We start from the raw sequence: 144,179 nt of genomic DNA on the forward strand, positions 1-144,179 counted from the left end.
TCTATTTTCTAGGACTAAGGAAGGTATTGAATTTCCTAGCAGAGTGTCATTTAGCAAGAGTGTTCCTTCATCACTCACAAAATGCTTGGTACATGCAGCAACATTGTTTCTTCCACCAATAGATGCAACCACCTTCTTTTCTTCATTCTCACTACAGGCTTTGAGTCTAGATTCATCATCTTCCAATGCAGGTTCATAATCATCAAATTTATTATGTTCAAAACTACTCAGTTCATTTTGAAGATAGGCTTCCAGATCTTCAACAGTCTCCTGGCACCTTCTCATGGTTTTGGCATTGATGCTATTTTTCTCACACCAGGCATTTTTCTTTTCTTGAGAAACAACATCCAATTCCTTGTAAACAAATAGTAAGGTGAAGAGATCACCATCATGATGGAAAAACTGAACCTTAAGGCAATCAGATTTTAGTTTATCTACTTCAGTACCAACTCTGCAGAAAATGTTGTTTGAATTTGCCATAACAGGAGCAAGAACAAGACCGTCTGCTGTTAATTCATAACCATCCTCAATGCATGCAATAGCTCCAAAGTGAATCAGCTTTTTGATAGCCATCTCAATTCCTTTAGGACTAGGTGCATCAACAAAATCAAAACTCTGCACGTCCTTGATGCCCAGGGCAAGAATCATTAGCACAGCAATACCAAGATGAACCTTACAAATTTCAGGTTCAAATCTGCTTTCTTTCACCCTCCCATTCTTTAGTAGAACTAAGGACTTGCGTACATCTTCACATGCTAGCTCTCTATGTGCCTTATAACCAACCACATCCAATAAAGTTCTATCTGTAAATGGAAGGTCAAATACTCCGGTAATGAATTTGAGTATTGGTGTTGTGACCTCTGAAACATCGGCCCATACAGTGGTAGCTTCCAGTATAAGTGGCATGCGTGCTGGATATAGCCAATCAAAAGGGAACCCATATGTCCTCCGACTACTGGTAGCCATTGCAATTCCTCTAAGATCTCTCATCAATCCAACTAAAACATGTTTCACATCCTCCGAGCGAAATAATGAGCCTGGTATTGATTCCAAACTCACCAACATCAAAGCTGCAGTCTCCATTTTCACCCTCTTCGATTCTTTCACTTTCATAACTTCTTCAACTTCCTTTTGCAACTCTTCTTTCTCAAAATTTGGTTCATCACTATGCCGCAGAGATGAACCTAATTCGTCCATAACATACCATACAGAGGTTGCATCCATTTTTTCTTCATCTGCAAGTCTATAAGTCACCAAATATAACCACATTGCAATTGTTAAGATTCCATGTAACTCCTTCTTAAAAGGCTTGAGATTATCTCCATTAACTTTTGAGAATTTTGGGAAGTGAGCTCTACTATATTATTGTATAAACATCTGTTGCACCATTACCAGTACCTCCCCTTTAATGGATCCTTGTCCCCAAGGATCAAGCAAGGAAGTACCAAGAGCCCAGCAAATTGTAAGAACTACCAGCAAGTTTTCTAGGATGGCAACCAAAGCCACATCAATTTCAAAATAATAAGTGCACTTCTCAAATTTCATTTGACCTCCATTAGCTAACTCCCCAGAGAGGAAATACCTTCCAATATTCAGCCAAATAAGAACACATATTATCCCAATAGTTGCAGTCAAACACTCCCCAAATTCATTGAGTTTTATCTTTAATGGTGTATTTTCCTCATTCTTTGATGCCTCATGGATCTGAGAATGCACCCTTCCTATCATTGTGCTCACCCCAGTCTGAGTAGCTAAGCAGGGCCAGTGTTCATTACTAAATTCAGTACAGTCCCACTCTTCAACATCACTCTGCACACTATGGTTAGTTGGACTATTCAAGGAAAATTCTAATTTAATCCCCCCTGGATCAAAAATATCATTCCTATCGACTCCTTTAATTTCATCATTCTTCCTTAGAGGATTGAAAGTCCTAAACCCAAGTGAAGAACACTCAAGCACTGTCAGCCATTCCTCTTGTTTCAAAATCCATTCATCAGGAACCACTACTGACTTCTCCATTTGTACATCAAAACTATCTAAACCATCATCATTGCTCCTATCATTTTCATTATCTATCACTATCTGATTAACAAGGTTGATACTTCCTCATTTTTAGCAATAACTTCAACACCGCTTACTTCAATAGATGATAGAACAAAATGAGGCACAATACAATCAATTACCTCAAATGAGACAGGCTCAACCCACACTGGAGTATTACATTCTGCTGCAAGCCGATATGATAATTGTAGAGCCAAGGAACTCAAGTTTGCATCTGGCCTCATGTAGTCGATGAACTTGAAACAGCCGTAGAAAGTCCAGTGAAGATCACTCTTGATTTTCTCGAAATCAAAGTGATGAGAAGGAACACAATGATGAAACGGAGTTGGGTCGGAGCTTCGCTGAGAGTCGCCGAGCAAGCAAGCCAATTCTGGATTCACTGTGTTGTCTTCTTCATCGGCCACATCTGTACCATTTCCCATCTCCATATCTGAGCTCTCCGAAGCATTCTCGTGGTCAACTGTTGCCGTTTGGAGTTGGGAAACAGAGTAGGCTACCCGACCGCCGTCCTTGGCTTCTTTCATCATATCCGGCAACACCCCAATACGTGAGTTCAGCTTCTCCCCTTCCGATTCACCGGCGGGATCCCCAACTTCTTCAGCCGCTGGAATCGACGGAGCTGAACTGACGCTTCTGCCATGAGCTGAAGAAGGAGCAGAGGCAGGAAGAATATAACCGTGTAACCTTAACTCCTCGAACATCTCAGCTTTCCATACGTCCATCTCCCCCTTGAGATCCTGAACGAAATCCTTCAACCTTGGTTGACTATCTATCAACATCCAGCCGTTCTCCATCATCTGAGCCTCCAACCGGTTCATTCTATCCTCCATTTATGATGTAGATTGGGACCCCATTACGGGCTCTGATACCAAATGTCACAACCCTGAGATTTAAACAAGAAAAACAGAAGCAGAGATAGAGAAAAAGAAGAAGAAATAGGTAGAGAAGAGAAGAAGAAGTAGGTAGAGAAGAGAAGAAGAAATAGGTCTAGGGAAAGAGGAAAGGAAACTAGGGGCCCGTTTACTAACAGAAAACTGTTCTCTGTTTTCATTTTCTAATTTTTCAGTTTTCATTCTCTGTTTTCAATTCTCCGTTTTCTGTTTAGAAAACTTGTTTACTAACATAAAATTGTTCTCTGTTTTCTGTTTTCTAATTTTTTAGTTTTCACCTAAAATTTAGTTTATTGAGTTCAATCAAAATATAAAACATTATATAGAGTTTAATTCTTAATTTTGATAATGTAAATAATGTCTAACTTTAAAGTGAGCAAATAAATTATGTTTAAATAAGTAAGGTAAGTAGAAAAGATAGAAGATAGTGATAAGTAAAATAAGATGATAATGAATGTAACCATAGTAATGTGGTTATAGTGACATATAACTAAATAGATGATAGATGATTCTGTTTTCTATTTTGAAAACAGTTTTTAAGTGTGTTTCAGTTTTCCGGAAATTTTCAGAAATTATTTTCAGTTTTGAAAATGGAAACTGTGTTAGTAAACATGTTTTCTGTTTTCTATTTCCCAGTTTTCGGAAATTCCCAGAAATTTCCAGTTAGTAAACGGCCCCTAGGTTTTCTGATTTCAATTTCACAAAAAGCATAGGAAAATATCTTACAAAACTTCAATATATAAAGACAACTATCCTAATGCTTCCAATAATCCTTCTAACAAACTTCCGTTTTCAACGCATCTGACCCTTCGTGCTGTCTCAACCGCCAAGGTCCAACGACGTCGTTCCGTGATCATTTCAAAAATCAAAACGGCTTCCACGGCTAGCTTCATGCGGCTTCGTGTGATGTAAGTTATTAACGGCTAATAGATTCATCTACGAACGACGACGTATTGGTCATCCGACTTTCATCACTTAGCTTCTTATAAGAATTTTTCCTCTTCTGGTCAGTAATTTCCATTCCCATCTTCATGTTTCCCTCTCTCCGGTCAAGGGTCATGACACAGATCGACACGCTATTCCAACTCCGATAAACAATCTGAGCAGCGGGGGTTGATCTATACGCATCCTTGACCGTACCCCATCTATGGCCTCCGATCGTCCATGCAAGGACTCAAACGCTGGAAAAACCTCTCGCGACGAAGATTAGACCGCGACTTCTGGAGGCCTCCTCGCCTCAAAGAGGCGAGGCAGATTATCGGATTAGATTGCCTTGATGTGTAACTCCCCTTTGCCCTCTCTTCCTCTCTCTACCATGGTCGACAACGAAGATGGGGTAAAAGAGCAGTTGGATAGGAGGTCGAGGTTGAACCAGCGGAGGAGAAATTGACTTTGGTAGGGCGATTTGCGAAATTGAGACCGCCTCATACTGTCATTGAAGTTGACCCTTCGTGTGGAAGGAGAAATTCAGATTGGTTCGCTGGATAATCGTAGCATATTGTTGCGATTCAAGAATGAGGGGGACTGTCGACGTGTTTGGCTGAGGAATCAGGCCAGGCAATGGTGGAGGGGTGTCGCCACTGGTTCTCAGGGTGGACGTAGGGCGGTTATTAGAGGAATCCACGGGGGGATGGCGGCATGGTGGTTATACACTACCCAACTGCTCATACGACACCATTGACGAACACCCTTCACCCTTCCCACTAAACACCGAAGAAGAATTGTGGTCTCCGCTGGAATCTAGGTTATAAGCAGAGTTGTGGGTCACAAGAAGAAATCGTGGTCTCAGGACAAGAAATCTTCAAACTGGATCTGCCCTCACAGTAGACGTAAGTGGGTCACAAAGACGAAAGTTGATAAAAGGACTATTTTGCCTCACAGTACACGTAAGTTGATGAAAGGACTATTTTGCCCTCAAAATAGACGACGAGTTAACCCCCAAACAGACGGAGGACCATATGGGTTGATAACTGAATTGGTCAAAAAAATAAGTCGAGGACCAAGTCGGTACTTTCACTATAGTCGATGGACCATTTTGGTAATTAACTCTAGTTTGTACAACTATATATAAGTACTAGGCTAATAATCAAAATTATTATTCTACTTTTTTAAAAAAAATAATTTTCTAACTAACAATTAAAGTAAAAAAAAAAAAATTGTTTATTTAGAAAATAAAAATAAGTACAAGATCAACCCCTTTTAATCAAAATGAGTACACAATCATGTTTGAACTATAAAGAGAAAATTTCCAAAATGGTCCCCCGGCTATGGTATTTTTCTCAAATTGATCATTTGACTTTTAATTGCACCAAAAGTAGTCCCCTGACTATAGTGAAAATCGCGAATTATCAATTTTACCACTCATTTTAATACCACTTAACACCAATACTAACGAAGGACCATTTTAGCTTAAAATTTAATAGTTAGAGGACCACTTTGGGTGCAATTAAAAGTCAATGAACCAATTTGAGAAAAAACCATAGTCGGAGGACAATTTTAGAAATTAATAATAATAATAATAATGCCACTACGTTATTTTAATTTTTTTCATTCAAGACTATTGATTTAGACTATATCAATGACTGAGATTTAACCATATTTTTTTATGCTAAACCCTCCTTTACATTTGATCTTTTAATTTATACATACATACATACATATCATATTTTAAATTTAATTAATAATAATATTTAATCATTGAACGCATAACACTTTGCCCACCTTATATGTCGGTAAATATTATATGAAATAGAGTGACACATCCATTGAATTAATCTCAATGCAATGACTATATATCATTTGTTAACTAAAATTTTATGTTTATTATGCTATTTTTCTTATCATATATACTCCGCAACCATTTTCTCATCAAGTATCTACATACACAAGATCATTTTTCGCATTGCACAACACTGTAAACTAGGAAAATTCAAAAGGATAAGATAGATCAACCCACATAAAATTTCAACATTCTATTAAACACAAAACAGTACTATAATGTAAAATTACTCAGTGTCCCAGGGAGCACCAAATTTCCAGTGAGTTTTATCATAACTAATATAAAACCCACCCTTGTTTGCCTTCCAATAGATCTTGATTGGATGTGAATCTCTGTCTGGATCATATGGAACCACGTCAGCATAGATGTTCTCACAAGTGCAAAAACAATGTATCGGTTCTCCGTCTATCAGTTTAGCTTCAAATGAGAATTTCTGCCCCGGTGATACATCAACGGCGCTCATTTCTTTACAGAGTACTCTTATGGTTTTGCTGTATTGATTGGCGATTTCTACCTTTGGGAGCTTGGCCGCAGAGGATGATGGGGAGAGAGTGAGAACCAGCGCAAGAATGAGAATCATCATGTTATGTTTATTGGCAACCATTTCTTTTAAGTATAATTTTTATGAGATGTTTCTGAGGATGTTTTGTTAATGTTCATATCATCATCCTTTTTATAGTGACAGATCGTAACCCTATGTTGTAGATGTAGCGGAAGAGAGAAGAAGGAGCGCAGTTGGCCTCGAGTGTCGACCCAATGGAGAATGTGAAACGTTTTGTGGTTTTTAATTTTTATAGATAGGGTTATGGTTTTGTTGTGGACTAGGCTTTTATTTATCTATATTATTAGCAAAAGTAAAATCCTGCTCTTCAACTTTTTCGCATTAATTAATTAATTTATTTATTTATTAGTAAAAGAATTAGTAAAATTTAGTTGGTAACAAATTGTTATATAGAAATTAACTAATATCTATTAATTGTTAATATTTTTTGGTGCGTAATAACGTAATTATATAAGGAAATAATAATGACAAGTCTACATAGTTGTAAACGTATAGCTATAATAATAATACTATTTAAATACTAAAAGAATTAATAAAACTTAATTGGTAACAAATTATTATATGAAAATTAACTAATACCTATTAATTGATAATATTTTTAGGTGCCTAATAACATAATAATTATATAAAGAAATAATAATTACAAGTCTACACAGTTGTAAACGTATAGCTGTAATAATAATACTATTTAAACAGTTCTATGATATTATTACTGTGTGAATCATATTTTGTATGTTATAAAATAATGTACATTTAGTACAAAAATAATATACTTTTAGTATATTAATAATGTACATTATATTCAGGGAAAGTACATTATTTGAGTAATGAAAATTACATTATTATATGTAATGTAATTCAATACATAAATAATGTATATTTAATATATTAAAAATGTACTTTTTAATATGGTACACACAGTATTGTGTGATCCATTATCCACACAATAATTTGCCTACTAAACCTAGGGTTAGGGTTTTGTTGGGGGATGGGCTTTTATTTATCTATACTATTAATAAAATAAGTAAAATCTTCCTATTCTATTTTTCCACTCGAACTTTTCTTAATATTAATTAATTAATGTATTGGTAAAAGAATTAGTAAAGCTTAATTGGTAACAAATTGTTATATAGAAATTAACTAATATCTATTAATTAGTAATATTATTTAGTGCATAATAACGTAATTATATAAGAAGTTTTCCGGGTGTTCCCCTTCCTTTCAGATCAAAAAAAAAAAAACGTAATTATATAAGAAAATAATTACAAGCTAAGCCTACACAGCTGTAAACGTATAGTTGTAATAATAATACTATTTAAACACTTCATTATACTAAACATATATGTTTACCAGTAGCATCAACCTTTTGTACATAAGTTTCGTGCTTTGGCACAGCTAATGCACTTTTGGCTTCATCTTTTTCCTCATCAATCTATACCAGTCTACAAAGTTGTGACATGCTCAATCCATTATAAGGTATTTGTCTCTGACCTGATCTTAACCATGTACACGTACAAATGTCATTAGTTTTCTACTCTCATAGTAACCTACTTTAATACAATTATACAAAGTTATTAACAAAAATAATTTATTTTTGGTCCCAAAAAATCTGTTTAATTAGTACGCAAATAAATTTGGCAAATTATATCGTGCACTGCGGTGCATAATTGATCGAGTTTCAAAACGACGTTGTTTTGTTTAATGAAAGAAACGACATCCGTTTCGCGCCGTTCTGCAAAAAAGTAACTCTATTATTCAGTTTCATTTTGTATACACTGTAGTTTCAGTTCAACACAACTACAGTTTCATTTCGATATAACTACAGTTTCATTCCATATTTATACACTCAAATATGTGAAAATGTTATTTAATTTTATTTTATATACACTATAGTTTCATTAAAACACAACTACATGATCATTTCGATATAACTACAGCTTCATTGCACAATATACACTTAAATGTGTGAAATGTTATCCAGTTTCATTTTATATACACTGCAGTTTCATTTCAACACAACTACAATATCATTTTTATATAACTACAGTTTCGCTGGTTAATATACACTCTAGTATGTGAAATTGTTATTCAGTTTCATTTTGTATACACTGCAGTTTCATTTCAACACAACTACAGTTTCATTTCATTTCAATTGTCATTTCACTTGATAATATAAAAATAATACGTGATGCAGTGTCAGTTTAGATACACTGTAGTTTCAGTTGGTAATTAATACACCAAAAATGCATGCTCCGTTAATTGTAACGGCGCGTCGTTTCTTTACTTAAAGAAATGACGCTGTTTTTTACCGTGCACCGCGGTCCACGATATAACGACCGAATAAATTTGGGGTCGTTATATCGTGCACCGCGGTGCATAATCGATTATGCACCGCGCGTCAGACACTACAGTGTGTCTAAAGTCTAAACCGACACTGGCACACGTATTATTTTTATATTATCAAATGAAACTACACTTATATCAAAATGATACTGTAGTTGTGGTGAAATTAAACTACAGTATATTTAAAAATGAAACTGAATAACATTTCACATATTTGAGTGTATATTGTACAATGAAACTGTAATTATATTCAAATGATCATGTGATTGTATTTTAATGAAATTATAGTGTTTATAAAATAAAATTAAATAACATTTTCACATATTTGAGTGTATAAATATTGAATGAAACTGTAGTTATATCGAAATGAAACTGTAGTTTTGTTGAACTGAAACTCCAGTGTATACAAAATGAAACTGATGAACAGAGTTATTTTTTGTGAAGATTCTGTTTCTTTTCATTAAATAAAATGACATCGTTTTGATAGTATCAATTTAGACACACTGTAGTGTCTGATGCGCGGTTCATAATCGATTATGCACCGCGGTGCACGATATAATTTGCCAGAAATTTGGGGTTGTGCTAGATTATATATTGTAAACAGACCTATATTGTTATGGGCCAAGCATATTTAATTAACAATTCACATATTGAAAATTGTATACATAGCATAAGTTATATTGTATGGGAGGGTCACGAGAATCATCAAACCGCTGCATACACGTACGTTAAAAAAAAAAAAAAAAAAAAAAAAAAAAAAAAACGCATCGCAACCGGTCCAAGAATTGGAATTTGATAGGAAAGGAAGTCTTTTGCGATAAAACTTGAGTGGATATCTATCATATCTCTAACTGTGCGTGCGTACATTCATCCGAAAAATCAGCCATTATATTTTTTCCTTGGCTTTGTATATATGTTTCTAACAAAACCTCCTTCGATAAGCTCTTAATTATTACCCTAGCTCGCTCCGAACCATGACTAACCAAGACGAAAAGTCGACCACCAACCAGGACATGGACAAAAAGAGGAAGAATGTAGACACCAACAACAATGACGACAATGGCAAAGCCATTCGGATCAATCCCAAACATGATTATATGCTTGATCTTTCCTTGTGGTCTCCGAACCACTCTTCAACTTCAACTCCACCCTCTTCCTCAACTCCACCCTCATCCTCGACCCCTCCGGAGCCTCCAACCCCATCTCAATGGCAGCTAAGTTTGTCCACTCCACTATCCTCCTCGTCCTCGGAGCTTCCACCGCCGCTGCCAAGTGCCCACCTTCCAACTTCCTCCCCGTTGGAGGGGGCGGGGGCAGGCCCATCTGAATGGCAGCTAAGTTTGTCTTCACAACCACCACTGCCACCACCACCGCCACCGCAGCCAAGTGCCCACCCTCCAACTTCCTCCCCGTTGGAAGGTGCGGGGGCAGGCCCATCTGAATGGCAGCTAAGTTTGTCTTCACAACCACCACTGCCACCACCGCCACCACCGCAGCCAAGTGCCCACCCTCCAACTTCCTCCCAGTTGGAGGGGGCGGGGGCGGGGGCGGGCCCATCTGAATGGCAGCTAAGTTTGTCTTCACAACCAAGTGCCCACCCACCACTGCCACCACCACCACCGCAGCCAAGTGCCCACCCTCCAAACCCCTCACCACCCTCCTCCCCGCGGGAGGAGGGTAGTGAAGGTGAGGGTGAGGAAGAGAACGAGGTCGAGGGCGAGGGCGAGACGTTCCTGCCACCTTACGAATGGGCCACCGATAGGCCTGCCATAGTACATACCCTAGACCATCTCTTATCCCACCAGATTGAGAAGATCAAGGGAGGAGTGAAGTGCAAGAGGTGCGAGTGCGAGTACGAAATGGAGCTCGATTTGAGAGACATGTTCTCACAATTGGAGGTTTTCATATGGGAAAACAAAGACGAAATGTACGAGCGTGCGCCCGAGGTTTGGAAGACCCCGACGCTCCCCAGGTGCCGCTACTGCCACCAAGACAACAGCGCAAAACCGGTGATAGGTCGCAGTAAGAGAGCCATAAATTGGCTCTTCTTGTTACTGGGGCAGCTGCTTGGGTGTTGCACCCTGGATCAACTCAAGTATTTCTGTGAACACACAAAGAATCACAGGACTGGTGCCAAGGATAGGCTGCTTTATCTGGTTTACCTCACTTTGTGCAAGCAGCTTCGCCCAAACGATCCTAATTTTGATCGCTAAGCTGCTAGCTAATTATATTACTTAATTAGCTTCAAACTTGCATGCAGATCTGATCTCTTCTATCTATCTGGTTATTGGTTTCCTGTTTGTTATTAGCTAGTTAGTTTCGTTTTACTTCGTTCCTGCATGTGAAACTTGACTATATTCAGGGCCGGATTTTAGGCTGTGCAAGCTGGGCTACCGCACAGGGCCCCCAACTTTAGAGGGAGAACCGCTGATTGATTTTCTTTGCTAACCTACGGAATCACAACTTAGAGGGCCATTTGATGCAGCCACGAACTTGGCGTTGATGAGATGATGTCCAGGATAGGATGCAAAACCCGAAGGAATTGAAGCCGTATCATGAGGGATCAGAGTCGGTTGCTTCGTCCACCGTACAAATAAAATTCCAGTTTGTCATACCCGTATAGAATTATTATATTGTATTTGGTGCATAGTGAGATTTAATTTCTATGTGCGAATTGAAGAGAAAACCGTGCACGTGAGCTGCTAATCTGCCACGAATAAGTTGAGAATATATATTGGTTAACTTCTTTAGGGATTATTACTATATTTAGGGGTGGAATAGGCCAGGCCCTAGAGGCCTATTTGATGCAGAACAAGGAGAACAGGAAGAACACAAACAATAATATAACTTTTTTTTTTTAAAGGAACAATAATATAACTTAAACTCAAAGACTTTCAATATTCAAATTTCAACTATAATTCAAACTCAAAGACTTTCAATATTCAAATTTCAACTATAACTCAAACTCAAAGACTTTCAATATTCAAACTTCAATTATAACTCAAACTCAAAGACTTTCAATATTCAAACTTCAACTTCTCAATATAAAAGTCTCTTTAAATAGACAAGAAAAATGGAAGAGTTGTAAATACTTAAAACATGCATAGAAACTATAATATAAACATAATGAGAATTAATAACATTTAAAGCTAATTCAATTTTTTTATAAAAAGTAGCCACCAAACTAACTCTATGTCTCTTAGACTTTTCTCTATTATTTCCTCAATTCTTGTTCTGCATCATTCTCCCTTGGTTGCGAAAGATTTGCCCTGAGTCATCAAAATACATATTACCTCATTGGAGTATTAAATGAAAATATAGCCATGTTGAGTACCTTCAAAAAAAAAAAAAATTTATTTTTTTTTTCACTTATGGAAAACATAATTTTTTTTTTCACTTATGGAAAACATAAATAATTATTTTTTTCGTACCTTAAAATAATCATCTCTTAAGATTCAATCTGTGATATATTCTTGTAGGCGCACACTTCTTTCTTAAAAAGAGCATAACCTCCATGCTTGTTGTAAAAACGTGTTTGCCATAAAATGCCCGGGTCCTATGTTCACAGCCAGTAGATGTTATCTTGTCTTTGATTTCCCTTTGTATCATGACATTTTCTGCAAAAGCTTCAATCTTCAAATTTGTAGAATTCTCTCGATGCCAGTAACCATTAGCAGACAGGGTGGTTTTGGGTACATAGAAGGACCAATGACCATGCACCGACCTTAGAAAGTCTTCATAACTTTTATCAACCTCCATTGTGTACATTTTTGGCCTAGACTAAAGATACCTAACTGATTACATACACTGAAATATATGGAGCATCTAAAGTCCTAATACAGTCATAGCATCATCAAAATCTAAGTACAGTCGTTATTAACATGTTTATTACATAAACTATGTAAAGTTATAAACTATACATTTTATAAACTTTATAACTTAATAATATTATAATTATGAAGTAACAATATTACATATAAATTATAGAGTTAATTTAGGAATGATCGATTAACTATTGACATTTACCAATTTTTACCTTCGACTTTTAGTTGGACCATAAATGGTCCATTGACTATTGATTTTGTACCAAATTTGGTTATCTAGTGAAAAAAAATCATTTAATAAACATTAAATTAAGTGTAATAGTGTACATATTGGCTTGTTGTTGACATAAGCAAATTGGGTTCATAAACTTAATGCAGTGAATTCATCACTAGTAGGAACGTGAAGAACCAAAATTTTTGCATTATTACCTTTAAGTTTAATGTTAACTAAATTGATATTTAACTACATGACTAAATTTGGAACAACATCAATAATCAATGGACAATTTATGTTCAAGTTGAAAGTCAAAAGCGAATTGAAAATTGGTAAATGTCAATAGTCAATAAACCATATATGGTCTAATTGTGTGTCAGTGATAAAAATTGATTAATATTAATAGTTAAGGGATCATTCATGGAATTAACTCTAAATTATATTAGTGCTAAATAAATTATAATTATATTCTAAATTTACACTAATAAATATAAACTTATACATCATTTGATCAATCTAAACCCCCCTTTCTAAATTCAAACTAAAAATAATTACTCCGTAATATACTTATATACTTGCACTATAATATACGGAGTAATATTTATTGTAATTTTTAAAATTTTCATTATTTATTTTCATAAAAATATTTATTACAATCTTATTTTAAAATTTAATAAAAAAAAATACTAAATATGAGGTTATCTATAAATTCTATATGTAACACTCTCGATTTTTACCAACATTTTAAAACTTAAATTCAAAGATAAGCAAACTAAACATAAATCAACATAAAACGAAAGCTATTATAAACCGGGAAAGGTGTTATGTCACACCCATAAAACCATGGGTGCACAAGCTAAGTCTACAAAAATCCATCAAAGCAACATATTGTCTAAGGCACACATGCCACATCTATCTAAGGCTCACAGGCCCAAAACTAAACAGAGGGAAAAACGAAGCTACGCTAACTAGAGTCCACAACTAGCGCGCTCTCCTACTAAGCAAAACCTGTAAAACATAAGGATAACACCCGGTCAGCGAATAATGTTGGTAACCCATCAATACGCGTTAAATAGCATAATATATAGATAGATATAATCAAAAGCGTTTGAGACTGAGGAATACAGTATATATCATTTGAAAGCCAGAAGAAGATCAACATCAAAGACTCATCACACTCTCAACAAGAACGAGGATCATCAACCTCAACAAGACCACAAAACCACAACAACAAGGGACAACACAACTCTAGATGCAACCTACCATTCACAAGGTAGAGTTCATCAAAGACATGCATATAAGCAGGGAAATACAATAAATCACATAATGACATATTCACGTTCCAAGTTCCAACCTTATGCCCATGTTCCAACCTTATGGCTACCCCGGCCTTATCTCAGTTCCAACCATTACCTCCTAGTGCCACCCTGTACTTCTGAGTCCAACCTTATTCCGCCTAGGACCGTGAGACCGTCGTCCCCCCACCAACACCGCCAATCATTCACCGTCGAACTCTCAGTACACAAGGGTACCATTAAATATCATAGTCACAAACCACCGATCATGTGAGCAAAACTCAAGTAACAAACCACCAATCTCATTCATATTCACACATAGTCATCATCATTAAGAAAACTAAGGCTCATTAATAGCCCCAATCAAGTATCAACAAAGAGTACAACGATTTGTACAAGATCACATCATAAGAATCAATCTAGAGATATCAACAAAAACTTGAGCAATACTCAACAATCAAGGATTACAACCCAACATCAAAATGATTGACAACGCAAGTTGCCAACCCCAATAAGAAGGAACAACCACACATACTAGCATAACAACATCAAACTAGCATGCTCATCAAGCGGGTAAACCAAAATGGTTCCAACGAACCTTCAAGACTCATATTAGCCCAACGAATCACATAGTTGGACCCTTAGCACGATTCAAGACACCAAATCCTAACATGGATTCCTAACACATCGTTCTAGATATACGAACATCAAGAAGACTCACAAATAGCTCAATAATTCAACAACGGGAGGTCAAAACATCAATACCAAGAAGAAAAGAATCACGTGGAACAAATCCCCGCACCATCAACAATTGTTCCCCACGGGTGGGGCCACGGGCATTGCCCCACTGTAAAGAACCTCATTCTTGTCCCTTTAGGACACATTCCATGTCTTTGTCTTACCTCAATTTTGTAATAGCATTACCTAGCCATTGTAATAGCTTGACAATCACTATTCAATATAATGTTTGGTCGCCGCGACCCTAGAACACTTGTTTGATCTATTTTACCTATCCATTTACATTATCCGTTGTTTATCGGGTTTATTGATTCGCGCTGCCCCAGATTAATTAAATAAATGATATCCTTTACCCTTTCCAATTAAAACTCTTTTGAACTTTAATTTCTCTTCTCCTATATTTTATTCATTCTCTTTCGCAACTCTTCACTGCCCAGCAACTCCTTAAAGTAGGGCTGGGCACTTCGGGTTTCGGTTTTCGATTTTAAAAAAATTAAACCATTCGGTTTAAAATAGAGTTCGGTTTCGGTTTGAAAAGTTCGGTTTCGGTTTGGTTTGGTTTCGGTTCGGTATTCGATTCGGTTTTGGTGAAAGTATACTATTTGAACGTTTCTTTTTTTGCCTGACCGATTGTTTAGTTGGCTCACTTGGAGTGCCACTTGAAGTGTTTTGTTGATGATAAGATGAAGAATCATTCATCTATAGTTAATATTTGAAAAATAAAAATTATTAAAACACCAAATGTTGGGACTTACAACTTGGAGTTGAGATTTGAGGATTTGAGGAGTTAAAATTATTAATTATTATAATATTTATATATAATACTAACATTTTGTACACGTGATGCACGAAAATTTATGTCCAACATTAAAAAATTGATAAATGCAAATAATTACAAATTATTGTTCAAATTATATTTCGCAATTCCTTAAAATAGTAAATTTTAATCATCGTATTTGAAAATTATAGAGATGAACAAAATTTATATATTTTTTTATTAATAATATAAACAATTTTGATATAATTTATATTTTGTTTTTACAATAAATAAATAATATATCTATAATGCTAATCTAGTACCCGGTAACATATATTGGTATGTGTGTGTATCTTTATATATACACACACACATATGTGATTTACTATTCATAGAAATTTAATTAAAATATAATCAACAATTAAAGTAATTATATAATGATTTTAATAAAATGATAATTAAAGAATAGGAAAAGATATCATAGTTAATTATGTGTGTGTGTGTGCTTGATAATAATGATAGAATTATGAAACTTTTAGAATTAAATAGCAACGGTGTAATAACGGTATAATGGTATTTTAGTTTAACAAGAATGTAGTACGGACAATTTTATTCATTATATCTGAAGTGTGCAACATTTAATGAAAAATGTCGTATACCTTTATTAGCATACAAATGTGAATATAAACATGAATGTGGCTATAGCTTAGTGAGTAAAGCTCTTAGTTTATGACCAAATGAGTAAGGGTTCAAATCTCACCTTAAACATTTAATATAATATATATTTATTATTATTAATAAATAAATAAATAAATAAAAAAAGCAGAAAACTGATCGGTTCGGATTACCCTTCCCAATTTTTTTCTTTTGTTTTAATTTAATATATATCTCATATATATTATAAAAACAAAAACATTTTTTTTATAAATTAAATATATCTCATATATTTAATAATATAAAAATAATATAATAATCACATCATTTAAATTTTATGAAAATATCTTTGTTTAGTCTCTTTACATTTATCAGCTTATCAAAAAAAACTAATTTTACCAAACACTTTTAAGTATAATCAGCTAGTTAACAACTCTTCAATTTTCTTCTCTTAGCTTATAGTTTTTCAACTTTTAGCTACCTTTTCAGCTAGGTTTTCATAACATAGCCGATGTGCATGTTGTAGTGAAGTGGGACTAGATGTAGTGAAGTGGTACTTAATAATGGTCTTTTTTTTTTTTTTTTTTTTTATGGATTTGGTCTATTGTTTAAATCTCCTCGATATATAAAAAATAATTAATTTTAAATATTTATAAAATAATATATGAGTTATAATATAAATATCACGATGTGATTGTGATAATATTAGCGTCAATTAACGGTAATATTAACACCGTTAACTATTGTCCTTAATTGTACCATTTTTAAAGTACACAAAATAAATGTATAAGGATTAAATTAAACAAAACATTATAGTACATGGATCTCATAAAGTCATAGAAACTTTAACCAAAAATTACATAAGCTGAATCAAATATGAAAATTTTATATTTTCAAGCGAATATTCATAGAATGCACTATTTTTGCACAAATAAACGAACAAAAAAAATCTCATTTCTAATTCAAGCGCATCTAAACACATTTATCGCCTTTTTGAGTCCCTAGCTCTTCTTTAACAGGCAGAAGTCCAGAACCAGTGACGCCGCCAAGTGTTCGATCATTTGCCTCTCTGACCGGAGGAAGTGACGCCTACCAAGTATTCAATCATTGAGACTAGATTCTGAAAAGATTTGGAGACTTATTAGAAAGGCTTGAAGCATGATCCTCAGAACCCATAATTTATAGATTGTCTCAGATGGTTTGCCTCAATGACTAGCCTGCAAAGTGTTCGATCATTTGCCTCAACGACTACAATCTGTGACGCCTACCAAATGTTTGATTATTTGCCTTAACCGGCTTGGCTGATGAAACAGTAAACAATGCTCACGCTACCAGTAAGACTTCAATTCCCAAGCAACTCCCATTTTACTCCTCTCCACTCCAGTTTCCTGCCGGGCCGAAGCAGCAAAGAGTGGTGTGTTGTGGATGCTATGGTGCTCAGACCCAAAACAACAACAGTGTGTGTTAGGGTTTCAACTGTTCGTGCTTCTTCTGGTCCTTTCAAGCTAGTGCGTGATCGGTCATTGGACAGGCATGTTGTAAAGAGCAACAAAATCCGCTTCATTCAGAAGCTAAAGACGCTGCTCCTTTCGAAACCCAAGCATTTCTTGCCCCTCAAAGTTATTTACAAGTGTCGTGCCTATCTGGCTCTCTCCAAAACCCACTCTATTCTTTCCATGATCCATCGTTATCCCACCATCTTCGAATTCTTCACTATCCCCACACCTCCAACTCCATTGAATGCCACCAAACCACTCTCCCAGCTATGTGTTAGGCTCACTCCAGCTGCAGCTGCTCTTGCTGTTAGAGAGTATGAGCTGAAGTCCAAAATGTCAGTTTTGTTAGCTGCCAAACTCCAGAAGCTTTTAATGCTCTCATCGCATCGGAGGATTTTGTTATCCAAGCTCGTCCACATTGGTCCTGATCTTGGCTTGCCTGTTAATTTCCGCTCTCGCCTCTGCAATGAATTCCCGGATAGGTTCAAAGTTGTGGACACTTCCTATGGAAGGGCTCTTGAGCTTGTTTCTTGGGATTCGAGTTTGGCTCGTCCTTTACCCTCGCTTGAAGTTGACTCTGCTTCACTTGGGCTGATTGTCGATAGACCACTGAGATTTAAACATTTGGGGCTCAGAAAGGGGATCAATTTGAAGAGACGGCATCAGGATTATCTCGTGAAGTTCAATGAACTCCCGGATGTGTGTCCGTATAGATCAAAAGTGAAGGATTTCCCCAAGGAGTCCATTGAGGCGGAGAAAAGGGCCTGTGCGGTTGTGAGGGAGGTGTTAGGCATGATGGTCGAGAAGAGGACTCTGGTAGACCACTTGACGCATTTCAGGAAGGACTTCGGGTTGTCAAACCAGTTGAGGGCAATGCTGGTGAGGCACCCCGAGTTGTTCTATGTGAGTTTGAAGGGGCTGAGACACTCTGTGTTTCTGGTTGAAGGCTATGACGATGGTAGGCTTAAGGAGAAGGATGAGCTACTGGTTATCAAAGATAAGTTTATGCAGCTGGTTAGGGAAGGAAAGCAATTGAGAAGGGAGAAGAGGAAGGCATATGGTAAAGGCAAAGCCATTGAGCTTATCACAAGCGCTGATTCGAATGAGGAAGTTGATGATGACTTCGATGTCTCTTATGATGGCTTAGATGATTTATTCGAGCTCGATGATCTTGGCTCTGAAGATGATACAGACAAAGAAGAGTTTGGTTCTGAAGATGATTCAGGAATGGAGGAGGAAAGCCAGTTTTGGACAACTGAGGGTGTTGTTCTTCCTGGGAGTGGGGATGGTGGAGGTACTGCTTCTATGCCTTGGTAGAATCATTTCCATCCAGTAAAGTACATTTCATTCTGGTTGTTCAATAGGAGATTTATTGCATATGTAAATGTAAATATTGTTTGTTCTAGGAATTAAAAACAAAAATGGAGATATTTATAAGAGATTATATATGTAGTCAGTCAAATTCCAAGTTTAATTTGAGCCTCAATGTCTTATCTACTTGTGATTCTGTCCTTAATGTTTTGTTCAGTATCAGTTTTTCACTTCAATGTTGTTTTAAATAAAGTTCTAAGGGGTTTTCAAAAAAAAAATAATAAAAATAAAGTTCGCAAATTACGGTCCACGCAGCTGTGTGGACCACGGTCTAAAATATCGTCGTGAATATTATGAGTAAAAATAATGTATATTATGTGTTAGAATAATGTGCATTATGTTTTAGAATAATGTACATTACGTGTTAGAATAATGTATATTATGTATTAAAATAATATACATTACGTGTTAGAATAATGAAACATCTGGAAAAATATAATGTACATTATGTTTTAGAATAATCTACATTATGCTTTAGAATAATGTACATGATGAGTTATAAAAATGTATGTTGCAGCTAGGCACACAAAAAAATAAAATTAAGCAAAACTACGTCGTTTTTAGACCGTGGTCCACACAGCTATGTGGACCACCGTCCACAGAATAACTATTGTCGCCGTGGGTGGGATTAGTTTCTGGAAAAATGGAAAATGTGTATTTTTTAAGCACTTTTTTCCATTTTTTATATGAAAAACCACACAATTTTATCTATAGTCACTATTATTGGGAGTAGTATTAGGTTTCTTGTATTTGAGTCACAGTATGACTCCATATTTAGTCTCTCTATGATTTCTCTTGTATATATATTCCCCTCTCTATTTTAGTCTCCTTATGATTCATCTTGTATATATATTCCCCTTGTCCGTAAAGTTGTAACAGTTTCCTTCAGTTCTCATTTTGTATCAGTTAAGCTAGAGTTTTTTCCTCTATTCCAATGGCTGACGAATCTGCTAACTCCTCCGAACGAACCGTTTCCAATGCAGTTATCACGTCTTCCGCTAGCTCAGCTGTTACTTCTCTTTCTACTGCTCATCACTTTATCAGTATTAAGCTTACCCATAAAAATTATCTGTTTTGGAGAACTCAAGTCGTACCGTTTCTTGACGGACACGGTCTCATGCAATTCGTTGATGGGACTCATCCCTGTCCGGCGCCGTTTCTTCCTGCTGTCGAAGGCGCCTCGCCCGTCCTTAATCCTGAACACACATCGTGGTTTCGGCATGATCGGGCTCTTATGTCTATGTTGATTTCTTCTCTCAGTGAAGAAGTCATGCACCTCGCCGTTGGACGCCGTACGTCACGGGAGGTATGGGAGTCAATTGAACAGTCTTTGGCTTCCACTTCTTGCGCCCGCTCGTTAAATCTCCTTGGCTAACTCCAGTCTCTAAGCCATGGAGATTCCACGGTTGCTGATTATATTGGTCGTGCCCGTGTTATTTAGAGGATCTTGCCTTGGCCAGTAGGCCGGTTGGGTTATAAGAGATGAATCTTTATGTGTTTCGTGGTTTACGTCCAGAGTTTCAAAACCTAACCGCCTCTCTCTCGGTTCGCGGTCAACCCATAACCCTAGGTGAGCTCGTTGATTTCCTTGGCGCTCAAGAGTTCATCAGGGGTACCAATCTTTGCGGACACTTGGGCCACAGAGTGGTGTTTTCAATGGTCTTGATCACTTGGGCAAACCAAGGTAAAAGTGGAGCAAAAGAGTAATAAGTGAAAATTCTCGCACAGATTGGTGAAAGTTTGGTTTTTGAACCATATCTCAGCCTAGGAATATCCAAATGAAATTTGAGGATTAAGACTCGACGCATCGAAAATGGCGGCCCAGGTGCGATTTCGGCCCAATTTTGAGCAAAAAATTCCTATTTCCTCCGGGATTGATTCCTACTATAAAATCCCATGTTCCTCAACCCTAATATTCATTGGGAGATCTTTGGAGACAAGAAGAAAAGAAATCAAGAGTCACAAGTTGTCTTGGGAATCAAGAAGAAGACTAGGGAGATTTGGAGAAATTGTGTGGTTCAATCTTTTACTCTCTTTGATGATTTGTAGTTCTTTTATTATATTTGCTATGTATAATTTAACCATGTGTGGCTAAATTCCATTAGGGATTATTGGGTAAAAGTGTTTATGAACCTATGTGCATGTGCTCTCAGATTCTTTAATATATTATTATTTGGGTTTTAAATTTGTGTTGCAATTGTGTTTATTATTGTCATTGCGAGTAGTTCAGGGCACGAATTACTTGTTTCATTGTTTTGTTTATGTCATAACGGGAGTTAGGCATAATTGAGAGTTCACACAATTGCACTTAACTTTTATACCATAGGAAATGACATATTTGTTAGGGAGTTTTAATTATTGATTATTGCACATCCGGGGATGGTAGTGATTAGGAATTATTTATGAATGCTTGTTCTTGTTCTTATTGGGTGTTTATACTACGGGAGTAGATATTCATTAGTGTTAGTGCCTACATGAGTAACTCTATACCACCTTGCATCCTCACACTCGTTTAAATCCAGATTTAATATTACTTTAGGTTAGGCACTTGGGGATTAAACACTTAAATCCCATGAATCTCAATCTCTCTATATTGATTTCAAAACTCTGAATCATTGCTTTACTTTATTTATTTGCAACATTCAATCATAATCATTAGGATAAGTCTTACGAATAAATTAGTAATTGGTGCTTAATACCCCACTTTCCTGTGGATCGATAACTCGTTACTCAAAGTTTATTTGTTTGAAAATATACTACAACCAGTCTGCACAAAATGACAAAATGGTTGGTTGCTTTTTGAAGCCAACGGCTATACAGTACAGCCGCATTTAAGTTTCCTTACCCAGAGGTCATTACTTGCTGGTTAATAGGTTTGAAATCTCCATCACCATCCAACAGAGGGATTTATCACCCAATAAATACCCCTCTTCGTCACCTGAAGAAGATGTATGTTGGTTTTTATCACTCTATTGCTATCTAAAAAGATTTCAAAAATTCTCAAGTTACTAGCTTTCACAATCAGCGTGTGTTTGTGAAGACTCTTCTAAAAGATTATCAAGCTCTTCAAGTCTTCACAACATCAAGAAATCTTGCAGTTTATACGAAGATCAAGTCATCATCTAGTCAAGATTTCAAGTTGGAGATAACATCAATTCTTTCCAACACTCAACTCGGTTGATGTTGATAGAGGCGGAGTAAACTCGGAGGAGTTGAAAAACCTAACAAGTTGTTGTCCGGCTTAGTGATCAAGGAAGCAAGCTTAACTTAGTTTGTACTAAGGAGTGACAGTGCAAACCATTTCACGAGTTGTGAAAGAAGAGTGGAGTAGGTTTAGTTAACATGCGAACCACTATAAAAATCTTTCTCTCTCTCTCTCTCCCTCCCTCCCTCTCTCTCTCTCTCTCTCTCTCTGTCTCTCGTTACTTAATTGCCTTGCATTGCATTCATAATCCTCTCGTTAAGACGATTTCTAACGAAAGTGTGCAAAGAAAACTAAAAAGGAACATATATTTTCCGTTGTGCATAACTCTTTCGAAGCAAAGTTTTAAAATTGCATAGAGTCTATTCACCCCCTCATGACCAACAATATATACCTTCTCCTAGTTGTCCTTTGTTCTTGAATGGTGTTCTCCATGTTCCTCCTCACCTAACCACTTTTCCTTTGTTTGTTCATCGTTTTGCTACAGACAATAATGTATTCTTTGAGTTTCACAATTCTACTCAACGGTATCAGCTCGAGAGGTCTATACAGGTTCATGTCCTCTTAGTCTTGTTGAATTGTTTTGTGCTTATTTAAAACTAAATTCTCTACTCTTTTTCAATTTTACTTGTTTGTGCTAAGTCTATATTGGTTGTATTGATTAGATCGTTTTGCTTTAACGTCTAATAAAAACTTGTTTTGAAATATGAAAATTTTTGAGAGTTTTAAATTCCTAACTTATTATATATGTATCATTAAAATCATCAATTCATACCATTATTCCTAGCAAATGCATTTAGTGAAGACTTCTCTTCTCATTAAATTTGTGTAAAATAAAAATTATTTTCCTTAGTGTTTTAGCTCAATCGTTATACCTTGCACCACGGCGCACACTGCACTGTGCGCCCCGCGGCTCCCAAAACGTCGTCGTTTTGGGAGGCGCGGTAGGAAGTTGACATGATTATGTATATTTGTTTATACAATTATGTATATTTTTTATTATGTACATTTTTTATACAATTATGTACATTTTTTTTATACAATTATGTACATCCGAATCAGGAAATTTTTGTGTATTATGTTAAGAGTTGATGTGTATTATGTTAAAAGTTTATGTTTATTATGTATTATGTTAGATTATGTGTATTATCTTTTAAAAAAGAGTATGTGTATTTTGTTATATAATTATGTACATTCATGTATACAATTATGTGTATTCTAGTATAACATTATGTACATTTTTTAACATGAATTTTTTTTTTAAAGAAACTTAACTGCCAAACACTGGGTAGCGAAATTTCAAAAAAAAAAAAAAAAAAAATTGAAACGACGTCGTTTTGTATATGGGCGCACAATACAACGCGCGCCATGATGCAGGATATAAATTGCCACTACCTGGTGTAATTCACATTTTATGAGGTTTTTTTTTTTTTTTTTTTTTTTTTTTTTTTTTTTTTTGGGGGCAAAAGCATAAACTATATATATGTCAGGTATAAAGAGAAAAGAATCTAAAACTAATAAAATACAAAAAGAGGGCATGCTTTTAGAAGAAGTTTCACATTTAAAACTTTTATATTTAAAAAAAAAAACATTCTTTTTTAAATAAATACAATTGGGATATACAACATGCACTAAATAAACTCTTCTAGTAGGTTGCATATATAAGCTGAGAAGGAAAGCCTATTGAAATGTAACACAAATAATATTTTAGAATGCGGAAATCATGCAGTATCTCTACATCTCTACATCTCTACATCTACAATTCTAATCAGAGCCAATAATGTTAGGCCCTTAACTGGAACAAAAAAATGTCGGTCCTATTGTTTCTTAAAATGAATGGTTCATATTATACTATTGTTTCTTAAAATGAATGATTCATATTATTTTTATTTTAGTATTTTTTATTGATTTTCCTTATTTACCCTCTATTATATTATTTTCTTCCCTTAAAATAACCTAAATTTCGTTACATAAACTTTAGTAACGGAATATTCCGTTAACTATTTACTATTTTAACTTACACATTAATTTCTATAAGAAAAGTCTTAGTTTCGAACCACATCCCAATTAGAGTTGACATAATTGTTAAACATATACTACGAATATGTTAAAATATATTTAAAATATATATAATATAAAATTTAACATAAACTTTGTTCAAATAATTAGTCCGACTAAATATATAACATTCAAAGTTAAGCATCAAAGATTATAAATCAAGAACTTTAAAAATCATTTGATTTTTATGCATTTAAAAAAAAAAAAAACATATTTAGGTTAAGTTTTTTTTTTTATTTTTTTTTTGGTTTAATTAATCTTCTTTTGATTATTTAGATCAGAAAAAAAAAAAACTTAATATTTCAATTATACTTTTGCATTATTGGTATGATTTAGGTCGTTATGGTATTAATATTTTTTGTATGTATTTTTATAATGGTACAATTATTGTACATTACTTTACAAATATTATACTATTATTTTTTTATCGGACAAAATTGTTCTTACATCATTGTCAGGCCTGTGCGACCTAACTACAAAATTGTTGATCATAAATACAATTACACCTGGACTCTAAAACGGTAGGATCATTTTCTAACGAATGACAATGCTGACATCCCGCTGGCTCTAATTGAACAAATTTAGACATCAGAATTTTATCAATGCATGAAAACTTCTAAAGAAATTTGTAAGTTAATTTTTACTATATATTATTATAACAATATCTATTGTAACTATATATTTTGAATTATTTATTATATCCTATATTGACAGGAATTGTAACAATTGTCATTGACACACTCTCAAAACAATTTGTCTCAACAACGAATTATTTTTAAATAAGTATTTCAAAGTATATCAACGCAATATTATATCGGAGATGTTCATGCATATGTAAATAAATATTGAATTTGTTTATTTAAATCGGTAATTCAAAATATATAAATGCAAGATAATATTTATTGAATTTTCTAATCGATATTTGGTAGTGGTAGTTTTTCCCTACATGTTTCATGCATTGTGAGATGTGTGTCGTAGGTTACCATGTGAAAGTATTGAACAAAATATTAATATTTATTATATTTGTATAAAATACTTGGTAAATAAATATATATAATGTATTTTGTATTATAACTTTGATGTTTAATTACAAGATAATGTAAAAAAGAAGATAATGGACAATGTAGTGAATATAATAAATTGATAAATTTGAAGGTAATGAATCTTTGAATTGTAGAAAATAAAGATAATATAACTAATGAAATTATATTTATTTTTAAATTTTTTATAATGAATAATTTTTTTAAAAAATAAAGGCATTATAGACATCTAATTCTAAATTAATTAAATGCATATGTATTGTTTTTTGTTGTAGCTACTACTTTATTTAGTTTAATAAGAGTAATAAAGTGGCGTATATACTTTTCATCAACAATAATGCAATCATTGATTTTTAAAAAAAAAAAAATACATACAAAAAATATTAATGCAAAAGTATAATTGAAATATTAAGTTTTTTTCTGATCTAAATAATTAAAAGAATATTAAGTTTTTTTGTGATCAAATGATTTTTAAAGTTCTTGATTTATAATCTTTGATGCTTAGCTTTGAATGTTATGTATTTAGTCAGACTAATTATTTGAACAAAGTTTATGTTAAATTTGATATTATATATATTTTAAATATATTTTAACATATTCGTAGTATATGTTTAACAATTATGCCAACTCTAATTGGGATGTGGTTCGAAACTAAGACTTTTCTTATAGAAATTAATGTGTAAGTTAAAATAATAAATACTTAACGGAATATTCCGTTATTAAAGTTTATGCTAACGAAATTTAGGTTATTTAAGGGAAGAAAATAATATAATAGATGGTAAATAAGGAAAATCAATAAAAAAAATACTAAAATAAAAATAATATGAACCATTCATTTAAGAAACAATAGTATAATATTAACCATTCATTTTAAGAAACAATAGGACCAACATTTTTTTTTTGTTCCAGTTAAGGGCCTAACATTATTGCCTCTTATTAGAATTGTAGATTGTAGATAGATGTAGATGTAGATGTAGATAGAAATAAAGTATTAGCTACAACAAAAAATAATACTTATGCATTTAATTAATTTAGAATTAGATTTCTATAATGCCTTTATTTTTTAAAAAAAATTATTCTTTATAAAAAATTTAAAAATAGATATAATTTCATTAGTTATATTATCTTTATTTTTTACAATTCAAAGATTCATTACCTTCAAATTTATTAATTTATTATATTCACTGCATTGTCCATTGTCTTCTTTTTACATTATCTTGTAATTAAATATCAAAGTTATAATACAAAATATTATATATATATATATATATATATATATATATATATATATATATATATATATATATATATATATATATATATATATATATTTACCAAGTATTTTATACAAATATAATAAATATTAATATTTTGTTCAATACATTCACATGATAACCCACGACCTCACAATGCATGAAACATGTAGGGAGGGGAAAACTACCACTACCAAATATCGATTAGAAAATTCAATAAATATTATCTTGCATTTATATATTTTGAATTACCGATTTAAATAAACAAATTCAGTATTTATTTACATATGCATGAACATCTCCGATATAATATTGTGTTTATATACTTTGAAATACTTATTTAAAAATAATCATTGGGCATTATTCCATTCGCGCAAAGCACGTAAAAAAACTAGTAGATATAATAAAGCTCATCCAAACCAAACCCAAGTCTTCAGATCAGTTTCACTCATCACATATATGTGTGTGTGTATATATATATATATATGTTATATGTCCTCCTATTATTCTCAATCAAGCTGTGACTCTCTTTATTATTTTCACAAGCTAATATAAGGCAAGACCTTTTAGATAAAGGGATATCAATCAGATCAACACTGCACTTACAATCATATATGCTCCCTTAATTTCATCAAAATTGAAGTCATTTAATTAATGTCTGTTATAAATAAAACTTATGGTGGACATTAATATAGTAGCTTTGTAACGTCTGTAACGGATGTAATTATCCTTCATTATTGTATGCCTTTAGTGTATCTTGTATATATATCATTGTACTATGATGGATGATGATGAATGGATCTATCCTCCTTTTCTCCCTCATCTTTCTACTCTTATTCTCGTTCTTACTGTTCTTCACGAGCTAAAGGCCTGCAAACTAACTTGCAATCCAACACGTTATCAGTACTTTGCTCTACATCCTAAATAAACTGAGAAGCAGGTGTTTAACATGTTCAATTGTGTTAGAAAAGAGGACATTGATGAAGGCGAATGGAGGTTGAAGCTTTGGCTTTTCTGTTTCTTTGGCTGCCTCGAGGTAAAAGGATACAACAGCGCAGCATTCTTGAGGTCAGATTCTATTTTGCTTAGCTTGTGCAATATTGTTGATAATCTAGTAAATGCAAAGTTGAGTATATGATGTGAATAATGGATCTGTTTTGAATGCTGCCACAAATTTTGAGTAAAAATGTAAAATATTGTGGATGCAAATTATGTGAGGTGCCGTGCTGTGCATGCTATAATCTTAGATATCATGTGAATGCTGTAGGTAATATAATTGTGAATTATATTCTTGTTGAAAGGATCTTGCACACAGCTTCTATTTACACTTTGATATCAGAAGTAAAAATGCAGCTTCATTATACAGAACATGTTCTTTGTAGAACTGATATTGCTTCTTGATGAGCATGCATATTATTGAGCTTATATTTTGCATTTTTGAAATTAGAATCCAATGTGGCTGCAAAGTTGAATTTGTCTTGATATGTTCTCTCTCGACATTATATATATATAGTTAACTATACTTTGCATCAGACCTTGCTACCAAGGCTACATATATTTGCCAAGAAACTATAGGGTTTTATTGGTAGCAAACTTATTTCAGTGGCTTTTTCACACCGATTCAATTGCATTATGGCATATTTGTTTTTCTTTTGTCCTGCTATATTTTCATAAGTATAGATGTGGATTTGGGAGTATGTAATTTCCATAATGCCAAATCATCTGTAATTTCTATAAGATGTGCTAATTGATATGAATGGATTTATTTAGTGTTTTAGGCATAACAATATTTAATGCCTTACGCTGCATGTCCACAAAGTTTTTTTGAGTATTTGGTTAAAATGCACATCTGCGAAATAGCTAACTCATTCCAAGCAATATGAGGCCCTCATATCATAAAGGATCTGGGGAAGGAAATATGCAGGTATTACAACCTTACCTTTAAGTGAGGTAAATGTTAAATACTTGGTTTGTTTTTTTTTCTAATGCTATGCTACTCTCTAAAAGTCAAAATTGACTCACATCATGTTGGTTTGCCTGAAGCAAACAACTTGTGAATATTTTTTTTACACATGGTAATCACTGCCTGAAAATTCTTATCGGCTCAGTTTGAAAATTAAATTCGTGAAAAATACTTCTTGAACTCCTTTTGGCATGAAATTTTTTCTGGAGAACCTAGACTCGTGTTATTTGATGTCTGTAAAAAGATTTTGTTAAAAATATGCTTTGGTGATTCCAGAAAAATTAAAGTTTTGGCAGTGTGCTGTCAATTATTTTTCTGCCTGGATCAATGTTGGGAAAACTTTTTGAAAAAATACTTCTAGACCTTGGATTGACATGAAAATTTTTATGTACGTTCTAGACTTGCTAAACTACATATCTGAAAAATCTTGTGTCAAAATGTGTTACCATTTTTTCACAGAAAATCCAGCAATCCAGGTCAAATTTCTGAAAATTTCTGCCGTTTTCAGCTTGTATATCTTGTTGTTTTGTGATATATTTTCATACTTGTATGAAACTATGAAATAAAGTGAGAGCTTGCTTGGAAAAGTATTGTCATTGACTCCCTGAAATAAGAATGAATGGGCCCAGCAGCAAATATGTGCTCATTATTCTTCGGCGAACGGTACTTCTCTCATTTTATTTTCTAATTTATGAATTAATAGAATTTTTTTTTCATGTCATGCATTATGTGTACCACACATGATACTTTTTATTAAAATGAATGTGCATGACTCAATTGAGTTTTTGGTGTCCAAGACATAAGGGACAATTATATCACATATTGAATATGCTTATCTTTAATTGATAATATTTAGCCTATAATCTTTTGATTAGGCTTATATAAGAGAATTTGTTATTTCTCTTGTTGGCAATTAATTATTTGCTATAGGCCATAGCTATTGTGATTTATCACGTAACATATAAGTGAGACAATAGCATGAATTCTCAATATGGTTTTCACTGTTAGGTTGCACCTGTCGTTGCTAAACCTTAATTTGATCTTGTGATATCGATTAGATGATATGAGTCTAAACATTGTGATATATAGCATAAATATTGGATATAGCTTTGCCCAGAAGGCGAATTTGCTGCACTAATTATATGATAACAGCACCAGGACAAATTCCCCAAATGTAAAATTGACTTGTTACTGATTTAAAAGTCAATTGTTATTTGTCCAAATTCAAGTTTATTGGTTGCGCTAATTTATTATAGCATTAATGTTTCACATGAGTCTTTGACATTAAAATAAATACCAAATTTGAGTATTTATACAAAAAGATAGTACCTAATTTTTTAATATAGTTTTGCCCAGAAGGCAAACTAAGAACATTAATTTATCTGTCACTCGTTATCTTGCATGACATTTATGATAGTTACATTGTACTCCAGTAGTAGTACATGACAAATTACACTAAGTGTTTTGAATATCATTGATTTTTTTTGTTGAAAGATATCAAAAACTTAGTTTCCTTTTGCAAGAACATACTCTCTGAGTTTTGAATCTTCCCTACTTGACAATGTGTTTGGTCATTGGGTTTTTAAAAAAAAAAAAAAAAAAAAAGGTCTGAAAGATTCTGAATATGAATTGATCTTTGAGTGACTAATGACTCACGACTCGTGAATGAAGTCTGCGACTTCTATTTTTAATGCAATGCTACTATGCAAAAATGTTATGTGCTTAACAGCTAAAAGTGAGTCACACTATGTTGGTTTGCCTGAAGCAAATAAATTGCTAATATTTGGCGTTTAATCTCCCTAAGATTGTCGAATGTTTCAATCATTTTGTTCAATGTGTATGCTTGCCCTATCTGATTTTATATGCCACTTGTGGTAAATTTCATATACATTTGACAACTTATTATGTTGTGATAATCTTTACATTTTTAGAGACTCATTTTTTTAATTATGGCATGACCAATTGGGTCTCTTAGGGCAAACATAATGAGTTAGATATTACAATTTCTTATCCACATGAGTACTTTATAGAGCATGTGTGAAGGAAAAATTACTGAATTATATGTTTTGGGGATATATTTTTTTTTACCCAAATCTAACTCGATGCATATCACAAATCAATCCCTCAAGGATTGCTATACCCCCTTTTTTTTTCACCAAGTACGTGGTTTCAGAAGTAACATTTCCCTATCTGCGTTATTTTATTTGCGCAGTCTATTTTATATCACCACCACAACGTACCTCTAAAAGGGCTATCAAAGAAATCTCAGTCTATTGATTCAATACCGAAAGCCCATGATAGGGGATCAATACATATAATTGGGTACGTTGACTGCATTCCTAATGAAGATTGTTTCTCGGCATTAGGGGGAGATAATATACTACTCCGTAGCTTTTTGGAATGCCAAGAAATTTCATAAGAATAAAAACATCTTCATTATTTAAATCCATGTACTAGTTAGATTGAACTGGAAGTTCAAAAGATAATCTATTTGCGATTTAGCAAATAATCTGTCAAATATATCTATTGATCATAAAAGAAGTGACTAGGTCCTATATCATTGGACCAAACATATCTATCGATACTCCTTGACACTAGAAGTGTAGGAGATCTATCGGTGAAAGAGATATGAATCATAATACTAGATCTAGTAAAGAAATATTGTCACTCTTGAAATAGTTTGAATAATTATGTCCTGCAGACGTTCGTCCAGATGACGAAAAACCCTGGTAAGACTTATAGGTGCACCAAACAAACGTAATACTAGGGATGCGGAACGACCAGATCAAAATATCTTTGGGAAATGTTTAGAATCTGGTTGTTTTAGAAATTGCCATTACTTTTACAAATATGGGAGTTTTACAAAAAAGGTTATAGTTGTCGACAACACAATTGCCATTACAAATTGCTCGTTATATAATCTGGATCCAGAGTTAAGCACCAGAAGTGCCATGACTATTTAATATATAAAGGAGCAATTAAGGCATAGCTCGACTCGCTAAAATGAATAAATTCTCTTTATAACAATACACCATTTGAGTGTTAACCCTGAAGGTTACAAATGGGTGTGTGCATGAAAGAGAAATAAGAATAATGAGGTGATAAAGCGAGTTTGTAGCCTATGGGTTCACGCAGAGACCCTTAATTGATTTTAATCAAATATAATCTCCCACGGTAAATGGCATTAAGTTCCGCTACATAATACAATTGGCAGAATAATAAATTTAGATATGCAGTTAAATTTATCTTGAGAAATCCCTGATGGATTCATAATTCTCATTTTTAAGTATTATTATGTGTCATTATCTACTCTTTAAAGGGTTGCGAATGGAGTTAATATCCTCATTGAAGGAATAATATGTACCATTGTGTGCTCGATAAAGGGTTGATAATGAACTTATTTATTATTTATTATCTCAGTCAAGATTGATGGTGTAAACATCAATGAAAGATATAAAGAGCTTGATGATGTCAGTTCATGTTTAAAGACTGAGACTTTTGAAACAAAAGCTTGTGAAAGCTATAAGTATTATCTCGACTTGAAGATCGAGTTTTTCTTTACAGTTTTTTTTATATACACCAGTCAGCCTACATCTAAAAATGCTTTTTCATATGTCTATATGCATATAAGTGTCATGTTTTTATCAAACTAAAGGTTGCCTAATAATCTCTTGAAGTAGATAAGGAACCTTTTTGGACTCGAAGTCCCTTACTTCATTATCATTGGAGCACCATTATAGAACCAGAAGTTCCATAACCGCAACATATTTGCGATAAAATTGCTAGCAAAATCTAGTGCTCCCCCTACAAATGAAGTACTTGAATAATGATTAACATATCCTCCGGTATCTTCGAGATACAAAGACATGACATTTATGTAAGAAACCATGATACGGTTTTAATAGGCTACTTGGGTACTGGCTGTTTTGTTTGATCACCGCAATGCCAAGTCCAAACTGGTTATACAATGAATTTCCCTAAATGTTCAAAATGAGGACAATAACACTTGTGTTGCACAAATGTTATATTAGCTCTAGAAGAGCCATAAGATTATTGTACACTACTCTAAGTGACAATCCAGAAGATTTGTCCAATCCATCTCTTCAAAATTTGAAATATATGTAGAACTTGAAGATTGTTATCTTCAGGGGGAGACTGGAAGTACATTTACTCGAATCAATCCGGAAGATTGAACATTGAACGTAAAATCCTTAAGATTAAGTCATAAAAGACTAACAATTGCGCACTATTTGCAACACATAAATACATAAATATCATGTACTTTTTTCCTCACTAGTTTTCTCCCATTGGGTTTTCTAGTGTGGTTTTTTAACAAGGCATGAGTATGATATAGTAATGACAATGAGGAAAAGTTGCAAAATAATTGCTTAAATGGACAAACCCCAAAATCCTGAAGATTATGCGGTTTGCGCCCTGAAGGCTTATGGTTGTACTCTTTTTCCCTTAACTAAGTTTTTCCCACAGGGTTTTCTTAAGTTAAGGTTTTTAATGAGGCGACCAAATACAATATATGTTTTTATATATATCATGTACTCTTTTCTTCAACTAGGTTTTTCCCACGTGGTTTTCCTAGTGAAGTTTTTAATGAGGCATGAATATATTTTCTATTGTACTCTTTTCTTGTCTAGGTTTTTCCCACAGGGTTTTCCTAGAAAGTTTTTAATGAGGCAAGATCATGATCAAATAATGTCCAAGGGGGAGTGTTATAAATAAAACTTATGGTGGACATTAATATAGTAGCTTTGTAACGTCTGTAACGGATGTAATTATCCTTCATTATTGTATGCCTTTAGTGTATCTTGTATATATATCATTGTACTATGATGGATGATGATGAATGGATCTATCCTCCTTTTCTCCCTCATCTTTCTACTCTTATTCTCGTTCTTACTGTTCTTCACGAGCTAAAGGCCTGCAAACTAACTTGCAATCCAACCATGTCTTCAATTTTTCTGGCTGGCTTAGCTTGCTTTAATTTGCTCCTTCAATTCCATATGATCCCTCTCCATCGTAATTCTTAGCTTATGAATTGAGTGAAGCGTGAATCTCTTCAAGAGTTCTGCCTTTTGTTTCTGGAACCATTTTGTATATGAACACAATTCCCAGTGCACAAACAGCCGCAAAGATTAAAAATGTACCTTAAAAACAATAGCATAGTATAGGATGGATGTTATTCCAGCACATCGATTGCAATAAAGTTAAAAGTAGTTTTTAAAGTAAATGTCTTATTTGTGAAAATAAAATGAAATTTTGTATAATAAGCTAGTATTTTCCCAAATATTATTAGATATACACCATAAGGCATGCATGCATATACTTAGTCTCTTTTTGTTATAATGTTTAATGCATATATGCTGTATGGTTTACCCAAATCCTATCTTAACATATAACATACTACTTAAAACTCTTAGGGTGTGTTTGGTTCATGAGTTTAGCTATCAGGAATGAGAATCAAAGTCATTGTTATTGTTTGGTTGACAGGTTTCTAGAGTACTATGAGATTTGATTACCCCCTTACACTACTGGAAATTATGGAATTTCCGACCACCTGAAAGTGATCTTAAATCAAGTCGAAAGCCTTGTTTCGATCACTTTTGGTATCCGGAAAAACCTTTGTTGCTATTTCCGACCACTTTTTAGTATCAACTTGATTTAAGATCACTTTCAGGTGGTCGGAAATTTCATAATTTCTAGTAGTGTTAATTATAAAACATATTCTCTAATAAAATAAGCGCTTCATTCCATTATTTGTCCTCTTAATTGTTAATTTGCTTTTTAAGTTTGGATTAGTGCTTTTACATTTTTATTTTTATTTTTTGTTTGTTACGTTTTTGTTCATATTGGTACTTTGGATGTCTGATCTCTATATTATAATAAATTGCATGTCTTATTTTTTGTTCTTGTGTTTTTCAAACTTTTATTCCCATTATAGGATCATACATAACCAAACAGCAATACTGATAATCATTCAAATTCCACCCTACTACCAAACATGCAAAATACTTTCTCCAAAACTCATTACCATTACCAAGTATTTAATTCCATTCTTATTCTAATTTCCATGTGCGAACCAAACACACCCTTAGATAAAATAAGTGTATTGGCATACCATATGTACTCCACAGCATGAGAAAGGTAAAGGAGAAAGAAACGGCCCAAGTTGTGATCCAGTTCATCAGAGTCACCATAGCTCCACCTATTCCCTTTACATGTAAAGGGAACACCTGCAACAACAAACCAATTTTCACACATTATATTCATCATCAATATAACTTATATCACTAAATTACAATCAAAATCCTATACTAGCATATATATGTCCAAATATTCATCAGTTTTATGGATGAATTTTAATTTTACATTTAAGTATATATTTGGGAAAGTTATGGTACTGATCGGCATTGTCCTTCTATATATACTCAAAGTTTAAAACGGTAGGGAATGTTAACTTCATACCGGTACAAACTCAAAACCTTTACCATTTAGTTTGGGTTTAGGGTTTAGCATAAGATCGAGTCAGGAGTATCGATCGACACTTTAAAATTTTCCTAACCTTTATTTATATATAAGGGCATACTCACATGAGAACCAGTTCCTATGAAAAAATTAAGAACTAATCACAGCCGTTCATTCGGAAAAAATCTAATGTGTCTTATACAATTTGAGGAAATAATATTTGGCGTCATTCTAGTAATTTTCTTTAAATTTAAAAGTTCAATGTTCAACGCAATAGAGTGTAATTTTTAATCGTATAGAGTGCATTTTTTACTATGTCTTAAAACCTAAATCAAAAAATTAAATCTTAAACCTAAATTGTAAAAACCCTAAGCCTTAAAAAAGTGAACATCTAACGAACCCAACCTATAAAATGCTAAACACTAAACCAAACAAAAAAATATAAACTATAAACTCGATCTAAAAGGTGAATTCTAAAGTGCACTGCAATTACAAAATGACCAAAATATACAGTATAGTGTTGCAAAGTGCACCGTATAGTGAAAATATACTTTTAAATTAAAGTTAGATAAAATTACCAAGATGTCAACACAATTTTTTTTTCCTCTCCTTGCTCTAAATTTTTAGATTTGCTTTTATATATATATATATATATATATATATATATATATATATATATATATATATAGAGTTGAGTTCAAATGATGACAACAATATATAGAGGATTGTTTGGACAAATAATAGGCACGCAATGAATTAATACCAGGCACATAAGAATAAATGTAAACATCAGGTTTCGAACCTAGACTCTAAAAATTAACAAATCTAGCACGCGACATACAAACTGTGGCACACGACTACACTCGGCCATGCACACAACATACCGACTAATGGCACACACTACATCTGTCATCACAGTCCTCTATAATATACTTGTCCTCATTTGAACACACACACACACACACACATACATACACACACACACACACACACACACACACTCAAATGAGACTATGCTTCCCATGAGAACGTGCGAAGAAATCACATCCATCTATCTTAGATGATGAATGACTAGAAAATAAAAAAAAAAAGAAATAGTAGGTCAGTTTCATAAATATTACAAACTTTTAAAATTTGACTCCACACTTTTTTCCCCTTTTGTTTTTCAACTATTAGATCGATAGTAGCAACTATTGTCCATATTTCTCATGGATATCTTTGTTCTCATGACAACTAGACCACACCATATATATGTACACACTTCATATTTTATTTAAACTCTATAAATTCAATAGATGCATTCTTTAATTACCTCACTCATAATGATCCAAGGAACTGCTCCCATCCCCATTGAGAAAGCAGCTATGTAAACCTGGTCAACATGCAGATAGAAATTTAGGGGAAAAAAGAAGAGATTTTGTTAAAAAGAAAAAATAGGAGGGAAGAGAAAATAAGATTTTAAAATAAATAACCAAAAGCCCAATTTTTGGGCTTAGAGCATCAATTGTTGTAGTTTTTGAGAAGTTTTTGCAAATATTACTAAGAAAGAAAAGATAGAAGGGAAGAGGAAAAAAAAAAATGGATAAATCAGATTGTCAAAATAAAAAAATGTACTATTAAATTTGGGATTTACACGTCCAGAGGACACGTGCATTACGCGCACCCAGAGGGCGTGCCTACGCTCAGCACACATGGGAAACATTTTTCCTTTTCTCTCTCTTCCGGGTCCCACAAAAGATATACATCTTGCAAATATAATTTCTTATCTCTCTTCTCTACTCTTTTCTCCAAATTATCATCTCTTACCTCCAACTCAACAAAAAAATTAAGAAAAAATTTCTAATGTAGATGCTCTTACAAGAACACCTCCAATGGCCATGTCGGGGACCAAGTCTAGAGCATATCCTTTGTCCTGGTTTTTGAAAACCAACAAGAAAAAATTTTCACTAATTAAAAAAAATATAGATCATATCATCGGAAAATAAAATTAAAAAATTATTATAAAGGTAGAGGTTTATGGTCATAACATATTAAATTGGACAGAGAAAATCAATTAATTATTTCAATTAAAAAATTAATATGTCAATTTATTATAAATTGAGGTATATGTTCAAAAATCTTATCTTTTGTGAGTCGAAACTAATTCATGCAAACCTGAAGAAGGAATGAGAATGCAATAAGTAGATTTCCCAATAGCAAGCCAGATGAAGACAACTGAAAACACAAAATAAATAAACTAACCAAAAGAAATAGAATAAATTAATAAACAAAATATAATGTTTGGAAATATTTTGTTTTTATATGTAATTTTTTTTTCAAATTTTGAAAATAATAATAATAATAATAATAATAATAATAATAATAATAATAATAATAATAATAATAATAATAATATTAATAATAATAATAATAATAATAATAATAAAAAACAGTGATTAGTAATGTTTTTTGCTTTCTGCATTTATTTACCAAGAGAAGGCTTCTTCTACCAGCTCTGTCCATTAGGAATGCGCCCAATGCGGTCAGCACAACCTATATATAAAAAAAATAAGCTTAGTTTCATTTTTTTATTTCTTTTTGATGAAAAATAATATATTTTGTTAAATATTCTTTAATTGTTATTGTTATTATAAGTCCAACAATGACCTTGTGGTCATGCATTCGAGCCTTAGTAGGGGGTGATATTAACTCTTTGTGCTTTAACAGGTTGAGGAAAAAGAGAAAAGTATGTGATGTCGATCGACACTAGTATTGCTTGAATCAGATATAAGCCTATAGTGGGTCCATCTTGTATTATGTATCTACAATTGATATATTATATACATTAACTATTTTTGTGCATGTAAATAAATTGAATATACATAAATTGCTAACTACATACATATAAAATGTTAACTACAGACGCATAAACTATTAACTATATGTACATAATATGTTAACTCAAACACATAATATATTAACAATATATTATGTGTATGCAGTTAACATATTTTGTACCTGCAGTTAATCATTTATGTGTTTAAAGTTACCTTTTTATGTGTCTGTAGTTAATATGTTATGTGACTTCAATTTATTTATAGACGCATAAATTGTTAATTGCAAGTACATAATCTGTCAACTGCAAACACATAATTTGAATGTTATTTTAGACCAGGATCCAAAGTATTCGGTACAAACTCCAAATTTTTCTCATTCACTTTGGGATGGTACAATGTGGACTGTTATGCCATGGACCCGTGTCCACCTTGCAAGGTGAACACGGGTCCAATACGACGTCGTTCTGCAATTCGGGAGTAATAGTGTCTTAGTGGCACCGTTTTTTCTCCACCAATCATATTTTTTTTATTAAAAAAAAATTGTCAAAAGAATTCAACGACAAAAAATTGTGAATATACTGTTATGTAATTATGAATATAGAGTTCTGCAGTTGTGAATATAGAGTTCAAGAATTATGAATATAGAGTTCAAAAATTATAAACATAGAGTTCTATAATTATGAATATAGAATTCTGTAATTGTGAATATAGAGTTCAATAATTGTGAATATGGAGTTCAAAAATTATGAACATAGAGTTCTATAATTATGAATATAGAGTTCTATAATTATGAACAAAGAGTTCTGTAATTGTGAATATAGAATTCAAAAATTATGAACATATAGAGTTCAGTAATTATAAACATAGACTTCTAGAGTTAAAAAAATTATGAACATAGAGTTCTATAATTATGAACATAGAGTTCTGTAATTGTGAATATAGAGTTTAATAATTGTGAATATGGAGTTCAAAAATTATGAACATAGACTTCCTGAAGACAAACGTTGTTAACGGCGAAAGTATATTTTAAAAAAAAAATGAACCGAACCAAAAAAGAATATTTTCTAAATTTCAACCAAATATCAGAAAATGAAAATATTTTTTAAAGAAAACTAATCATTTTTCTAAAAATTACTTAAAATGTATATCTAAACGGACCTTAGTAGACTAGACAACTAGAAATTAAAATTACCTGCAAAAGAGAGAAGAGAATGCTTCCAAGACTAGGATTGAAACCTGATGAAACAAATTGGCAAGCCCCATATATACTCCAATTAGTTTACATATTTGAAGTTGTATGTCCTAAAGGTTATCCCCAACCCAAGGGCCCACACTCCGGCCTGATAGAATATTTGGAAGGATATAAATCATGGTGACTCAATGATTCAGCAGACAGGGTGCGCACAAGGGATCTACCCACTTTGCGCATAATCTCCATACTACCGTCGTGGATGTTAAGCCTATGTGTGGCTAATATTTGATTCAGTTATTATTTGTTATATTTATATTCCTGTAGAATAGTTCTGTTGAGTAGTTGTGGTAACTTCCTTCTATTTATTCTTCTCTATGTACTATATATAACTCATACTTTACATCAATAAAGACACAGTTTCTTTCCTCACAGTCGAAGTTCAAACCCTAATCTCTTCTTCAAAATACTGTCTACTGAACTAGTGAGTTAAGTCCGTGCAGGTATACTTACAAAATTAATAACCTACCTGCAGCCGTAAAGATATGTTCTGAGTAAAATATGATTCCATTAATTCCCCCAAGTTGCTGGATTGCCATCAACCCTACTGAAATCTAATATAGTACAAATAAATTAAATATACAAAATTAATAATTAGATTAATAACTGAAAAAAAAAATAAAAGAATGAGGTGAGGGAAGGAAATGTGCTTACAATAACAGCACGAATATTGTTCTCATCAAACATGGTTAATATCGTAGCTTTGGGAAGTCCATTAAGCACGTCCAGGGACGTCTATCAAAACATATGATAATATCGAAAATTTCAATCAAAGTCTAATTAATTATGTTGTAAAGTTAGGAGAAATAAATAGATGCAGAAGATGAGAAATTTCTCCCTCCTAATTTAATAGGCAAATTATACAATGACCAACGACCAGCTAGGTCCACCTTACATTATGAACGATATTCAGATTATGTGTCTGCCGTTAATATATTATGTGCTTTCACATACTATATTAACTGCATATTATGCGGTTAACATATTATGTACAATTGTAGTTAACATATTATGTGTCTGTAGTTAACATATTATGTACTTTTAATTTATTTACAGACACATAATTTAATAACTGAAAGCACATAACATGTTAACTACTAGTAGCGAAGGCACAACTAACTTATTTCCTTACTCATAAACCGCCATCACAGTTTTCCTTACTTATAGACCGTCATCATATCGTTCGAGACAAGCTGTGTGCTGTCCTTACACCAAAAGCTATAACTAGTAGCGAAGACGTAACTTTTGTTAGTTCGAGACATGCTGGGTGAGGACTTGACCCTTAGAGACTTTACCGGCCTCTGCCCAACAATTCCTCAGTCATCGAGTACTAGACACGACTCTTTTACCGACCCGCCCAACATAACACAACAAAACTTACATCTTCAATTCATTACTTCTTTGATGATTCCCTTTTCCATATAGCTTATATTTAATTATTGAATCCTAACACCAACAACCCATACAAACACAGGTCAGATGAAATATGTGAAGAAAACATCATTAATTAATTACTTGTATGGCGGTCTCTTCTTCAGATATATCAGCGTGTGGTCCTCGAAGCTTTCTCAGAGCAGCATCAAATTCTTGAGCACGTCCTTTCATAGCCTGTGGAAAAAGTGTACATAAATAATAATAATAATAATAATAATAATAATAATAATAATAATAATAATAATAATAATAATAATAATAATAATAATGTTATTTGCTTATAAATAAATATAAATATATAAACTTAATTAGGTGCATCATATTAATAATATTTGAATGGTAATATAAAAATATGTTTGTCATGCCGGGCCATTATAATGTTACCTTTTCAAAAAAAATAAAAAATAAAAAATTGTGCTTTAATAAGTTGAGAAAGTAACTATGAATAGATACTACATTATAACAAAGTTAGTAGTACCCACAAAAAAAAAAATTAATTTATAATTTTTTCTTTTCTTTGAAAAAATAAAATGAATGAAAGTCGTAATAAATAGTACGTGCTATATATATATATATATATATATATATATATATATATATATATATATATATGTTATAGATAGATTTTACCAGCCATCTTGGAGACTCCGGAATAAAAAAGAGACCAATACACAATATTCCACATGGTATAAGTCCTGCAAATTAAATGTTAGCAAGTTAGATCATTCTATGAGTTAATTTCACCAGAGGTTCATTGTCTTTGTTGATAATTTCAAATTTAATCACAGACGATCATTTTTGTCATTTAACATCATAGACTATTATTTGTTGGACAATTTTAGTCCTTTTTATGACTTTTCCTATTTTTTAGTAAAGTCATTTTTTTTTCATATTTTTTTTTGTTATTTTTACGATTTCAACCGGTTTAAATGGTTTAGAACTTTACTAAAAACCAATTGAAAAATATGGTTACTAAAAATCAGAGGTGACCTGTTAAAGCTAGTAACCTCCATGACAGAAAGGCACCGATGACGTATGTCGCAGACAGCCCAATAACGATCAACAGCTACAAAACATTTCGAGAAAATTCTGTATTTATGTGTGTTAAAATTAGTCGATATCTTTTACTCCAATATCTCCTAAAAATGAAAGTAAAAAAAAAAAAAAAAAGTATTTTGATAATATCCTCAATAGAATAAAAAGAAAAATAATAGTTTTGATTCTCCAATTGTAGACAAATAGTTAATTTAGTCTCTCAATTATATGGTTAACACATTTTGTTCTTGAATTGTCAAGGTTGTGGCATAATCAATCATCACTCCTCAATGTGATTAAATGCTAATTGAGTTAATACCCAAAATCGTCCTCGACTATAGTGGTTTTTTTCAATTTCGTCCTAAATGACTTTGGTGACCTAATATCGTCCCAAACTTTTATGTTTCGCTCAATTTCGTCCCATACTTTTGCGTTTTTGCTCAATTTAGTCCCTCATTTGTTATTCTATCCATTTGGTATTAAATAAATAGACAATTAAGTAATTTTAATATTGGCATCTCTTTACTCATAGACATGTGAACTGCGAAATCCCTTTTTTTTTTTTTTTTACGAATTAGTCCCAAAATTACTCCTAAAAAAGAGGAATTTCGCACTTCACAAGTTGAAAGTAAAGAGAGATCAATATTGACATTACTGAATTGTCCCTAAATTTAACACAAATTTGACGGAATAACAAATGGAGGACTAAATTGAGCGAAACACAAAAGTCTGGGACGATATTAGGTCACCAAAGTCGTTTAGGACGAAATTGAAAAAAATCACTATAGTCGAGGACAATTTTGAGTATTAACTCAATGCTAATTATTGAATGTATTACACTAGAATCTGGATGTATCTCGTGGAATGTGACTAATTCAACAATGTTTAGTCAAGTCTTATTTGAGGTCAGCTCTCCCCTGGACCAATGGTATTACTACACCGCTCGCATAGACAGCTCAACTGGTCATAGGGATGAAGTTTGGGAAGAATGATCAAGAATCGAGTCTTATCAGCAGCAGTGTAGGAGCAATCTCTCAAAGTGAGGAGACTTTTTATGCGCAGTAAGCAAAGGTCTAGCCTCTGTGGTTCAGTTGATTTACATCCTCCCAGATGCTCTGTCAGACTGGTGTTGGGGATTCAACCTTTTAGAAAGACTGGTATTACTACATTGACTATTAAATGCTAGTCAAAATCTTAACTTTTCAATGTAATTTTTAAAATTTTGAAATTAACACTAAAAAGTACGGAGTAATTTTTTTAGTATCTAACATTTAAAACTGTTAAGATCAAACATTTATTACTACGCTAAAAGTTATAGCTAATAGTGAAGACGTAAATTTATTTCTTTATAGACCATCATCACATTTTCGAGAGACAGGGTGTTGAACTTAACCGTTCACCGTACCGGTCTCCGGTCAACAATCCTCTTAACCACCAATTTATCGACTTGAAACTTAGAAACAAAATAGGAATAAGGGTCAAATAGGCCATCGAACTGCACACAATACAACAATTAGGCCACTGAACCTAAAAAACCAACAATTAGGTCCCTAAACTAATCAATTTCAAACAATTCTTTCCATTTGAAGGTTTCCAACAGGTCAACAGGTCATCTCCCAAATTAATTATTTTTTTAAAAAAAATTAAAAATTAATTATTTTTAAATTTAAAAAAAAAAAAAAAAAACTGGAATCCTCCGTCTCCGGCAGGAACTAGTTTTTTTTTTTTTTTTTTTTTTTTAAATAATTAATTTTTAAAATTTAAAATTTAAAAAATAATTAATTTGAAAGGATGACATGTTGACCTGTTGGAAACCTTCAAATTGAAAGAATTGTTTGAATTTGATTAGTTCAGGGACCTAATTGTTGGTTTTTAAAGTTCAGTGGCCTAATTGTTTTATTGTATGCAGTTCGATGGCCTATTTGACCCTTATTCCAACAAAATATGATCACATATAATTGAGAAAATGGATTGACCATTTACCAACTATTGAATTAAAAGACGAAATTACCATTTTGTTAAGAGAGTAAATATTTGCATGTGATGAGCATTTTGTGAAAACAAAGCATTTCTTACCTGATTTATAGATGACAGTAATCCTCGCAGTTTACTCGGTGTAATCTCTCCAATATATACGGGAATCTGGAGATCAGAGGGGTAATGCAGTCATTACCTGTACACGAAACAGAGTACTTTTTGCAAAATTCTTGTACTCATATACCCACTAACGAAATTTGTGATAAATTAAAATTAAAAAATCTTCAAAGATTAATTAAGTATGAATCTTAACTTTTCATTATTGAATGAGCTTAAATCAACGGTTGTAAATCAATAAAAATTAATAAAAAAAAAATAAAAATAAAAAAAAAATAAAAAGCAAATACAGTGACTCTTTTGTAATTTCTTGCACCAAATATATTTTTGTGCTGTACTAAGTGTTGGTTTGTGGTGCACTAAGTGTTGGCCTATGGTGCACTTAGTAGTGGTATGTGGTATACGAAGTGTTGGTTTATGGTGTACCACAAAGTGCTTGTCTATGGTGCACATGAAAATGCTTGACAAAAAGAACATTATGTCAATTTTATAATTATTGAAAACTTGAAAATTTAGTAATAATAAGATCATAACGTTTGATTTCTCAAGATGGATGGTGTTGTGTGTGTGTGTGTGTGTGTTCAGGTGCGAATATAGCTTCCTGTGCGGTTAACACAAAAAGATGCACCTTATGCATTAAAATGGCGCGCCTTACGCACACAAATAATGCATCTTAAGCACACAAATAATGCACCTTAGAACACAAACCACGCACCTAAAAGTTTTAAAATGACGCACCTTAAGTACACAAACCACGTACCTTAAGCACACAAACAAAACACCTTAAGAACACAAACCACGCACCTAAAGTTTTAAAATGGCGGACCTTAAGTTTCAACAACTGACGCACCATAAGCATACAAAACACACACCTTAAGAAGGAAAACTACGCACCTAAAACTTTAGGCCGACGCACCTTAAGAACACAAACCACGCACCTTAAGAACACAAACCACGCACCTAAAGCTTTAGATTGACGCACTTAAATTTTCAACACTTGACGCGCCTTAAACCACACAGTACAAAAATCACTCACCTTAAGAAAAAAAAATCACGCACCTTAGGAAGGAAAACCGCGCATCTTAAAAAAAGAAAACCACGCACCTTAAATTTGACCTAGATACAGAAAGACCAAATTGCCACCGCACGTTTTTTAATCAGTGTTAATCCTCGACGTTGATTTATGCAATATCAATGGCTTAGATTTAACTGCACAACCGCACATGGGAAGGCCTACCGCACGCAAACACAATTATATATATATATATATATATATATATATATATATATATATATATATATATATAATATAACATTAGAAGATATTATAAGATATTGTGGTGTTCAAATGTTCAATGTTTGAAAAGAATTAGAATTTTTTCGTATTATATTAATAACATTTTTAAAAATTTTAAATAATTGTTTATATCTATTTTCAATGAACTATACTTACAAAATATTTTTGAAATATATTACATACAACAGATACTATTACTGTTATTATTATTATTATTATTATTATAACTAAATTTATATGTATTTAATTAATATTAATGTAATTAATAATATGTATGCATATTAATTAGTTCTTTAATAATAATAATAATAATAATAATAATAATAATAATAATAATAATAATAATTCTTTTTTGAAAAATAATACATATATATGTGAGTGTTTTGTTAAGTGAAAAAAAAAAAAAAAAAAAAAAAAAAAAACAATTGAAGCCTTGAAGGGTGATAGTTGTGTGGGGAAAAGAGGCCGGAAAGAAACCAGAGAGGTTTAGAATTTAATGATGATGATGATAGGAGAGGAATAAAAAAAATAATTCTAAATTAGAATCTTATTTTGAAATATTACTAGCTAATTTTTAAAAATCATAAAAATAACATTTCCAAATAATCTATTATTTTAAATTATCATTTCTTTACTAAATAAAATTTGTAATTTAAATAAGTTATAAACTCTTAAATAAATTTTGCTAAACAAATCAATTGACTTTATTTATGATACACCTAATTTAAATGCAATGACCTATATAACTTTTTTTTTGAATGCTACTGATTCTATTACTTTCTTAGCCTACTGAAGCACTGAGGTTCGAACCCACAACCTCCTATAGAAGTCCAACCTTGGTGCCATTAAACGTTTTGAATTTTGGACATATGCGTGCACACGCATTTTATACTTAAAAAGTATTTCTTAAGGAGCATTCAAGAGAGCAATTAGAGTGATCAGAGCATCCACCACTCCAATTGTTTCATTTAAAAGTCAAATGAAGGGGTAAAAGACGTCTAAAATTTTGTGTTCAAGTAACGTCTGTCTTTAACTTTAAATTATAATGTTAAATGTTATATCGATCAAATTGTTCCAATCACATTAATTAGCAGCATTATTCTAAAATCTAGAATTAAGTGCATTTATTCTCACCAAAAAAAAAAAAGAATTAAGAGCATTTATAAAATAAAAAAAAATACATACATAAATTAAAATTGGAGAAAAGAATACCGCATATGAAAAAATCCCAATGGCGTATCCTGTTAAGCATCTGCCCACGTATAAGGATATAGTTCCCTTCAATGAAACAACATTCATAACGTTATTACACCAACTAATTTTATATCTAACCATATCAAGTACCAAAAAGTTCTACCATTTTGCCTCAACAAAAATAAAATGCAGGGTTTGAAAAAATCGCTAGGCACCTGGGGACCGTCTAGAACGCCTAGAGCGATTAATTGGTGCCTAGGTCCGATTTTTGCAACACCGATAAAATGTAATTAAAAATCTATAATTATTTTCATCTAAAATAAAAGATGAGGAAAATGGCGGTTTTTTTAATGATATTGACTGTATTACAGTGTTGCTGAAGCACATAGAATCAACACCGCCTCTACGAAAGCTCGATCTCATGACCTTCTACATGAAAGAGTCAGTACATACCATCTGAATACAAGATGCTTGGCTTTTTAAAATTGTCTTTAATATATGTTGTCATAGGTAAATTTTACAGAGTATCACCAATTAGGCTTGCCAATAACCTTGTGGTCATGTGGCATAAAGTGACTATTTCAAATGAGAAGTTTATGCTTCAATAGGTTGAGAAAGTATATATGAACTGATACTACATTGTAACAAAGTTAGTAGTACTAAAAAAAACATTAGGTTTATATTATTTGTTAATTAATTCCTTTCAATTATTGACTTGTATCATAAATTAATTATACAAAATTATGTCAAATAATAAAAAAAAAATTAGTAAACCATTTCTTATTATGAAATATTATCTTCAAGAAAAAATGGGGCTGTGAGAGGAGATCAGACATACCCAAGCCCAGTAGATTGCCACCCATCCAATTATGCAAACTATAGCTGACAACCACATGGCCTGCTCAAGAAGAAAGTATTAATAAAAACAAAGTAAAAGTAATTAATTTTACTTTTTTTTTAATATACAAATTACAAAGAGATTGGAAAGATATAAATAAAACTAAACAAGTTTAGGTTGTATAGAACCAACAACGAACATTCGCAAAGAGTATCAGCTTCACGCTTTCTATAGATGCTCACTCGAAGATTATGAGAAGAGAAATCATGATAAATTATCATCTAATTTAACACAAGATTTATCCCTATAAATTTGCCATTTATAATGTGGTTTTCAAAACGTTGTCATCTATAGTCTATACTCTGTTATTTTTGGTACTTTGCCATCTTTTTTTTTTTTTTTTTTTTTTTTTTTTTTTTTTTTTGAAAAAGAATAGACTCATATTACGAAAGGAAATAGTGGTGAATACAAATAGGTATGAAACTATGTCTAATAGGAGGACCAAACTCATATAATATGCTTTTTGTTTTTTGTTTTTTTTTTTTTTTTGCCATCTAAACTTTATTTTTTTCTTCACTAAAAGTCTACACCAATATTCAACTTAAATAAATAAAAAAAAAATTGTTTCTTCTTGAGCCTCATAACATAAAATTATTTGATAATAACCACCAAAATAGCACATGTTGATAGCATGGTTGCAGACTTGCAGTATGCGCTAGGCGGACGGTAGAGTAGTGCCTAACTATAAAAAGAAAATAGTGCACTTGTGTGGATGTCTATATATATATATATATATATATATATATATATATATATATATATATATATATATATATATATAGTCGCGTTCGGGTGCGAATGACACGTCCAGGAGCGAATATGCGAACCAATCAGCACGCACCACGTGTCCAGAACTAGGTGCACAAATAGTAATAACTAAGTGGACCTATGTGAAAGTAGGTGCACTTGTAGGTGAAAGTAGGTGCACTTGTATGTGAAAGTAGGTGCACATGATCAATGAATGTTAACAAGACAAAATTACATTCACTTGTAGGTGAAAGTAGGTGCACTCGATCAATGAATGTTGACACGTGGCGCGCGCTGATTGATTCGCATATTCGCACCTGGGCGGCCATTCGCACGAGATTGCTCCCCTATATATATAATTTTAAAAAAATTAGTAAAGCCTACTCGCCGAGTTACTCGGCGAACTCAACCGAATTGGACAAGTTAATTCAGCCAAGGTCGCCGCCAACTTGGCCGAGTTGTACGTCTAAGCGGTTGGCCGCCTAGAGGGTAATTTGCCCTGGCTTAGGGGCGTCTAGCGCCTAGGCGACCGCATATGCCGATTTTTACAACAGTGGTTGATAGTAATATTAATGCCAAAACCTAGTAAATTTTCTAGTAATTGTTCCATGACCATATCAAACTTTAGAACTAGAATATATAAGTGTTAGAGGTAATAAGATTCTTTAGTAACAAAAAAAAAAAAAAAAAAAAAAATACAAAACCATACGTTTTAGTTTCCAACATTACATTACTTTAACAATTTTCACATCTTCAAAAATTAAACAAGAGAATCTAACTTATTTTTAAAAAAAAAAATCAAACAAATAATCTGAATTAAATAAATGCAGCATTGTAATAAATTGTTACCCCTTTCCTTCCTAAAAGATCCGCAATCCTCCCAGAAGTAATTGCACCAAGCATCGCACCAATGGTTAGAATGGATCCAAAAACTGCATACTGCAATTTTATTTAATTTAACCAATGGATACAGTTTTAATATACTAAAAATGCATTATTTATGTATTGAATATACATTATACAAAACAATACACTTTTAATACTCAAATAATGTACTTTTTCTTGAATACAATGTACATTTTTAATATATTAAAAATACATTATTTGATAATATATATGGTCCACACAATAATAATTGTACAATTTGACTTAAATTAGTATGCTGCTTCTACATGTTTGTACAAAAATTAAATCACTCAATTATTCAAAATACTTTATAAGTGATTAATTATTAAAAGACAAAAGAAAAATTGTGATACGCTGTCACCAAATCTCTCCTAAAGTTTTTTTGAATAATATTGACTCTATTACAATGTAATATCAGGTTCGAACTTACAACCTCTTAAATGGGAGTCCAACCCAGGTGCCATCTGAGCACAAGGTGCTTGGCAATCTCTCCTAAAGTTAATAACAAATTAAAAAAAAAAATTAGGTAAGATAAGTCCTGTTTGGTACATAGTTAGTTTATTTCAATCAATTTTAATTTGTTTGATCACTATATTTGGTTAAACAATCAATATGATTGTTTGGTTAATCAGCTTTTTATAACAGTTCTCCAAAACATTAAAATTCAAAAAAAAAAAATTATACACTTAAACATCATTTTGCATGTAATAAACTATTAACTGTTACTTAAATGCCATTTTGCATGTAATCAACTATCAGCTAACAGTTAATTTTTCAAAAATCTTTCTAACCAGCTAATAACTCAATCCGCTAACAGCTATTATCTAGTGAGATCCCTAATCTAAACTAAATAACACTAAGTACCAACAAATGCTCTATAGATATTTATTAAAATGCATTAAATGCTTGAGAAAAAGAATGATAAAATAGATGAATTTATATTGTCCAACAAATATTAGGGGATCATATAAATGTATAATCATATACTCCAGCAAGATTATATTTTGTTCGAATTACAAATGCTACTGTCATTTGAGTTATTGAGTATATATCACTCTACCAAATTCCAAAAGAGACAAAAATGGTGGGAAGGAAACCTGGGAATATGAAAGGTTGAGATCCAACATTAATTCATATTGGGCAGGTGATGAATATGCTACCTGCATCAAATACAACACTCATAACGTAACCCCAATTTATAGGGGATAATATAATAAATTCTTTATTTAAATCCACATAATTAATAAGAAATTATTTAAATATTAGTCGATTATATTAACTAATTTGAAAATGTATAAAGTCTAAGACTTTTGATAACTAATGGGTATGACCACTTCACTTTATCTTGCCCCAAAAGATTAAATCCCCAACATCAAGGCGAATCATAAAGGGAAATTCTATTTACATCACCCATTTAATAGGTGTGATAGCTATATAGGTGGTGTAAATACCAAATAGAAAAGTGCTATTTGCACCACCTTCATCAAACATTATATTTTTTAAAAAAATATTTATTATTTATTAAAAAAAAAAAAAAAACCTCACCTTCTCACCCGATGAGGGGCTGCCTTCTCGGGCGAGAAGGCGACCCCTACTGGGCTGCCTTCTCACCGGAGAAGGCGAGGGGTTTTCTATTTTTTAAGGTGGTGCAAATTGTAATATGAACACTCCTATGACTATTTACACCACTTACAAAATTGTTGAATTTTTTTTTTTTAACATTTTTACAATTTCAATATAATTTACACCTACTTTTGACTAGAAGGTGGTACAAATAGTAACACCCATTATAAATCTTTTCCAATGAGAGAGAAAGATTAAAAATTCATACTTTGAGATTTGATCTCCTGACATTTAATTTAAGATATAAAGAATATACATTACTATCTAAGTTAGCTCAATCTTAGCTTAAATTTAAGTATATTTAGTAGATATAAACGTTTATTATGGATATATATAAGGGACATATACATACAGTGTGTATATATATATATATATATATATATATATATATATATATATATATAGCTACTATATATATATATATATATATATATATATATATATATATAGCTACTCCCACTGTGGATTCGTGACCCCCCATATGCGGAGGGGTGTACTGGCAGCGCCAAATGTCGGTGTGCATAAGGAATCGGCGTATTTTGACCTCATATTATGAGAGCCGAGTTTTAAATCTTAAACTCTTATTTCAAATACTGTTGATTAGATCAGTGAGTAAAACATGTGCGATACTTCACTTTATCATGTTATATATATATATATATATATATATATATATATATATATATATATATATATATATATATATATATACTCTCACTAAGAATTAATTTGATTATAAAGTATTTGATTTGGATTCCAAATTTCAAAATTTAACCCCATGCCATGCATGCCACCTAAGAAGTAAGAACTAATAAAGTGTGGGGTGGAAAAAACAAAAACTCACGCATGTTCCGAATGAGTAGGAACCGCAGACGGCGACAATAGTGCTGAAAACAACCATTCCCACACTCTCTTCATCGCCGATGAGAGGCTCCGACACTTCACGCCCTCTCTCTGCGTCCGACATCCTTGACCCCATAATGTCCCACAAATTCAAATTTATTATTCTAGACTATAATGTTTCCTCTGATCTTTTTCTTCCAATAAAACTATGGGTTTTCCAAATAAAAAGAAGAACTGAAGGATTATATTCAATTCTCTGCAAAATTTCACATAGGTATAAAGAAACATCCAAGGATGCAAGAAGCTAAGTAGTTTGGTATTTAAATGGAATTTTTATTTCATCAGATCAGATCTGAGTGTGATCGATGACTTTATCTTCTGACAACTAACCCAAATCATCGGCAATGTTTGGGGTCGCATTCCTTATGTTGCTGCTACCAAATAGTATTCAGTTACCAAGCCATGATTCTCACCTCTCTCACTATTTGTTTAACTATATAATTTTAATTCGGTTGGAATTTTTAGCTAAAATAACATTTTTCAGTGGCTATTTTGTGGTGCAAATATTTGTGGGGTTCATTTCTGATTTGGGTCGTCAAAGTAGATTTGCACTATTCGTAGTGAGACAGAGAATTTGATGTACTGTACGTTTAAAATGGATAATAGGTGAATGAGAAATTGATTCTCAAAATGAACCTATTCGAGAGAATTAAAAAAATAATTAAATTGTGTAAGTTGCTAATTAAGCTAGAATGCTTAATTATGAATTGTTAAGCTAACCTAACAAAGTGGCTTAAGTGGCAAATGAACTTTCTTTGTGGGAGAAAATTTTGAAATAACCTGGGTTCACTTCTCATAAGTGACGATTTCCTTTGACCACAAAAAAAGACTCGAATCACATCGTGTTTTAAATTGTGCTATTTGCTTCACTATCGTGAAGCCGAGTTAATGCATGCTTTGTATAGCTCGCACTTCACGAGGCGATTAAGCTTTAAAAAGTTAATTGGGAATTGGGGTTAATGCATCAACTCGGTGCATGTGAATTTTTGCTACATCGTTTTGGTGTGATTTTTCGGTCTCAATTTTGAAAATCTTTTGGTTTGTATGAATTTTTCGGTTACTCAGGTGTTTTAACACAAGTCATTATAGTTGGTACGAATTAATTGTATATCAATTTCGTGGCCGTTGATATTATTACGATAATAAGTATGACAGTTTCAAACGTTATTATCCAATTATTAAATTGAATTTATGTTGGTTTATGTATCATGATTATGCTTTTAATTCCCTTCTCGGGTAAAAAGCTTGGATGTTGGCAGATTGTATCACATGCCATTTTGAACCTCTCAAAATTCTTGATTTTCCTCTCAACTCTTGTTTTGCTTGAAGGAAAAACCTTGCCAACATATTCCATAAAATCGTACGGGGTGCTCAGCTTGTGTTTTAGTTCGCCGAGCTTTGGGTTTGAGTGCTCGAATGCGAAAGTCGTAGTCCGTTTTATTCTGGGAGACTGACGCCACAACGCTTCTAGCACCATCGGAAGGTGACGAATCAATTTTAAGAAGAGTGTGTGTACACGTGACTCGAATTTTCTTTTCTTCTCATTGGATTAAAACTTTAGATTAGAAACCATTTCTCGTTTTATATATATATATATATATATATATATATATATATATATATATATATATATATATATATATATATATATATATATATATATATATATATATATATATATATATAGGTTTCGGATCCCATGAGGTCACTTAGATGGGCGAGATAATGGGGCATCATCTCATCCATTAAATCATAACATATCAAAGGGTGAAATTGAAAGAGATTTATTTTCCATCTATGGTAGTAGTCTATGCATAAGGGTGCATAAGTAATTGTAATATTAGAGCTATATATGGTTAGGAATAGATTGGAATATATTCCATACTAAGGATCAACTAATTATGGTGTTGAATAATATATTTACGGTTATAAATTATTGTTGATAGAGTGTGAGTTGTATTTAAACATTTGTACTCAGCAATAGTGTTTTGCGGTGGGATATCTCCTCAACAATGAAGGTGCAACCGGAAAGAGGTATGTGAAACCTTAATAGAAGTGTGTTATGGGTTATGTTCTGTCTGTGCAGCCATTTAGTTAAGTCGGTGCGTTGAGTTAAGAACCCAACGCACAAGCCCAAAAACTAAACCGAACAAACGTCAGACCTACTAGAATCCAGTGTAAATTTTAAACCCAAAAAAAAAAACACACCCCTTGTAAACCCCAATCGCACAGACCATAACAACAAAAAGCACCAAATAAATATATAAAATAACAACACACCAACAGTTAATAGATCATAACATGTTACAATTAAAATACACATACCAAAATTGCTTTACGTAAAAAAAAAAACAAAAACCAAGCTATAAAAAAAGGTTTTTTTTTTTTTAAAGAGTTTTTTTAGCGGTTTAGTGTGCGTGGGGCGGGGTAAGTGTATGCGTTGGCTTGTGGTTGGGATGTTTTTCCTGGATTGCGCTCGGCGATTGTGTGGTTTGGTGGTGGCCAATGGTGTGACCGTTTAGGGGCGGTATGGTAGGATTTTTTTTTTTTGTTTTGTTTTTTTTTTAAGAGTTGTTTTTTAGCGTATGTGTGTGCGTGGGAGGGGGGAGTGGTGGGTGTGTGGGTTGCCTTGTGGTTGGTGTGTTTTTCCCGGGTTACAGGTGTTGGGTGCTCAGTGGCTTTTTTGTGCTCGGATGGACTTGGAATTTGTATTTTTGGTTTTAGTTGTTTTTTTTGTATATATTTTAAATTGGGTATTGTTTGTATGTTGTTTTTTGTTTGTTAGTGGGTTGTCTTTTAACGGTTTTGGCAGATGCAGTGTTTTTTTTTTTTTTTTTTTTTTTTTTTTTTTTTGTCCATGCCTGATGTTTGTTAGCATTTTTGAGTTTTGGGGTATGGGTGTAGCTAGCTGCTTTGTCTTGTAGCACGTGAGTTTTTCTTTTTTTTTTGTGAATTTCTGTTTGCTTTGTCCATTGGGCATGTGTGTTGTCTAACTCTACGTGTATGCGGCATGGGTTTAGAGTATGTGCGTAATTATTTCCCCACATTTTTATGTTTTCATGAAATTGAATTATTAGTGTGGTTTTTTTTTTTTTTTTTTTTTTTTTTTTTTTTTTTTATATTTGTTCTATTATTGTTGGTTTTAAAAAGAACTGCTTTTTTTTTTCTTTTGTTTTGGATATTGGATAGTAAACTATATCTGTTTGGAATTGGTGCTAGATTTATTTGTGGCCCTAATTTGGGTTTGTGTTGTCTGCTAGTATAGTATGTGTTTTTTGGATTCCATCCAAGTGTTGTTAGTTTCTGGTTTTGTATTGTTATTTGTCATGGTGTTTTAGTTTTTCTTTTAGTTAGTGGGTGTTGTTTCTAGTTACCATTGCTGGTGAGTCCGTAGGTGTTGAAGGTGTGGGAGCGCCCGTGCCACCTCCCACGGTTGTGTATAGGTTATTTCTATTTGGTTCATGGTGTCTTGAGATTGAGTTGAATGTGTTACGGTGTGGGCGTAATGGGTTTATGGTCTGTGCGTAGGTTATTTCTATTTGATTCATGGTGTCCTGAGATTGAGTTGAATGTGTTACGGTGTGGGTGTAATGGGTTTATGGTCTGTGCGTAGGTTATTTCTATTTGATTCATGGTGTCATGAGATTGAGTTGAATGTATTACGGTGTGGGCGTAATGGGTTTATGGTCTGTGCGTGGGTTATTTCTATTTGATTCATGATCTTCTAAGATTGAGTTGAATGTGTTACGGTGTGGGCGTAATGGGTTTATGGTCTGTGCATAGGTTATTTATATTTGATTCATGGTGTCCTGAGATTGAGTTCAATGTGTTACGGTGCGATTCTTATTCGTTATATTATTTTTGGCCGGATATTGTATGTGGGTGTTTGTTTCCATTTTTGTTGTGTCGGGGAAGGGGTAGTAATGTTATTGTGATTGGATTTATTCACCACAACCGACAAATTCAACATTAAAACATTCAACACAGGTGTTTGAGTTTTTCTTTCTTTTCTTTTTATTGAGACAAAATTAGCAATTTTTAATAATAATACTAAAATAACATAGGATAAAACATAAATGAATCTTATCCATGTGGGTAGGAAACGATGAGTTCGAAAACGCTCGCTGGGCAACGGTCCTATGAAGATCTCGATCTGCTTGAACAAAGCATGAAAAAATCCAAAAGGGGAGAAGCGGATGCCATGATCTCGTCGATGGAGGTGATCGAGGCATCTACGGGGCATGAGGGCTCCCCTTGGGAGGCGGAGGCGGTGGAAGTCGTCCAGGAGACTCCCATAGAGGATATGGCGATGGCTATGGAAGGACAGTTTGAGACGTCGCCTTCTGCGTCAGAGCAAACCATGCCCATGCAACCAGCGGTGACGGTTGCTGTGTGGCCCAATCAAACCTTCAGCAGGGTGGTGGCGGGATATGATTTTGTTGGCCGGGAGGCACAGGAGGACGAATCCATCATGGTGGATGGATCAACGGAGGAAGACACTAGTGATGGTGAGGATGATCCGATGTGTCCAACGATTCGCTTAATGAAGGAAGAGATGGAGATGATCAGAGCGCCATGGCGGTCGACGCTGATCATCAAGGTGCTGGGTCGGAAAGTGGGGTATGCATACCTGCTGCGTCGCCTCATCTCAATGTGGAAACCAAAAGGCAACCTGGAGTTGATCACCCTGAATAACAACTATTTCCTCATGAAATTTGGATCGGTCGATGATCTAGAATTCGCCAAATATGAAAGCCCGTGGATGATCCTTGATCATTATTTGATCGTTAAGGAATGGGAACCGGATTTTGACCCCTGCGTGGATACGACTGAAAAGGTGCTGGTCTAGGTGAGGATTTTATGCCTTCCAATGGAGTATTATAGTATGATCTTTCTAAGGAAAGTCGGAAACAAAGTTGGCCGGATCGTCAGCACCGACCATACAACAAGCCAGGTTGCCCAGGGCAAATTCGCCAAAATCTGTGTGGAGGGGACATTACCAAGCCCTTGGTGTTGAGATTCAACATGAGAAACCGGGTTCGTCATGTCGCGTATGAAGGTATTCATCTTGTCTGTTTTACCTGCGGGATTTATGGTCACAGGCATGACCCATGCCCGAAGAGGCAGAAAGCAGTGGGTGAGGGGGAAATTGCCCAGGAGAAAGAACAACAGTGTGTGGTCGAAGAAGGGCATGTCAACAAAGAGACGCAACCTGGACCAAACACCTTTGATCCAAAGAGTGCTGAGCCCTATGGCGCATGAATGCTTGTGACGAGGTGGGAGAGGCGAGGGGTGACCAGACCTCCGGCGAGGAACACCAAAGCGCTTGCTACTGGTATGCCGCGGGGGAAGGAGACGAACAAGAAGCCGGGAAAAGAGGTGCAAACGTCCAGGTTCGCGCCTCTAGCTCAGGAGGAGAACGACGAGGCCGCGACGAATGAGGGAGAGGTTCAAGTGGGAGAGATGGTGGCAGAGGCTGGGGGTTTGGCTGCACAGGAGGGTGATACGCAGTCGAGGCAGCAGGGATCACAAGTGGCGTTGGGAGGTCGCACCAGGTGGGCAAATGTGATTGCAGTCGAGAAACAAATCATGAATGACAAAGTGACTCATACCCCTTTCTCAAACGAATGGTGGAGAGATGCCAGTTCGATCAAGAAGGGGAACGGGCAGACTCTCAAGACGTGCAACAGAGGAGGGTTAACATGTGATTGTGAGGGGTGACAAGGGGGGCAATGTGATAAGCACATCCAAAGTCCACCATGTGGAGGCGTCAACAGTACCACCACCGCCGGTGCCGCCCATGACGAAACACCATGGTGACACCCCTCCCCCCCCCCCCCCCCTAGGCAATTCGATGAAGAAGGAGACGTTGTTATGGACCATGATGTCTCGTTTGGAAACTGTGAAGTTGAAGGAGGCAGCGCTGCTACCTTGCCTTGAACTTGTTCTGTGGTTTTTTGTTTGGTTCTCCGTTCTGTTTGCTTTGGTTTTTTTTTTCCCTTTGGCCGCTTATCTGTTTTTGTGTTTCTATGATTACCTATATTTGGAATTGTCAGGGCGCTGGTGGTAGAGCTTTCCACCGCGTCTTCAGAAACCTCATCCGGGCTCATAAACCAGGCATTCTTGGCCTTGTCGAGCCGAAGGTCCCAGCAGTACAGGCGAATACCATATGTTCCAAGATTGGCTTCTCTGACTAGATCCGAGTTGAGGCGGTGGGCTTTAGTGGGGGCATCTGGGTGTTTTGGAACGACCAGATGCATGTCTCGATTGTTCCCACTCACCCCTAGTTTGTTCCTTTGCAGGTGCATGAAAAGGGAAAGGATCCGTGGTTCAATGCGATGGTCTACGGTAGCCCGACCCACCATCTTCGCCGTCGCCTATGGACAGAGTTGTCTCTATACAAAATAGGCATCTCCGGCCCTTTATTGGTGGTTGGGGATTTTAATGCCGTAACTTGCAGGGAGGAAACTATTAACTATGTTTCTTTTTCCTCACAGGGAAACTCAGAGTTTGTTAAATAGATTCACGATGAAGGCCTGATAGACTTGGGCTTCTCCAGGCCCAAGCTCACCTGGGTCAAGACTACAATGAATGGTGATCTCAAGGGTGCGAGGCTGGACAAGGCTATGTGCAACGCGGAATGGTGGCAATGGTTCCCTGAGGCAACCGTCACCCATTTACCAAGAGTTGCCTCCGACCACGCTCCATTGCTGATACGTATGCATGGGGAGGCAAGGAACAACTCAACACCACTTTTCAGGTTCCAAGCGTCGTGGTTCACATTTGATATCCTGTCGGGATTGATTGAACGGTCATGGCAACAAAACCAGGGTATCCTTTCGAATACCCACCGGCTAGCTGAAGCTCTGAAAGTCTGGAATAACCAGGTGTTTGGTAACATTTTTCACCGTAAGCGCGTCCTTTTGGGCAGATTGGGGGGAATACAACGCCAACTGGCCAACTCTTTCCATGGAGGCCTGGCAAAGATTGAAAAACGGCTTCGTGATGAGTTTGAGGAGACTCTATACTTGGAAAAGTTGTTGTGGTTTCAGCGGTCTAGGGAGGATTGGATCATGTCGGGGGATAGAAATACTACCTTTTACTATACTGTCATGATTATAAGAAGGGCTCGAAAACTCCATCAAAGGCCTTAAAGACGCTGAAGGCAACTGGCTGATGGAGGATATAGCCCTACGGGCCCACGTGCAAGATTTTTATACATAGCTCTTTTCTAACTCCGATGAGGAACTTAATGCGCCTAACCTTGACAATTTTTTTCCGACCATTTCGCAGGTGATTGGAGAATTTTCAATAGGGAGATCACTAAAGATGAAGTCTGTGCTGGCTCTCTCTGATATGAGCCCTTTCAAGGCCTTGGGCCCGGATGGTTTCCAGGCAGCTTTCTACCAGCAGATGTGGGAGGTGACCGGGGATACCATCTACGAACTTGTCAAGGACGTAGTCAGCACAGGTGTAAAACCCGAAGGAGTTAACGACACGCTTTTGGTGCTTATTCCAAAGGTGAAGGATCTGGAGACCATTAAACAATTCAGACCCATTAGCTTATGCAACACCAGTTACAAAGTGATCACTAAAACGATAACAAACAGACTAAAGCACATCTTACCTAAGATCGTGGGCCCCTACCAGAGCTCCTTTATCCCAAGAAGGCAAATAACGGACAATGTGCTAATCTACCAGGAGGTGATGCATACTATGCGGGTGAAAAGAGGAGGCACATGCTACATGGTGGTCAAGATCGATCTAGAAAAAGCATACGACCGTCTTTCTTGGAACTTTATACATGACACTTTGAAGGAAATTGGTTTCAACGATGCATGGACTAATATCATGATGAATTGTATCCGATCTACTAGGATGTCTATTATTTGGAACGGGGATAGGTTGGCACCATTTTACCCCAAACGAAGCATCAAGCAAGGGGATGCAATGTCCCCGGCCATCTTTGTTCTATGCATGGAGAGATTGAGCCATTTGATATCAAATGAAGTTGTTGCGGGGAACTGGAAGGTATACACATGGCTATTTCGGGCCCGACCCTCTCGCATCTCTGTTTCGCGGATGACATGGTCCTTTTCACAGAGGCGTCCATGGATCATGTGGGAATCATTCAAGGGTGCTTGGATCGATTTTGTCAAGCATCTGGACAGAGGATTAGCCTTAGTAAGTCCCAAGTTTTTTTCTCGAAGAACATGGATTCAGACCTTGCGAATGCAATAGCGGGGCAGCTTAATATTGACCGTACTTCTAACTTGGGGAAGTATCTGGGTGTGCCCTCTATCCATGGATGCGTGACTTGCAGCACATATTCGGAAGTTCTTTAGCAGGTGTAACACCCCGTGTTACGATCCCTAAAACCAATTAATCATTTAACCAATTATCCAAAAGTAAGAATTAAAGCACAATAATTAATTAGGAGAGGCCCACCATAGTCCATGGGCCCTTATTCCTAAACCCAATCCTTAGTCCTAAAAGGAATAGAGTTAGCAAACCTATAGTAATTAGGCCCTAAGTAAGACTCTTAGATATATAAATAGGGAACATAAGGAAGCACCTAGAACTCCCACCACAATAATCTCTCACCACACCAAGAATTCCAAGAATTCCCCTAGGAGAAATCAAGAAAGAAGAAAGCTTAAAGAAAGACCCTTCATAGCCAAGGAATCAATTAAGGCTAAGAGGTAACCCATGTCTCAACAAAACCTATTTTCATAGCTATGATTCCCCTCTTAGGATTTCCCCATATTATTGTGCATTGATGATTTGTGATATCATTATTGATGATTGGTGAGATGATTCCATGGGTGATATTGATGATGAGAGGTTCTTGATAATTATGGTGTTCTTAATGATTATATGACATTCTTGATGATTATATGATGTTCTTGATGATTGTAGGATGTTCTTGATGTTTATGTGATATTCTTACCGAATCTTGATATTAGAAGATGAATTGTGTCCTTGTTGATTTAAAAGTAATTAGAACCCTAGGTTGTATCGTATGATATTATTCTTGGTGTATTGGGTGGGAAATTGCATGTTTGGGTGTTAATTATGTTTAGAAAAGCATGATAGGTTATGTGCCGTATGTTCCTCGCTTTGATCCGGTAATTGTCTACGTGTTGTTGTCAATTGTGTTTAAAAGTGTCTAAGCATGGTTCCGGGTTCCACAAAGGTTCCCGGGGCGTTTTTGGTGATGAAAGAGTCAGTGGGGGGTAGGTGGGGGTAGGGGACCCGCCACCTACCCGCGGCTAAAGATGGCGTCGCCGGCAGCGGGCAGCCGGCGGGCGGGCAGCTGCCCGCCGGGCACCCTCTGCCCGAGAAGGCTGCCGCCGGCGGGCAGCCGGCGGGTGAACTCTCACCCACCGGCTACCCGCTGGTTTGTACCCCAATTTGGGATTTTGGCTTCCCCGTTGATATTCCCCCGATCCCCGTGGTGTCCCAACGGACTCCGTCTATCGTGCCTATATCTAGTTTGATATTTCGGGTACCATTCGTAGGTTGTATGAGTCTTATATATTGCATGCTAGTTGAATTGGTATCCCGTTGACCTAGGTGAAAGAAGTATGTACCCCTTAGGACTATTCTTAGTATGTGAAGGATCACGCATAGGTTTTGTTATACGTTTTCTCCCCCTTCCCAGTGTGTTAATGTGGGTTGCATGTGCTTGCTATGTGTTATGTGTGCATGATACCCCAATCCGGTTGCGATCGGATTGGTTATTCCTGAGCTGCGGTTCAGAAGCTGGCTGCGGTCAGATTTACACTCTCGGGCTGCGGTCCACCGTTTGGTTGCGATCAAACGTTTCTACATGAGCTGCGGTTCATATTTCCTGGCTGCGGTCAGATGACATACTCTTGGGCTGCGGTCCACTGTTTGGTTGCGATCAAACTATGATGAGCTGCGGTTCATCGGTCGGTTGCGATCGACCCCTCCGTGTTGCGATACGGGGCAGGGTGCTGCGGGGCCGTGTCAGAGCTATATGCGCTGACCCTCATGTATGGGCATGCGATTGGTCCTGTGGCGCCAACAAAGTGTGCTATGTGATGAGATATGGATGAGTTGTCGTTATGAGTGTCTCGGGAGGTGACTTTGGGATTTATGCTGGGAATCGTATATGTTGGGTTATGGATATTAACTGTGCTTATCTTTATCTGCCTTGCCTGTTTCCCTATGCTTGTGAATTGTTTATGCTTGATTAGGTCCGTTGTCTGTGCTAAGCCCTATCTGTTGAGTCTATTCCCTGTTTTGAAAGCTAGAGTCTCTTAGGATATATCTTCATGCTTCGAAATAGTTTTTCGTATATCTATATATATATATATATATATATATATATATATATATATATATATATATATATATATATATATGTATGTATTGTATTTCAACGCGTTGGAGTGGGTTACCAGCATCTCTCGCTGAACAGATATATTTGGCTTTCAGGCACATAGGAGTAGACACTGGAGCGCGCTAGAGACTTGGAGCGTAGTAGTAGATAGTTTCCTTTCGGCCTGCGTGCCATGCTTATGCATTTACATTATTGAGGATATTAGTTAGTTAGCCTGTGCACCTGAGTTCTCTAGCTCAGGTGTGGCATAGCACCCTGTACTCTTTATATTATGTTTTGGGATTTTAATGAGAATTTACCTTTATTATATAAGTTTTAAAAGTCTTGAAAATCTGGGGTGTTACAGTAGGGTTCCTCTCGTTTGGAGGGATGGAGGGCCAAAACTCTTTCCATGGCAGGCCGAGTCACTCTAGCAAAATTGGTGTTGAACGCCATACCCGTTTACACCATGCAGACTGCGTTTCTCCCCAAAGGTGTATGTCTGGAAATTGAGAAGAAAACCAGAAGATTTATATGGGGCAATGATGGCACTGTAAATAATAACAATATGATCCTGGCTAACTGGGATCCTCTAACCACCGCCAAAAGAGCTGGGGGGCTAGGCATTAGACGGCTGCATGAGGTCAACCTGGCGTACATGGCGAAACTTGGATGGTGCTTTAGGGCGGAGAAAGATAGTCTTTGGGCTCAAACGCTGTCTCACAAATACAGTCAGAGCAACGACATATGGAGGAAAGCCTCAAACGCCAGGAAAGGCATAACGGTGGCAACGGATATTCTGGAGAGAGGAGAGACGAAGCTGGTGCATAATGGTAAACAAACCAGATTTTGGATGGACAAGTGGCTTCTCCCCAAGCGTCTTTTTGACGATCTCGTAGCACCGTTGAGTCTGCCGGAGCTCTATGCATATGTTGATGAATACTGGGACAAGGAGTCTGGATGGAAATGGGATAAATTGGATGGATGTCTCTCCGCTAGCACTAAGGCTAGGCTTGCAAGTGTTGTGCTGGCAGAGGGTGAGGACGGGTATGGTTCGGGGCTGGAACCGAGTGGAAAGTTTACAATTAAGTCTGCTTATGACATGATCACTGCGAATCCTGAGCATACAACAGACAAAATCTAGGAACAAATTTGGAAGCTCAGGATCTCGGCTAAATTTAGCATGTTCCGGTGGTTAATTAAGCATGAAAAGCTCTTAACTAATGCGGAACGATTTCGTCGCAAGCTGACGGCTAATGCATCGTCTGTCCTTTGTGCAGGTCGGAACGAAGATCTTGACCACCTTTTCCGGAGATGCCTAAGGACGCGTGGCATATCAGAAGCCGGACTACCCCGAAGAACTCTAGCAGAGATCCAATCTATGAGATGGGAAGATTAGTTCGCGGCCAACCTCCATGGTGATGTTAGTAGGGGTTTCGAGGAAAACTGGCCAGAGAGATTTGGCGTCAGAATATTGGTAGATATGGTGGTGGCATAACGATATCACCTTCAACGAACGAAGCATTCCAATGTAGCAGAAAATCGTGTGGGTTTGCAAGTATGAGGGTGAGGTTCTGGCGGCTTTTGCGACCAAGTGAGCGCCTGCTCGTTCCAACATGCAAACCGTGGATGCGCTCATCGCATGCCAAAACCGGGCACAGACTGGATGAAATCAATGTCGATGGAAGCTGCAAAGGCGAAGCTAATGTGGTAGGATGTGGAGGGGTCATCCGCAACTCCAACGGCGATTGGTGCAAAGGTTTCCTCCACCACATTGGGCAGTGTTCCATCGAGGAGGCGGAATCCTAGGCAGTGCTGCAAGGGTTACGGCTGGCAAGAAATTGCGGCGTGCGGAAGGTGGAGATTGTGAGTGATTCTAAAACCTTAATGCATACTCTCTGCAACAATCCAAGGGTTCACGAGCTAAGAAATTATGTTATGAGATGCTGCCTCATCGAATTAAACGGATTTGAGGCTGTGAAATTCAACCACATTTACTGGGTGCAAAATAAGGTGGCGGACCTTCTCGCTAAACGGGCGTTATCAGCTCCGACCGGTCTTCAAATCTTAGAAGATATACCCCCGGACCTCTGGGAGGTGGTTCGTGACGACCAGCTTGCCGCAAAGTTCCCCAGACGCATTCCCAATCCAAGAGGATTGAGATGCACCCGTCATTAGTCTTTCTTTGGCGTCTCCCTCTCTATTGATAAAAAATAAATAAATAAATAAATCTCATCCCAAACAAAATTTTCAACATTTTTAATATACTAATGTGTATATTTATGTACTGAAAATATATTATTTTGTATATTATTAAATAATGTACATTCAGTACATAAATAATTTATCTTTAATATATTAAAATGTATATTTTATTCCTGATTTACATAGTTATATGGACCATGATCTATGAAATAATATATGATTGATCAACCCAAGCATCCTGTTTTGATAAACCTAAAAACTAAAGTGACTTGGGTTCAACAAGAGTTATTTTTATGTTAACAATATTCTTTTGAACCCAGTTACCTTAGTTTTTAGGTTGATCACTTTTTTTTTTTCTCGAAGATAACGAGGGTACTTTATTAATACTGGGGAAATAATTAAATTCTAAATACAAATAGGAGGAGCTGTAAACCAGACCTCCGGACCAGACTACAAAGCCGAAGCTCAAACAAGCAAGTGAGTTGCCTGATTCATTGATCTACAAACATAGCAAATTGAAATGTACTCAAAAGAGCTAATAAGAAGTTTACAATCATCAATAATGAGACCTCTATAATTCAAAATACTATTTGAACTAATCAAGTTATGATGTAAAAGAAGACAATCTAACTCAAAGATGATATTATCATAGTGTAAACCTTTGAGCAAAAAAAAAAAAAAAAAAAAAAAAAAAAAAAAAAAACCTCCTTACAAGCAATTTCCTCCGCCGTGCCCGCCAGGTCAACAATGGTAGAAAAATATCACTTTTTTCCGTGACAAATTAACCTTCAGCACCCTACACAACAACCCCATAGCCAAACTTCCCAACTACCAAAAATAACATCGCGTCCACATTGCATTTCACCAAACCCAATGGGGGAAGACTCCAACCATGTGAAACGATATGCTGAGGAATAAAATTAAAGATAAAACAGATGAACGAGATAAAAATTGGGATCATTGCATAGAATTATGGGACGCCGCAGTTAAAACTCCAATCATTCGACCAAGTACCCCATGCTAAACAATGTCGGTTTTTTATTTTTTTTTATTTTTTTTTTCAAATCTCCCAAGCCACATAAATCATAAAGATGGAAATATTGCGTGTATCCTGAAGTAATTATATTGTGCACTAGGGTGCACAATGCATTGTGCGCCCTAGTAGTTTATTGTTTATTATGTTAAGAGTTCATGTATATTATGCTAAACGTTTATGTATTATGTTAAGATTATGTGTATTATGTTAGGAATTTATGTGTATTCTACTCTATAATTATGTACATATGAAATAGGGGATTTTTAAGACGTACAATGCATTGTGTGCCTAGGTGCACAATATAACAATTGTAGCAATGCAAGCCCTTCCAAAATAGAAGAAATCACCAGGCATTAAATAAAAGGCCCACCGCCACCCAAACTTGTTTCACCATGCATGCAACCCAATATACAGGAACCCCAGCCAGAATTTAAGAAAAGCCTTAAATCTCTTAAAAATTTTGTGCTGGAACACGTTGAGGATCAAGTTCATCTTACGATAATAAAAGGATATGATTTTGTTAAAGCTATTCAATATTTTCTTGACAGTATCAATGATGATAATGTTGTTCCCAAAATAAAGTCTTCATGGGAGGTTAGTGTTGTGACACCCTGAAATCTAAATTCGGTTAAGAGATTAATTAAGTAACTAATCCTATTTCAATTTGTAATTTAATTCCTTAAATTCCTGAAATTCAATAGTCGGGGACTAGTAATTGACTAGTCAACCCCAAAGTCAAAGTTGTACCTTGAGCTTTGTAAGGAGTTCCCTTGTTCCTTACACTTTTCCATGTTAGTAAGGGTATTCTTGACCTTTCACCTTGTGTTAGTATTGTAACCTAACCTAGTAAGAACATCCTCATTTCTATCCTTACACTTTCCAAAATCCTAGCTCCACCTTCTCTCTAAAAAGGTGGATAGCTTTTCTTCCGAGCCAAGTTGAAGCTTTGCCAAGACTTCAAGAGTTGTCTCCAAGATTCTACCTTTCATACATTTGGGTATCTAGGAGGGTAAGATCCATGTTCGTCTTGTGTTTTTAGTGTTTTCTTAGGTGTCTTTTCTTAAAGATAAAATATTTATGATCTTTTGGTATGTTCTTGAAGTGGGTTTGGAAAGTGAGCTTTGATAGGAGCTTGGTGTGGTGTTAAGTGATGGTTTTTGGTCTACAAGAGGTAACCCATGCTCTACAAAAGCTATTTTGCTTACCTATGTGAATATTTCTTGGATTCTACATGTGTTTTGCTATGAAATGTGAGTGTTGATGCATTATCTTGTGAAAATGCATATCTAGAGCTTGTGTTTATGGTTCTTGTAAGCCATTGCTTGGTTATTCCTTTGATTCAAGTCATTTTGTTGTATTTGGTGAGATTTGGCATGTTTTGGACTTGAATTTGAGTTTGGAGATGAAAATCCCCGAAGGGATTTATTTTGGTACAGGTGTGTACCCGCAGGCGGAACGGCGGGTGGGAGGCCCACTCGTCGCTCACCCGCGGGGTAAAGGCTGTTTGTGGGTATGTACCCGCGGGCAGAACCACGGGTAGGGACCTACCCGTGGGTCCACCTGCGAGGTACAGTATATGGTTGTTGGGGGATTTGTTCCCCGTGATTCTTATGACTCGGTATTTGGTCTTTTGACTTCCCGATGTTCTTTTGTGGAACTATTTGAGTGTCTTCTTGATGTTTCGTATGTCTAGAACTCTATGGTAGGAATCCATGTAGGTTTTGGTGTCTTGAATCGTGCTAAGTGTTCAACATTGTGTTTCGTTGAACCGTGATAAGTCTTGTGTGTTCTTCGGAACTACGTTTGGTTTACCCGTTTGATAAGCATGCTAGTTCGGTGTTTAAATGCTAGCGTGTGTGTCGTTTGTACCTTCTTATGGGTTGATGATAACTTGTGTTATTCATCGTTGTTGTTGTTGGACTGTGTTCCATTCCTGGATTGCTCGATTAGTGGTATGAGACACTAGTCACCAAGGTATTGCAGTGGTCCTCGTGGTGGCCATGACGTGATTATGGAGTTGTGACCTGTGTGTCAGGTTCACGTATTTCTTGGGAGGCATGTGTTGCCGTGTGTGTGATCGGTACCCTCGTATACTATGAAATCGGTGGTTTTGTTGGCAGTTTGTCGGCGGATGGGGACGACGGTTCTCGGAGGGAAAAGGTTGGAGTTGGTTGTACAGGGGTCCTGGAGGTAATGTTTGGAAGAAGATATAAGGTTGGGGGTAGCCATAAGATTGGAACCGGACATAAGGAAGGCATATCAACTCGTGATGGGTGATGTCACGAGGGCTTGTGTAGCCGTTGTTGTGAATTCTCTTCTTGTGACGTGTGTAGTCACAAAGGCATGTGCTGCCATGGCATGTATTGCCGTTTGTGGTGTCTTATTCCTTTGAGTTATGCATGTCGGATATTAATCTATTGTGTGATGATAGATTATACCTTGAGATTTCTTGTGAGTCGTTGTTGTTGGTAGTCTTGGGATGTGTTCCCGTATTCTTGTTGAGAGTGTTGAGTCTTGTGTTGACTATTACTCTTGGTTTTGGACTTATATATATGTATTCCGTTTCGAAAATGGCTTTACAACTTATACTTTATCTATGTATGATATTTCACATGTATTGGTGGGTTACCAGTATTATTCGTTGACCGGGCGTCGTCCAATGTTTTATATGCATCTTTCAGATGATGCTTAGACGAGTGCGCGGTCTAGTGCCAGCTAGTATAGCTCCCCTTTTATGTTTTGTGGCATGTGAGCCAATCTAGACTTAGTACTCTGTTGGATGGTTGTAGATTTTAAACAATGCAGATTTAGCCTGTGCGTTCACCCTTGGGTGAGCGTGGCATAGCACCCCGTTTCCTTGTTTTATATATATATTCTCTTTCAGTCTTCCGCTGTGTTTGGTGTTTTGGTTTAAGTTATCTGCATGTTTTAAGGCTTTAAATAGCATGGTTTTAGGGGGTGTTACAAGTGTCACTTTGCATGTTGGAACCCTAATTTGATATGATCAAAAGTTATAATTCTCGTTATTGGTCTATGGGAGACTAGATTTGAATGAGTGATTCTGTTCTTCCCAATTGTGAATCAGGAGAAGCAGACGATGAGATTGTTCTTTAATTATTGTTCACTTGAAACTAGTTACGTAATAAAAGTTGTTAGGCATTATAAATTGTAGGAATATATTTACCATGGTATCAGAGCTCCAGGTTTGAAAGAAACATTTGGAGTTTTTCATTTATCATGTTATTATAGCATATTTAATTCACTGTGCATTATAGCCCAATTGAGTGACCCAAGCCCAATCTTAGTATATAACATAAGCATTCGCTTTGTTGTTATCATATCAATATGACTTACTTGTTATAGATGCACAGCCTTTAACAAACAAATGTGATATAAAACCATATAATCATTGAATATTCCTTGGTAGATCGCATTGCTAACTTCTAAATTCTTGCATAAAACAAAACATGACTTTTACTTGAAATTGGACATAGAACTAAAAACATACATGGAGCGTGCGCTGGATAATGTTAAAGGTGATAAGATGAATGTATTTGCTAAAAATAAGGAATTCTATATAAAGACCTTCTGCATAAAAAGTTGATTTCTTCATTTCTTGCATTTAGAATTTAGATTCTTTTTTTTTTTTTTTCTGTAGATATTTCAACAACTTTGATGCTAACCATTGTAGATTAGGAATGACATTTGTGGTTATTTTTCCAAGAGGTCATGCTTTATTCTTGTACGACCTTCGACTGAAAAGAAAGACTTGCAAAAGGTTGAGCTTGAGGGCGAGGTTATATGTATGCTGATATAATGCTACTTTTTGTGTGAAATTGGATTAAGGTAGTATATAATATTATTTTTATTTCTTTTCCCTCTCCTATGCATGCAGGAGGAACCCCGACCAAAATTTAAAATGGCTATGAATCTCTGAAAAAAATTTGTAGGAACACGTTGAGGATCAAGTTCTTCTAACGACATTGAAAGGATCTGATTTTATTAGAGCTATTCAATGTTTTCTTGACAGTATCAATGAAGATAACGTTTTTTTTTCATAATTAAGTCTTCATAGAAGGTTAGTGTCACTTTGCATCTTAGACCCATAATCCAATACGATCACAAGTTATAATTCTCGTTATTGGCCTATAAGAGACTAGATTTGAATGAGTGGTTCTGTTCTACCCAACTGTGAATGATGAGAAGCAGAACATGAGACAAGAGAGAGAGTTGGTAAAATAGATTGTTCTCTAATTATTGTTCACTTACTAATTACGTAATGAAGTTGTTAGGCATTATAAATGGTTGGAATATATTTACCATGGTATCAAAGCTCCAGGTTTGAAAGAAAATATTGAGTTTTTCATTTATCATGGTATTAGACCATATTTGATTCACTGTGCATTATAGCCCAATTGAGTGACCCGAGTTCAATCTTAGTTTATAACATAAGCATTCGCTTTGTTATTATCATACCAATATGAATTATTTGTTATAGATGCACAACCATTGACAAACAAATGTGATATAAAAGCATATAATTATCGAATATTGCTTGGTAGATCGCATTACTAACTTCTAAACTCTTGCATAAAACAAAACATGACTTTTACTTGAAATTGGACATAGAACCAAAACCATACATGGAGCATGCACTGGATAATGTTAAAAGTGATAAGATGGATGTATCTGCTAAAAATAAGGTATTCTATATAAAGACCTTCTGCATAAAAAAAAGTTGATTTCTTCCTTTCTTGCATTTAGTATTTTGATTTTTTTTTTCTATAGATATTTCAATAACTTTGATGCTAACCATTGTAGATTAGGAATGACATTTGTGGTTAATTTCCAAAGACGTCCTAATTTATTCTTGCGCAACCTTGAACTGAAAAGAAAGACTTGCAAGAGGTTGAGCTTGACGGCGGGTTAAATGTGTGCTGATATAATACAATTTTTTGTGTGCAATTGAATTAAGTCAGTATATATAATATTATTTTTATTTCTTTTCTCTCTCCCATGTAGGAGGAACCCCGCCAGAATTTAAGAAAAGCTTTGAATCTCTGAAAAATTTTGTGTTGGAACACGTTGATGATCAAGTTCTTCTTAGGATAATGAAAGGATCTGATTTTGTTAGAGCTATTCAATGGTTTCTTGACAATAACAATGATGATAATGTTGTTCTCATAATAAAGTCTTCATGGGAGGTTATTGTCACTTTGCATTTTAGACCCCTAATCCGATATGATCACAAGTTATAATCCTCGTTATTGGCCTATAAGAGACTAGATTTGAATGAGTGGCTCTGTTCTTCCCAACTGTGAATCAGGAGAAGCAGAACATGAGACAAGAGAGAAAGTTGGTAAAAGAGATTGTTCTCTAATTATTGTTCATTTGAAACTAGGTACGTAATAAAAGTTGTTAGGCATTATAAATTGTAGGAATATATTTTCCATGGTATCAGAGCTCCTGGTTTGAAAGAAAAATATAATTTTTCATTTATCATGGTATCAGAGCATATTTGATTCACTGTGCATTATACCCCAATTTAGTGACCCGAGCTCAATCTTAACATATAACATAAGCATTTGCTTTGTTGTTATCATACCAATATGACTTATTTGTTATAGATGCACAGCCTTTGATAAACAAATGTTATATAAAACCATATAATTATTGAATATTGCTTGGTAGATTGCATTGCTAACTTCTAAAGTCTTCCATAATACAAAACATGACTTTTACTTGAAATTGGACATATAAACAAAAACATAAATGGAGCGTACACTGGATAATGTTAAAGGTGATAAGATGGATGTATTGACTAAAAATAAGGTATTCTATATAAAGACCTTTTACATAAAAACTTGATTTCTTCATTTCTTACATTTAGAATTTAGATTCTTTTTTTTTTTTTCTGTAGATATTTCAACAACTTTGATACTAACCATGGTAGATTAAAAATGACATTTGTGGTTATTTTCCCAAGCGGTCCTGCTTTATTTTTGTGCGACCTTGGACTGAAAAGAAAGACTTGCAAGAGGTTGAGCTTGATAGCGGTTTATGTGTATGCTGATATAATGCTACTTTTTGTGTGAAATTGAATTAAAGCAGTATATAATTTTATTTTTATTTCTTTTCTCTCTCCCATGCAGGAGGACCACGCCAGAATTTAAGAAAAGCCTTGAATCTCTGAAAAATTTTGTGTGCTGGAACACGTTAATGATCAAGTTTTTCTTACGACAATGAAAGGATTTGATTTTGTTAGGGCTATTCAATGTTTTCTTGATAGTATCAATGATGATAATGTTGTTCTCATAATAAAGTCTTCATGGGAGGTTAGTGTCACTTTGCATGTTAGACCCATAATCCGATATGATCACAAGTTAAAATTCTCATTATTGGCCTATGGGAGACTGAATTTGAATGAGTGGATCGGTTCTTCCCAAATGTGAATCAGAAGAAACAGAATATGAGACAAGAGAGAGTTGGTAAAATAGATTGTTCTCTAATTATCATTCACTTGAAACTAGTTAAGTAATAAAAGTTGTTAGGCATTATAAATGGTAGGAATATATTTTCCATGGTATCAGAGCTCATGGTTTGAAAGAAAAATATAGAGTTTTTCATTTATCATGGTATCAGAGCATATTTGATTCATTGTGCATTATACCCCAATTTAGTGACCCGAGCTCAGTCTTAGTTTATAACATAAGCATTCGCTTTGTTGTTATCATACCAATATGACTTATTTGTTATAGATGCACAACCTTTGATAAACAAATGTTATATAAAACCATATAATTAGTGAATATTGCTTGGTAGATTGCATTGCTAACTTCTAAAGTCTTCCATAAAACAAAACATGACTTTTACTTGAAATTGGACATATAAACAAAAACATAAATTGAGCGTACACTGGATAATGTTAAAGGTGATAAGATGGATGTATTAGCTAAAAATAAAGTATTCTATATAAAGACCTTTTACATAAAAATTGATTTCTTCATTTTTTGCATTTAGAATTTAGATTCTTTTTTTTTTTCTATGGATATTTCAACAATTTTGATGCTAACCATGGTAGATTAAGAATGACATTTGTGGTTATTTTTCCAAGAGGTTCTGCTTTATTCTTGTGCGACCTTGGACTGAAAAGGAAAGACTTGCAAGAGGTCGAGCTTGAGGACGGGTTATATGTATGCTGATATAATGCTACTTTTTTGTGAAATTGAATTAAGGCAGCATATAATATTATTTTTATTTCTTTTCTCTCTCCAATGCATGCAGGAGGAACCCCGACCAGAATTTAAAATGGCCTTGAATCTCTGGAAAAAAAAAATTGCAGTAACACGTTGAGAATCAAGTTCTTCTAACGACATTGAAAGGATCTGATTTTGTTAGAACTATTCAATGTTTTCTTGACAGAATCAATGATGATAAAGTTTTTCTCATAATTAAGTGTTCATGGGAGGTTAGTGTCACTTTGCATGTTAGACCCCTAATCCGATATGATCACAGGCTATAATTCTCGTTATTGGCCTATGGGAGACTGGATTTGAATGAGTGGATCGGTTCTTCCCAACTCTGAATCAGGAGAAGCAGAACATGAGACAAGAGATAAAGTTGGTAAAAGAGATTGTTCTCTAATTATTGTTCACTTGAAACTAGTTACGTAATAAAAGTTGTTAGTGTTGGGAGTATTTAAAGGGAAAGGCTTATTTTAGCTTAACCAAGTTGTCCCACATTGATAGTTTAACCTCTCTTTTCCTTCCTTATATACTTCAAGTCCTTTGAGATGGTTTGAAGTGTTATGAGAAGGGAAAGGAGGTAGACCACGCGCGCGCCGCCGCCGCCGCCCGTCACGACGCGCGGTGGGGTGGGGTGGGGTTAACGTTTTGCTCTCAAACTCTTTTTCTTACCCTATTTATGTGGATCCATTAGGACCTTGTCCGCACAACATAGTAAATGTGCGTACAGGGATGGTCTTCACTGATTTGTAGTCCTACTTTTATGGGTAGTGGATGGTTGGCTATTGCACATGGAGTACTATATAAAGGTGATGGTTTTATGTTGTTAAAGGCGTTGGTGAGAGGTCTGTTTGAACTATACTGCTTGCATATATCATTCCGTATATCTGCTTCATATATATATATCTGTTTTGCGTATATATATATATATATATATATATATATATATATATATATATATATATATATATATATATATATATATATATATATATATATATATATATATATATATATATCTGCTTTTAGTTCGAACAACACAGCGAAACACCACCTTTATATATAACTGCCTGAGAGTCCGTTCTGTTTTGCCGGTCGAAAGCATACGACTCAATCCCTGGTCGTGAATGTTTTTAAGGCAGTGTATTAGACACGATACAGAACCTTTGTCTTTGTCTTTTCGTTCCCTAACCTTACATCCACAGTGAAGGAAAAAACTCAACAGTTAAAAACATTCAGATATCAAGTTTGAGTCAAAAATGTCTGCATCAAACACTGTGTCTGATATTGCTCCTATTCAACCACTCACTGGTGGTTTGAACTACAAGAGATGGGCTGCAAAACTAATCATGCTTCTGGAATCGAAGGATGTGGACTATGTCCTTTTTGCAAACCCTGCGAAGTTCAATGTGCCTACTACACAACTTGCACTGCAGACCACGGCTTCAACTGCTGCGATAGACCCGAAGTCTACAGATGGTACAGCTACTGCAGAAACTTCCACGGACCCGAAGTCATCATTAGTTCAAGATACATCTGCAGCCGAGGCAGCTCGCATCAAATACGAAAAAGATAACAAGACTGCCCGGATAACCATTCTTCAACGTGTAAGTGACCCGTTGTTTGATATGTTTTCTGAATACAAATCTGCAAAGGCAATTTGGGATTTAATGATTGAGAAATATGGGGCTGATGATGTGGGGAGACGCAAATATGATGTGGATCGTTGGTTACACTTTAAAATGGTGGAAACCAAACCTGTAATCGAACAGGTCCACGAGTTTGAAAATTTAGTCAGTGACATGAAAGCAGAAGGTGGGATAGTTAATGAAGTAGTCCTGTGTGACTCCTTGATTGACAAACTGCCCGACTCCTGGGTGGACTTTAAGAATAAAATGAAACATGATCGAAGGAGCTACACACTGCAACAGCTAATCAATAGCATAAATATCGAGGAGGAAAACCGCCTGGTTCAAAGGTCTGTTTCTCTTACTAACGGTGTTAAAGTTAATATTGTTGAAACTAACTCTGGCTTTGAGAAACCAAAACCTGGTGACAATTCTAGAAACCAAAAGAAGAATCATAAGAACAATAACTCCACTCGCGGCAAGGGTGGAAAAATTCAGAAAAAAAGGAACAATAGTGGTGAATGCTATGTGTGTGGAAAACGAGGCCACCGTGCTGCCCAATGCTATAAACGCTATGGGTCTACGAGTCAGAAACCAAACAACGAGAAGCCGAAGAACCAAGTTAATCTGGCGGAGAACACAGAAGACGTTGATTTGGTAGCTGCAGTAGTAACTGAAGCCAACATTGTGGAAAATCCAAACGAATGGGTTGTGGACACTGGAGCCTCACGACATTTCTGCAACAACAAAGCTTCATTCAAAACCTTTGAGCCTATCACTGGTGGAGAACAAGTCTTCATGGGAAACTCCAGCGTTTCCGAGGTAAGTGGTAGAGGAAAAGTAGAATTACTGCTTTGTTCTGGAAAACATTTACTGTTGCAAAATATGCTTTATGTCCCTTCCCTTCGAAGAAATATGATTTCCGGAGGCCTTCTTAATAAGGCTGGAATTAAGATGGTTTTTGAGTCTGACCGTCTGGTTATGACTCGTTGTGAGAAGTTCATTGGGAAGGGATATTTCCGTGGAGGTCTTTTTGTACTAGATGTCTCTATAGTTAACAATAACTCTGATGTATCTGGCTCTTCTCTGAATGCTCGTGATAATAAGAATGCTTCCTTTGCTTATACTGCTGTATCAGTTAATGTTTGGCATGCTAGATTAGGACATGTTGGTGCAAAATATTTAAATAGACTGAAAAACGTGAATATGCTACCAAACCTGTCTAATGATACATGTGAACAATGTGAAACATGCGCTGAGGCAAAATTTGCTAGAACATCCTTTTTAACTGTAAAGCATCGTTCTTCATCACTGTTAGAATTGGTTCACACTGATTTAGCAGATTTTAAAACCACTGAAAGTCGAGGTGGTAAGCGATACTATATAACTTTTATCGATGACTTTTCTCGTTATACAAAATTATATTTGTTGAGAACAAAAAGTGAAGCCGAACAAAAATTTGTTGCTTTTAAAAATGAAGTAGAAAATCAGTTGGAAAAAAGGATCAAAAGGCTTAGATCCGATAGAGGAGGAGAATATGAATCAACCTTTTTGAAAGATCTGTGTGAATCTTCTGGCATTGTACACGAAGTAACTGCACCCTACACACCCCAACAAAATGGCATAGTGGAAAGAAAGAATAGAACCCTCAAAGAGATGATGAACGACATGCTAATCAGTTCAGGTGCCTCTGATTCATTGTGGGGAGAAGCTATTCTAACAGCTAACCACATTCTAAACCGAGTCTTACACAAAGGGTTTGAAAAAACCCCTTATGAACTGTGGAAAGGGCATGCGCCAAATCTTAAATACTTTAAAGTATGGGGTTGCTTGGCAAAGGTGGGACTTCCGTCCTTTAAAAGGCCCAACTTGGGACCTAAAACCTTAGATGCCGTTTTTATTGGATATGCTGAAAATAGCGCAGCTTACAGGTTTATGTGTTTAGAAAACCGTACAATATGTGAATCTAGAGATGCAGTTTTCTTTGAACATGTGTTTCCCCTGAAGGGTGCTCTTGAACTAGATACGAATAAAGTTCAACATAATCTATCTTTTCCTGATTTCTCATGTAATTCAGAAGAGCCTAGAAGAAGTAAAAGGCCCAGAACTGAGAAAAACTTTGGCTCTGACTTCATAACATATATGACTGTGTGATCGTTTTATATGTCAACTTGTGTTAGAAGAAGAACCAAAATCCATCCAAGAAGCCATGCGATCAGTAGACGCCACTCTATGGAGAGAAGTAGTCAAAAGTGAGTTAGACTCCATACAGTCTAATCATACATGGGAAATCGTGGATTTGCCCAAGGGTTGTAAACCCATAGGCTGTAAATGGATTTTCAAGAGGAAATTGAGACCAGATGGTTCAATTGAAAGATTTAAAGCCAGGCTGATAGCCAAAGGTTTCACACAGAAATTCGGTGAGGATTACTTCTATACCTATTCACCAGTAACAAAGATAACTACTATACGTGTTCTATTTGCTTTAGCATCTTTATACATGTTGATAGTACATCAGATGGATGTGAAAACAACCTTTCTAAATGGTGAACTAGAAGAGGAGATCTACATGGAACAACCCCCCGGATGTGTTGATCCAGGCCAAGAAGGGAAGGTATGCAGACTTAAAAGATCTCTTTATGGCTTGAAACAAGCCCCTAAGCAGTGGTATGAAAAGTTTCACAAAACTTTGTTGGAGCTAGGTTATACCACTAACCGCTCAGATGCCTGCTTATACACAAAAGAGGTAGAGTCTAGCATCGTAATCATCTGTCTCTATGTAGATGACATGCTTATCTTTAGCTGAAGTATAGGAGCTATAAAAGAGACTAAAAGAACTCTATGTGACAAGTTTGATATGAAGGATCTAGGGGAGGCTGATGTAATACTCGGGATAAAGGTTACAAAAACTGAGAGAGGTTACCTTTTATCCCAAAGTCATTACACAGAGAAACTCCTGAAGAGGTTTGAGAGTTATGAAGTAACTCCAGCTAAAACCCCCTATGATCCCAGCGTCAAGTTATCAAAGAACATAGAGGCCAGTGTGTCTCAAGAAGAATATGTAAAGATAATTAGGAGTCTAATGTTCTTGATGAACTATACTAGACCAGATCTTGCATTTGCTGTGAATAAACTCAGTCGGTATACTCACAACCATGGTATCTCACATTGGGATGCACTGAGAATGGTACTTCGGTATCTAAGAGGCACAATAGACTGGGGCCTTAACTATAAGGGAGACCCAGCTGTGCTCGAGGGGTTCTGTGATGCAAACTGGGTAAACGACGCTGATGATGTAAGCTCAACTAGTGGATATGTGTTCACTATGTGTGGAGCCGCGATTTCATGGAAATCGACCAAATAATCCTGTATAGCCAGATCAATTATGGAATCAGAGTTCATAGCACTAGATCTAGCAAGTCAGGAAGCCGAATGGCTGAGAAATCTATTGGCAGACGTGCCATTGTGGGGGTGCTCAGCACCTGCTGTTCCCATACATTGTGATTCCCAGACTGCCATTTGTGTTGCGCAAAACAGTGTCTACAATGGGAAACGTAGACACATAAGAGTCAGACATGAATCTGTACGGCAGTTAATAATAAATGGGGTAATCACAATGGTTTTTGTGAGATCTGAAAGGAATATTGCAGATCCTTTCACAAAGGGCCTAAACAGAAAGGCCGTCCTTGATACATCAAGGGAAATGGGTTTGGGACCCATAGATACTTTGTAGCCAATCTTGGTGGTCTGCGTTGAGGTAGACTTGACAGAGTTGCAGGTCTATCCTAGAATAGATCTAACAGGGGATATTTTAGGGTCAAGAGTATGACCAATTATGGCGACTAGAACAAATTAAGTGCATTCAAGTTCAAACTTTGTCTATCCGATGAGTTCAAGATCTAATTCACTCCCGCGTAGAGAAGTACTTAATGTCACTATATGACAGTTCAAGTTTTATACACTGGCATGAAAATTTGTTTTGGTCGTATTCAGGCAATGTCAATACCAGCCTAATCCCTTTTCATGGTGGGGGATTGTTGGGGAGCATTTAAAGGGAAAGGCTTATTTTAGCTTAACCAAGTTGTCCCACATTGATAGTTTAACCTCTCTTTTCCTTCCTTATATACTTCAAGTCCTTTGAGATGGTTTGAAGTGTTATGAGAAGGGAAAGGAGGTAGACCACGCGCGCGCCGCCGCCACCGCCCGCCCGGCCCGACGCGCGGTGGGGTCAACATTTTGCTCTCAAACTCTTTTTCTTACCCTATTTTTGTGGATCCATTAGTGACCTTGTCCGCACAACATAGTAAATGTGCGTACAGGGATGGTCTTCACTGATTTGTAGTCCTACTTTTATGGGTAGTGGATGGTTGGCTATTGCACATGGAGTACTATATAAAGGTGATGATTTTATGTTGTTAAAGGCGCTGGTGAGAAGTCTGTTCGAACTATACTGCTTGCATATATCATTCCGTATATCTACTTCATATATATATCTGTTTTGCGTACATATATATTACTTCTAATATATATATATATATATATATATATATATATATATATATATATATATGCTTCTAGTTCGAACAACACAGCGAAACACCACCTTTATATATAACTGCTTGAGAGTCCGTTCTATTTTGCCGGTCGAAAGCATACGACTCAATCCCTGGTCGTGAATGTTTTTAAGGCAGTGTATTAGACACGATACAAAACCTTTGTCTTTGTCTTTTCGTTCCCTAACCTTACATCCACAGAGAGGGAAAAAACTCAACAGTTAGGCATTATAAATTGTAGGAAGATATTTTCCACGGTATCAGAGCTCCTGGTTTGAAAGAAAAATATAGAGTTTTTCATTTATCATGGTATCAGGGCATATTTGATTCACTGTGCATTATACCCCAATTTAGTGACCTGAGCTCAATCTTAGTCTATAACATAATCATTCACTTTGTTGTTATCATACCAATATGACTTATTTGTTGTAGATGCACACCCTTTAACAAACAAATGTGATATAAAACCATATAATTATTAAATATTGCTTGGTAGATCGCATTGCTAACTTCTAAAGTCTTCCATAAAACAAAATATGACTTTTACTTGAAATTGAACATAAAACCAAAAACATAATGGAGCGTGCACTGAATAGAATGTGAAAAAGGATTCTCTCTCATGCATGCACACATGCATGTTCTGAGATGCCAACCATCTTAAAACGCAAAAGTGTTTTAGTTGGAAGAATATATATTTCTAGCAACCCACCATAGGAAATTCTTTAGGTTGATCACTTTTAGAGAGTCTTATAGTAGAAATGTTATTTTGTGCATGTTAAATATTAATAGGTTTGAACTTATTTTGTCCATGCTATTTTGGCAATTTGAGGGTGCTGGATATGACTAACAGATAATTAGAGTAAGGAATATGGATTTTGGGTCAAACTCGAGGATATCACACCCATCAAGGCAACGATCAAGTGCTTGGGGTTAACTATGGAAATTGAGAAAGATTCTGGAAAATTTAGGGTGTGTTTGGTTCGAATATGGGAATCAGAATTGGAATGGGTATTAAATTCTCGGTAATGAGTTTTAGTGAAAGTAAATGTTATGCTATTAGAGCAAGGCCATTAGCTTTTTTAGGAGTTTTTTCAAATAAAAAAAAAAACTTGAGGTTGGTTTTTATACTAACTGGAAACACGGTTTTTTATGAGTTTTTTTTTCTTGCAAATTATAGTTTTTTGTGAGTCCGCAGAAAAGAGAAATGAAGGCAAATATACGACATTCACCGCCCACGCGTTAATCTGTGTTTTTCTTTTTAAAAGAAATTTTTTTTTTTTTACTTTGGGCTTGTTTGGTTAATGGCGGATCCGCCAAAATTTTGACGAATCCGCCGTTTTTGGCGTTTTGACCACGTCAAAACGCCAAAAACTTTGTTTGGTTAGTCAGCGGTTTGGAGCAACGATTTGCTCCAAACTGCTGAAATCCCAAACGCTGCAAAGGTTAGCGTTTTAGGGAAGGATTTTCCTTCCCCAAAACGCCCTCTACCATATAAAAAAAAATTAATTAATAACACAAGAGCCTAAGGCCCCTTTCGCCTTCCCTATTCGATGTGGGAACACATCAGATGGGGAAGGTTTGGAAATAGGGGAGTTGAACTCCTTTTATAGAGGAGTTTAACCCCCTATTTCTCTTCTACTTTCGATGTGGGATCATTTTGATCCCACATCTGTTTATCTTTTTTTTGTTTGTTTTGTTTTGTTTTGTTTTTTGTTTTATTATTATTATTATTATTATTATTATTATTATTATTATTATAATAATAATAATAGTTGTTGTTGTCTTGTTATAATTATTATTATTTTGATCTTGTTAGGTAGTATTATTTATTTTTTATTTTATTATTACATAATGAAGTTAATAATAATAATATTATTATTATTGTTATGAATGTCCTTTTAGGTCTTTTTACCTGTTAGCCGCTAATCTAAACAGTTAATTTTACTAAACATCTCTTTACAAATCGCTGATACAATCTGCTGGTCAAACCCGCTAATACAATCCGCTATTTGTGAACCGCTAATATGATCCGCTACCGCTGATTTGCCAAACAAGACCTTTTTTTTTCCTCTTCTTTCTCTTTCTTAGGTGTAGTGCAAAAACCAAGAAAAAATCAAAACAATGAGGTTGGTTAATTTGAGGGCAAAAATGCCATTTTGCTTTTTATTAGTCACCAAATACGGCAGTATTAATTGATCCTTGGAGGGAAAACTGGAGAAGCTTACCATGGAAGTTGTCCAAAGTCCTCTCCTGCCTTCTCCCAACCCCCAACCGATTTTCCACTACGCTACTGTTTCGTAGTGTCTCCTCAATTGAGGAACGAAAATGGCGAACTCTCAGTCCGATTTGAAGACTTTCAGCGTCCGGATTGTGTCGATGGACTATTACATGTCCCCTCCTATCCCCGGCCTCGACATATCTTATAGCAGTTTCCAGGGTAACTACTTTTACACAGTTTAAGGAAGTTAATATGGCAGTATGATGAGAAAGAATTAGGATTGTTGACGACTTTAATTTCAAACAAATGACTATTTGTTTAATTTGAGCGGGGAAGTGTTTAGGGTTTATTTTTGGTGAATTCTCAAATGTTTTATTTGTAGGTGGGAAGGTGAATGAAGTACCTGTTATAAGAGTGTATGGGTCGACTCCGGCTGGTCAAAAGACTTGCTTGCACATTCATGGAGTAAGCTCATTAGTGCCTCAATTGTTTCTATTATTTTTATTTGAGTTAATCAACATTTTGGTCCCTGAATAGTTTTCCAACGGTCAATGTAGTCTCTTGTTTTCAATTTCAACCAATTTGATCCGTAAGTGTTTAAAATTTCGTCAATGAAACCCTTTCAGGGACCAAATCTACAAAATTTTAAAAATGTGAAAATCACCATTTTGGTCCCTAAAAGAGTTTAATTGACGAAATTTTAAACAATTCGATGATCAAATTTGTTGAAATTGAAAACTAGGGACTACATTGACCGTGGAAACAATTGAGGGACCAAAATGTTGATTTTCCCATTTTATTTTTATGTTTTTGTAAGTAAGGATTTCATTACAACAATAAAGAACAAATATTATACGAGTTTTAACATATCCAAAGTATTCTTAGGTGTGATAGGATGTCTTGACACTGTTGAATTCCATAGGATGATGTCTTTAGATAAATTTAAAGACCACATTCTGCATTTTCACTACTTTTATGGTGTGTGATAGGATTGATAATCATATTTGGTTGGTGGCTAATTTTAGATACATTCAATTTGATTCGATGTGTAAACAGTTGAGGGGAGCTTTGTTTTTACTTGCTGGCTCCATTGAGCAACTCACTTCCCAATGTGATTTGAGTCAAATGCCTAAAATCTGATCCAAACATGTTCCTTATACTGCCTTTTCATTAATTGGTCAATTGTGTATTTCTGTAGGATCTAATCATTAATTTTGCATATTCTTGCTTAAAACTGTATTTATTATGATGATCTATTTATTTTTGATAATGTTTATTACTGGCTGCTGTGACTACCTATTAGGCTTTTAGTATATTGCAAGTTCTATGTATTTGTATAAATGTTCTCTGTGAATTATACTATTATTGTCATTCCTTATATCATCCAAACTCTGTAGTTTGTTAGACATCAATGCCATTATATGTAAAGCTCTCATAAACTAATTTTTAATGTCCTGCAGGCTCTACCTTATTTTTATGTTCCATGCTCAGATCTCTTCCTTCAACCTGATCAAGAAGGTATGCTACATTTCGAATGAGTACCGTGTAAAAGCATTACGTTTATGATTATAAGTTGTAGCTTGGCTTCTACGAGAAAACAAAAACTAATGAATCACAAGTCATAACCACCAAAGAAAAGTTAACGTATGTTTTGAACTTCAGAATTAAATGCCTTTGTGATAACCTCTTAAACATGGTGGATAGCAAGGAGCAAAATGCCCATAAAATGATTGATGGAATTGAAAATGCTAAGATGAATGTATAAAATACAAGAAAAGATCATACTAGAGATGAATATATTCAGTGTAACGTGCAAGTGGCACCACTTTAAGACAAGTTGAGAATGAATACTTTATGATGGTTTGGACATCTTCAGTTTAGATCAATGGATGTCTTAGGCAGGATAGATTAATGATAGTAGTATGAAATAGGCAAGAGAGTTTACACTGACACTTATATGGGTTGAGATTTGTTAAGAAAAGAAATGCTAGTATAGGGCACTAGTACCAAATTAGTTTAAAGAAAGCTGCATGAAGCTGTGAAGTGATAAAATCCATATAGTTGGCTCCAACTAGTTATCTCTCAGCCAAGTGAGTTGATAATTTATAGAAACCCAATTATCAATATTTTTTACTTCTTCAATTTACTTCTGCACTTTGGATATACAGCAGATTAGATGCAATAGTACTTGTGCTTCTCTATGATAGTAATAAAGGTAGACAAATATGTGAAGCTCGCATTGAACTGATTTACTTATATATCACTAATATTTTTGCTATATTATTACCTATTACAAAATTTTGAAGGTGAAGAATGCACACGTGGCATATCCCATGCTCTTGAGAAGGCACTAAAGGTATAACCATTTCGGGTGGGGAGTGCTAAACAGCTATCTGACCTGTAACAGCTCCTGTTGTATTGTTACTGATACATGATTTCTAAATTCATACAGCTTAAAGGCAATGTGGCCTCAAAACGTCAGCATGTGCACAGTTGCAGTCTTGTCCGAGCAAAAAAGTTCTATGGTTATCATTCTTCAGAGGAACTATTTGTGAAGATTTATCTGTATCCTGAGTTGGACATCTTGTTATTGTTAATTTATTCATTATTATGCACTCAATTTTTGAATATTGGAAAAGATAATAAAAGATGAATGTACTATGGTCAGTAACAATGATGCTGGATGCTGGTTTTTCCCTCCAGTTCATATATTTGCAATGTTTAATGTTCTTTATTTTGTGCTCCATATGTGCTTCTTGTTACTACATGTCCATCTTTCATTAATATTTAGAAATTGCAACGGAACTCCTTAACAGAAGTATAAGCTACTATCCACAGGATGTCTCTCGTGCTGCTAATCTTCTTCTGGTACATTATATAGTATATTGGCTTTTTTCTTTTGATTTCCCTTCTTGCATTCACAGTTACAATTTGCCTCATTGATATGCAGCAGCTATGCTCTCTCTGTTTCTGTGAACATTTCTTGCCATTTTCATTTCTTCAAAGAAGCAAAGAGAAAAAGGGAAAGTGAAAATGAAAGAGGGCAAGTGTAAGTAGGAATTAAAGATGGAAAACAAAAAGAAAAAAAAAAAAGAGAAAAAGAAAAAGGATAAGGTGAAGAGTTTAAGAAAAGACCAATTGTCCGGCATGTGACCAGCATGTAATATTTCTCCCTCAATTTAACAGAATTGGAAATGGAAGACCAAAGTTGTCCACTTTCCCACAGTAGTTGGATGAAAATTGTCCAATTTGATAGTTAGGTGTTCGAATACCACTATAATCTGTAATTAGTTTTTAAACAACTTATTGGATTATAGTTGGATGCATATATGTTGCCACTTTATTGCTGTGTTTTAACCCTAAGGCTACTTATCCAGTGGTAATTTGTTCCACTAATTGTCTCCAAGGAGAAGTGCTACTAAGCATAAAGGAAGAATATTTTTAGGAGATTCTCCAGGCTAATTTGGCATTTTGAGCTTTCACTTGCATGGTCTGTTTTTCTTATGCCTTGTTGCATGTTATACTGGTAGTAATAAGATCTTGTATATATATTTGATGTTCCTTAGAGGCTATTGAAAAGTTTAACCAAATTTAGGTTTTGAGTATAACTCATTTCTTTATCTTTTTTCATCTTTTATTGAAGTTAATACATGGTATGACAATTTCATGTCATGAAGACCTCTATGTATGCGCACATCCATGGGACCATGACATATTGACATGATTAAAACCATATCCTGTGTTTGGCAAATAAAAAAGGCAATTCTACATTCTAAATGGATGTCTTTATATTATGTGGACCTCCTTCAATAGTTGAGAAGTACACTTTAGTCATTTCAGGTTTATGTAGTTATTTTTGTTATGCAGAGGAATCATTCTTTGTTTCTGTTTCTATGCAGGGTGGAGCTGTGCTAGATAGGGTTTTACAGCCCCATGAATCGCATATACCATTTCTTCTCCAATTCATGGTAATCTTTTGCGTTCACAAATGAGTTTAGGTCTTGTCTAATACTTTGAATTGCCACAACTTCTTTTCTAAGTATTTTGTATCCTTTTATGGACAAATCTCTTTCCCTTAGTTTGCAGGTATTTTTTTTTTAGTCAATTCTTTTGTTTCATTCAATGAATAATAGATGTTTTTTTTTTTAAAAAAAAAAACACCATTCAGGTAATCAGGTTGGAAATATGAATTTGGAAAAAACACAGCAGCTAAGCAAGACTGTTCCTCAAGAAAAATGGCAATTTTTATTCTGGATATTCTGTTTGATATGGGAGATAATGATGATTAGTTTTGCAATTTAGAGCGATTTCCTAATCTCTATAAAAATGTTTTCTCTAAATTTTGTTGCAATCTTATTGGGTCAAACAATCTCTGAGGAGCTTATTTTAAAGGGAAGTTGGACATATTAGGCCTTTTAATGTATTAGCATGCTTGTGGATATACTCTATAGTCTATACACAGTATTAATTTGAATGTTTTAACAATTTGTCCTTTTGACACTACCAGTAACAGTTTGAAGATCCAACACTGATACCATACCTTAAGCCTTAGGAGTAATATCTTTGTAATAATAACTAGAAAAAATTTCTCAAGTTTAATCTTTATTCTATATTTTCGTACATTTGTTCCATTTTTCTTTTTTTACTATGCTACTGGTATGTCTCCTAATATGTATTCACTCCATGAAAACTTCTAGGTTGATTATAACTTGTATGGGATGGGTCATTTACATGTGTCAAAGATGAAATTCCGCTACCCAGTTCCAGATACTTTCTCCCCAAGGAAGTCAAATCACAATGAGCCAAAGAGAACTATTATGGATATTCCTGCTAACACTTCTGCAGATTTTCAGGTTAATTTTCTCAGTTAGTTATTTGCTGCTACTTGTTATCTTGCGATATTAAAAAAAAAAAAAAAAAAGAAGAATTACCTTTTTTTTTCTTTTTTTTTTTTTTTTTTTTTTTGTGAAAACTTAGGCAGATTCAGGTTATGATCCATATTCGGATCCACCAATTTGGATATCATCCACTATTCCAGATGGTTGGGTCTGGCTGTACTCTAGTCAAGATGATTCTTCCTCTGATCAAGCTCTTCCTGCCATGAAGCGTTCAAGTACTTCTGCACTTGAAGGAGATGCTGTTCTTGATGGTTGTTGTGTTTTTTATTCACAGAAACTCTTTTTGCTGTTTCCTGAATTGTATGGCTGAAGAAGTCTATATATGCATGTGCAGCAATTCTCAATCAACAATTTTTATCATACACATCCCTTTCACAGAAATGTTCTAAAGTAAGAATGATTCAATCACTGATACCAATCTGGGAGGTTAGTTCTCAACTGGGATTTCATTATGGATGCTCCTTTTTTTCATTTTCTGTTATGTTTACCTATTCTCTCTCCTTGGCTTTAGGAGTTTGAAAGGAATGGGATGCATGAGTTGGTCTTACCTCCTGATCCAGGGAAACCACTTCCTGGGGATGTTTTGAGGATACTTTCCAATGGAATTGGATTTGAAGATATTTTTCTGGAACCTGATAATGTGACTGCTTTATGTTTTCATTCCCAATCAATAAACTCATCCACAGAAGAGGTAATTCGAGTTTAGACATACTAATTCTGTAGACAGCATAAGAAAATTTACAGACTTTTTTATATCTTAGGGGAAACCATTTCAAGATGATGATTTGGGGAAATCAAATGAGAAGACGAATGCATATCCAAGCCAACTGTCAACTGAATGTTTGGAAATATCCAACAACATTCAATCATCTTCAGGTGTTAAGGTAATTAGTTGGGCTTTCAAGCGTTGACAAGTTCACATTATCAAATTATTCCTCTTTTTCACTTGGTTCTCTGTTTGGTTTACTTATGCTTATGATTTTGGTGAGTTATTTCTATGGTTTGACTTGAAGGAGCTCATTGCCCTGACCTGACCAGGGGCTCCTATTATGAAGTCTGCTACTGAAATTGATGACTTGGTGGCACTGGGACCTTCTAGGAATTTTTTTCAGTTCATCTTATTTTTGTATGTTGTTTTTCATTGGTGTGTTCTCTAAAATTGTTTTAATGAAATAGAAAATTCATTCAATTCTGGAGATTTGGTAGTACTCTTTTCTTTGTTGTTGGCCCACTTTTTCTGGGAGTACTTAGTGTTGAATTTGGAAGATGGAATGGCCTGGCGGGTGGAGAATAATACCACCCGCCAGTTAGGCGGAAGCAATATGAAGAATCAAGGATTAGGAAATGTATATAAAACTGAAATTATATTGGTATTCTCTCTGTTTCTAATACAGAAACACAGTACATATATATACACAAATACATAACTGTAAGTAACTACCCATAACTACCCATAACTGACACCTATTCATAAACAGACACAACCCTATAGATAAACCTAACTCTTTAGTTTTCAACACTCCCCCTCAAGCTGGAACATCTAGAAGTTCCAAGCTTGGATTAAAACATACACTCTACATTACAAATGAAGATTAAAAGCAGCTAGAGAATAACAGTGTTGGATGGCTTCGGAGGAACAATGCTATAAACAACCCTTGGGAATGAAGGCACCAGGGACGAAGCTTGTCACAAACTGACACGAACACCCTCACAGCAACATAAGCACTCTAGGATTTGCCAACAACAATCTTCATCACGAACGACAGAGCAAACCAATCTGAGCAGCAAATGGGAGGTAGTAGAGCCCACATGATTGTTGTATGAATACCGAGAAAACCACATGATTGTTGTTTATACCTCTTATAGGATAAGTGAATAACAAAAGAAGCTTCCGGAAATAAACAAGGTGCCAAACATGAAAACCCTAGGGACTAAGTATGGTATACCGAATATAAAGAAACAACTATGGTTATACCAAAAATACCCCGGAAAGAGGTTTGGCAACGAACCCAAAAAGCCTTCAAACTTCACCAAAAGGTCCAAGGGCAAAACAACAATCTGGAATTTTCACCGGAGAATACATCACAAGGAAAAATACAATTTTGATGTTTGAAATACCCTAGGAAAGTAGGCTCTGATACCATGTTGAATTTGGAAGATGGAATGGCCTGGCGGGTGGAGAATAATACCACCCGCCAGTTAGGCGGAAGCAATATGAAGAATCAAGGATTAGGAAATGTATATAAAACTGAAATTATATTGGTATTCTCTCTGTTTCTAATACAGAAACACAGTACATATATATACACAAATACATAACTGTAAGTAACTACCCATAACTACCCATAACTGACACCTATTCATAAACAGACACAACCCTATAGATAAACCTAACTCTTTAGTTTTCAACAGCAAAAAGAAATTAGAATGTGTTGTTGCACTTTTGTTCTAGTGCATCAAGGGCATATTCTCAGTAATTAATTCAGTGCCTACCAAAGATAATAAAGGGGAAGTACAACTTACATAACAGTGATAACACAATGAAGAAGTTTAAAGTTGGAACCATATCATAAGCTAAAATCTCCTATTTCTTCTTTGTAATGCTAGTTTTTGAAAAGCTGCATGGTATTTCTGCTTCAGTTTGAGTTGTTCCTTATACCTTATCTCTGGAAGGATATCTGGGTCTTTTAGAACTTTTGACTACAACATTACATCTTGAAGTTGAATGATACATGGATACAGAGATAACGTAGAGAGTTATGGATCCAATTTTGTTATCCTCTATGTGGCTCTACACATGTTCTTAAAGTAGATCTTTAATGTATTTTTTGAGAGGCACAACTGTTGATTTTTACGGAGTGATCTGCACACAGAAAGATGATTTAATGCATATTGGCCATTTGATCATCTACTATGTTCTATTCACTGATGTGATGTCTGGTCAGACTTTTTGGATGTTATGTAGTTTGACTTTTGTTTTCTTCTGCACTGAAAATCACTGCTTCAAATAGTTTTCTCTATAATATATTTCTGATTTATTTATAGTAACAATTTCAGGTTTCAGATCATGATGCTTTGGGGATTCTGAATTGGCTTGCATCTTCTCAAGCTGCTGAAGATATAAACTCAGATGATGACCTTGCTCGTGAGACCATTTTGAGTCCCTTAATGCCTTCAACAACCTTAGATAAGGTTTTAGAGAAAGCCCATGTGGATTATGAAAATGAATCTCAACAAGAGTGTGAGGACATCCTTGATACTGTACAGGATAGAGCTAACATCGAGGGATTCGATGGGAGAGCTGCTGATTTGATTGATTCTAATCATTCATGCGAGACTTCTTCATACAGAATGATACCTCAAGTGGATGGATCTTCTGATAGTTTTGATGCATTTTCATGTGCTGGTAAGTCACACCATGAATCTGGGGCCCCTTCAGGAACTGATTCATGGCATGATGCTCATTTGGCTATGATCAGTAACCGGAAAAAGAGAAGACAGAAGTGGGGCTCTTTGCCTGTTTCATCTGGTCAGAGAACGAATGATCTTTCACCTTCTACTGCACTAAGCACAATCAGCAGATGTGGCAATCACATAAAAGATGATTCAGGATTGCCTAATAGTGTAGGAAGTGGAGCAAACTTATCTCCCAGTATAGTAAAGGGATCAACCAAAGAGATAATGATTAACTGCTCTATGCGGGACCTGATGAGAAAGAAACGTTACTACCATGCTGAACCATCTGAATGCAGGACTCAGATAAAAAAATCCCCATCTGTTGAGGAAGACAAAGGTTCACTTTATATTGGACAGACGCTTGATGAGCAATACAAAATCCCCTTTGCTTACTCCATGAACATGAATTCGGGTGCTATTCAGCAGAGAGAATGTGATGAGACTAACTCATGTACTGCATTTCAGATGCATTATGAACCTTATGATGCCAAAACTGACAATTTGGCAAATGGTAAGTTGCCTATTTACTCTGGTGATTGCAATACATTGCCAAGAGACTCATCAAATGTTGAACCATGCCATTCTTTTGAAGGAAGTGATGTTCGGGGAGTTAGTGAAGCAGGTGTAGATTTGCAGAACAGTGGATTTAGTGGTGCACCACTATTGAATAAGAAAACTGATCCATCAGAGCAATATTCTCATATTAAGAGTTCTGTGTGTGCAGTTCAGATAAAACATTGTGCATCTAATGGTTGTGAAAATATGGACATCAGTATTAACAGTACTAAACCTTTAACTACTGATGTTGTTTATTCTGAGTTTGTTCCACATGCTCAATCATCAGAACTTGCAAGTGAGAATAAATCTTCTGGTGGTGAGAAAGTGCTCCGACGTGATGCAATTGATTCAAGTTGCCTATCTTCTTCAATTGGAGGTGTAACTTTTAAGGATGGAGCTGCAACTTGTGCAGAAGTAGATCATCTACAAATGACTGATAAGACTGGTTTTACTGCCCATAAGAGAAGTAATGATGGAATTTTTTCTCAGAAAGGAGCTCCTGATGAACTTCGTCCTTTCTTTGGGATGGATTGCCTGGTAGAAGGAGATTGTTACACTAGTAGAACATTGGACCATAACCAAGGAGGTCTATTGGGTGTACCTATCCACTATCAAAATGATGGTTCCTATCTATTCATGTTGACCCCTGTCTTTAGACCACCACAAACCAAATGTGTTGAGAGATGGCTGACACTTGATTCCACAGATGTTTCTGAAGAGAACAAAGTTGTATGTCCAGCACTTGCTCCATCAATTAAGGAATCCTCTAGTGAGGCAATAGGCTTGCAGAATTCTCGGGCTTTGAGTGGTAGTCAGCCTCTGATAGAAGCTGTGCCTGCGTCAGATCTAAAGCCTAATCTAGATCTGATAAATCAGCAGCATAAAGGAAGTCATAATATGGAATTGGAGCATTTTCATGATGGTATCAAAGTAATTCCACAATGTAAGGAGGATATGTTAAAATGTAAACCATCAACTGATTTCTCAGAGGATATATCTCAGATATCAGGCCCGGATAGAAAATCAAAGCTCACTCCTCTGAGTCAAATTGGTTTCCGGGACTCTGCAAGTATTGGTTGTGGGCAGCAGCTAACATTATTGAGCATAGAAGTCCAAGCAGAATGTAGGGGTGATCTAAGACCTGACCCTCGATTTGATGCTGTCAGTATTATAGTTCTTGTTATTCAGGAAGATGATGACCCTGTAGCTGATTCTTATGTTCTCCTGCATTGCAATGGTGCACCTGTTCAAAGAAACCTTGATGGATTGTCTGGATGCAAGCTTTTGGGTTTCTCTGAAGAGAGGCACTTGTTTACACAATTTGTGAAGATATTTTCTTGTATTGATCCAGATGTTTTGATGGGCTGGGATATTCAAGGTGGTTCCCTTGGTTTTCTTGCAGAAAGGGCTGCACATCTTGGTTTTGATTTGCTAAATAAAATTTCTCGTACACCATCAGAGACCAATGCAACTTCTAGATGCTATGAGGAAGAAAAACTAAGTGATCTTTTCTCTGAGTCTATAATCACTGATTCTGTGCTTCATGATGATGCTATGATAATCGATGATGAATGGGGTAGAACACATGCCAGTGGTATCCATGTTGGTGGTAGAATTGTTCTTAACATTTGGCGTTTGATGCGTGGTGAAGTTAAGCTTAATATGTATACAATGGAAACTGTGGCTGAAGCAGTGCTTAGACGAAAAGTTCCTTCCATTCCTAGCAAGGTATTGACAAGTTGGTTTTTAAGTGGACCTGGACGTGCCCGATTTAGATGCATAGAATATATTTTGGATAGAGCAAAGTTGAACCTTCAGATTATGACTCAACTTGATATGATAAATCGGACATCAGAACTTGCACGAATCTTTGGCATTGATTTTTTTTCAGTTCTCTCACGAGGTTCACAGTACCGTGTGGAATCTATGTTTCTAAGACTGGCTCATACACAAAACTATATTGCCATCTCCCCTGGTAACCAACAAGTAGCTTTTCAGCCTGCGATGGAATGTCTGCCTCTTGTAATGGAACCAGAATCTGGATTTTATGCAGATCCTGTTGTTGTTCTTGATTTTCAATCACTTTATCCATCAATGATAATTGCATATAATCTCTGCTACAGTACTTGCCTTGGAAAAGTCACTGCTTCAGAGTCCAATATCCTTGGTGTTAGTTCTTATTCACCTGATAGAAATGTTTTACAAAAATTAAAACATAAAATACTTCTAACACCAAATGGAGTTATGTTTGTGCCTTCTGAGGTTCGTAAAGGAGTACTTCCCCGCTTGTTGGAAGAACTATTATCAACTAGGATTATGGTCAAACAAGCCATGAAGAAGTTAGCTGCTTCTGAGAAGGTACTTCACCGGATATTCAATGCGAGACAACTTGCATTGAAACTAATATCAAATGTGACCTATGGTTATACAGCTGCTGGATTTAGTGGGCGAATGCCCTGTGCTGAGATTGCTGACAGTATAGTTCAATGTGGCCGCAGAACACTGGAAAATGCAATTTCATTTGTAAATACAAATGATAAATGGAAGGCTAAAGTTATTTATGGTGATACTGACAGGTGCGGAATTTTCTTTGAATTGTTCTGTATTGAATACAACTAGTTTATTTGTAAAAACAAGCATTTATATACTGACATAAGTTTGAAAGTAGTTACTTTATTATTTAATCTAGTTGGATTTGGTTGTGCTTCCTGGGCTCAAATTGAAATGAAATTTATTTTGTTTCGTTAAATACAATTCCTGTTTATTTTAGTTAATGATTTCATTTGTTTGTCCAGCATGTTTGTACTACTCAAAGGACGATCTCTTAAAGAAGCCTTTCAAATTGGTCATGAAATTGCTTCCGAAGTGTCTGCAATGAGTCCTAATCCAGTCACTTTAAAAATGGAAAAGGTTTACCACCCATGTTTTCTCATTACCAAGAAACGATATGTTGGCTATAGTTATGAGAGTCCTGATCAGAGCAAACCAATATTTGATGCTAAAGGTATTGAGACTGTAAGGAGGGATTCATGTGGAGCTGTGTGCAAGACAATGGAACGATCACTGAGACTCTTTTTTGAGCATCATGACATTGAGAAGGTACTGCATGTGACTTTTAGATTCATCGAAGTTTTTGAAATGCTGACCTTTGAATTCAAAATAAGTACATGCACTTCAATCTTACCTTCCTAAAATTTGTAGTTTGACTTGCACTAATTTTGATATCTTTGACATTCAAGAATTGATGCTCTGTTGATCTTTTCTAAAATAGTCACCTTTGTACAAGATAGCCCTCATAATGTTTTTTTTTATTCAACTATTTTCTTTTTAATTGCAAAAGGAGCTTGTTTTATGCCAGAGGTTGTTAGAGTCGAGTCATAATTCATTGATATCCTTGGTTTGCCTTAAAATACCACTTTGGCAAATGCATTTAAAGCCCAACTTACATTTTAGTATATTGATTCCTATATATGTGAATTCTGATTTCCCCACTTTAGAATTTCTTTTTAATGATTAATGTTTTTGTGGATTCTTATTGGACATAGTTTGTGTTAAAAGTAATAATAAATTAAAAGTTAAAATAAAATTTCATCTCCTTTTGTTTATTTCTAGGTTAAATCATACCTGCTACGGCAGTGGAAAAGGATTATGTCTGGCAGAGTTGATCTGCAGGATTTTGTTTTTGCAAAGGAGGTGCGCTTAGGTACTTACCGTGCACGGGCTTCTTCACTTCCTCCTGCGGCAATTGTTGCAACTAAAGCAATGAGAATAGACCCAAGAGCTGAACCACGCTATGCAGAGCGAGTACCTTATGTTGTTGTTCATGGTGAACCTGGTGCTCGGCTTTCTGATGTTGTGGTTGATCCTTTCGATCTTTTAACTATTGATTCACCTTACAGGGTAAATGACATGTATTACATTCAGAAACAAATTATCCCAGCTTTGCAGCGAGTCTTTGGTCTTGTAGGAGCTGACTTGAACCAATGGCTTCAAGGGATGCCTAGACCAGAGCGGGAAGCCATTGGGAAACGTGGTGTCTTTTCTCCAAATGCTCAAAGAACAAGAATTGATTATTATTACCTTTCAAAACATTGTATCCTGTGTGGTGAGCTTGTTCAGGCATTTGCTTCTCTCTGCCATAATTGTTCTAAGAATGAAGCTAGTGTTGCTGTAGCTTTGACCGGAAGGACCTCTAAACTGGAAAGAGACATTCATCACCTTGTTGCTGTGAGTATCATTATTACTAAGGATTTGAAGTTATTTGATGTGGATGCCTTATCACATTTTTTGGTTGCATTAATTGATTTGTAGCAATATTTAGAATCCAGGTTATGATCTTAGTTTGATCAATATATATATATATATATATACTCCATAAAATACACAGCTGCATAAATTTATTTTTCTGATGATGAGATGAACTCCTTTATGTTATTTTCACCTTCTTCTAGATATGCCGGCATTGTGGAGGGGGAGATTGGGTTTTAGAAAGTGGCGTGAAATGCACATCTCTTGCGTGCTCCATTTTCTACGAAAGGAGGAAGATTCAGAAAGAACTACAATCGCTTTCTGCAGCAGCTTCAGAAGCAGGTTTTTATCCCGGGTGTGTGGTTGAGTGGTTCTGAATTTTACAGATCGAGTAAGACTTGGTAGTATATTATGAATGATTATACAACTAAAAAGGGTGAAAAACAGCAGGGTCTTGCAGCCTGCAAAACTTTTGTTATATGTTTCTTGATATACATTAGCTAACCTTAATATGTACAGCGCGAGTTCTCAATAGTAGAAAGTGCCAAAAGTCAATATATATTTGTAGGGTCTTCACATTGTTCAGGTTGTAAGAAATTGTGTTGTACACTTGTACTTTGGAATTGAGTTGAAAACTTGAAATATATATATATATATTTGTCATTGATACTTAGCGGTTGGAAATACGAGTACCATTTTTTTTTTTTTTGAAAACCAAAGGACTTTAATCATTAAAGTAAATGTTCAATACATAATGGAATAGAATCAAGTCAAATTAAATCATCAGAGTTCGAACGAGCTGCCCTTGCCAGAACATGAGCGACTTTATTCACTGATCTTGAAATGAACTTAATAGACACACTTTCATAGTGTCGTTGAAGCTTTCGGCATTCGTTAATGATGCAACCTGCAAACGATAAATCTTGTAACGAGCCCGTAAGCAAATACGAGTACCATTTTTTATTCTCCTCACTTGTATGTAGAACTGTGTGTTAGTGTTTGGAGTAATAATGGGTTATTGGAAATTTATATAGTAAATGTATGTTTAAGGATTTTAAATATGTTACTGAACTTAAGTAGAGTTAATACTAGTTGGGGTTTCACAACTATTGTGATTTATTAAAAAAAAAAAAAAAGGTTACAAGATTCGGTCATTCAGTTAGTTCTCCGTCAAAAAAAGTAGTTGGAGACTGAAAGGCAAGCAGAACCATGATAGTATAGTTGATGTATAGTTCAACACGTTCGAGGTTTTAATTTTTTTAATTTCTTATTTCTTAAGTTCTGAAGATGATGTAGCACACATATTTTTGCATTATCTTGTAAAAAAATGGCTTTTTTTCCTTCTTGATCCCCCATTATAAAGTTCAATGACAATTTGAAATAGGTGATCACATGTAGAATATAATGGTATTTAAAATCTTGGAGAAGAGAAAATGATACCACCATGAAAATTTCGCATTATGATTTTCCTGCAATGACTACTACAAGGAAAATAATCTACACTGGATAGAAACAAAAGTGTGTTGCGCATCAACTGGCAAAAGTTCTTTAACTTCATATGTGGAATAGCTCAAGGGCTTCAATATCTTCACCAATATTCGGGCCTTCGGGATTTAGAAGTAGAATAAGCTAAGAGATTCATGGTCTCTTTTGAAGTTGGACATCCTCAGGCCATTACATAACTCTTAATGGGTGATTTTAATAATCTTAGAAATGATTATGAGAATTGTGCATCTAACCATTGAGTATAGCTGATCGCAAATTATGTCCTGGAAACGTGTTCACCGTGAATGGTGAACACAAGTCCAAACGACGTCGTTTTTACACCAAAAAAAAAAAAAAAAAAAAAAAAAAAAATCGCGGATGTGGAGTTAACGGCGCCGTTTGATCAAATTATGAATTTTCTGTTATGAGATTATGAATGTAATGAAAATTCATAATCTCATAACAGAAAATTCATAATCGCATAAAAGTAAAATATTTATTAAATTATGAATTTTCTGTTATGAGATTATGAATTTTCTGTTATGAGAATGAGATTATGAATGTAATGTAGATTCATAATCTCATAACAGAAAATTCATAATTTCATAACAGAAAATTCATAATCTCATAATAGAAAATTCATAATCTCGTAACTGAAAATTCATAATCTTATAACAGAAAATTCATAATCTCATGGTTCCAAAGTGAATGTGCAGGCATGGATTCATAATTTATGAATGTCCGTGATTTCGGACGGGAATGTGTAGGCATGGTTCCAAAGTGAATGTGCAGGCATGAATTCATAATTTATGAATGTCTGAAATCATTGCTCACCTCAAATTAAAGTGAAACCGCGAAATGTGAAAATGAAGAAGAAAAGTCACGCAATTAATTAAGGAAAAAAAAAAGAAGAAGAGATAACGGTGTACTAACACCGTTGGAACCGTGTTCACCATGAATGGTGAACACGGTTCCATGGCATAACGATTGATAGCTGATTCAATGTGCCAAAACGTGAAAAAACAACTTTGTTCCTAAGTTTGACGGAGAATTAACGAAAAACTTAACAAATGATCAAATTAGGTAACATTTTTGTAGTTAGGGGATTAATTCGAACAAAAATTTAAATAGATGACATTTTTGAGTAAAACGCTATAGTTGAGGGATCCCAACTGGTATTAACTCACTTCAATAATATTTTAGAAATTGTGAAGTTAAAATATTATTTTAAGTTTAGGAGTTTTATTAAAAGTTATTTGATGTTATGTTGATTGGGAAATGAAGTTTTGTCAAGGCCTATTGATTCATGTTACCTAAGATCTACTGATATTGTACGTGGTCCGCTGATGTACTCTAAAAGGAGATTCAGTAGTTGTATAATTTCGGCAAATGCATCTGTTGATTTCACCTAATGTCCATGGTTTCACCTTGTTGCAATTTAAATGGAAAATTTTTATTTGGACCATGGTTCAAATAGCTTTGTGGATCATGAATACAATGTACATTTTTAATATACTAAAAGTATATTATTTTTGTACTTAATGTACATTATTTGATAATATATAAAATAATATACTTTCAAAGTTTCAAATATTGTTCTTTACAATATACACAAATAATGATCTTTACCTACACAAATAGAGTAATTCTATATGCACGGTTAATTCGTACTATCATTTTCTAATCCTTATGACATGGCATGCCTTGATTACTTAATTTAATAGGGGGTTTATCCATTACTTTTTTTCTTCCTCCAATCAAATGTTAACACAAGTTGGATCGGAGTAAAATTTTGACAATACATGAAGTATTTTTCACACAAATAATACATTTTATTCATGGTTCACATGGACCATGGTCCATGAAATAATGATTGAATTTAAAGTTTAAACACTCACCGGTGAACACGTGGCCCATGTGCATGACTTCAACATTTTAAAGGATTTTGCATAACAGCATGCATGCTACGTAGATTGCATGTAACCGTGTGTATATATATATTATATATAGGGTTTGGCTTCCATACGAATCACTATTACCATGAAAACTTGTGGTCATATCTAGGCTACTCATCTAATCTAATGCACGGCTTTGATGAAATTTGGATTTCAGATCACCTTGAACACCGACGTTTTGGGAGTTAATTAAGGAGGGAAAACGTTGGCGGTGGGAAATTAGCTAGGTGGTATCCGACAAAAATGATGCTCTCACCTTATTCAAACACTCCAAATTGTGAAAGAAAACCTACACTCCATATTCTACGACATCAACCTAAATGGGTCCACGGGAAACACTATATATAGTGTTGGCGGCAGAATGGCAGATTAAATGAGGGCAAACGCACCCTTCACGTTGCAAGTAAAAACTTTCGCCGTTGCTAGGGATCGAACCCGGGTGACAGGCGGGAATACTCACCACTATACTACAACGACACAATTGGCAAAGTGAGGTTTTGTTTGTATATATTAGCTTATGAGGGACAAAGTTGGCGTTAATTGTTAACCAAAAGAAGCGCGCAGTACCGAGTTGTATTACTGAGTACGAGTTCACTCAGTCCATGGAAACCGCTGGATGCTCAAAATTTTCTCTCACACAAGTCTCAACAGCCCAGAAAAAGTAGCGCGAAAATCAGGTGTTTTGGGTTGACTTTTTTGTGTAGATTTAACAAAAAAGAGACAAAAATAGGTAGAAATAAAAAAATGAACTAAAATATGTAAAGTACTAATCTGATTACCTTCTTCTTATTAGGGTTTAGGAGAAGAAGGTAATCAGGTTACCTTCTTTAACAAAAAAAAAAAAAAAAAAAAAAAAAAAAAAAAAACCAAAAAGTAGAAAAAACTGACAAGCGTAAAAGAAAGAGAAGAAGGTATTCTTCTCTCACCTCAATTATATGTAATTTTTTTTTTATTTTGTTAAATAATTATATTTAAAATTTATATTATTAAATATAAATTATACCATTTTAAATATCTTATTGGGACGATCGAAACAAGACTAATATTGAATATATATTAATTAAAATTTCAAATACATCACATATAACTAGAACATAATAAAATTAATACGGAGTAACGATAATTGATCGAGAAAAAAAAAATGATCCATTTGATATCGGTTATCGATTTCGTCTTTTTTCGATAAGAATGCTCACCACCAATTTAGCTTTAATAACTCATTTAAAATCAATTCATCGAAGAAATTTTGAACGTTCATAATTAGTTTATCAAATTACGAAAAAATTTTGACCGCAAATTTATCAATTAAATAATACAAACTTTAAATATAAGTATTTAATAAAATAAAAAATACATACAAAACAAATAAATGATACATTTAGAATTATAAAAAGAAGCAAGGGCAAAATAGTAAAAAACTTTTTAAAAAAAGAATGTGAAAAGTTTGTGGCATTTTCGGCCAAAGCAAAAAAAAAATAGAAGAAGGTAGTCCAATTACCTTCTTTTCAAATAGGGTTTTGAAAAGAAAGTAATGACATTATTACTTTACACATTTTTGTCTAGGGTTTTGAATCAACACATTTTTGTCTCATTCATGTCAAATCTACACATTTGTTGCTATGTCCCGGTGTTGGGTTTTAGTTGAAAAGTTGATTTGTGGTTGTGGAGATGAAGCTATCTGCAATTTAATTTTGAACTATTATTCAAATTTTCCTCTACCAAAATGGGCAGTCGGGTTAAAGGAAAACCGGGCCTTTACTCCCTACCTCCAGGTACTCTCTACTCATTCCAAATTGTTGCCTCAACCTCCCTTAATCATACCTATACATACACTCATTTTATATTCAATTCTTCTGTTTCTTCAAGCAAAATGAAAATCTGGACTTGCATCCTCCTATTGATTAAAATCTGTCTTGGAATTATAATTGTATCTTTGTTCAAGTGCAGAAGAATCAAGAAATGTAAATGATTCTGAGAAGTGAATTTGTGGGAAAGACTACTGACTAGATAAAGCTGCCATGTTGGTCATTGAGTCAAGTTTCTTTTCATGGAACATGCTTTCTTTTCCATGGATAGAACTTGATAGTACAAATGTGGGGAGGAGGATGTTAAACACTAATGGTTGGTGACCGGAAGCGTCCACAAGCGAGGCAACCCGAGCAACGAGGTATGATTTGTGCGCAATCTTACTAACAAATATGTAGTGGGGGGTTGTGATTTTGTGCGTTTAGGACTTAAAAAATGGCACCTGATGCATATGGGTAAATGTTCTTCACTTTGGAGAATTTTGTAAACTAGGGTTGTGATGCTCAATATTATTTATGGGTCCACGGGAAACACTAGTGTTTAAACTAGTTGCTACATACGTTGTGCATACCTAGCTGGAAAAACATGCATTCGTTAGTGGGGTAAGTGTGATCTGCATTGGAGGTGACAGACTAATGGGACAAGCACCTGACCCAGGACCACCTCAGCCAACGAGCACCTGACCCGGACCTTGAGAAGGCCAACGGGCAGAAGCATTTACTACAGAATCATAAGCCAACGGATAGAATTATTTACTACGGAATCATAAGGCCAACGATTAGAATCATTTACTACCGCTTATTCAAGACAAAGTATTATGATAAATAAAGTGTTCGGCTCCTCATTATGATGTAACCCTTACTACTTAATGTTAGAAGACTAGTATAAGTAGGGGGCTTTTTGCTAAGCAGGGACACTCCGATTCTTGTACTGAGACTAGAATACAAGCTGAGCATTCCGTACGAAATTTATAGAAGATGTTGGCAGGACATTTTCTCTTTCAAAACAAAGAATGAGAGTAGAGAGAAAAATAAAATGTTTTGATAGTTCAAAATTGGCGTGTAAAAAACATTTTGCCACCCCAAGTTTTTTTTTTTTTTTTTTTTTTTTTTGAATGCTACTGACTCTATTAGATTGTAGTTTCTGTTCAAACATACTTTCTCAACCTAATGAAGCACAAAGAGTCAACAACGCCCCCACCTGAGGCTCGATTTCATGACCTCACATATGAGAGAAGTCACTACATGTCATCTGAACACAATGTGCTTGGCCCAAGCTATTTATTTGTAGGGAACCAACACCACCACAACACCACCGCACCACATCACAAGCACACCACCTCCACCACTATCACACTACCACTACTATCACTACTACCACCAACATCATCAGAACCACCACCACCACCACCAACACCAACACCACTACCACACCACCACCACCACCATCACCACATATTATTATTATTATTATTATTATTATTATTATTATTATTATTATTATTATTATATGTTCATTTTCTGAAAAAAGACCCTAACAGAAAAAATGCAATTTCTTAACTTTGAGCTAAACAGAAAAAGATAATTTTCTGACATTTAGCCAAACACCAATATATATATATATATATATATATATATATATATATATATATATATATATATATATATATATATATATATATATATATATATATATATATATATATTCAGAAAATGAGTCATTTTCTAAAAATCATTTTTCAAATTTCATCACATACTTATAAAAAGATTGTCAATATGAAGTTACTATATTTTATTTCCAGTGAATTGAAGTAAATGATTCACCAGGCTACTGTCACATTTATTTTAATTTTACATTTTTGGAAGTGTCAAAGTGAATATCTCTAAGTGAAACTAACTTTATTATTGTTGTTGTTGTTGTTGTTGTTGGGACAATGTCTCCCGCCACCATATTACTTCCTATAGTATTATTTAAAAAAAAATAAAACGCAAACCACTAAAGTCTATCTATTTGTCCTTAAATGTGGTGTGCGTTAATTGACTAAAAAATCTAATGAAATCTCAATTTCTTTTCTTTTAGTTAAATAAACATATATGATTAGAGTGTACTAATTATTATCCTTTGAATCTAACTTTATAATTGTTATTTGCTGCCCAGAGTTGACATAGCCATTACGACATCATATGATGTATTGTAAGATTTTCCCCATTTTTAATTTGTTTAATGTGGTCTATGTTCTTGGAAAATGATTTGCACAAAACATTCTTTAGGCTTATCTCGATCAATCCACTATTAAGATGTCTTCTCTTTTTTTTTCTCTCTCTCTTTTTTTTTTTGTTTTTTTTTTGTGACAAGAAAAATTCACAATCATTATTGTATATGTGCACAAAAATCGAGGTAGTGCTGACAAAAATCAAACTCTATAATGATCTTCAAATAATGCTCCACTCACTTAACCACTCTTTAGTCCTTTCGAACATAATGATATCTTTTGATGATTGATTTGCAGTGAAATTATTGTGCTATTGGACGAACTTGGATTGTTTGAAAGTAATCTTGTGAAAGTACGTAAGATCCACATGCTTGTCTTGATTAAGGGTGTGCAAACTTCGGTAAATGTTTGGTTAATCGACCGAACCGACAAAGTTCGGTTAAGTGTTTTTAACCAAACTTTTTCGCATGGCTATCCCCCTTTGCTGGTTGAGGCTCGGCCTTTGACTCCGCTTGCGCCTCGGTTAATGGTTAAAGCTTTTTTTTTTTTTTTAATTTTAGTTAACGGTTAATTCGGTTCGAAATTATCGCTTAGCTTAACCAAAATTTTAAATAATATATATATATATATATATATATTGAAAATATAATCTAATATATATATAATCTAATATGTAAAATTCCTATAAATTTGTAATATTGTTATGGTATTGTTTTTGTATATTTTCTTATTGATTTATTATTATATGTATTATTTTAATTAGATTTACTATTATATGTATTATTTTTAGGATTTAACCAACCAATTAACTGAAAAAAACTTCTGATCGATTAATTCAGTAATACAAAGTTCGGTTCGATTAACAGTTAATGTTTTAAAAACTTCGGTTAAAACGGTTTGGTTTACCGATTGCACACCCATAGTTTTGATATACAAAACTAAACTAAAAGCAACCCCATCTGTGATTTTTTGTGGGGTTCAATATGAGTTGGAGGATAGAGAAGAAGGAGAGATAGATCAGAGTGAATTTTGAACTCCTGAGAGATAATGGTTTTTTTTGTGGACCTCAGGAGAAAAAAAATGAAAAAAAGACGGCGCATGCTTTTTTTGTGATACATTTTGGTTTTTGAAATAATTAATAGGAAGTAACATGGTGGCAGGAGACATTGTACCAATATCAAATATAATAACAATAATAATAATAATAATCCTTTATATAATAAAGCTATATGGTTTGGGAAATAATTAATGTTACAATTAATGCCACAACATCCTTTATTATAAAAAAAAAAAAACACAACATTTAAAAAATAAAATAGCTATATATTATATAATCATATAAAAAATATACTTTTGAAAAATAAAATAGCTATACATTATATAATCATATAAAAAATGTGTTCAATTAGAGTTTAAATTTACACATACAAAATTTGAAATTTGCTTTCCAAATGTAATTATCTTAGTTATTATTCGTATTGTGAAAATTATAATATAGATGAAATACAATTAAGAATAAATCAATGTAATTATGTAAATTCTATCTATAAGTTTATTTGAATATGCACATAATTAGAGATTATATTAACCATACAAAATTATAATTATAATTTTAATTTTAATTTTAATTGTAATTTTGTATTCTATAAAAATAATAAATACTTGACCAATGGAAGCTCAAAAATATTATTATATTAAATAATTTAAAATATTTTAGTTTTTCTATTTTTTATTTATATTTATAATAACATAATTTTTTTCCCGTGCATCGCGCGAGTGAATTACTAGTAATAATAATAATAATAATAATAACAATAATAATAATAATAATAATAATAATAATAATAATAATAATAATAATAATCTATCATTATAATAAAGCACTAAGTTTTTGCCTAAAAATTTTTCCCACCCACACAATACTACGTCGTTTTAGAGATTGAATATCTGACTTAATTAAATTGTTTCATTAATTGCTTTTGGTCCTTTGCGTTATTCAATGTGTATTGGGTTTGGAAATTTTTTTGTTCCCCAAAATTCATTAATTATACTCAGATTTGAACGTTTGAAATTTAAAGGGTTGCAAATCAGAATATGTGAATGCAACTGAAACAACTTTTGGAATTCTCAATACTAACATTAAATACACAAGAGTTTCTAACACTATAAATAAATCCTCACAATTCATAAAACAATTCAGAAAGATGGAGAGTAGACAAAAATGGTGGAGATGCATTCAGAGCTGGGAAAGCATTCACGAGGAAGAAGACATTTTCTTGAAGATTAAGTATCCAATAGAGAACACCTGCACATTTGGTAAAGCTCTATATCATCTTTCAACTTTCTTTTGAAAAAGAATATAATTGTAGATATATGAAAATCACACTGTTGGTGCAAGTAAGGTATTAAAATCTATCTACGGATGGAATGACTTAACTTCTTCAGTCTTCACATCTCAATGGATACAAAAAGGTGAATGGCTTAAAATCTATCTACTTCTGTTCACTGTTTTTGCTTCAGTTTGGTTTCACTGCCAAATATTTTGGTTTTCTGACTAATCTCTAAACATCCTCTTTCAGTCTTTTTCCATTCAATATCCAGCCATAGTCTATAAATATTTATTGGTATTTTTGTGCAACAATCATATCATATACGGAGTATATAACAATGAGGCAATATATAATAAATTAAGTTAGATGACATGGAAATATTGCATTATGCAACAAGTATTTAATTTCTAGGATTATTGAAGAGAATGTAGATGATGGCTCTGTTTTTGTAATAGCATATAACTGTGTGCATTTAAACATGTAAAGGAATAGCAAAACCCAATGAAATAAGATAACTTACCTGTTTAGTTACTGTTTTAACTCTTTGATCTTCAGCATAGTAATTTAACTGCTTGAGAAATCAAACAACTCTGAAACTAAGAAGCTATCAGAATAACATTTATGTGGTCATATACACTTTCTCTAAAGTTAAGAGCTAATCAAACTAAAAAAGTTAAAAACATAAAGCATTTAGGTTTTGCCTTTGTTCTAACAGCTTACATAATCACAATAGGGATAGACATTTAATATGTGAAGTCGTGAAGATGGATTTTTCTTTAGTTGGGCAGGTACTAAGCTTGAAGAATATTAGGCTTAAAACAACTACAAATAACCTTATAGTAAAAATGTGATAATGCAATACTAACAGTCATGAAGAAGATTGAGAGATCTGTTACCATAGGGTGCACTAGGAAGAACCTTATAGATGCAAATAAAGGTACAATTCTGACCATACCTGATTTTACCTGAACGAAAAACTGTATGTTTTGACTAAACATTTTACAATTTTTGCAGGATGGTGATTTTATCATGTTTACAGGTCAAAAAAGAGTGAAATCAATTCAGTCACTTAGCTGCAGTAAATGAACCTTAGTACATGGAGATGAAGCAGCAACTTAAGTTGTTCTACACATTAGTAAATGAAATCTATTCAGACACATTGTAGTAAATGAACTCTTTGTAGTTTTATAACAAGTTCTAACAATTGTATAGTTGTTCTAAACATTAGTTTGGGTCATTGTAACTATTTTAAACTTTTTTTTTTTTTTTTTTTTGTAGTTTTATAGCAAGTTCAAAGAAAAAAACACCATATATCATTAAAGTGTTTTATATTAAAGTATTTCGTATTTAAGGTCCAAATTCATAACACTTTTTTTGTTCAAATTTAAAAAATATTTGAGTTTAACAGCTAACCAAAACCTACTAATTTTATAATATTGAGTGGAAATTTTTCCTTTTTTGATTTTTTTTTTTGGTCAGCATATGCTAAGAAAATTAGTCTATGTATTGTATCTTTAGAAATTTTTCTTTGACACTTTCGAGAGAAGGGTTACTTCTGAATCTCTCTGCATGTATAGGTCCAATTGTATGTAGTAAGATATGTAAAAGAAAAAGTTAGGGTTTTGATGTAATGGTCAAAATTATATGTTTGTTGGTAGAAAGTAAAGAAATCATACTTGATTGTGTTGAATCGGGAGGATGATATATGTTGTTCAAACAATTTAGGGCTTAGACGTAATGTAGATGTACTATCTATTTAGGTTTTGCGATCAACGGAATTAGAAGGGCTAGATTTCTGTAGTCATGATATATGCTCGGTCTCTATTTCTGTAGAGAGGAGGGAGGAATTGCAGAGAAGGGCAAAGAAGACAGTGGGGAGAGGAGACGCACAGAGAGGCTGCGAGAAAGGATGATACAGGTGAAAGACTACAGGACCAAGATGTCATCTTCATCCTCAAAACTAAGAACACACAACAAACGTAGATTTTCTAAGAGCATCTCCAACCCCTCTATCTCCAAAACACCAAATTTTTCCAGCAAATGTCACATCAGAAGGAATATTCCTAGCATATTCTCACACCAAATTTTATTCATCTCCAACCCATTTACACCAAAACACCAAAACACCAAATTTTTACACTAAAATAATTTAATTTCTCAATTATTAGTTCGAACTTAATTAGTTTAATATAAATTATAACTTATGATGTAAACAATAATTTTTATTAATATTAATTTTTTATAAGATTAATTATTTAAAAAAAATCAAATTTAACAATATTTTTGAAAATTGAATTTATTCCAATAATAATATAGCATACAACATCTAGTACATTTAATTATCAGAATTACTATATCGTTCCCACAAATACTCAATCAATGCATTACAGAGTGCATAATGAGCTTCTTTATCTTTAATTTGTCTATGCCGAGCAAGAAATTCTTGAAATATATATTTTTTTAAATTGTGTTTGTATTTTCTAATATTAATATTGTGTCGTATGTATTTTAATTTGTATTATGTTCTAGTCATGTTTGATGTATCGCGTATGTATTTTAACTTTTATTATGTTCTAGTTATGTTTGATGTATTTGAAATTTTAATTAATATATATTCAATATTAGTCTTGTTTCGATCGTATTAATGAGATCTTTAAAATGATATAATTTTTATTTAATAATACAAACTTTAAATATAAGTATTTAACAAAATAAAAAATTACATATAAAACAAATAAAGGATACATTTGGAATTATAAAAAGAAGTAAGGGCAAAAGGGTAATTTTCTTCCCTATATTTAATTTGCCGCGGATGAACAGTGCAGCGCCAAATATGGCGCTGCACTGTTCATTATCGCCATTTTATTTGGCGTTTTGGCGCAATGCAGGGATACATTGGAGAGAGTAATTTGGTGGGATGGGGTTTTGGCGTTGATATTTGGTTCACATTGGAGATGCTCTAATTCACAAAAACAAAAAATGCATACCCAAGTCAAGATACGAGTTAAACTACACCTTCTTCGCCATCGCCTGTCTTCTTCATCTTCTTTCGTAATCGCCTTCTTCGAACATCTTCACAATCGCTGTTTCTTCGTCCTCGATTTGCAGTGGAAAATGGGTAGGGATTGGGAATTTGGGATTTGCCGATTGTGTGTAAGTGGGTTTATTGTGGACTTCTGCGTTTATTGTGGAATAAAATAATAAAATAATGTTTACATTACTATAATTACATTTTATATTAAATATTTAAAGTTATAAATTCTAAAACAAAGTCTTAATTTATGAAAAATAATAATTATTTCAGTGAAAAAATAAAATTTGGAGCAGAATTTGTGTAACAGGTTCGAATAGAAAAATTAGGTGTGAATATTTCTTTAGGTGTAAAAGCAGTTGCAGAATTTGGTGCAGAGACTTAGAGATGGTCTCAGGGTTAGGAAAAAACGTTTTATTAATTGTTTTATTGGGTTCGGATTATGGGTTACATTAGGACATTAGTTTTGGGCTATTTTAAAAAAAAAAAAAAATCAAGAAATAAAGCTTGTGCCAATAATTTATTATATTAAGTAGTATATTTGTTAATTAAATATACTAGACATGTAATTATTTGACTATTTGTTAGACTTAATAGATTAAAAATAATGAAGATGTAATAATCTTCAAGTTCACCGTATCTAAAAATCTATTATTACAATAAAGCAGTAACTTTTGGCCTAAAACATTTTCCTGCCCACACTAACCGTCGTCGTTTTAATAAGATAACTCACAGTCGAATTAATTGTTGCTAATAGTCTATTACCGATGTAAATAAAGACTTCTAATAGTCAAAGAGTTCTAATTACATTGAGAAGCTAACCTATAATCTACATTTATTTACATCTATAAAGATACAGATATACACATACAGCTATTACACATCTACTATATACGAGAAAATGCTTCGAAAAAATAATCTATTAAATGTAATCTTGGGTTTTGAAACGTTTCAAGCAGCATTCATAGTTCCAAGACAATATTCAAAATTGAAAAACAAATCCCAGCCTCTATATAAAGCTCCCTTGATATCAATGTTCACTCACAAGTAAACATCTCTCCGGTTCGAACCCACCTGCAAATACGCAAACAAATAAACAAAAATCTGGGCAAAGATACTATTTCATCTCAGTATTGTTCATACACGGGATGCACACCAATGTTGGATTCTAATACAAATGATACACCAAAGAGTGTCGTTACTAATGGTAAATGGATACATTTTAATTAGTTTGATATATGTTAATATTTATTTTCATTTAATTATTTAAAAACTTTTCTAATATTTATTTTTGTTATTTGTAGTCAAATACGACTCTTTTAGTATACATCTAAGTACCCCTAACATGGAATATACAACAAGCAAAAACGAATGTAGAAAGTTTGTATTAGGAGCAAGAAGCCCTTTTTTACCTACTGGAACAAGCGCAATATCTACTGGTTAGTTCAATTAATTGGTTTACATCATACTTAATATTTAATACCATGATCTTGACATTTCTAATAACCTATTCAAAAAACATTTTTGAATTTTCATAAAATTCTATGTAAAAGGTAACGTACGACTGACAAAAATCAGAAGAGAACCTCTACAAGATATATCAAATGGTAAGATATTTTCATTTCAGTTTTATTAGTCACTTAACTACTTAGTGTTTAATGATAGATGATAGATTATTAACTATTTTTATTTTAGTAAACGCACACCGTCAGCCTGAAAACAATCTAAAAATATGACTACAAATATCGTATATAAAGAAGTCTTTAATAATGTCTAATAAAATTCACTTTTTTAGATTTTTTTAATATAATACTATATATTATATTATTATATTTTTGGCCGTGCATCGCACGGGTGCAATTACTAGTAATAATAATAATAAAGTTAATACCCATTTTGGTCCCTTGACTTTAGATAAAATGATATTTTTGTCCCTCTCTATAACGGTGGATGGGTGACAAGTGTAACGGAGGATCAAATTGTGTATTATTTTACAATTTAGAGGATTAAATTGAATACTTTTAATAGTTTGAAACTAAATTGCGCATTACCTAACAAGTTGAGGAACCAAAATGGATATTAACTCTTTTTTTTTTTTTTTTTTTTTTTTTTTAATTAAGTGGTCCAATTACATTTTCACACGTAAGTTTGAGAGCTAATTAGAGCCTTATTCCTTTATTCTTTCTAGTAGTCTAGCTGCTCTTTGTTTTCATGGTGAGGGGTTTTGAATTCCCCTCTCTTTCACTTTCTCCCTCCCCAAAATGGCCACCTCTGTTCTCCTCCGCAGACGCCTCTTTTCCCAAAACCCTAAACCCTTCAACTTTCTTTCTCTAAAACTCCTTTCTTCTCTCTCCTCCACCCCGTCCACCTCTGGCCCCACGCCCTCTGAACCCTCGTCTCTCTCCGCCCGGATGCGCTTCGTCTTTGATCAAATTGACGCCATCGAGAAAGAGCACGCCGAGAAAGACCAGACCCTCCAACGCATACGCGCTTGGCGCGAATCCAAGAAGTCCACCACTCTATCACAGTCCCAACCCCAGCCGCCGCAATCGCAAACTCAGAGCGAGGTTTCAGATGTCGATTCGGTTCCTGATAAGTCGAAGGAGAGGTGTTCTCTTGTTGGTCACGGCGGGGGGTTGATGGATAAGGAGGTGGAGTTGGTTCACCCTTGGCCGGAGTGGATTGAGCTGATGGAGAGGCTGGTGCAGCAGAATTACTTCGATCATAAGAGGAAAGACGAGGATAAAATGATTGAAGACTTGGGCTTTAGTGTTTCCGATGCCGTAGAACAGGAAGGGTTCGATTTTACTAGGGATTGGAAGACTGTTCAGACTGCTGTTCTCAACTTTGGTCGCGATAGATTTGACATCTTAAGGTCTAATACTTTGCTGTTATATCTATGGAAGTAGATAATAAGTATTTTTGCTTATAAATTATCGGGGTGGAATTAGTATATATAGAAATTATATGGATGAGAAAATGAAATATACAAGCCCATGGCATACTACATTGTGAAAGTCATTGATTATTGCTGTGGTAATTGGTAATTGATTTCAGGGCATTGTCAAGACATGATCTTCAAATTTTTGTTGGCTATGGATGCCCTAGTGCAGACAAGAGGGTTGTATTTTCTGCCAAACTATTGAGGAAACATGTCCATCTTGATGAAGGAGATGTAAGTATGGAAATGCATTTTGTTTGGGGTTCAGTTTAATTCAATCTCTATTGACAGTGTTGGAAAAATCGGCCTAGGCGCTAGGAGGGCGATTTCCCCCTAGGCGTCCGTCTAGGTGCCGAGTTGGGGGTGAATTAGGCCGAGTTAACTCGTCCAATTTGGCCGAGTTAACTCTGGCTACTCGGCCTTGCTAATATTTTATTTTCATTATATATATATATATATGTGTGTGTGTGTGTGTGTGTGTGTGTAATATGACATACACCCACACAGGTACACTTTTTTTTTTCCTAGTTAGCCGCGCGCTAGGCGCTACTCTATCGCCCGACTAGCCCCTAGCACCTACTGCAACTGACACTTATGATCTAATATAAGGTTGTTTCAATGTTTTGCCTCTCTTCTCTTTCTGCATCTTACGCATGGTGGTGATAGTGTATTCATGATTTGACCACTGTACATGTTTTCAGGTTTGTAGTTCCTGCAATTTGAGGAGCTCTTGTGAAAGAGCTTACCTACTTACAAACAAGGAGGATGAGGCTAGGACTATTGATGTTATGCGCGTCTTATTGACATATGCTTTTGATCCTGTGAATGGTTCAGTTGCTAATAAGTCTCTTCTGAAGATGAAATCTGTGAAGAGTGTTATACGGAAGTTACTTCATGAAGTGGTCAAGTTAAGTGCTGTTCCAATAGATCCAAATCTTCAACCTCCTATTATCAAAAAGCCTCCACCAAAGGTGAAACAGCCACCTCCTCCTCCTAAGAAGCGAGTTGGGCGTGATGACATTGAAATGAAAAAAGGAGATTGGCTGTGTCCAAAGTATGCTTATTTCTTTTCTTATTATTCTTTACTCTATGTTCATTCTTGAGAAATAAGAGTTATTAGTCATTTGAGATTCTATTTTCCATGAAAACTTTTTCTCCGGATGATCTCTGTTTCTGGTAGGGGATTATCTTGTGATGGTCTAACTCTCTAAGGTGCTTCTCTTTTATTCCAATCTGACCTTCCCTACATGTTACAACCATACTTCTGCATATTTTTTATGGTTTGAATTTTTCTGACACTTGCAAGTTAGGGGTGTGTTAAATAAATCTTGGATAATTTTCCCTGAATAATGAACAATTACCAGGTGCCTGTCTAATTTAAGGCCATAGATTCATGTCAACTACACAGTGACTGCATGAAGTTATGGCCCATGGCAGGCACATCACTGATCACTGTAAGAATTTTTCAGATTTATAATCTAATGGTTGGATTTCAAATATTTAACCTTCTGCTTTGGCATTAAAAAAGACATTAGTCCCAACAGCTTGACTATATTACCAACTGAAGTCTTAGAAAGAGAACCTAAGCATCTATGGTCCTATGGATAACTATCGCAACAGTTTCCATTTCACTAATGGATGAATTTTGCTCTCAGGTGCGACTTTATGAACTTTGCCAAGAATACTGTGTGTCTACAGTGTGATGCCAAGCGTCCAAAGAGACAGCTGCTTCCAGGAGAATGGGAATGCCCCCAGTATGTACTTGTCTTGTTTTTCCAACTCTGTATGATTTATGCACTTGTTCATTATTATTTTGCTGCAAAAGAACTTTTAACTCAACAGAGGGTACATAATCCTTGTGCCTCCTAGTATAGTTTCCCTATGTTGCATGCTCTAGTAGGTTGCTATGGTCTAACAGTATTGAATTAAACTGCTATGTTTGAATAGTGTTTTATAGAACTAACTCAACTAAGCTAAACAAAATCATATATATCGTCATTCTCGCTTCACTTTTCTCACTGAATTTTGCTGCAAAATAAATTTGGAGTTAAGAGAGGTACATGGTTCTTGTGCCTTCAATTATAGCTGCTCTAATGTTGCATCCATGCTCTAGTAGGTCATTATGGTTTAATGCAATCAAATTGAACTGATATATTTCACTTGTTTAATATAAAACTAAGCTGTCATCCTTCACTTTCCAACTTGGACTATCAGCTTTGCTACCTTGGAGAATCGCTTTACAGGCATTCCAATGTTAAATTACTCATCCTTTCTAGGCTATGCTATCAAATTCATTATGTTAGAGTTTGAAATGTTTGACTTCATTTTATGCCTTCTAGGTGCAATTTCTTAAACTATCGGAGAAATGTGGTATGCTTTCATTGTGAATTCAAGCGCCCACCAGATGATTACACTGAAATTCAACTTAAGGAGAGGCAGCGTGGTCCCAGAATGAGTTTAGATAATAAGATGCCAGCTAGGGTTGCTAGGCAGGATGTCTCTAATGCTTGGAATTTTAATTTTGATGATGATGAGTCAGATGGTGCAGATGTTGCTGCCTTTGAGTATGCTGATTCAAAAAAATTGGATATCGATTTTCCGCTAGACAAGCAAGTAGAAGTAGTTTCTAGGCCTCCAAAGGGGTACGAGACAGATTTTTCTGGGCGACAGAAACCAGGACTAGGATTTAACGATTTTGATGATGAGGAAGATGATATTGACAGTTATGAGGTAGATACTCAAAACGAAATACAGAAAAATTCTCAAATCAATTACTCAGAGCTTGAAGTTAACTCTGAATCTGAAGATATAGATGATGATAATCTGCTCAGCCGTCGCCACAACAACTCTTTGACTGATAGAAAATCCAAGTCAATGCGTGAGAGAGTCACTTTGCCTGGTTCTGAGGATTCCGAAATTGATTTTGATTCTGACAATGAACATCCAATTCGTTCAAATAGGAAATATAGTCATGTTGCTACCTCTAAACCAAGAACTACCACTAGACATTCCTCAAGTTTTGAGTCAGATGATGATGTTGGTCTTAGTTCTGGCAGTGAAATTGATGAGGATCTCAGAAGCCGGCACAGGAAAGGAAATAAATCCATTAGGGACTTTGGGAGGAGAGGAAGCTCCAAGAATAAAGGAGAGCATTTCTCTGATTTAGAGACTGATGATGATGACCTAAATTATCACAGAAGCAGACAAAGCGGTATTGGAACTGGTCGAAATGGCAGATTGAGTCCCATGAATCGCAGTGACAAGATTGATAGGAAAAGAAACTCTTTTGTGGATGACTCTAACAGAAGAACAAGGGATTTTCACAGGAACGGCAAGGGTGTTAAAGATAATAGAGACTCATATAGAAGAGATTCTACATATGGTGAATCATCGAACAGAAGTGGTAGAGGATCCTATAATAGGGGTCAGGGAAGCAATAACTATGGTAATCAACCAGACAGTTACCTAGACAATGAAAGATACAGGAGGCCAAGAATAAATGTCAGATGAAATTGATACATGATGAACAATGTTTCAAGCTTTCAATTGAAGGATCTAGCACAATTCAAGTAGGTTTTCTCTAAAGAAGGTAATTTTTAGCATTTCTAATGCTTCTGAGTAATCTGCAACTTGAGAGGATGATATCTGGCACATTAGCTGTCAACACCTGAGTGTTACTCTGGATTTTTTATTTGCAGACTAGGTGAAGTTAACGCAGCCACGCAGGAAAAAGTGAGGAAGTAAAAGACAGACTGACTGACTCTAGGCATGACAGAATTACCTTATCTGGCTGAACAAAGTTGGTAGAAGTGAGACTTATTTATACAGAAATTACCCTTTCGTCATGTTTAGGTTGCCCGAATGATTACTCTTACATAGGCTTTCAAGCAAGCATTCCATTGAGGTCTGCTCTTAACAAGTTACATGGTAATATCTGGAGGGAAACCTTGATATCATATTTATGCGCCCAAGCAGAGTGTATGCAACTAAGGCGGTGGGCCAAGCAGCCTAAGTGACATCCCGCTGCTACTAACTTGGTGCCAGGATCTCGCTCTGGGTGTTTGTAAAGACGGTAAATTGTGACACTCTTTAGAATTAAAACTAGTTTTGTGGTGTTGAATATTTTTCTAATTTTTCATTTATGCATTTTTATGGAAGGGCTTGTATTATGAAGTTTCAGCCCTAACCGAGTGGTGGAGCAGAAAAAGTGTGAAGGGCAGGGTAATGAAATACTTGTGGTTTTCTCTGGATATAATGGGTATTTGCATTGTTGTTATCACTGGCTTTCTTTTATGGTTTGTGGACAGCTAAACTATGTTTCTAATTACTAACGAAGAATGTGTTGTATCAGTCTTGCTAAAAACTTATGCTTCTTTGCACAATATCTTAATTGAATATTCTCATATTTACATTTTATAAATAAATGTTGGATTTTTTTGCAATTATCTTTTGGGAAAATGACATTTTTTCCCCCTATGTTATATACTTATAGCACTTTTTCCCCTTCAATTATTTAAGTGGCTCTTTTTCCCCCTGAAATGTTAAATGGACATATTTACCCTTAAAATAAATATTTCATTTATTTTTATTCTCCAATAAATTATTACTATAATTTGGTTCAAACTAGATACTATAGTAACCAAACCAAAATATTTCAATTACAATTTATAATCAAAACGTGATATTTAGAGTTTATTAAAATCGCGAACCGGAATGGCCGGTTCATGTTCCGAACTGAAAAAATAAAATACATTTATTGTTGAATTTAAACTATTTTAAAATAAAAAATAAAATTTTAAAATAAAGACGGTTCAAAATCGCGAACGGGATCCGGAACCGCCGGTTCATGATCCAGTTCTTTTTTATTCTTAAATTTAATAAATTGAAATCCAAATATTGGGTTCTAGATCTGAATCATAACTGAAAATTTTTAATTCGATTGCTATAGTGTCTGGTTCAGTTCAAACCGAACCGTGGTAATCGCTACATATACGCAATAATTTGTTGGAGAAGTAAAATAAATAAAATGTTTACTTTAAGGGTAGAAATGTCAATTTAATATATTAGGGAGAAAAACCACCACTTTTAAAATAATTGAGGGGCTAATGTGCTTACATAAATAATTGAAGGGGAAAAAGTGCTATAAGTATATAACATAGGGGGAAAAAGTGCCATTTTCCCTTATCTTTTTTAATTTCATTTACTGTTATTGAAAATTAATTAATAAAACTATTAAACCTTGAGTAACACTTATGTGAGATTGTCTCACGGGTCTTAATTAGTGAGATAAATTGAATTTTTTTTATTAATGGGTCAAATATTTGATTAACGAGTCGGATCTTTGACCTCATTAATCAAATATTCGACCCGTCTAACGGATTGATACTTGTGAGATAGTCTTACACAAGTTTCTGCATTAAATCTACCCTTGCCCATTACTAATATTGGAGCTACCATCAACAAGTCCAAGTTCATTCCACAACTTTGAATCCTAGATAGAATGAGGTTTGACTATATTTCTCGCTCATTTTCAATAGTGAGCTCTACTAATTACTATTATCTTACTTCACTTTACTAACCATTGTTATCTTACCATATTTAAATCTATTATTTTAAGAAGTAAAAGTTTAAATTCCCTTGCTAAAAGTTAAGAAAAGACAAAAAGGACAAAGAATACGCATAATGATAAGTTTGACACATAAGACTATCTTTATCCTTACAATACTCTTATTTTTAAAAGTAAATTTTACTTCCATATCATCAAATTTGTTATTCTGTTTGCTTGACATCTATGCAATTCCAATTCAGTTTCAAAAGTCGGCTTCACTTTCATATTACATTAACAAGTTATTATCTTTTATCAATATTTTTATTTTCTCTTCACAATTATTCTTTTACTATTATATCGAGTGAATTCTTTTTTTGGTCCTAGGTTTATAGTGGCTTGGACAATTTTAGTCTTCCATAAAAAAATGTCATTTTATGGACAGACTTATTGACGAGGACAATTTTGATCCTCCGTCTGTACTTCCGTTAGATTGAGAGAAAGACAATTGCGTTAATTCATCCTATGTCCTTTTGACACCATGGCTAAGGCCATACAGTGCAGTAAGCTAGTAAAGCAGCTCTCTCTAGTGAAGTCTGAGTCAAAATCCTCTCTTTTTAGAATACTGACGAAGCACTTCACGACATTGTCGTTGAGCATGGCTGCGCGGCCTTCCGGGCTGGCTACAAGATTGCAGAGAAATAGGAGAATGCGACCTGTCGTGTGGTTGGATTTCACCATGGCAAGTATGGCTTAAACGAAGTCGAGTTTCACCAGCGACGTTTGCCCCCATTAGCACACATTAGTTAATTCCAAGCTGAATAAGTCTACAGGTACAGTTACAGTTAATTCGTTGTACTTGCATGTTCAAAGTCAGGGTCTATAATAACGTTCTTACCAAGTTGAATACCAAGTAGATACTTAACATTCTCCTACAGCAAAGTTTGGGAGATACCCTCCCCATATTTAGAGATAACAAAGATTGCAGGAGGCATAACAAATGTACAGTGCTAGTAAATGACAAATAAGCCGAGGAGCATAAATTGGTTTTGTTGATGACCGCGGATAGTTTCTCACCAGTTGGTAGCACCTCCTCGAATACCCACATCCTCACTTAATCTAAAATAGAGAAATACCCAAAATTCAAGTTCGGATTGATATTACATTATGATTTACGGCACTAAAGGGTAATAGTAAGTTGATAGTTTGGGCTGGTAATATCGTCGAACAATATATAGTCAAAAAAGGGAGAGATGCAAACTATGGAAAAAGTCGAGCTTGAGGGTGTTGGATGTAATGAGCTTAGCAGCGACCCTGCCCTAGTTACCGCTGCCAAAAAAAGTGACTCTCAATTTGTTGTTGTTCAGTGTTCCGGCGGCGTTGCCGGACGAAACATTGCCATTGGTTTCTTTGTCCAATGGCTTAGAATCTCTCGAGGAAGCCATGAAGAGAGAGATTAGAGAGGAGAATAGACGAATAGAGGAGAGAATTCAGAGGAAAGGGATATATAAAGAGCCTTTTGCTTGAGCTCCTGAGTGGTTCCTTCCCTGCATACTGTGATCGCGGGGAGACTGAGGTGGCGAGAAGAACGATAGCAGAAAGTGCGGCGTGAAGACGTTGTCGGCTCAGAGCATCGTGGTGAGGAAGAGGAGGAGGAGGAGGATCACGGAAAGACGCAAGAGATGGGAAGCTCATTCCCGGCGGGCTGAAGATGAACACTGCCGAGATGTTTCAGGCCGAAAGGTTGGGAGAAGAAGATAGGGTGAATTGACGCAGTTGCCCTCATCTTAGACGGCCATTTAACGGAAATACAGATGGAGGACAAAAATTGTCCTCGTCACAATAAGTTCTATCTATAAAATAACAAAATTTTTTATGGAGGACTAAAATTTTCCAAGCCACTATAAGTCTAGGACCAAAAAAGGAATTTACTATTATATCAATATATAAATTACAATCAAAGATTAAAAATAATAAAAATGAAATTTTATTTGATGGGTAAATACGCATAGAAGACTGATCCGTATAGCCGGTCCGTCAAGAAGTCATCCAACCGGTCTGTTACGGCCATCAACCCGACGGGGCTAAATCACTTGTGAACAACCGTACCGCTCGACGGGGCTAAATCACTTGTGATCAATTGTACCGCTCGTACCGATAGGCCTCGTGACAAAGAAGATGCTCTCGGATCACCCTTGGAATTGCCCCGACGAAAAGTCACCTGGCCGGTCTACTGTAGGTTGACCGGTCGGCCTACAATGTGACGTAGCATGCAGAGCTGAAAACGTAATTTATACGACAAGTTATAAGGGCCAACTTGCGCTTGCAGAGCGGCGGTTGACAACCTGCAAAAGTAGCAGCTCTACCTCCTCGATCAGTCAACCTACACATAGTTGTGGAGCAACTGCCTGACCAAGCCAACGAGACGGCGCCATGTCAAGCCGCTTGCAGCAGGTGCATTAAATACGTAGACCGACTTAGTTAGTATAAACAGGAGGGTCTCCCCTCATATGATATCTTCATATGATACAACTACTACTTGCTACAATGTAACCTACACCCCGTGTAACATCAACCTGCTCATAAATTGCAACATGCACTCTTTTAGCGGCCTGCACTATTTTAGCAACCCGCTTGTAACCACTTAATACTTGTAATAATACTTAGCCTCGGATTGCTCGGTCGGCCTGCACTATACATTTGTGGCCATCATTTTTCTAATATAGCCAATAATGGCGGAAAAGAAAAACCCTATAACAAACAAAGGCTCTTTGGTTACTGGATTACATTTATTGAATTAATACCAGTGGGACTCTTTGGTATTTGCAATAATTAAAAATAAGTATTGATGTCCAATGAGACTCGTATCCACAATAATTAAAAATAAATATAAATATCCTATAAATACCCGATCTTCAATCTCAAAGTTAAATATACCTTATCATGAATAAGTTGGCAAAAAGATGAAACATCTACCAGAAAACAAAGGTAAGTTCAGAATGTATCATTTTTATTATGTTTACAGTTTAGGTATATAAAGAAAATTTCTACTTCCATCTATCTGCATACTTGTAGATTGGAAAAAAAGCTCTTTTTTGTCAATTGAAAAAATGTGGAGCTACACGACCAAACAAAATCCAAATCATCTGCAATAAGAGAAAGTACAAGGTAAGGTAAAATGATTGTAGTAAAATAGAGTGCAAGGAAGAGGTTAACAAATTCAGAATAAAAAGAACTTATCTTTTATAATAACATCGTAATCTTGCAGAAAATCTTGTGTATAACCAGTGTTGATAAGGATTTTTCAGCCATTGAATTGTTTAGAAGAACAGATGTGAGAAACATATTGTCCCCATAGAGGATCTGGACGTTTTTCAAGAGGCGGTGTAATATGAGTAGATTCTATTGGTGGACAAAAGGGAGTGGACGTTTTTCAAGAGGCGGTGTAATATGAGTAGATTCTATTGATGGACAAAAGGGAGATGAAACCAGAGAAGAAGCTGACCAATTTTTTTTTATTGGAAGAATAGAGGGAAGATGAACTGTTTTCAACTTATATAGACTTGTTAGGGTTTAGGGTGTGGGTTGGGCTTGGGTAAGAGTAAAATGGGCTTGGAAAAAATAATTTTGTTAAGTCTCATTTGTTTATTAAATAAAATTTTTATTGGACTAATTTTTAATATGTAGTTATATTTTTTATTTTCGTTATAAGTCTGTGTGTGTGTGTGTGTGTGTGTGTGTGTGTGTGTGTGTGTGTGTGTGTGTGTGTGTATATATATATATATATATATATATATATATATATATATATATATATATCTTTCCTGTACCTATCTTTATATTTAATAGGTATATTCTTTTATTATGATTATTAATTTTGTAATCTTCGAAAATAATACTATTACAAACCTATATTTCAACAACATAATTAAAATAAAAATATTCATAATGGGTATCCTTATTCGAATTAACGAATATGTAGGCTTAGGGTTATACTATGGGCCAGGCTTTTGTTTATTATTATTGTATTTGGACCTAAAAAATGATTATTTATGGGTCCAAAATATTTTTTAATTAGTAGGTAGTTGTATTTTTATGTATGTATACAAGATTGTTTGTATTCTTAACTTTTTTTTTGGATCTTCTTTATTATTCCGTATTATTTAGTAAATGATGATGGTGATTAATAGTCATTCATATTTAAAAATACACATGCATAAATTTATTTATGCATACTCATCTTTAATCCGTGCATTGCACGAGGCAAATACTAGTGTGTGTGTGTGTGTATATATATATATATATATATATATATATATATATATATATATATATATATATATATATATATATATATATATATATATATATATATATATATATATATATATATATATATATATATATATATATATATATATAGGGTGAGGTTCAAGTGAGGCTATTGTGTTAGGTGAGGTCTGTGGACAATTTGCAACCATGAGATCACACCATCTAACGGCTGTAAAGTGTACAATGTGAGAAATTAAAAGGTCACTAAATAAGACAAGTAACTGAAGGAATAATTAATTATGGGGGAAAAAGGGTAATTAGGTAAATGTTTGTGCACGATGGGAAAGGAAAGGCCGAAGTCACCGGGTCTGTACCGTGTAGGGTTTAAACGGGGGGTGTCTAGTCAATGTGTCCGCATTGCACGATAAACATAGTGGGAAGAGCAAGCACGAGGGGAGAAAGCGAAGAAGACCCGTCCGATGACATAAGAAGAAGACACCAGCGAGCAAGCACGAAGCTATAGCGGACGGAACCCCAAGACGAAGTCACCGATATGCATCGATTGAGGAAACAAGTAGACTTCGTAAGAAATTGGCTGTGTGCAAAATTATATTGCATGTGTGCGAAATTGGCTGCTTGAACACAGTGCGTTAGAGTAGATATTGGGTAAGTTTGTTTGTTTTTTTTAATAATTTTTAATGATGGAAACTTGCTGATAATGGCCGCAAGTTGATCGGACTCTGTTGAAGTGTCATTGGTTGGGGAGGACGGCAAACTGACGGTGGCCACCACAGGGTGAGGGGGGTTCTGGTACTGTGGGTTTTGGTTGTGTTTTTTTTTTTTTTTTTTTTTTTTTGTGGATAATAAAAATTGGCCGACCATGGGTGTGGAGTGTCGCCGGCCGTATGAGCAACGCTGCTTGAATTGGGGTTCATGCACAAAAACACCACTTGGCTTGTTTGTTTTTGTGTGCATTATTACGAATTGATGGTGGGAAATATGGGGTTCATTGCGGGAACATATTGGGTGTGCTGCTGACGAACAGGATACTAGAATATGCAGAACTGGTAAAAAAGTAATAAAAATGCATAAATTGATGGTTGCACAGATTTGGGCAAAAAATAATGGGGGACCACAGACCTAGCAGTTGGATAAAGAAAAAAGTTTGGTTAAAGTCCAAAGAAGAAGGTATTTGTTGGATCACTATTGTTTATAACGGTAAGCTCCTAAGTTCAAGTGATTTCATAGTTATGTACTTTTGATCGTTTGTGAAAACAGCCCACATTACATTCGTACTCTATTTGACTGTGCAAAAAACAAATATGGTATTGCAGATGCTATATGTAGATATGGTTGTGAACCTCATTCGTTATGTGGAGCGCCAAAGGCCGTCTTTCAAAGGTTGGACAACGAAGTTGTTAAACGAGCGTGAATTTGCAGAAATAAAAAAAGGAGAATTTGGTTTAGGGAAAATTGAACAACCCTTGGACATGCAGGAGGATATGAATGAGGTGAGTATTGCTGGATTTTATGAGGAAAAAAAAAACAAGATACTGGTTGCACAATTTATATTAGTGACTGTGCACAATGAAGTACTAGATAAAAAGTAAAACCGTGTTGAATACTTGATGACACTAGGATGCATGGAGGCGAGGCTGCGGATGAAGAAGATATGGAAGCAAACGAAGAATATTAAGAAGAGGATGCAATGCAAGTAAAGATTTAGAAGATTATTAATAATGTCAATAATGTGAAAGTAAAAACTGTAAACAGCATGCTATTGCACAAAACTGTACTGATCAACATGTAATCGAAGTTGAATGTGCAACTGAATAACTGTCTAATGTGCAAACAAGGTTAGGTTTACAGAGAACTTTATATTCTTCTGAAGGACAAAATCCACAGTTTACAAAACTGAAGGACAAGTCCATTGTTTAAATTGTTTCTGGGTGCACATATTACACAGTTGACTGTGCACGGTTAAGTAAAATTGCTTTGGTAAGCATCCCGCATTTTATGTTTGTATAATTAGATGAGTCTGATAATAAAATAAAGATAAAAAAAAATGTGCATTGCTGTGATATAATAAAGTGCAGAACTGTTTGATGAAAGAGTAATGGTTGGTGTGTATAAATTTGTGAATATACTGTGAAGATGTGTGATAAAATTAGTGGTCACACATAGTAATAAACTGCGCATTTGGATGAATAAATATTTTGCATTTAGGACACCATTTAATGTGCATTACAGCGCATGGTATGGACCGTGACAAAAAATTAGAGCGTACCTACTGTTTTTAATAATGAAAGATGGTGAGCAAAGCTCAGTTACTAACTACTGAAATTTTATGTCAACAGAAAGACATGATGGGTTGTTTCCTAGATGATACGAAAGACCATAAGATGGGACCTGAAATACTAAAAATGGAGCCAAAAAGAATGCAAATGCAATGGAGGGATGCAAACGAAAATATGGATAGTGGAGTGTACGCAATGAGGCACATGGAGACATTCATAGGAGAGAAAGCAACCAGGTGGGAGTGTGGCCTAAGGAAAGGAGACAAATCCATAACAGAGGCACTGAGAATGAAGTACATGAAGGACATCCTACTTAGCAAGTGCAACGAGCATCACGGTAAAAACCTCGCAAGCTCACCAATATTTGAGGATGGAGAATTCATGCAACAGATGTAGCCACTCTAGTTACCGCAACAACTTAAAGGGATTTCATTGCTAACGTGGGTGCAACACAAGTGACTTACTCTTTTTTATACGACTTTTGACATTAGTTTTTTATGACTTAAAGAGGCATGGAGAACATAGAGTACCATGCAACTAGACCATTTAAATTTGCTAGTAACTATCTTGTGTTATCGTTTCGTCAAATGTTTAATCATGGTTTTACTGGAAAAAAATAGTGAAGTTGTCGAATGTGCAACCATTATAATTTTCCCAGAAGATGATTGTGCAACATGGTTTTTTTTAGAAGAGTCTTTAATGTGCATTAATTTATTAGAATACATAAAGTTGTAGCATTAAAGTTATTGACTGACATTGGCAATAATAGGTTCAGAAACATGCTACTGGCTACTGATTGAGGGTTAATAGAAAATCAAATTTGCGAATCTGTAACAGTTTACTAACGAGTAATGGATATTCATTATTTAGGATCCGTGCAACGATGGCGTGAAAGAATGTGCAAACAATAGAAACCCCCCAACACTGGTGTGTGCAACGATGAAGTTTATAGTAATGCAATTTTACGTGGATTTGGTAGTGATCTAATATTGGCAAAATGGGTATTAACCCGTTTAAAACTTGTGCAACTAAGAATTAAGAAACAGAGCAACTGCAAACGAATTAGATAGACGAAAGTGTGCCCCCTAAGTAATTATGTAAATGCAATTTTAATTTAAAAATCAAAGGACCGAGAAAAGTAAAAGTGTTTGACAATAGTGTTTGACAAACCACAAAGCAACACAACTAAAACCAGTGAACTAGGAAGACAATATAAAAAAGACACGGTAAATAACTCAGGGAATCAAAAGAAATCTTAATTACCATAATTAAGCCAACTACAAACATGCAATCACCAAAAATAAAATAAACAACTAAAAGGAAAAAAATACAAAGACTAAAAAGACCCCAACTAAAATGGCGGCAATAATTAAAAAGAATCCTCCTAAAAATAAACCAACAAACAATAGCCATAGATCTAACTAAAATCAAGGGTCAATATTTGACCACAAACCTCATCTAGAAACATGACCTCATTTGATCCTCTACCTATATATATATATATATATATATATATATATATATATATATATATATATATATATATATATATATATATATATATATATATATATATATATATATATATATATATATATATATATATAGGTAGAGGATCAAATGAGGTCATGTTTCTATATATATAGCTTATTTTTGGGCATTACAAAAATCAATTACCATTTTTTATAATATAATAAAAAATAAAAGTTTTAATATAACAAATGTTGGGCCAATACATGATCATTTTTTTTTTTAAATTTCTGGTCCAAACCTAACCCATTGCTACAACCCAATACCCAAAACCCACTAAACCCAAATATAAAATGAAGTTTCCAAACCCTAATCGGGTTGAGACTGACCATTTGTCTTCTTTCTAGCCTACTGCACCATGCCTTCTCTCTAACCATGTCTGAAGTATATTCTTCTCCTTCGCTATTCTTAGTGAATTTTTTCGTTATTTCATTTGATTTTAGATGAAATATTATAGTTTTCAAAGTTGATACCATAGTGCCGATTTCTTTACCCCCTCTAGAACTACGCCAATAAAATGATTTGATAACAAAGCCCATATATGCTCTTTTTATCAAAAAATCTCAGTTTTCAGGTGTTAAGTTAGGAGTAACGACCACATAGAAGTAAACAAGACCAAAAAAGGAAGGATGTACATAAAGTTAAGTTGATTTCACCATTTCTTATTTTTTCATATTGAATCTATAATGTATGTCAACATTTTGTAGCAATATTTTGTCTTCTTTTATTGCTATTGCTATTGCTATTGCTATTGCTATTGCTATTACTACTACTATTACTACTACTACTATTATCACTATTATCATTATTATTATTATTATTATTATTATTATTATTATTATTATTATTATTATTATTATTATTATTATTATTATTATTATTATTATAAAAAAACGAATAGGTGGCTCAACTAGGATTTCTTTTGATATAGTCCAAAACAAGATATTATTGAGAAATCAGTAGTTTATTTTTAAGGATCTCGGTTACCATATACATTCATTAAATATCTTGAATATTTTAATTTCACGATTACTTAGCTAAAAATAATTTATATGGAATATTAAATAAGGAGATTCAACATAGAGTACTTAAATTTGTAAAATTAATGAAATATTTCTACTCGTTCATATTGAGGATACAATCTAGCAAGTTGGATTTAAAAAAGGTATAGCAGTGATGAGGATAAATGCTTACTGGTAAGATAAAAAATAAAAAAGTTAGATGGTATGAGAATACCTTTATTTGACGTGATTTGCTTTCTCTTGCCCCCTATAATTGTTGAGTCAATGATTTTCCTCATAGTGTTGTTTTGATATCTTATAGTAGTTTAATTACTGAAATAATGTTTATAGTTTGTTCACTAATTCTAAATCTTGTTTATTGATTATGAATGGGTAGTTTAGATATATTTAAAGAATAAAACATTAATATCTAATGATGTTATGCAACTTGACTATTGAGTTTTTATTGAAATGAAGAATGTGAGCTACTTTCTTTGTCAATAAATGAGCATGTTTCTCTTGTTTGGACAACAAATGATTAGTTTTAATTTACAAGTTTATCAATATTAACTAACATTTTGATAATACCGACAAACTTTGAGATTTGTAGTGTTGCATATTCAGTGTATGGTCCTTTTATTTATTTTATTCCATATAATTGAATGGATGGAATGTTTGAATATTTCAGATTTTATTTGTTCTAAATGTATTTATGAATTACAAAGTTTTGAAAATAAATATATTTTTGAAGGTAAAATTATTTACATTATGTGAATTAAGTAAACTACTTAGGAATAAGAACATACTTAATTCAAAAAATTAAAATTGAAATTAATTCAAAATTAATTCTTTCCAAAATAGTACCCAAAAAGTACACTCAGAAGGTTACACCCGAAAATTGAAATCAACTTTGTGGTAAAAATCAAAAAGTAAAACTTTACTTCTCTGTCAAAACCAGTTTGTCTGAGAAGTTGTGGTCCAACATTCCACCAGAAAGTGGAATTGCATCCAGTTATCGACGGAATATAACCTAGACCCACTAAGTCACTTCTCGGACAGTGACTCTGGTTGGAAAATTTTTACAAAAAGTTGGCATAACGTTTAACGGATGCACATGAGTCAAGCCTTTTCATAATCATTTTGGGATTTGATTTACACTCCCTAAGAGGGAGAGATAGAGACTCTAAGTTATACAATTCAAACTCCCTCTAAAAGGGCATTGTATATATACTAGTGCAAACCACTTTCCTTTTCAATGTGGGGCAAATGCTTCTTACAAGCCTTTTCCACATTTTTTAAAAACTCAAATAGATCTACTTTGAGACTCAAATTCTCATTCATCCATCATCCGTTTTGGTCGTACAATATATCCATTTTTTCGTCTCACTTCGAAGAACCCGAATCCATTTTAACCATACATGAATCAGAATTCAAAAGTATTGATATTTGTACCACAAAATAGTCACTTAACATGTAATTTTGTTGGTCATGAAGGGTTGTGTTACAAGTTTAGAGGGGGGACGAGGGGGATGAATAGACTTGTACCGAATTTGAAAATTCTTTACTGTTTGAGATTCTAGACTTAAGTTAAAATAACTACTCGTAAAGTCTTTTGGCAATGGAAACGTGAACCCTTTTAGTTTTAAGCACAAGTTTAGACTTGATAAATTTAGGTTTTATACGTTAAAACTTTAATGAAAATGCGGTAAGAGAGAGAGAGAGAGAGAGAGAGAGAGAGAGAGAGCGATTTTTGAAGTAGTTCGGCTATCAACCAGTCTACGCTTACTCATCTCCAAAAACTCCTTGGAGGATTGTAGTAAAAAAACTCCTAGTACAATGAATAACACTAGAGCCTTGAACACAAAGTCGACCACTAGCTTCTAGGTTACTCACAAGTCTTAACTTGTTACTCCACCTCTTTCTACTTCAACCGAGTAGAGTTACAAAAGGTTTTCAACAAGGTGAATGTTGATCCTCCAACTGATAGACATGAATCTTGATTTCTGACTTCTCGTTGCCAAAGTCTTCTCTCACTGGTCACTAATTTTCTTGGCACTTGGATCGATTGAACACTTATGATTTCTCACTTGATTGACCAACACATTCTTCAGTCTTGATTGAAGGTATTTATAGGGCCTGTTTGAAATTAATCCGTTGGAGGGAGATAAATTTTCAAATGTCTTTTTACCCTTGGTTATTAACGAATAAGATTTTCCAACCGTTTAACACGCCTTTACCTGCTCCATTATACTTTTTGCTTTACACCTTTTATATAGGCTTTTAAGAAAAATCTACCTTGGAAGGTGTACCTAAGACTCATTTGTCTTGGTAACATTACACATAAAGTTACTGACTTTTTAAGGATACGAACTGTTTGCTTAAAGAATGTCTTGAACAGTTCTTTCTAGTGGTCAACTCTTTCCTTTTGAGTTAACGCTTTGAGCCTTAAGCTTTTATAACCTTTCGTTCAAATAGTTGTCCTTGCTATTCGACACACTACAACTCGACAAGGTTGACCCTCCCACTATTCGGCTATTGCTACCTTTTAGTCTTCAATTCATCTATTCTTTGATTCTTAAACTCTTCGGCTCTTCGTTTTGAACTCTTCGCAGCATCAACTATTCGTAGTTCATTGACTCCTCGCCTGAGAGCTTGGTTGACTGTTCAAATTGTAACTGTTTGTATTACAATTCGTACTCCTCAAAATTATTCACTCTGGATGAAAATTTCTAAGTCTAGAAAGAGTACAACAAATTGGGGACTAAAATTTCGTAAGTCATTTGGTATCAGCAAAATCTAATTTACACTTGTTCTTAACACATTTTACACTATTTTTTCCAACAATCCCCAACTGAATACAAAATTGATTTTTGCGACTGTAAAATGACAGGACTATGTTCAACGGTCGATTCCTGTATAGGGTAGGTAGGTGTTACCCTTTGAACCTTCCCTTGTGAATATATATTTACTCTACTGGTTGTCTGGTAGAACGTGGTGTCTTTGAACCGTATTGCTGTTTGTGTAGACGATGATAAACCTCACACAAGAACTTGAATTCACTTTGACCTGATCGAAATCAAAAGTGGGTCCCATTGATATTTATACTACAAAATAATCACTTAACATGTCATTTATACTATTTTTTCCAACATCAAATTTGAATCACATCTCAATCAGAGTTGGCATTACAATTGAATAGATACTATTTGTAGGTTAGACTGTATTAAAAAAAAAAATCTTCTATCCTATAAATTCTTCACGATTTTGTCCTCTTTCCAAAAATATACAAGTATTTTTAACTAAATAATTAGTATATAGAGTTATCTAATTATGTAAAACTTACATATTACTATCATCCGGTCAGTAAAGCCGTGCATGTCGTGATAAGTTTTAGAGCATCCACAATGGTGGAGTTATTTGAAGAGTTATTGTAAGAATAATTAGGAAAGAGAAGATGGTGGGAGAGAAAAAAAATCAAAATTGATTTTAAAAAAATAAAAAATGTTTAAAACAGTGTCAGACGACGCGCCCGGGCATGTGCATTGCATGCACCCGATTGGGCTTCTGCTGTGCGCAAGACGCGCACAGCTGCTCCACCTTCCTCATCCCTGCACTGTTCAAATCTTCCGAGTCTTTACAGAAGGGACTGAAATTTCTCTCTCTCCATTTCTCTTCCCTCCAACTCATCAAACATTGTACTATTATCCCCAAATAAACCACTGATAAGGTTGCCACATCACCACATGATCCCCCTATATAATGAATTTAGATTTATATTTTAAATTTATTTATTTACTATAAGATACGGAGTATAATTTTGTTTTAAAAAACTCCATTTATTCTCTTTAAAAAATTTTACTTGCATAAACGACGCCGTCTTTACCAACCCCTGTCTCATCTGTTCTGCGTGGGTGCTCTAAATTGAAGTTTCATCATTTCATGCACTGAAGAGACATATAAAGCGAGGGAGAGAGTGCGATATGCACTTTCCCTGCCACAATGCGTTCCCTAAAGCCCTAAACCCTAAACCCTAAACCCTAACGAGTAAACCCTATTTTCCCCATTATTTCTTTTACGTTTCTTCACTTCCGTCTCTCTACACTGCGCTTCATATACACACACGCCTACACGGACACTAATCGCAGCTTTTCTGTTTGTGTAAATTTCGGATTGAAGGTGTGCGCGTGTATGCATACATAATCAATCTGCGGTCCTTCTGAATAAATTCCTGTTTGTGCATAAATTCCTGTTTGTGCATGGATTCCTGTTTGAAAATCCTTATCAGGATATCTGTCAGGGTGATGATAGAGTAGATTCTCATGTTATAGTAGTACTTAGATTTACATGGCTAATTTGATCTACTGTATTTTGCTATTAGGCTTAGTTCTTGAAATGTACCTGTCCAATGAGGTTAAGTGCATCTATATTGGTTAGCATGATGTAAATTTGTTGATTGTAGTGGCTTTGAATAGTATATTTCATCTAAATCATTTTTTGTGCTAACTAATCTTGGAATTGTTTGGGCATTTGAAGAGCTTACGAAGAAGGCATAGATAGATACTTATCAAAGAAAAGAAGGGAAAATTAAATAAATAAAAAAAGATGATCAGGTTGACACTGGAAGATGGGATGAATAGATTGGAGGATGGCATTGCCAAAGCGTTGATGATAATGGATGGTTACACTGCTAGTGCACTGTTTAGTTCAGAGGAATACATGAAGTATTATGAGTATCCTTTTCTGCTTGCTGGTACTTTGTTAGATGTACACTGAAACATACACTTCTATTTTAAATTGGCTTTCTCGTATCTGTCCTAGTATCATTAATATGCTCTCTAATTTTGCCAATTACTGAAAAACTATTTTTGAGTGTTTGGGATGTGTAGGAACTAATCAGCTTTAAATTATGGGTTTTTGACTGAAATGGAAATAGACATAGGTTTATTGAAAATAATAGAAATGAGTTTTTTTTTTTTTACAAAAATAGGAAAACTGAGTTTGGGAAACGCGGTTGGGCTGAAAACCGCATTTCCCAAGCTCGGTTGTGGCTGAAGGCCACGTCGCTAACAGCCGCATTTGAGAAATGCGGCTGTAGTATAATATACGACAACTGCGTATCTCAAATGCGGTTGTCGTATACACAAAAACGCATTTGGGAAATGCGGCTGTCGTATATTATACGATAGCCGCATTTCCCAAATGCGGATATGATTCCGATTTCCCCGGAGACTTCCGATTTCCGATTCCTTTCACCTTCCAACCGAGGTGGGCTTATGACAGCCATGGTTCTATTATGGGTCTTCATGGGCATATTTGCAGGCTACTCCTCATCACGTCTATACAAAATGTTTTGGGGTACAGAGTGGAAGAGGATTACCTTGAAAACTGCTTTCATGTTCCCTGGAATTCTTTTTGCAGTATTCTTTGTACTTAATGCTCTGATCTGGGGGGAGAAATCTTCTGGAGCTGTTCCATTTGGAACCATGTTTGCGCTAGTTTGTTTATGGTTTGGGATTTCAGTGCCATTAGTGTTTGTGGGTAGCTATTTGGGTTTCAAAAAACCAGCCATTGAAGATCCAGTAAAGACAAACAAGATACCTAGGCAAATACCCGAGCAGACACGGTACATGAAGCCGGCCTTTTCAATTCTTATTGGTGGCATCCTTCCTTTTGGAGTTGTTTTCATTGAGCTGTTCTTCATCTTGACTTCCATATGGCTTAACCAGTTCTACTACATATTCGGCTTCCTTTTCATAGTCTTCCTCATCCTACTGATCACATGCGCAGAGATATCCGTGGTGCTATGCTACTTCCAATTGTGCAGCGAGGACTACAATTGGTGGTGGAGGGCCTATCTCACCGCCGGTTCTTCAGTTCTCTACCTTTTCCTCGGAAATCGGAAATCGGAAATCGCTGGGGAATCGGAATCATATTCGCGGCTATCGTATAATATACGACAGCCGCATTTGGTTTTTGTGTACATGGATGGTTGTGACAAGATTTGACGAGGAATATAGGTTATGTTTTTGACAGGTTTACCTCTTAATCACTGAATGTAAATTTCTTGATGGATTCAAAAATAAAAAATGGGACAATTAGAAAAGTTGAAGATAAATATGGGTGAACAATCATATTTATAGACGTTGTTGTTACCTTGCTGCTGTCTTATATGGCATCTGCCATAGTGACAGCAAAAATCTAAATGTTGCAAGTTGATTTTTTGACAATTCTCTTGTGAGATATCTTTAACATTTCAATATTTCATAGTTGTGTTTATCTTTTGTGCGTTCAACCGCCGCCAAATGACTACTCATGGCAGCTTCATGAAAGATTTAAGAAAGCTTTGGAAGAAAGTATTTTTTTAAAGGTGAGACATTTTTAATCTTGATATGTAATGATATTGCTTTTATGCATCTTCAGTGAAATTTGAATGCTTTGTTTGCTTAAAGTAGTTTACATTTTGATTTATTTTCTTGTTTGTTAAATATCATGTTTAATTTTTTTCTTTAAAAGAATTAAAGAATAATATTAGTATTTGCAGCATATTTTCATTTAAAGCCAGTGCATCTTAGCTTTCATAATCTTATAACAATATTGCTGGAAAACAATCTGTAATGTCAGTGCCACTTTGTTAGTGCTAGATGTGTTTGTGTTTCTATCCGGAGAGTATTTGTTTAAAGCACAAACTTTTCCAACTGTGCACAAAATCCTTTAATCAGTTATGTTGTCTTCTTGTTAACAATCATCTCATAAATTTTCATTTTACTTGTAGGTTTTGCCATCCCTAAGTGATAAAAATGGAGCTCCCCTGTTATCTGAACTTCGACGTTTATGGGCAAATTATAAATCAATGGTGAAATGCCTTGGGGGATTTTACTTGTACCTTGATCAGAGGTTTTCTGACCGCGAAACTGCTGCACCCCTTTCTGAAATTTCAGTTTGCTGTTTCCATGACTTGGTGGGTACTTTTATATACTGTTGTATTCTTTCAAATTCCTAATGGGCCTTGTTTTTTTGGTCAATCATTGCTTGATTTATTTCTCTATTTCAGGTCTGTACTGCTTTCCTCCAAAAATTTATAGATGCTGCTATATTACTGGTAGAGTTACTTAACTGCCTATTTAGTAGCATGAAAATTTTTCTATTTTACAACTCCATACTCCTAAAGTGGGCCAACTTGAAAAAAAAAAATCCTTACTCCACTATCCACCCATATTTTCTAGTTTTCCAAATTGGAAAAAGTTTTCAAAATGTTCTCCAATTTCCAAAAAGGAAAAAAAGGGGAAAATGGAAAGCAAAATCCACTTGAACATGAACACTTTTTTTATCATTTTTCCAGAAAGTTCACTGAATGCATAATGTTTCCAGTTTCAAATTCATTATATCATTAACACAACTTGATCTGACTAGTGAAAATATTCACATATAGATCACACAAGACCGCAATGGGCAGCCAACTGACCAGACCTTTCTACAGAGTCTTTCAAACTTTTTCACTGAAGTTGGAGGGAAAACAAGACCATTCTGCTATAACAAGTTTGAGGAGGCAATACTTGTTGACACAGGCAATTACTACTCTCAAGTAGCTCCAGAATGGCTACTGAATTATTCTTCAGCAGAATATGCATCTAAGGTTCATATGCTTTATGTATTATTTTGTCATGCTTAAGTCATATTCCTTTCATATGTTTTCGCATTAAAAAACCATGAGAAGTATTTTAGTTTCCTCCATGTCTGGATTGGGGGTTCTTTTTTTAATTTTTAGGCTGAACAGTGTTTGAGGGAGGAAAGAGGAAGAGCATGCAAAATTTTGCATCCACCTGGAGTAGAGAAGCTTCTACAGGTATTTTAATTGATTCATATACTTGTCCAATTTCTGGTCTTGTAATGTTAGCTGAGTCTTTGTTTAAAATAAACACTGTACTACCTCTAATATTTTTTTCTGGAGTTTTAGCATTTGTTCTTCCAGAGCTTCCTCTCTTTATATTCTAATAGTGATTTTACAAAGTTCAATATTTTGCTGTTATTTGTCCTGGGTTGCTTTTCCAGTAAGAAAATGTGGCTTTTTCAGATTGTGCACTGGAAGTTGGTTGGTGAAATTACAAATCAATTGATTGAAAAGCAAAATGCTGAGAATCTTGATGCATCAAGATATAAGGTTTCCTTCAAATCTCTCCTGAAACCCCAACCCTCTCTCCCCCTCCCGTCTAGAAAATTCTGTCTGGCCACAAGGAAATAGATGTGTGTGTGTGTGTATATATATATATTATTTTGTGTTTTTGGTTCTCATTTAATATGCCTTACATTTACATTCTAGTGAAATAAAGAAAGAAAATTTCATCTTATTATGAAGAATTTAGATGTTGTGGTTCAACATTTAGCATTACCTTCCTACAAAATATGGATTATCTTGCCTTTTACTCTGTATCTCATGCTTCCAAGATTCCAAAGAACTTGCATTGATTTCCAATTCCTCCATTCCACTATGGTAATGTGTGATTCTGGATGACGAGGGAAACCGCGCAACCCTTTCAAGTATGAGTAAACCCCGCCTTGGGACCTTAGCTGGCAAAGGATCACAAGGAAGTAAACCAATCTAGGTTACCCATAGTTGACCTGCTCAAACCAAGAGGGCAAGGATTTGAACTCGTGACCTTGTGGTTACAAGTGTGGATCTCTTTCCATCTCCCGTAATGTGTGATTTTGTCTCCATGATTACATGTTTCATTCTGTTTGTTTGTTTGTATGGCAGGGAATACTTGAGCAATGTTCCAAATTAAACATTGGGTAATGAGTGGTGGATAGAATTGTTGTGATCGTGTGACTTGCTCGCGTTCTCAACATTGGAAAAATACAACATTCAGAGACCTCTAGTCTAACTCTCTAAGTACTAACAATAGTGATCCGCTTAATACATTTACACACCTATTGTTTCATTGGACTTATGAAAGAGTTTTGTGTAGCTTTTTTGAGCTTACTCCTTGCATTTGTAAGTAATATCATTTCATAGTACGATGTGTCCATAACACAATTAAGTGACAACATTTTGTTGAGCAATCCAACCAATTTGTAGTTTCCCATCATTTAAGATGGATGGTTTAGATTAGTCTACATTTTTCACGGGTTTAGCTCCCATAAAAATTATGTCTTAGGTGAGAACTGTGGTATAATTTGGACCATTAAAATTAAGCGATGGTCCAATTAAAGATACTATTAGCATGATATAATAGGAAATATATGGCAAGGCAAATTAGTCTACCCATAAGCAGGATTGGTCCAAACATTTTATAAGATCGGGAAAAATTAAAATTAAAATTTAGTAATGCTAAAAAAATGATAATATCAAATAACAAGAAATAAGATTAAAAAAATTTTAATCAATAACAATTCCTAATTTCATGACCTACAACAAGTACCTAATCTGCTCTGCAATTCCTAACAATAAAACAATACGGCATTCAGCAAGGCCTGAGGGCGGCGTATTACAAATTTGTAATTGCAATTGCATCATAGTTTTTAAAAAATCCCCAAATTATAAAATACCTTTGTAAATTGCAATTGCAGATTATTGAGATTAGGTCAGCGAACTAGAGAGTGGCGAAGGCCGAAGGCGAGGGTGCGAGGCAGAAGGCGGCAAATTGGAGAGTGGCGAAAGTGAGGCAGAAGAATATATATGTATGACATGGTGATCCTAATGGTTGTTACTCCGTTAAGAACGGCTACAGACACATTGTTAGAAATTATGGGAATAATAGTAATGGGACCTTTGATAAATGGCTCACATGGAAAATTAAATCCCACCTAAATGGAAAACCTTTTTATGGAGAGCTATAAGTGATACATTTCCCACTACCAACAATTTGCTTATAAAGAGGGTAGAGGTTGATCCGATGTGTGCCATGTGTGGGATCTCTAGTGAGGACACTATGTGTAACACCACGTGTTACGGCCTTCGTATCCGGACTAATTACGAAATTAATTTCCGTTAACATATAATTAAAAAGAATTTAATTAGACTAGAATTCTCATTAATTAATTAGTATGGTCCACAATGGATCATGGACCCTTACTCTTAACCAAGCCTTTAATTCTATAAGGAATATGAAAAGTGGACATTTACTATTCAGATTCTAGTTAGGACTCCTGAATCTATATATAGGGAATTAGAAAGCATTTAAGAAACCCTACCACAATTAATCCTACCACGCGGGATATTCCCCGAGGAACCTAGCAAAGGAATTCCCCGCCACCAAACTTGGAGGAATACATTGGAGAGAGATCTTAGAGAAGAACCTTAGTAGCCAGGGATATTGATTAGGGCTAAGATGTAACCCATGTCTTACAAAACCTATTTTTCTTGCTATATCTTGATTATTGGCTCCTTTGATATGTGATTCTGTAATTGAGTCATGATAGAGCCTTGCCTAGGGTTTATGTTGTGTTTATTTGATAATTTTGATGATCTTGATGTTGTGATTGATTATATGTGTGATCTTGTATTTAATTATGTATAGAGCTTGTCCCTAGGGTTTGTATCATGAATCTCGTTGTTGTGATGTTCTTGTTATATTTGGGTGGGATTATGCATGATCGGGTGTTGAGTCTAGCCTAGGACTTGTATTTAGGACTTTGCATAAAGATTTCTTGATGTTCTTGTGGTTCCGGATGCTCCTGAACCGTTATGTGATTGATGTGGAGTCTTGGCATGTTTAGGAATCGTGTTAGAACGTATTTGGAATGATTCTTGCTTTAATCTTCGTTAATTGAATCCATGATATTGTTGTTGTGTGTTGGAATGTGTCTGGACATGGTTTTGGGTTCCACGAGAGATCCCGGGACCGAAAAGTTGCTTGTGTATCAGTGGGGGGTAGGTGGGGGGATGAACACCCGCCACCTACCTACTGCCCCGTTGCCCCCTTTCCAGCGGGCAGCAGGCGTGTAGACGACTGCACGCCGGGCACCCGCTGGAACTGTAGGTCGCCGCCGGCGGGTGGTCCTCCACCCGGCGCCCACCCGCTGGAAATTGATGATGGGTCGTGATATTTTTCCCCGTGTCCCATTGTACCCCGTTTGTCGTGTATGAGTCTCGTATGATGTTTTGTGTACCGTTCTAGGAATGTATGTGTAGTGCGTGTCGTTGTTGTTATGTCTTGATTGTTATTGATTGTGTATGTTGATTGATTGGATGATGATGAGTATTGTGGTCATTGTGCAATGACCGGTGTGACTAATGATGATGATGATGAGATTGTGATTGGTGGAAATGAATTATTGGCGGATGGCACAACGAGTGCCCGGTCATTGTACTAAAGGTACAGGCCTAGCGGTTACTGTGCTAAAGGCACAAACCCACCTTCGACTTGCTTGCCTTGAGCATGGGTCAGGTTATAAGTGTTGCGGTGCCATGTCGAGGTTATATGCGTTGACCCCTTGGTATTGGTACTAGAAGTACGGATCATGCGAATGGCACTGTGGCTCTATCATGATATGAGGTGGTTGATAGGTGGTTTGTCGGTGGGGGCATGTAGTTGCCCGGAGGAATAAGGGAGGCGATATAAGGGTGGCCTGGAGGTACAGGTTGGAACTGATATAAGGACAGAGTATGGCTTGATGATTACCTGCTCATTGGTTGACTTAAATTCTTTGTTGTCTCTACTTGCTATTTATATGCTTATCTGTCTATTATGCCTTGTATCGTATTCTTATGATGCATGCTAGTCTTTATGATTGTTCTATGATGTCAAGTCTGTTGTTGTGTCTTGAGTCTTGATCTTGGATTTAAATTAGTGTCTCATAAGTATATATGTATTCCAGTTTCAAAATGATTTCTTATATCTACCTATATTGTACTTAACGCGTTAGAGTGAGTTACCAGCATTGTTCGCTGACGGTTGTTACACCGCATGTTTTTCAGGTACAGATTAGTAGCTTAGAGTGCGCTAGTTGGATTCTCGGATCTACTCTGGATAGTCTTAGATTCAGTTAGACGGCCTGCGAGCCTTGATTTGTACTCAATTATGGATTTATGGATTTATGTTTAGATAAGTTAGTTTAGCATGTGCATATAAGTTTTCCAGCTTTGATGTGGCATAGCACCCTGACTATTATGTTTCGTTTATGCTCTGTTTGGGATTTAACAATAGATTTGCCTTTATTTCATAAAGCTTAAAAGTTTTAAAAATTAGGGGTGTTACACTATGCACTCATTGGTATTGTGTGGTTATGCAAATTCCATATGGACTCAATCCAACCTTCCACTCCCCAATATTGTGACAAATATTTTTCATGAATGGTTTAGTGCAATCTTGAATGTTCTAGACACTAATGGAATTATGTATGCAGCTGCAATTTTATATCATATTTGGAGAGCACGGAACGGAGTTGTGTGGGATGCCTGTTTACCAATGCCAAGAAAAATACTTGCAACTGCTACGACAACGATGGAGGCGTGGCGACGTATCCACCACCATACCACCGTTTGTGCGGCGGCCGATCACAGTACCGGTGCAACCCCTGCTGCTATCCAAGCGTCGTCCGACCACAACGCCGATGTCGCTCCTCCCGCCGAACAGATGCCGCCTACACTGCCACTGCCATCCAATCAGCTCCACGGCACAACAACAACGCCGAGGAAATGCTATGTGGATGCTAGATTTCAGCATGGAACGAACTTGGCTACGGTCGGAGCGGTACTCCTCAACGCCGACAATCAGTATATATCGGCTTTCAGCGCTCCCCTTCCAAATTGTATTTCCCACTTATGGCCAAGTCATTTGCATGTAAAGAGGCCTTTTCTTGGCTAAAAGATCGTGGAGAACAGTCTATATAGCTTTTCACGGATTGTCAGACGCTGCAATACTACCTATCCGCACCAGATACCACAACTCGATCATATATTGGTTATGTTATTGATAGTTGCAAAACTTGCATCTCTGCTTTTATTTTCTGCTCAGTTTTATTTGTACCTAGATTACAAAATCTATTAGCGCAAACGTTATCTTCTATTGCTTTTGAGCTTACTATACCTATGTATTGGGACGCTGTCCCACCTAATTCTATTTCAACTCTTCTATAAATACAACCACATTGGTTGACCTTCAATATATATATATATATATATATATATAAAATAAGTGTGGATGAAGGTTATACCCTTCATTTATGCCCGTTTTTTTCGTTAAGTTTTATGATACATTATGCTATAAATGTTGTACTATACAATATTTTAGACAAACATACCCCTACCGTTATAACTTCCGTTATCTTTTCCACTATTGCTACTATGCATCCACCATATATTTTCTTATTATCAATAATAATAATAATAATAATAATAATAATAATAATAATAATAATAATAATAATAATAATAATAATAATAATAATAACAATAATAATAATAATATACACATTATATATTGGGGTTATATGTTAGTTATTTCTTAAAATATAAATTTTAAATTTATAGAAATGTTTTTTTATTATTATTATTATTATTATTATTATTATTATTATTATTATTATTATTATTATTTACAATAATTTAAATATCTAAAATTTAAATAAATTTAAAATTTTAATATAAAATATTAATATTGGGCACCTATTTTTTGCGCATCGCGCATAAGAAATACTAGTGTGTGTGTGTATAGTCTATGGGCCTTTGGCAGGGGCCCAGCCTGCCCATGCCCTTGGGCCGGCCCTGTGTAACAACCCAAAATTTCATTTTATAAATCCAGTATTAAGAAATTTCAAAATAGCTTTTTCACTCCATTAAAAATTCTTGCGATCAATCGGTGTTTGAATAAAATAATTTTGTTCCATTTTAAAATTAATTCGACACCGAAGAAATGAATTTCATTCAAAAATTCCAAAGTTTTCGGGTTCTTCGCGTACTAAGATTTAAATCGAGAATTTTAACCGAGTGAGACCGGGAGAATTCAAAAGGGAATTTTGAACAAGTGTTCATCCTTATAACTTTTGGGAAAATTCACTTTCAACCCCAAAGTAATAAAAGATAGCATTTCTAGCCTATGGTTCATGTTGCATGGTGGACCACAAGACATCCAAAATACCTTCTTGAATCATCTTTTATCTTGTGGAATTACCCCTTTGCCCTCAACCAATCATTGTGAATCATCCTAGGGTTTTGAACCCTTATAAATAGAATAGTATTAGCATTTTTCCTCCTGATCTCTTCCTTGGCTGCCAACATCTTAGTAGTAAGCTTCCTTCTCCTTTCATTTCCTCCTTCTCTAAGTTTCTCTATATATCATCTCATCTTAAGGTTTAAGACTTCGGTCTTGTGTGGTTGTTTGAGATGTTTAGGTGGTGAACGAAATAGAGATCCTTGAGTGAAGTAGGGCTGCAATCCAAGCAAGAAGAATAGACTACAAGAGGTATAACCCCATGGATTCCTCTTTAGATTTGGCTCTGTAAAGCCTAATTTTGAGTAAAAATGAGTAGAAACTATGAGTTTTTGATGTGTTTATGCTTGGAAGTGATCTAGTATGTGTTTGTGAGTTGTTGAGATTGTTTTGGAAATGTTTGGATGAGTTTTTGCAGGTAAAATCCCATCTGGTGCACAACACAATGTGCACCAGATCAGAGTGGCGGCCCTAGCCGCGGCCCATCAGAAGGGTCGCCGGCTAGAGTCGTGCCACCACGGGACTAGGGCACGGCCCTAGAAGAGGGCCGTAGCCTAGTCCCGGCACGTCAACGGGGCTCCAGGGGCGGACTATGGAGAGTCCCGCCCCAGGTCCCTGAGTATTGTTCCGATGAGGTTTTTTGTGCAGAGGCCGGGCCCTTGTGGCTCAACTACGTGTCATTTCAAACCGAGTGTTATGGGCCCTTGTGGCTCGGCTCTTCGGGTTCGTCTCGACACACGTTTTGGCTTTGATTTCGTGGAATTTGGATTAAAAACAAGTATGTTAAGAAGGATTTTGTGAAGAAATGTTACACAGTGCATATTTTGCTAAATTCTCTGTGTTTGAGAAATTGTTGATTTTGTGATCAAATAATGTTTTTATTTCGTAAAGAAGCACGATCCTTTGAGGATATGATTTATTATGAGAGCATGATTAAATTGTATTATTTGATCAATGAGAATAGAAGCATACTTGTTGAGTGAAATGTATAGAAATTGCTATTTTGCAAACCGAGCATGATGATATATCCTTGAATACTTCATGTTAGTGTACACATGATTTAGAAGCATGTTATAGAGCATTTTGACATTTCACATGAGTCATATTTCAAAAATGCATCAAGGGCCAACGTGAGTCCAATAATACTTTCAAAAACCATAAGCATGTGGTATATCATTCTTTGATGCATTGAGAAGAAATAGAATTGTTGCATGCATGATCAGATTGATGCATGAGAGATATATTTATGTATTATCTATATCGGTGAGGTTTTGGAGGATACGTTTGGACTATGTTCCTCTCGGGAGATAATTATGGACATTGCGGTCATAGTATATGTAACGCGGCGTATTCCCACGTTACGAGGTTGGAAACTTCCCGGGCTTGGAATCCTGGTTAGGGGGTGTGCACACTAATAGTTCGATACCTGATTCCAAAGAGTTTGAACCACGAGATTGGTTCCGTAGACGGTAGGAGATATTGGGTCGGAATTATGTCATTCCCGATGGGGTAAGTCACACTTCTATGAAACCCTAAGCCGTCTACGAGTATAAGAGAAAGAAAGAGAGTCAACAGAGACTCAAGAAAGAGAGTCAACAGAGACTCAAGTATGAGAGTCAATATAGGCTCGATAGAAAGAAAGAGAGTCAAGAGAGACTCGAGAAAGTAACAAAGAAACCTCCACAGAAAGTACTCTATTTTATATATGAGTGTATGATTATATTATTGCACTAGATTGCATATGAATATGAGTATATTGTTGCACTAGATTGCATATGAGTATGATTACTGTTGCACGAGAGTGCATATGAATATGAGTATATTGTTGCACTAGATTGCATAAGAGTATGATTATATCGTTGCACGAGATTGCATAAGAGTATGAGTATATGGTTGCACTAGATTGCATACGAGTATGATTATATTGTTGCACGAGATTGCATATGAATATGAGTATATTGTTGCACTAGATTGCACACGAGTATGATTATATTGCTGTACGAGATTGCATATGAATATGAGTATATTGTTGCACTAGATTGCATACGAGTATGATTATATTGTTGTACGAGATTGCATATGAATAAGAGTATATTGTTGCACTAGATTGCATACGAGTATGATTATATTGTTGCACGAGATTGCATAAGAGTATGAGTATATCGTTGCACTAGATTGCATACGAGTATGATTATATTGTTGCATGAGATTGCATAAGAGTATGAGTATATTGTTGCACTAGATTGCATGAGAGTATGATTATGTTGTTGTACTAGATTGCATAAGAGTATGATTATATTGTTGCATTAGATTGCACAAGAAGTATGACCATAATGTTATACATGATTGTATGCGAATGAAGCATCGTAAGAGAATTATTTAAATGAGAAGCTTAACTTAAGGTATTCCTTTGAGCATGATTGTGGTAATGAAGTAGAAGTTCTACTTAATGAATTATGTGATAAGAGTATGGAAGCATGTGAACACCTGTTATATGGTCTTTTAACATGATCCTATCTATAAGCATGAATTGCTTGATAAGCTACTTGAGAAGTCTATATGTTGATAAATCTATGTGATCAGTCCTATACACTTATAAGTATGCCAGCTGATATTATAGTGTGCAAGCATCTAGAAAGAATGTGATAAATCTAAAGATGATTTGAGATTAGCTTATTACTATAAAGATATCAAATGCTTTCAAAGTATATGTTAGAATGCTTTACAGGGTTGAGTGTGGTTATATTTAGCTTTGTGCTAACGAGTGTTTTTCCTGTTTGTCTATGTGTTGCTTGCAAAAGCCCTTTCAGGTGGGCCTAGCAATGAGAAGAAATCGAGTTAGATTAGTCTATTAGTTTGAGATATCTAAACTCTAGTTTTATTTATGATGATGTTATGGATTTAGAATTATGACTTCATGTTGGAGGATTATTGTAGACTGTATTGGGGTGACGTTTTTTCCCCTTACTTTTCCAGTATTTACTCTTAGTTCCCAGACTTAATAGTATTTGTAGTTTTTACCCCTTTTAGCATGTGCAATCACTCAAGAGTGGTGCTTGTGGCGGTGACACTCCCACTACTTATCATCTAGATTTCCGCTGCGTAGTTTATGTTAATGACTGTTTAGAGATGTAATTAAGAGTTAGAAAAGTGGGGTGTTACACCCTGCCTATAAGTATCCAATTGCGACAAAAAGATGAACCGTTAACAATACAGTGTGCATTATGTTTATGTTAATAATACAAATCAAAAGTGTGCATTCTGTGTATCACGAATATTAACATTAACGCCCAAAAATAAAAAAAAAATAACTCTACGACAAATAAACCCTAATGACAGTATGATGCGCTACACATCTAAGAGCAGAATGCACCAAAACTACAACAATGATGCACTGGCACTGTAACAAATACTACATCTACAAGTTGCCGCCATAACCGACGTACAACCACTTCCACACTACCTCACAACATCTGTCACCACAATGCACCACTGCAACCACCCCACCATATCAACATCTAAACCCTAACGGTACGGGCGTGCCACTGTTGCGTGTTTTCTTTTGATTTTGCTTCCATGCTCCTTTTAAATATGTTTATGATCCAAAATGATCAACTTTTATTTCCTTTTTCATTTTCCTTCCTCCAAAGTGTATTTGGAGTCATTCTGAGCACAAAACACTTTTTTTTAGTCCGAAAACCCAAATAAACACTTCAAAACAAGTGCAACAAGGAATAAAAATGAGGTGAAATATGTTACAAAATAAGAGTCATCAGGCAGGTCACAAACTATACGTCGTGCAAGATAGGCGATATTCTAGGTGCTCAAGAAATTGGCCCGGACGCCCCAATGGGCCAGGTCACGAACTATGTCGCGAGCGAGATTAGCGATTACACGGATGCTTAAGAAATTAGCTCGGATGACCCAAGGGGTCCTAGTCACAAACCATACCCTAGGCGAGATAGGCAACACCCCATGTGCTCAAGAAATTGGCCCAGACGCCCCTAAGGCACTCGAGTCACGAGCCATGCCTCAAATGATGTAGGCGATACCTTAGGAGTTCAAGAAATAGGCCTGGGTACCCCAAGGGGCTCGAGAGGCGAACCACGCCCCAAGGCTACATAGGCGGGACCACAAAAGCCCGAGAAATAGGCCTAGACCTTCTCAAGGGGCCCTTGCCGTGGGCCAAGTGCAAACCATTTTGTCGTGGTTGCAACTGGACTGCAAGCCAATGTTGTAAGGTTGGTTGGAAAGAAACGCAAAATATTGATGCGAGATATTTTTCTTAAGGGGAGCCAAGGTTTTCTTAAGGAAAATTTCGGAGGCCTGGTGTAATAAAATCACAATTGCAAAAATCGGTCTAGGCGCCTGCCTAGGCGCTAGGTGCCCCTAGACCATGACGAATATCCCCTTAGGTGCCTGCCAAGGCGACCGGTTGCCTAGGTGTCCGCCTAGCGCCTAACTCAGCCGACTCGGTCGCCTAGGGCCTAACTCGGTCGCCTAGGGCCTAACTCGGTCGAGTTAGCCGAGTCTACCCGATCGACTCGGCCTTGCTATTTTTTTTTTCATTATATATATATATACACACACACACACGCGCGCGTGCTCGCACCCACACACATGCACTACTTTTTTCTTTTTTAGTAAGCCGCATAGTTGCCCAACTAGCGCCTAGCGCCTACTGCAATCATGAATAAAATATTTGTTTTTGACAGGAGGGTGGCAACATAAAAAAATACCAGCAAGGTATTCTTTAGCCCGGAGGCATATAAGGTGGTCACTAGACTATCTCGATTCCCCCCCCCCCCCCCCCCCCCCCCTTATTGGCCCTATCGCATTCGGTTTTTGAGGTTTGGAACGGGTCCTCCAACGAAGACTCATCATCGCTAATATGAATGTATTCTAAGGGAGGAGTAGCTGTGTAGTGAGCCCCGACGGGTAGCACATGAAGGCCATAAGTATTTTTGGGTGTTAGATTATTTAAAATAAAGGGATTAAAAATATTTAATTCGTACAACTATTTGAAAAATTAAAGTAGGAATGAAAATAATTTATTTTGAGATTTATAAAATAAGATTTGGAAAAATAAATTTTGGGTTGTCACAATCTTTCTCCGGATCCTTGATCTCGCCTGGAAACTCCCAATTCAAAAGAGAAAAGGTCAGCTCCTGGCAGTGGAGGGCCTCGTAGATTTTCCTTTGCGTATCGAAGTGCCCCAAGGCGTATTTTATGGTGTACGTGGATATGCTTACCAAGTCTTTGCCAATAATAAGATTGTTTTAGCTGCAAGAAAATAGAATTTCCGCATCGACGAGGTGATGGTGCTCAGTTTTGCCGCTGAAGGAATCTTGCTACAGATTTATACAGCTACCATGTCATTGATCTAGATCTATGTCCATTTTCATGGCCGATTCCTAGTTATCTAGTTCAGTGAAGTAGTCTACCGCCATTATCTTCATTTTTTTTCAACTCTCTTGTTAGAAGCTTCCCATTTCTTGCTTGCGTACTTTGCATTTTGAGGTTTGGTTTTTACAGTCACATACAAGAAGAAATATTACTAGGATGGAAGTGGGTGATTTTTTTAGCAACGAGGTTAAAATTGGAAAGTGATGTACTTTTTTATTATTTCGGGACTAAGGGAGTAGTATTTTATATGCACGATGCGCAAAAAATATATGTCAAATATTAATATTAAATATTAAAATCATATTTATATTAATTTTTTTTAGAGTTAATGTCTCCAATTGTCTTCCGAGTATTAGCAATTTACCAGCTGTGGTCATTCGAGTTTTAAATGAGCATGACTCGGAGTTTCTTAAAAACTCCGAGTTTAAAATGAGCACGAGACGTCCTAAAAGGACCACAGGTAGTTATTTTTTAAAACATGGAGGACCATTGGAGGTCATTTAAAACTTGGATGACCACATCTGGTAAATCGCTAATAATCGAAGGACCATTGGAGGTATTATTAACTCTATATGAGTTAATGCCTCCAATTGTCCTCCAAGTTAATGCCTCCAATTGTGTGTGTGTGTGTATATATATAATGTAACAATATACTT

The 144,179-nt window shown here is 35.0% G+C and overlaps 5 protein-coding genes across 11 annotated transcripts; 4 read left to right on the forward strand and 1 right to left on the reverse strand.

Moving 5' to 3' along the window:
• The first annotated feature begins 17,094 nt into the window (after positions 1-17,094).
• Positions 17,095-19,087, forward strand: LOC109164139 (protein ROOT PRIMORDIUM DEFECTIVE 1). The gene is made up of 2 exons (XM_019312926.1): positions 17,095-17,213; positions 17,313-19,087. Exon 2 carries the CDS (start codon positions 17,437-17,439, stop codon positions 18,928-18,930), a length of 1,494 nt encoding a protein of 497 aa, XP_019168471.1. The 5' UTR covers positions 17,095-17,213; positions 17,313-17,436; the 3' UTR covers positions 18,931-19,087.
• Positions 19,088-33,541: 14,454 nt separating this feature from the next.
• LOC109164041 (sugar transporter ERD6-like 8) lies at positions 33,542-51,237 on the reverse strand. The gene is made up of 18 exons (XM_019312793.1): positions 51,115-51,237; positions 49,745-49,807; positions 48,591-48,680; positions 46,935-46,994; positions 46,115-46,180; positions 43,588-43,653; positions 41,467-41,542; positions 41,107-41,171; positions 40,558-40,650; positions 39,697-39,777; positions 39,512-39,596; positions 38,986-39,029; positions 37,447-37,509; positions 37,132-37,191; positions 36,836-36,889; positions 36,290-36,349; positions 34,631-34,745; positions 33,542-33,659 (listed from the first exon to the last, which is right to left on the reverse strand). The coding sequence occupies exons 1-18, from the start codon at positions 51,235-51,237 to the stop codon at positions 33,544-33,546; spliced, it is 1,380 nt and encodes a 459-aa protein (XP_019168338.1). The 3' UTR covers positions 33,542-33,543.
• A 29,162-nt stretch (positions 51,238-80,399) lies between these two features.
• Positions 80,400-94,209, forward strand: LOC109164108 (DNA polymerase zeta catalytic subunit). 2 transcript variants are annotated; one of them, XM_019312862.1, is made up of 16 exons: positions 80,400-80,624; positions 80,788-80,870; positions 81,866-81,923; positions 82,712-82,761; positions 82,858-82,970; positions 83,231-83,273; positions 84,305-84,373; positions 85,103-85,258; positions 85,383-85,554; positions 85,638-85,729; positions 85,815-85,994; positions 86,065-86,187; positions 88,361-91,893; positions 92,113-92,416; positions 92,930-93,544; positions 93,769-94,209. In XM_019312862.1, the coding sequence occupies exons 1-16, from the start codon at positions 80,513-80,515 to the stop codon at positions 93,940-93,942; spliced, it is 5,877 nt and encodes a 1,958-aa protein (XP_019168407.1). In that variant the 5' UTR covers positions 80,400-80,512; the 3' UTR covers positions 93,943-94,209. The 2 variants fall into 2 exon arrangements, with proteins under 2 accessions (XP_019168407.1, XP_019168408.1); XM_019312863.1 differs by lacking the exons at positions 80,400-80,624; positions 80,788-80,870; positions 81,866-81,923; ... (5 more) ...; positions 85,383-85,554; positions 85,638-85,729 and having other exon boundaries at positions 85,850-85,994; positions 86,081-86,187.
• Positions 94,210-108,583: 14,374 nt separating this feature from the next.
• Positions 108,584-113,767, forward strand: LOC109164109. Of its 3 annotated transcripts, none has more exons than XR_002051387.1 (6): positions 108,584-109,259; positions 109,442-109,559; positions 110,027-110,379; positions 110,981-111,079; positions 111,665-113,397; positions 113,484-113,767. XR_002051387.1 is itself a non-coding variant. In XM_019312864.1 (5 exons), exons 1-5 carry the CDS (start codon positions 108,646-108,648, stop codon positions 112,833-112,835), a joined length of 2,355 nt encoding a protein of 784 aa, XP_019168409.1. In that variant the 5' UTR covers positions 108,584-108,645; the 3' UTR covers positions 112,836-113,767. The 3 variants fall into 3 exon arrangements, 1 of the variants encoding a protein (XP_019168409.1); XR_002051386.1 differs by having other exon boundaries at positions 111,665-112,914; positions 113,024-113,767; XM_019312864.1 differs by having other exon boundaries at positions 111,665-113,767.
• A 14,192-nt stretch (positions 113,768-127,959) lies between these two features.
• On the forward strand, positions 127,960-132,997 carry LOC109164133 (cullin-1-like). Of its 4 annotated transcripts, XM_019312918.1 has the most exons (9): positions 128,021-128,146; positions 128,504-128,700; positions 130,238-130,337; positions 130,743-130,928; positions 131,022-131,069; positions 131,400-131,603; positions 131,736-131,813; positions 132,042-132,128; positions 132,723-132,997. In XM_019312918.1, the coding sequence occupies exons 2-9, from the start codon at positions 128,573-128,575 to the stop codon at positions 132,759-132,761; spliced, it is 870 nt and encodes a 289-aa protein (XP_019168463.1). In that variant the 5' UTR covers positions 128,021-128,146; positions 128,504-128,572; the 3' UTR covers positions 132,762-132,997. The 4 variants fall into 4 exon arrangements, with proteins under 4 accessions (XP_019168461.1, XP_019168463.1, XP_019168460.1 ...); XM_019312916.1 differs by lacking the exons at positions 128,021-128,146; positions 132,723-132,997 and adding an exon at positions 127,960-128,014 and having other exon boundaries at positions 132,042-132,296; XM_019312915.1 differs by lacking the exon at positions 132,723-132,997 and having other exon boundaries at positions 132,042-132,296.
• The last annotated feature ends 11,182 nt before the right edge of the window (positions 132,998-144,179 follow it).

Source organism: Ipomoea nil, unplaced genomic scaffold (assembly GCF_001879475.1).
Source record: "Ipomoea nil cultivar Tokyo-kokei standard unplaced genomic scaffold, Asagao_1.1 scaffold3056, whole genome shotgun sequence".
NCBI classification, from domain to species: Eukaryota; Viridiplantae; Streptophyta; class Magnoliopsida; order Solanales; family Convolvulaceae; genus Ipomoea; species Ipomoea nil.

Bases quoted from the DNA above. Each gene is read 5' to 3' on its own strand.
- LOC109164041 (XM_019312793.1), bottom strand. From the start codon at position 51,237: ATGTCGGACGCAGAGAGAGGGCGTGAAGTGTCGGAGCCTCTCATCGGC. The intron at 46,995-48,590 runs GTAACAATTTAT...CTTCTTGAGCAG, and splicing joins ATCTTTTAGGAAGGAAAGGG to GCCATGTGGTTGTCAGCTAT. The intron at 41,172-41,466 runs GTCACCTCTGAT...TTTAATTTGCAG, and splicing joins GAGGTTACTAGCTTTAACAG to GACTTATACCATGTGGAATA.
- LOC109164133 (XM_019312916.1), top strand. From the start codon at position 128,573: ATGATCAGGTTGACACTGGAAGATGGGATGAATAGATTGGAGGATGGC. The intron at 131,070-131,399 runs GTAGAGTTACTT...ATTCACATATAG, and splicing joins TAGATGCTGCTATATTACTG to ATCACACAAGACCGCAATGG. The intron at 131,604-131,735 runs GTTCATATGCTT...TTTAATTTTTAG, and splicing joins CAGCAGAATATGCATCTAAG to GCTGAACAGTGTTTGAGGGA.
- LOC109164108 (XM_019312862.1), top strand. From the start codon at position 80,513: ATGGCGAACTCTCAGTCCGATTTGAAGACTTTCAGCGTCCGGATTGTG. The intron at 85,555-85,637 runs GTTGTTGTGTTT...ATGCATGTGCAG, and splicing joins AGGAGATGCTGTTCTTGATG to CAATTCTCAATCAACAATTT. The intron at 85,995-86,064 runs GTAATTCGAGTT...TTTATATCTTAG, and splicing joins TAAACTCATCCACAGAAGAG to GGGAAACCATTTCAAGATGA.
- LOC109164109 (XM_019312864.1), top strand. From the start codon at position 108,646: ATGGCCACCTCTGTTCTCCTCCGCAGACGCCTCTTTTCCCAAAACCCT. The intron at 110,380-110,980 runs GTATGCTTATTT...TTTTGCTCTCAG, and splicing joins GGAGATTGGCTGTGTCCAAA to GTGCGACTTTATGAACTTTG. The intron at 111,080-111,664 runs GTATGTACTTGT...TATGCCTTCTAG, and splicing joins GGAGAATGGGAATGCCCCCA to GTGCAATTTCTTAAACTATC.
- LOC109164139 (XM_019312926.1), top strand. From the start codon at position 17,437: ATGCTCACGCTACCAGTAAGACTTCAATTCCCAAGCAACTCCCATTTT.